Source organism: Solea senegalensis, linkage group LG7, assembly GCF_019176455.1.
Source record: "Solea senegalensis isolate Sse05_10M linkage group LG7, IFAPA_SoseM_1, whole genome shotgun sequence".
NCBI classification, from domain to species: domain Eukaryota; kingdom Metazoa; phylum Chordata; class Actinopteri; order Pleuronectiformes; family Soleidae; genus Solea; species Solea senegalensis.
Genome location: NC_058027.1, coordinates 13,429,757 through 13,556,336, shown reverse-complemented (window position 1 = coordinate 13,556,336; position 126,580 = coordinate 13,429,757). Strand labels below are relative to the sequence as shown.

Below are 126,580 nucleotides of genomic sequence, written 5' to 3'. Positions count from 1 at the left end.
ACAACGCAAACTTGATGTTTAAAAGCACAGCTTTTTGCAAAAAAAAAGTTTTGCATTTTTATGAAGCCGTTAAATATTCGTAACCTTTACCTGTTTAGGAAGAAACAAATTATAGTTCAACCCTCCAAAGTCATTTTATACTTTAAAAAGCAAACAAGTGATAACAGCCGTCAACATGGTCACAAATGAAAGACTGTGAATGACTGAATTACCCCAAAGCTTTGTCTGACTCAGACGTTGACTCTCCAGCATATCTGTAGGTAATGTCACGCACATGCCCTTATCAGTTCTCCGTCCAACGGATTCACAATCTATAGCTGGGCTGGAAAAGTGATAAGGAGATGTGAGCGACCACAGTAACGTTTTAATCTCTGTCAGACTGTGATGAAGGACCCATTGTACAGGGTGTTTCAAAAGCCCCCAACCAAGGGCTGCATGAATCTGCCATCCTCTTCTTCAAAGTCCTGGCCGTGAGAGTGGACTTCCCGAGGTCAGAGCAGATGAGCTCTGTTGTTTCATTTCCATCATTCAGCCACACCAAGGATGAATCTGTCACGGAATAACACAAACAAACAAACAAACAAAAAAAAAAACCCCGCTCCTGTCTGTCTCTGTTTCTAGCAGTCAGAAAAACACCCACATCCTTACTCAGCGAGGAACCAGTTATGGTTAAACTAGTCAAAGTTGGCTCCTGCAGCAGTAGACCTTCACCGTTTGACTGCTGACAGACGTTTGAGACACACCCCATTGATGAGTTTTATTTCACTGCAGCCCCGCCTGCCTCGCAGGGATTTCACCGCTGCCATTGGTCCGTGTTCAGAACTCACCATACCTGCCCCCTGGCTCCTGTGGACAGAGGCCAAATAGTTCCTTCAGCTGTCAGTCACAGAGAGATCAGCCACTGGGATGAGAAAGGCCAGGCCCGGTGGGTGTGTTCACCGCAGGTGTGGCTGAGAAGCACATTCCAATATGTACATACCTGTCAGCTCCTCTGGCATTCAGCTGCTCCTAGAAAGTGAGACCTCTGTTGACCACTCTCTCTCCCCCTCTCCTCCTCATGGGGCCCAAGCAGAGGGAGAAGCACACAAATCCTGTTTCACTGCACAGGCAAGTCATTTTCTACCTGTGCCTCGTGTATCTTCAGTTCTTTTTTTCGTGGACTGACTCCTCCTTTAATTCGCGATATCGGGTTTCAGAGGGAGACCTTTGGTTGTCATTGTGCATCGACAATGACGCAGGAAAATGCGCGTTGCCGTAAAGTCACCGTATGGGACGGATGCGGCTTTTCTCTGTGCCTCAAAGGCTGTTTGGAGTGTAAATACATGGAACTTACTATAAGCACTGTGAAACCATGTGGACACAACGTGTAGGCCTGACATTTGTCACATGGTGTCATGTCTGAACCTCATTATAACTCCTGTTCATTTGAATCAGTCGGTGTACAGGTGCAGGCAGTGGGATGTGCTTCCCTCATTCAGATGAACGTTTGTCTGTTTTCTCGCAGATGAGAAGCCATTTTCTTTTGGACTTTCTGTCTCTTTATCTCCCCGTCTTTCCCTCCCACCCCCTCTGAGTCTCATTCTCTTGCAGCGGATTCCTCTGTCTCCGTCTTTCCGTTTCTATCTCTCGCGCTCTGTCGTAGAACAGATGTGAACAGTGTGTGCCTCGGGCAGGTGTGGGAATGCAGCTTTGCAGCATTCATGGGCCTTGAGCAGAGTAAAGCAGAGCAGAGCCCATGCAGCGATTACCCGAGGACGAGTCTGTGCATGTGCGGAGCTGAATCAGAGCAGCCAGCAGTGACTAAGGTTCTCTGTTGTCACCAGTCATTCACCCACAGTGCATCTGAAGCTCTTATCAAACCTTGATGATGCTGTCTCTGATGTAAATCGTCCACTTCTAGCATTCAAAGATGGAAAGTTGGAGTTTATATTCAGATACCATGACAGATGTTTCATTTAAAGTGCTTTAATGTGAAAATGGCAGATGCGGTAGATGGTCAAAGTATCCAAGTGACACAGGCGTTCGATGTGGAGCAACACGAACACAGTCTGTTTTAAGTTGATCGAGTTGATTGTTAACATGATTTAAATTGATAACCTGTATCAGCAGCATATGTGAGAAATGAAATCACACTTTTACTGCTTCATTTCATGAAAAAAAACATGATTTTCTTTTAAATTAGAATAGATTTCTTTACATTTTACAGCAGTGAAGTCTGTGAAATACCAAACAATGTGGAAGTAAAATCATGTAAAGAAACAGAGCAATAGATTGATAATTATTGCAATTAGTCTTATTTGTCCAGTAGAGACTTAAATACACAAGCCTCATGTGGCATGTCCTTGTGATTGTTGTTGTTATTGTTGCGGGAAGTAAAAGAGTGGAGGCAGATCAGGTTCGGGATCGGGATCAGGACCCGAATTTTCTAAGCCCTGGACTGGAAGTGTGATTTTCAGATAGTTGTAAAGGCAGTTCAGGGCCCAAGGCTGTTTTCTGTCACCAGGGATAAAGACACTGTCAAGTGAACACACAGAAAACAGGGTGGTGCTGAGTCAGCTGTCCACCTCGTTTAGCACACGCTGCGCTGCCTCGGACTCTTCACCACACGGTTCCCACCAGCTCCTCAAGTCAGAGGTCACGGTTGCTTAATAATTTGTGCTGATGAATCTTGGTTTTATTAATTCACGTTGCTGTTGTTGTTGTTGTTGTTGTTGTTGTTGTTTTTTAATAGAATGCATATTACAAATGAACAAAATGACATGGAGGTAGAGGGGTGTGTTTCTCGTGCGGTATATTTAACAACAAGTATAACCATTAACATTTAGTTCCGCTGTGTGTCTAAACACGATGATTTATAATGTATAATGATATAATGGTGTCATTTTCTATGTATAGTATTTTTCCATTTGATGACATGCAGGCCTCTTCTGCATGGCTTGACATGCTGCTCTTGATACTTTTTGATGTCTTAGCACATTATCAGGGGAGGAAGGGCTGCAGTCGTCTCGACTGGCATTGTTGTCAATTATTTAGTTGAATTGCTCTCTTTAGTGTGAAAGTCTGGTGCAAAACTAACAGCCATCAAAAGCTCTTTATCCAGTTCCGGGGGTTTTGTGGTAACATTGGCCCCCGGGGCCAGTCATGTGGACCAGAGGAGATCTGCTAAAGCATCTTCTGTCCCTCACTGGTATTAGAGAGGACACATTCCTCACCCCTCTGCTCTGCGGCTCCCACACTCATGCTGCTCTCTCTAATACACACACATACACACAAACCTTTTTTATTTTTTAATGAGGACACATCATAGACAAAATGCATTCCTTAACCTCTTACATTAACCTTAACTTAAACCCAATTGTAACACTAACCCTAAAAACAGGTTTTAACGCTGATAAAGCTGTATAAAGTTGTGGAGCCCAGACAACATGTCCTCACAAAGATAGGTTTGTAGACAGACAGACAAACAACATAACTGCAAATGATTAAGTTAAGGATGGTGCAGTGTTCCAAATTGACGTTGATGATAAGATTGTGTAAATATGAGCACAGACCTGCCTTATTCTGTGCACATTATCTTCTTTGGTCTCAAGCTCTGGCTGCATGAGGACACACAGGGTAATTCACACATCACACGCAATGTTCGCTCATAGCCAGGCACTGAGGGGAAAGTACCCCCTGGCCTGGCCTGGTGTGTCCAATCCTCCCCTGGACGTTCTCCAGTGGAATGTCCCTGCGTGCCTCCTCCAGTGCTGCAGGTTTTCCCACTCTCAAGGATTCCTGTCCCACACATTTACTGTGCAACTGCTGCTGTTCACAGTTTGCACCTGTCAGATATGTACATTCAATCCAGGATCCAGGACCAGGTTATCAAGCGTTCTGATGATTTATTGTCATTCTTATTGTGATTAAAATAGTTTTGGTCATACACTCAGCTAGTGACCTGAAGTGTAAAGAACTGAGACATCGACCAAGAGAGCATTCGTGTAAGTGGAAGTGAGCAATCAAGCTGAGTGAAATCCATCCATGATTAACTTTTTTATTAGGAGTGTGGGTTTTAGTGACATCTAGTGGTGAGATTGCAGCCTGCAGTTACTTATATATACACCTCACTTGCCGAGATTGACGTGTTCAGGTGATGTAAAAACATGGAAGAGCTGTGTTTGTCTGTCCTGGGCTTCTGTAGAAACATGGTGTTGTCAGTTGAAGAGGAGATTAAATATAGACTATAATCCAAAAAATATTTCTTGTACTGTAGTTTTTGGTTTTGTTGGACATTTAGAAAACAGTGTTTATGATGCTCCTTTTCAAGCAGACTTGTATAGCTTTTTTGACACTCTAATCGTAGATAAAATAGTTAATAAAAAACATTTTTGCGGCGAATTTCTTGTCTCTCAACAGATGAACTTTCTGCTCTCACCTTGAAGAACTTGATAGTCTGATCATTAACAGGTGTGGTAAAGGTAGGAGCGTATATAGTCAATATATAGAGTATATAGTCAAGCCTGTCATTGTGAGATCCTAAATGAAGGCCTGAGGGCTGACACATCATCCGTTTTCTACCTCTTTATCCTTGGCTGACACAAAACTGCACATGGACTTTTTTTGTTTGTCATTTTCCAGTGACAAAACCCTGGTTTTATCTATTTTATTGTTTTATTGTATTGCTTGATCCTGCACAGTCTCACGCTAAAATGAAAGCGTTAAATAAAGTGTCAAAATTCAAACCATATTGTATGTAAACATACTTACTTGGACTGCAGGTGGTGCTGCTCTCAGGACAGATTTCAAATCTGCATTAAGTCTCTACATTTTGTCACTACCTATGACAGGATGTTGTGTGTACACCACGTGGCTTCAGGTGTAACAGTATCACACATGAGATAATTAAAACACAATTATGTTACTATAATCAATGAAGATGCATTTAGGTTCTTAGCTTCTTTGTTTATTTATTTACTTGTTTATGTATATGTGTTTTTGTTTTATTTTTTATTTATTTTCAGACCACCCCTCAGTCCATTTTGATGGGCCAAACTGCACTCCGTTGCCATGGACACAAATAATGTGGAGGTTTGAAGTAACGTGTCCTTGACAACAAACTACAACTTTCTGTTTGCATTGAATTATGAAGGAAGCTACAGTGGTTTGCTGCTGCTTCTGCCTGTGTGCACACATGTCATTTCTTGGAGATAGTGACATGACTGTAATGCCTTAAAATAATAATAATGATGATAATGTAGTATGTGTAACTAACTGAACCTTTCGACCACATGTGGACCTGAGCACAGGAGAAGCAACAGTGCTGTAGAGCATCTAGAGCTGCTGCTGCTGCTGCTGCTGCTGCTGCTGTTGTTGTTGTTATGCTGTGCTACACCCCTGCTGTTCACTGAGGGGTGAAATGTGATCATGGAGGGATGACAGCTCACATCAGGACCTGGCATTTGAAATGGCAAGTCCAGCGAACTGAGCTCTGACAAGCCTGTACTGTCACCATTAGCTCATGAACACTAGAGGGCGAGCGATACCTTCACTTTGATGCTGCCAGTCTTAGTGAGTGGACAGTATGTAGATGAAGAAGTTTACACAGAGGTCAATTATAATCATAATAAAAGTTTATAAAGTTTTTTTTTTGCTTTTGTTGACTTTTATTGATTATTGTGTGACGTTTACATCATTGAAGGTGAAGAGGCTCTGTTTGCGCTGAGGTTCACAGCTTCAACATTGAGTTAATGACATCTGATTACTTTGATCGACCACTGCACATGTTTACAGTATAATTCCGTGCACTGTGCTGCAGCCGTGCACAGCTGGAGGATTCAGACCAGGGGTGGGAAATACAGGGTACCTCATGATACGCGATACAGGGTCCACGATACGAATAATATCACAATACAACGATTCTGTGATAATCATATAGCAATATCTGTCTAACTGAAGAAAACAAAACATTCACGAGTGTGAGGATTTCTCTATGTATTCACGACATAGAGAACAAAGTGCATAGTCTATGTATTGAATGGGGATAATGTAGCTTTCTCCACCATTATTCCACTGTAATCTCCCTCTTCCTTGGTCAGGTAAGTAAGTTTCCCTCATTTATTTAAGATATATCGAAGAAGGACAGCGATATATCACCAAATCGATATTTTGACCCACCTCTAATTCAGACCACCACCAATCCTCTGTCGGGGGGGTTTAGTGTCTTTAAGGGCAGCTGTAGTGAGACTACAATTCAGTTGTTGGGCTCCTAAAAGTTGCATGATTCAAAAGTAAAATCTTTTAATCCCCTGTGTCTTTAAAAGAAGTGAAACTGATAGGTTGAAAGAACAATGTGAGGATCAAGCCAGTACATACATCGTCCTGATAATGTTGTTGGTTCCTGAATGTATCATTTGGTTGATTAAAAGACAAAACACCTGTGGAAAATCACACATTTTCTCAGAACAAGTTACACATCTTGACACACTAATATACTATTCATATTTAAGAAGAGTTTGGGCCTTTACACTTAAAATTAAACTCTAAATCGCTGTTGACTGATTTTCTCAATTTCATCTTGTGTGCTAACTAATTATTTGAACTCTCATTGGAAACAAAATTCTATTAATATAAATTTTATATTTAGGCAATAAAGTGCACAGGATCTTATTCCATGACCTGAGAGCGATTTGGTAAAAACATTAGAAACCTAGTTAGAGTGCCCCCTGGTGGAGCACACTAAGATATGGCCTTGTGCACAAACCTAACATGAATATTATACAGTGCCAGGGTGATGTGTATTGCTGTGTGTTTAGTGGGCTCGTCCTCTCTCCTTTTTCCACAGGTGCCTTCACTCCTACAATCAGCCTGTGGGGAATTTAAATGTAGAAAAAAAGGCTGGAACTGGTGCCTTTGGAGCCATGTGTTGTGCATGTGAGCCTGCAAACCACCGAGCAGTGTACCCCGTGCAGCCTAGGAAGCTGTGTTACCCAACAACGGTAGGTGTCATATTTTCTCATGTGGAGAAAGGGGGTATTGTCTTTTGTCGATTGTTCAGTTTGTTGTTCAGTTAGTTTGTTTTGTCCTGACTATTTTGAGTTAACCTTGTTTCTCTTTTCTAGTAGATTCACTTCAAGTTAAAAGTTGTTTAATTTATTGTAAACAACCGTTTTTACAAACAGTTAATATTGTCTCTGCCTTTTTGTATTTTAAAGATTCCAAGTTATTTTTTACATCGTGACTCCCCTCATCCCCTGGAGTGGGATGTAACAAGTGTAAGCTTTAGGTGAAATTATTTTCTTTTGGCAGAAATTGAACATGGGCCACATGGCTGGTGTAGTGGTTAGCACTCTTTCCTTTGCAAAGAGAAGAGTTGGGGTTCGCGACCTGGTCGGAACAAGATCCTTTCTGCCTGTGTGTGCATGGGTTTTTCTTCGGGTTCTCCACTTTCCTTCCACAGTCCAAAATGTGCAGATTTGAGGATTAGGCTCTACATTCACAGTGGGAATGAGTGTGAGAGTGGATGGTTGTTTGTCTCTGTGGTTCTGTGATGTACTGGCGACCTGTCCGTGTCAGCTGGGATCCTGACCCCCAGTTACCCTCATGTGGAGGATAAAGTGGCAGAAGATGAGTGAGTGAGTCTGGTGTTTTTAATGGGCAAGCTAAACACCTTTTGAGTTATAAAGCTAACTGAAAGCTACCAAAGGTTCCTGTACCTTCAGTAGATGTTGCTAAATACTAAAAGGACTGTGGGGCTTTCTTTGTGGAATTTGCATGTTCTCACCAGGGTGTGCTGGAGTTTTCTCCCACAGCCAAACACACGCAGAGGTTAATTGGACACATTCTAAACTGACCATAGGTGTGAATGTGAGTGTGAATGGTTGAGGAGAATTCTTCTACTCCATCATACAAAGCACCCGGCAGTATGGAGGCTCAGTCTGGTTTAGTGGCCTCTCTCAGTCCAGCTGAGAACCATGGTCTGTATTGTTTTTAATTATTTTTGTTGGTTTTTGTTTTTGGCTTTTCCCGCTCTCGGGGACACCACAGCTGATAGTCCTGATGTATCCCTCCCATTCATTCATCAGAGCTTGGGACCGGCACTGGGAGCACATTGGATGGGGTTAAGTGTCTGTAGGGACCAGTGGAACTAAGAATCAAACCCTTAACCTTCCAGCTTTTTAAACAAGATTCTAATAACTCTTTTCTATTTTTCTGACTACAACTAATTCCTAGTATTGTGTAAACTTTACCTGGCAATAAACCAGAGTGTTGAGGCATGTGTTGCAAGACAAATGTCTGTGTGAACAGACAAGTATCTTATCTTATCTTATCTTATCTTATCTTATCTTATCTTTTCTTATCTTATCTTCAGCCCTGGCGACCCTCACAACTGTGCCTGTTCCAGTTTATCAGTGTGTTCATACCCTGTTGTGCACTGCAGGCGGTGAGTACTAATTCAACTGCAGTTTTCACACTAAGCACGGCATACTCTGGGAGGTTTTATTAGTTCCTCCCTCCTTCCCACTCTCTCTCTCTCTCACTCTCTCTCTCTCTCCTCGGGGCAAGGCAACTGTGGAGAAACACTGCCACAAATAGACTCTCTAAATATGGAGGGCTTCAGTCAAGAGAGAACGCATGATCGAATTTTGGGCCTCTTCACCAAACAGCTTCTATAAAAGGAACAAGACAGAGGAGAGTCAGTGTTTTGAGCTGTCTGTTAGTGTGGGTACACAACATGCACCTGTTGTATATCTACTAGAAATCTGCAATCATCTGTGTTTCTAAGTTTGTCCCTGTGATCATTTTGTTTGCCCATATGTTTGACATTGAGTTAGCATAGATAGCATACAACACACTATATATATAATACAATACACGTGTTGGAAACATATTGTATGACAAACATTTAGACCACATTTCTTTCTTTCTTTAAATAAAAAGAAGGAAACTTGGTCCAAAAGTATGTGTTAGATTTTGCACAGAATGTACAGACGCTGAGACGTCCCCATCACGGTCGTCATTGTGATTCAGTGGACTCTTGAATATTTAAAGATGTGAGCATTATTTGAAACTGGAGTTGCAGCCCACTAACAGATGTCTCATTCCATGTACTTTGCATACGTCAGTGTCACTTTATGTATTTATTCTAATGTCATTATTTTTGCTTTAATGTGCAATGGATGGGGTTCAAAATGTGTCACCCAAAATTCACCGGGTTTGATGAGAGTTAGGGAAAAAATAGTTCACTCATTACAAACCAGGTGTAACTGGGCCAAATTTCCTCCAACCACAGTGTCTTATGCTTAATGCATTGTCTGTCTCTCATTTGAGGGCTGGCAGACACTGTATGTACAGTGCAGGTTGTGAGTTTTCTTTTAAAGTTCCTTTTAATGCAGCCGAAATCAATGCTCGGAAAACAGTGTCAGAAGCAAACAGTAAAGTTAGATCTGAAATAATAAAAGTCAAAGTAAAGTAAGTGCAGAGTAAGACAATGCACAGTGACATCATCAATATCACAAGTGATCATGTGATGTAACGTAAACATAAGAATACTGATTTAAGGCCCAGTGTGTGATGATTAATGACATCTAAAAGAGAGTGCAGATTATAACTCCTCCACTCACCCATCCTTTCTAAGCATGTCAGGAAATGACAGTGGTCTTTACACAACAGAAAGGATGTCACTCCTCAGTGTTTACTTTGTAAGCTTCTTGCTGCAAAATGCACACTAAGAAAACTAAGAAAACCAAAGGTTACGCAAACACACTAATGGGTACTACATTCAATTTGTACCCTCCCAAATCTTAAAATGTCGCTTTATAACTTTGCATTTATTCCCATTAAACCACCCTCTCACACATACCCACACAAGTTATTTTGCCATGTCTTACTAGTCCAAGCAAATGTGAATGAGAGTGAGTTTCATTACCCCGGAGCAGGTCGAGTTTTTAACCAGAGTAAAATCATATACAGTATACATGTATCATGAGACCCAAAATATGCAAAATATGAAGACACTTTCACATGGACTTTATTATAATTTGAACACATGTCCTCATGAGTCAGCCTCCTCCATATTTGATATGCATGTGCTTGGTGTCTTTTGGCGCAAATGCACCAATGTGCACACGTCCATCAGTCACATGTCACAGCAGATGTTGTCCAAGTCCTCAGTAGTGTCTCCAGTGATGAATTGTCCACTGACCTTCACTAGCATCATGTGACGTTTGTCAAGGACAGTTCACTTCTGTGGCTGATTATCATGCGTTGCTTTTCATTAATGCGTGTCACCTCCAGATCTGTTATACACCGCATTTGCATGACATTACCATACCATGTCTGAGCTTGCAGAAATGACACCTGTTAGACTGGTAGGCAGATGCCACTCTAGGCCACAGGGTCACAGAGAGGAGGTTTGCTGTGTGAGGAGAATGAGCGCAACAAGAAAGAATAGGTATTTTGTTGCATAACTGTTGCAAAAAAAACAAAAAAAAAAATTCTTAAAGGTGCAGTCTCTAACATTTAGGAGTGTTTATAGGCAGAAATTGAATATACTTGTGGATCAGTCTCCATGATGTGACCACGGGTAAAACACTTGAAAGCACACTGCATACAGATGTGCAGAATGTGTGATTGAATGACAAAGCTGTAGTATAAAGTGCTTTGAGTGGTCATCGTTGTTACAGAGATTTTTGATTATCAGGTGAGAAAACTTATGATGGAAAATGGAGTCAGTGATGAGTTAAGTTGAAAGATTTTAATGAAGACGGCTCAGATCCGAGGAGAACAGAGACAATGCCTGACATCTGAACAGTCAGGAATCATCGCAGATTCTGGCGAGCAGCGTGCCAGGTCTGATACATATAGTTAGTAAGCCTTGAGATAGAGTATCAGGTCCAGATGCCTGGCGCCTTGGTATCTAGGGAGGGAACCTTGAAAGGCGCCTAGTTTGTCTTATCCTAAGTTATGGCTGTTTATGTCAAACACCAGGCCTGGTTATAAGAATATGTGAGTAATAAACCTAAAATTGGCTGATGATTAACATTTTCTCTCACAATCGTGACTAGAAAAGTGCTATACAAGTGTAGACATTTGGCTATATGTATTTTGTGGTCACTTGTAATGTGTCTAGTTGTATTGTGGGATCGACTGCATCTATATCTTTGTAATCTCATGTGATTTGTGTGACATTTGCGTCAAATTTGTCTTTATCTTTCTGTGTGTTTTGAGTGTGGAGTTTTGAAGATAGAGAGAAAAAATAAATATAAATATAATATACATCATTTCTATTAGTTGCAGTGTTCCTTGTTACTGCAACCTATTCCAAAAACCTTCTCTTATTCTCTTAAAATCTCTTATTGATGGCTATCTGAACACCAACAGAAACAATTACAGTCACAAGTTTTACCCTGAAAACAAATACCACACACATACAGTACACATGCAGTACACGTGTATATGTATACACATAAATTGACAGATTTCCTGTGCCATGTCGTTGCCTGTTTAGAGTGTGAACTCCTCTTGGATTTAGATTTGTCTGTAATTTGTAGGTGACATCTGCGGTTTGTTCCCTTCTGCGACTCCAGCTTTGGTCCTTTCTGAGGATGCTGCAGTCAGGTGGTGACCCTGCATGCAACACCAAGCACACAGCAGAGTGCACGCAGAGCTGTGGCCAAATCCTGAGGTCTGAGACCTGCCTGCACTGGCCAATCTGCCACCATCATAAACAAGCTGTGGACAGACGCTCTCACTGATAAAAACAAATCCTCTGGCAGCAATTATTTCATATTTCACAACAAGAGAAAACTACTACATGTTATAATAAAAACCACAACACAGTATGTATTGTATGACGATGTGTGTGTCCTCGCGCGTCTGCTGACAGATGTTAGTCAAGTGTCAACAGGGTCGCTTCTCTAATCGAGCAAGTCTTTGCGTTACTTCAACATCCCATAATGACTGACAGTGTCGCTGATGGATTATGACTTCAAACAATCACTGACTCGGATGCACGCTGTGAGGATTCATGGTCTTCAGCCTCCAAACTGGCTGGCGGGTCCAAATCCATGTAGATCCACGTAGAAGCATGTAGCTTCAGGTCAGTGGTCAGCACTCATAAATCCATGTATATAAAGCCCTATCTAAGAAATGTGATCATAGTCACAATGCTTTAAAACTCAGTTTTCATTATCTGAGCCTTCCATTAACCCTCTCGGTCATTACCTCTTCTGGGTTATGGACAGATTAGCTTTCGAGACACAGCAGCCCAGAAACCCAGACAGGACGCCTCGAAATCCCATTGCACAATATTCCTAAAAACACTCCAGCTCAGGCTCCGCCCCCTGAAAGCTCCTCTCTCTCACTGGCCATAATTTCATGAATTTGAATCCCCTTTTTTGACCTTTGTCAAATGTCATCACCACTCTGTCACTTCAATCTTTTGCGTCCCTTTCCATTTTATACCCTCTTATAATAGGGAGCCATAAAACTGATCTTTACTATCAGTGCCATTCAGGGACGAGAATCACCAACTCATTACAGCCACTGTACGAGGGGCTAAATATGGGATGTGCGGAGCCTCGGGCGTCCTTCCACTCTGTCTCTTAAAGACTGCCTGGGATTAAATTGTAACTTATTCCACACTGTTGCGTCGCTCCCCCTCAACTCTCCTGACTCTCTTCGCTGCACATTTAAGATGAAGACCGACCAGAGCAAGTGAGACTCCCTCAGTTATGTGTCCTGTTACAGATCCTTTTAATGATCCCACACAGACAAAACCCTGTGATGCCACAGTAGAAAACACCCCGTGATGAAATAAACCATTGTGTGTGCTTGCTGGAATATGCTAATCCAGGATTAATTATGAACCAACCCAAGTGAATATCCCTCTTGCCCTCTTAGATATGCAAATGTTCCAGGCATGGAAACGTGTTGACAGGCTTTTAACTGTGTGCTCTAAAAAAAAAAGAAAAAAAAAAAGAGGCTGAACAGGATGCAAAGAGACAAGGACAAAGGTTTAGGACCATGAGGTCGCAATGGTTCAGAGGTGTAAGTGATGGATTAATGTGAGTAAAATGTCTATCTGTGGATTTATAGAGAGCGTGGCCCCTTGGATCAATAGAGAAAATTAGAGCCAGACAATGTGAAATGTCTTGCATACAGAAGGTCCAAGAACAACCGCACAGTCAGTTCATCACAAAGGACAATTGTTTCAATTCTTCTGCGATTTTGTGTCGTAGAATGGACTCAAATCTTAATCTGTGGCCACACATGAACTGGAGCTGATATTCTGAGTTGTTGGTTGGATGTGAGATGGTCTTATGGGCCTCATATGGTTTTCTGAAAAAAGGTGTTTCAGTTGATGGACTCCCATAATCTTTGTTGTCTTCTGTACACAGTGTGTCTGTTTATTTGGACTGAAATGTCCAGTTCTCAACATGAAACACTGCCCAGACATCAGGATCCCTCTGCTCAAATGAACACCACTCTAATACAGCAGGTTTTGAACTGTTTTTATTTATTTATTTGCTGAGATATATAGATATAGAATGTCTATTCCAATTTCTCTCTCTCTCTCTCTCTCTCTCTCTCTCTCTCTCTCTCTCTCTCACACTCACTAGTAGCCCTATAGCCCCAAAACCTATAGTCCCAGTGAGGCAGAACCACATTTGTTAGTCCCTGGTTAAAGTAGTATTAAGACCAGAATTATGGTCCGGTTAAGGTTATAGTTAGGATTAAGGTGTGAATTGTGATATGGTTATGGTTATGGTTAGGTTTATGTCAGAGTTAGTTTAAGGGTTTAGTTGCCATGTGCAGTTAGTTGCAATGTTTAATTTTAGGGTAGGGTGGGGAATTGGTTATGTCTAGAAGTGTCCTCAATTAGACAGCTTTATGTGTGTGTGTATTTGTATTTATATTGTGTAGTCCAATTAAAAATGTACATTTTGACCTTGCAGGGATATTTTGTCTGGGCCCCACAACTTTAAAGGGCTTTTTCAGGGTTAAGACCTGGTTTTAGGATTAGATTTAGAATTGGCTTTAGGTTAGGGTAAGGGTTAAGGTTATGGACTAAGTTGTGGTTATTAAGATTAGTGTAAGGGGCTAGAGAATGCATTATGTCTATGATGTGTCCTCACTAAGATATAATAAATAAAATAATAACAATTTTATTTTTTACAAGGTAAAAAGTTAAGATGAAATAAAACGGACAAGATCAACACAGTAGATGAGGTTACAAATTAACACAAGGATTACAAACGCAGAATACTGAAAAAACAAGTTTGTGTGTGTGTGGTTGTTTGGAGTCTCTGACCAAGGTGCTGAAATCTACTGCTCTGGGGACACGTCACGTGACTGCGCTTTCTTCTGAGTGAGTGAGAGAGAAAGAGAGAGAGCGAGCGAGCGAGCGAGCGCACGTGTGTAGGCAGTGCACGCGGACACTTCGGTCCTCATCATGAGTGCTTCAGGCTCATGACGACGGAAGGCTTTTCCCGAACACCACGGCGTGAGGTTTGTTTTTACAACATCAGACCTGAAGCGTGGATTTAACGCGAGTCTCGCACCTTTCTTCTTCTTCTTCTTCTTCTTCTTCTTCTTCTTCTTCTTCTTCTTCTTCTTGTTTTGACCGCGACAAAACGTTAGTCTGGCCGCCGTGAATGGGCACACAGGAGTGGGCTGCTGCCCACCAAGTCTGACTGTGTTTCGGAGCGGCTGAGAAGAAGAAGAAGAAGAAGATAAGAAGAACAGAAGAAGAGGAGGAGGAGGAGGAGGAGGAGGAGAAGAAGATGTGATAAATCCGCAGGCACCGCCGCAGATCTCAGCCAACAACATGCAGAAAGGGATGAGACTCAATGACGGACACATCACCTATCTGGCTCTTTTGGCGAAGAAGGACGGCACGAGGCGAGGCTGCCTGAGTAAGAAAAGCTCCGACAACACAAAATGGCATTCAAAGTGGTTCGCTTTGTTGCAGAACATGCTGTTTTATTTCGAGAACGACTCCAGCTCACGCCCCTCCGGACTGTACCTGTTGGAGGGATGTGTTTGTGACAGAGCACCGTCACCCAAACCCTCTCTGTCAGCCAAGGAATGTTTGGAGAAGCAGGTAAGAAGTTGATTACACTAACTTATTGACCTGGTCGCGGAAATAAAAAGCACCAGCACCAGTGGGGATCAGGTAGTTCCACGTAGCCGCTGCAAAAAGGTGTAATTATGCAATAGTTATCATGATGTGACGTCAAACTGTTTCCCAGGGATGCTTTGGCATTGTAATGCACCTGACGTTGATTGTTGCGTAATGGCGTCAGTCCGTGCGAAACGAGTCTGCTGCGTCCGAAAGAAACTGGAGAAAGCACTCAGAGAGCGCCAACCTCCGCCAATGTAAATCCGAACTTTCTTAATCCGGATTGACGCAGTAACACAGACCAATGTGAGCTAACTTTTACATGTTTCTTCCCAAAGTAGAATGCTGTCTCACTGTAGCTATATCTGTATCCACACAATCTGTCCTGGATCCTCCAGAGCAGTTTCATTATAATCCAAATGATGGATTATAATGAAACTGCTCTGCTTTTGAGTTACGCTCACAGACACAGAAAAACAAACATGAAGGTAGAAAGCAAATAAACACAAATAACGACTAAAATATCCCTTTAAACCGAGGGTTAACAGAGGGAACAGGATTAATGGGATTCCAACTTTGCATACACTACACTTCTCTGTAATCCCGCTCATGTTGCATCACATGAACAGATTATAAAACCCTTGTTTTTTTGTTTTGGCGAGGGGGGTGTTTGCTGACATCTCATAATGTAGGGGAGTGAGGAAACTTCAGCCGCATCATAAACTTTTGCAGGTTGCCATCTTGTGGAGGAGAGCTGCCCTTTCTCTGTCATTTTGACGTATTGATTTAATTCCTTGTCTTGATATTAATAGCAACCTACCTTGGCAACTGCGTCTCCCCAGTTTATAGCGGCTTGGTTCATTTGATAGCTCTCTCATTATACCACCAGGTTGTTAACAACATGCCATGAATGAAAACCAAAGGATGTCTCTCAGGAATGATTCCCCCCCTTCCCCCCCCTTCCCCCCTCGTTCCTCAGCACATCGCTGTTTGTTTGATTTTCCTCGGGAGTTCAGTATCATAGACTACAATGAGTGAGACGCATGTAGTAGAGGGTAACAGTAGAGGGTAGAGGTAGAGAGAGGCTGCTGACAGAAACATAAACCTAAGCGTTTTAAAAAAGGTGGTCGAGCTGCTTTGACCCATGATGACTGCAGTCACCTTCTGAAATTTGCTCTGCCCACTGCAGTCTGTTCTGCTTCCCCCTGCAGCACAGACACTCAAGTGAGACGACCAGTCGAAGGGTCTCTTTTTTTTTTTTTAACCTGTGAACTGAATCTGTGTTTAGGCATTGTCTCTTAACATTATTTACCCTTTTAGTTTAGTGTATGTATGAATGGTTGTAAACCTGGCCTTGATTGGCCTTGTGTTACACTTTCGTCCAAGTGTTTTATGCAAAACCTTCACATTAATGATGATTACGCTTTTCACTGTGCGAAAATGTACGATAAAAACAAACAAATGCAGCTGCAGTGCACTCAGTTACTGAGAAGAACACTTAAATGAGGAAGTAATAATCACCAACAGGTGTGGTTAAGTTTTCTGAACTCTGAAAGTCACAGTCTTTTTTTACGCTTTACAAGAATCCACTTTTGTTCAATTGTATTTGATTAACGTCTCGGGATAGACTGTCAGCTGATGATAAATAAAATCGTACACTTACATCTTCTCTCTCCATCAGCTTTATCTGCAACTCAGCTGTCACATGACATTTTCTTCACACAGCTGCCCTCTGCTTGTTGGCTGAGTTGATAGGATTAGCATTCATTTTGGCCAAGAGGGCGCCACGTACTGTACAAGTACCAGCAGAAACTGGATTATTTTGAATCAAATGAATACTTTAGGGTTAGATTACATTTTCTGCTGTTGTTTTCTTTTCCAAATTCATATCCTTGCAGTTACAGTCCTCTCACACATTTGTACAAAATGTGTTTTCCTGACAGTGTGGTCAGACGATGAAAGGTACAGTCACATGGGCTGTCTTTGGTTGTGAGAACTTGTCGGTCACTGTGGTGGAGTGAGCTGAGGCTTGTCCAGCACCCCATGTCTTTATTTAAAACCATGTGAGGACAAAGAGACAGCCGCTCGTCTCCGGGGCTGACGCATGGACCGATGGTGACACATGTTCATGCAGGCTGCTCCAGTGAATTTAGTTCAACGGTGAATTAAATGAATTTGAAAGCCTGCAATTAGCATAACACAGTCTTCTGTTCGGGCTCATGTTCTTTCATTTAATATGTGTCAGGAATAAATTCTCTCAGTTTCACTTGTATTTGTGTGTGTGTGTGTGTGTGTGTGTGGGGGGTTTTTTGGTGCATTAAATTTGCATATGTCCATATACCATTTGGATGTCTGGCGGTCGCTCCGTGTGCCACTCGTTGTCATGCCAGCATGTCCTCCTGCATACACGGCAGTGTGGGTCCATAGAGGTAAGCTGAGGACAGAGAGAGCAATCAATGCTCCAGGTGTCTGCGGACGTACAGATTTCCTTTTCACTTTTCACCCACTCAGGGGAAAAACCAAAGGATGACACCTGAGTGGATGAGCAGACTGCAGCAGAGGTCGATGTGACTGGACATTGCTGACATTAGCATCTGTTGCGTGTACAGACAACAGTAGATTTTTTATTTTTTTTAGTGTTGCATCTCAGTGGTGTGTGCACCACTAATACTGTATTTATATGTTTGTGATACAGGGCTAAAGGGGGAACGGTCAGATGAGCACTGGATCTTATCAGTGTGTGACAGCGAGAGGGACAATGCTGCCAATAGATACTAAGCTTACTGCCACCTTTCAGGGCTACGGTGCTTTTTATAGCTCTCACTCCTCCAAAAGAAGAAGAAGCCAAAAGATTGTTCTCCCCATGTGTCTGTCTCTCCGTTCTCATTGTATTCTTTGGAGTGTTCTACTTTTTTAAAGGTTCTTATTCCTCATTTAGAAGGCGAGCTACGTTTAAGCCCCCAGTTACTATGGCAACCCCTATTTGCATCTGAAAAAGTGATTTTGAAGGGGCCAACAAAATGTGCTACAACATGCCTCGGCACTATGCTGTACGAGTACAGCATTTACAACGGTGTCAATATATGGTCACTTCACTTTTGATTTGACAGACATTATGGGGTGTTTAACCGTGGGTATAGGTTTGAAGCAGTGGTCTCCACCTCGCGGCCCTTTGATCGATTTTATTGTTTGTTTTTGATATATTTACAGATTCATTTTGAGTCATACAGTATGTCGTTGCGTAACAAAACGGCTTTATTTTGAAATGTTGTCCAACATCGTCACAAGACTCCCCCTCCCCAAGACTGAACAGGTGTTTTTCCCCACGTAGTTGGACTTTTCTTCACCTGACCACACGACCAAGCTCATGTGGCCTCCAGGTCAAAAAATGATGTGTGTTCAGAAACGAGGCTTAAATCACTCACGTCCATTGTGAATCCTATATATTCATATATATATGTACAGATAGTTATAAAACTCCATCAGATGTGAAAGATGCACTGTCAGCATCAAGCACAGATACTGAGGATAGAAAACTCCAGTATTGCGGCTGGAGTCTGTCCATCAGATTTTCTGAACCTCAGCAGTAGTTTAAAGTCGTGTTTTCTCTCATAAATGAAGTTGAAATTGTCGTCAAGTTCGTTCCGTTGATAAAACTGCGTTAGCAAAAACGGATCCAGGGTCTCCAGAACCCCACAGATAAAACAAACCATGACAAACCGGAGAGTCTGCAAACCTCATGTCCCCTCAGTGTCGATACACTCCCGTATCTCACTAGGTAAACAAATTGTTTTCACAAAAATAATGAATCCAAATTTGGCCAGAGGTTTTTGAGACCCGTAGAAAGTTGCTTTCTTATCAGCCGTCATTAGAAATGTGTTCAGGCTTTTCACCTTTTCTCTGTTCCAATACAAATTCAGCAGTTTTTTTTACTCCTGTGCTTAAAACAGGGGATTTAGTGTATGGCGTACGTTGCCTCACTTACCGACAGAGAACGTTTCTGTGGCAAAAAAAAATGTAGTGGCATAGAGCTAAATATAGCTGCCTAAAAGGCTTGACACACCAGCTTGCAGGAAGCGGGAGATGAGAAGCACATTATTGACAAAGGCCCGTTCTGCTGCTCATCAGGAAATATAGAACATTACTCCCCTTCACAAATGATTTGCTCTTGGCATTTGGGAGGGATAAAAAATCCAATATATTGGATTTGTGGGGGTCTATTTACCATGCATCAGTGTTATGTAATTTCATCTGTTTCTACCACAAATAGTCTGTCTGTACTATTATTGCAATGACCACCACCACCTGATAAGCCTATTAGAAAACAACTCCACACGCATTTGCCGTAATTGCCACAACTGTGGGGTCGCTGGAGACAACTGGAGAGTGAGGGAAAAAAAGGGGGTGGAGTCCCAGGTGTGTTTGTGTCATGAAATCACTGGGTTAAAGGAAAACAAAAGAAAACATGGCGTCAGTGAGCGGTTTCTGCAGACGTCAGATTAGCTTAATGATAAATCTGTCCTGACTGTTTTTTTCCCTTCAGGAACTTTGTTGTCTCCCACTCATTCACACTTCTGCACTAAGCATGCATGACTTCAGTGTCAACAAAATCTCACTTTCAGAGAAATGCTGCACAGTGCAACTTTGAGATATTCACTGTCAGTCATTTTAGTATATTAAAAAAACAACAACAATTATTTGACTCTTTTTCTATGCTATTTTTTTTTTTGTTTCAGTATTATTTCACTGTCACGTTTAATCATGACAACCAGAAGGCTTTGGAGCTGCGCACCGAGGACGTCAAGGACTGTGATGAGTGGGTTGCTGCTATCACACAGGCCAGGTACCTCTCACACGTGACCTCTACCCTGCATATGCACTTTTATTTCTGTGTCTGTTCATGCAATTAGTAATTAAAATATCACTATTTTTACCTGACTTTATTTAAGAAATGTATTATATTAAGTCATGAAATGACCATCACATGTCTTCAGAGATTATGGACAATAACAATAGGCATTGAGTAGCAAACACATTTGATTTCAAATCCGTGCAAGACAAGGAACTGTTAGATGACTGTTTCAATAATGGATAAATCAATTATGGACAATGCAAATTAAGACAAGACGAAAAATAAACAAATCTCAACTAAAACATAGGAAAAGCAAATCTTATTTGGCCCTACCACCTTACTTACACTATGTCTTTATAATAAATGTTCAGAAAATGATGTAAAGAAATAAAATGTTGAACAGGGTAATGTCGAGAATGATTCCCCATGCAGAAGCAGCAGTTTCACTCGGTTTGCCAAACTCCCAAGTATTTGAGGGATGGGTCGTGTACGTAAGTGTCTGTGCTCTGTGTGGACGTCGGTTCAAACATATGCTGATCAGAGGTCCGCATCTGCTTTGATAAGACTATGGAGAGCCCACGAAACATGCGTTAATGAGGCCCTTGCGTCGCCTGTGTGTCTGTATAGTTACAGGAACCTGGCTACGGAGCATGAGACCCTCATGCAGAAGTACCTCCATCTACTCCAAATCGTGGAAACAGAGAAAACGGTTGCCAAGCAACTTCGACAACAGATAGAGGATGGGGAAATCGAGATAGAGCGTCTAAAAGCCGAGGTAACTTGCTTGTAATTTCATGCTAGTAGGATCCGTGTATATGTGTGTGTTTAGTCAGAGAAAAGAGAGAGTGAATGTAATCTAAACATAGACATGGGGGCACAGGACAAAGGTCCTAACATTGGTTTCTAACCACAGTGCTGCGAGTTCATGTAAGCGCTCCTGTGATGTCCACAAATGCTGCAATAGTGCTCTGTGTTTTATGTCCTTATTATTCACTCCAAACTGGATCAAATGCATCTCTCTTTGATGTGCTAATGGAAAACTCTAGTTTTCAATATGCATGAATCAGCTGCTGTTGTTAATGAAGACTTTTTTTTGTGTTAAAACGTGAAGTCGTAATGGGTTTTCTCTGTGTGTTTTTTTTTCAAATTCTAGCCTTTATTGAAAGGTGTTTTTACTTGAGTGTGTTCCTATTCACCGTCCGAGCACACTGTGTCATTGTGATCAGCGTAAATTAGAGAGGGTTCACATTTTGTTGCCACTGTTCCACTTTCGTACATTTTATTTTTGATAAGAACAAAAACCCTGAATAAAACAGGAATAATAATAAAAAAAAACACACAGAGACACAGAGGGCAGTGAGAAACGTACAATGTGACCGTGATCAGGCTTTTAGTTGCATGATGATATAAGGGACTGGTCTTAACACACAGAGTGAATTCATCACAGGTTTGTGTTGAATTTCAGATTGCTGGACTGCTCAAGGACAACGAGAAAATCCAGTCAAATCCAGAAGTGCCACCCAGTGACGATGACACAGAGATCAAGAAGATCAAGAAGGTGAGATCTGTCTGTGCAGTTTTAAAGGAGAAAGCTCAGCTAAAATATTTGTTGTCTCGTTAAGAAAAACAAAATAAATACAAGTGGGGAACAGAGGTTTTTAAAGACTGCATCTTCTTCTTTGGTCTGTCACATCCTGGCTTCTAAGTCATGCCAATTTTAATTCATTAATAACAGATTTTAACCTTGACTTTCCATTTGGAAGAGGACCCGCTACAAGGGCATATACTGGCTAAACCAAAACAAGAGTGAATATGCGACTTGTTTTTGGAAGAAACTTGACTAATGTCTAAAATGTTGCCCCCAGGTGGCAGAATTTGTATTAATCGGTACAAACGCGGTTCATTCTTTATCAGCTGGTAACCCTGTGATGCTGGAATCCATATCAGAAACAGAATTTGACGTATAGATCTGATCTGAATGAACTGAATATTGGTGTTTTTCTCGATGCCTTGTTAAGTTTGAAAGCTCAGCGGTACAGAGACAATTTTTACGACCAGTATTTGTCAGGAATGTTGAATCAAAAACACAAAGGCAGGCGTTAAAACCTTTCCACCACAGGTCCAGAGCTTCCTGCGCGGTTGGATTTGCCGCAGGAAGTGGAAGACCATCATCCAGGACTACATTCGGTCCCCACATGCCGAGAGCATGAGGAAGAGGAACCAAGTGGTGTTCAGCATGCTGGAGGCTGAGGCGGAATACGTCCAGCAACTCCACATCCTGGTCAACAACTTCCTGCGGCCGCTCCGCATGGCCGCCAGCTCCAAGAAGCCGCCCATTACCCACGATGATGTCAGCAGCATTTTCCTTAACAGGTGGGTGGCAATGAGAGTTTGTTTGTGGTTGTGAGCTGTAAAGAGTTGTAAACAATAGTTTAGAACCTCCTCTGTTCTTCTTTTGTCAGTGAGACCATCATGTTCCTGCACCAAATCTTCTACCAGGGTCTGAAGGCCAGGATATCCAGCTGGCCGACATTAGTTCTGGGTAAGAGGCACAGGTGTGACAGCCATCATCAGCTATGTTATGCTTTCTTTCTGTGTCAGTCCAATGACACATGCAAAACATTTCATTCCTATTTATGTTTTCAGTTGTGCCACAATCCATGCACGATGAAGTTGACAATGTCCTTTACATGCACACATTTCATACTAGAAACATTAACAGCTGTTTTCACTCCCAAGTCCACTGAATTAGACTAAATGCACTGAAGGTATTCACGGGGGCTCCTGTCACTCCACAGCGGACCTGTTCGACATCCTGCTGCCTATGCTGAACATCTACCAGGAGTTTGTGAGGAACCACCAGTACAGCCTGCAGATCCTGGCCCACTGCAAGCAGAATCGTGACTTTGACAAGCTGCTGAAGCAGTACGAGGCCAAACCTGACTGTGAGGAGAGGACGCTGGAGACTTTCCTCACCTATCCCATGTTTCAAGTAAGATGACAGTGTCGAGTCTTACATTAACGCTTCCCAAGTAGTGACCTGAATGTGCTTGGCCCGGAGGTAAATAGCAGATTTACATCACAGTATTATGCAGCAATCCGGAGCCTTTTCTTGAACCTGATGCAGCATGAACTTACTTTGATGACTTCATTAGTGATGCAGAGATGCTACCTTAGATTGTATGTGTTGAAATAAATAGGTTTCACACCTACACTTAGATTAAAAAAAAACAGACATAAAAGATAACAGGTAACATTTGTAATAGTGAAAAATGCATACCCTAGACAGGTCTCATATACAATTACCTACCAAACCATGACCATCAGCAGTGTTTCTTAAAAAAAGCCTTTGAACATAAACATGACCGTGTCCTAATGACCACTCCTTCCGTGTCCCTCTCAGATCCCTCGTTACATCCTGACGCTGCACGAGTTGTTGGCTCACACGCCCCACGAGCACGTGGAGAGGAATAGTTTGGACTATGCTAAGTCAAAACTCGAGGAACTTTCCAGGTACAATTATTGTCTGTCAGTCAGAAATTTTTTTTGCTGTATATTTCAACTGAATGTTGTATTGGGAGTCCATTCATTTTGCATTGTTTTCAATTTTATTGGGTCTTTCTAAGCATAACCTTTCTAAAAAAAGGAAATGGTACTATAGATAACAAGCAAATATTATTTCCCGATCCTTAAAGTACATTAAAGTAAATGACTACTATTTCAATGTGTATTAAAAGCAGGCACATGACACCTTGTTGTTCTGGTGTTTTGGTCCTTTCAGATCAGGTAACGTGGTCATGCAGCAAATTAAAAAGCTGTTGTTGATGCTGTATTAGAAAACACACTTTAATAACAGTGAAGCGCTTAAGTCAGTGAGTATTTGTCATTCTTTCAGAATCATGCACGATGAGGTGAGTGAGACGGAGAACATCAGGAAGAACTTGGCCATTGAGCGGATGATTGTGGAGGGCTGTGAAGTTTTGCTGGACACCAGCCAGACTTTCGTCAGGCAAGGTAAGTTGGAGTTCATTGTCAGGTTGTTGACAATGCTGACACGTGTGAATCAAGGTGAACACAAGGAAACATAAGAAGATCCTTACACAACCAATAAACTGCAAAGCTGCTTCCAAAAACAGGGTTTTAGGAGGTTTTTCTCATTTTCTCACATTATAAAAGCCATTCGAAGGTTAGTCACTTAAACCTCAAAGTCTTTTTTTCCCCCTCACGTGTTTGTATGAATCCATGACTCCACAGGTTCTCTGATCCAGGTACCAATGAGTGAGAAAGGGAAGATTACGAGAGGCCGACTGGGCTCTCTGTCTCTGAAGAAGGAAGGAGAGCGACAGTGTTTCCTCTTCTCCAAACATCTCATCATCTGTACCCGAGGCTCCGGAGGAAAACTTCACATCACTAAGGTACAGCACTGTAATCTGTAATCCAGTGAAAAAGAAAACGTTCTGGAAGTTCTACAAACACCACCGATGTCTATTGATTGGCAACGACCTTTTAACTGTGTCACAGAATGGAGTGGTCTCTCTCATAGACTGCACACTGATGGAGGAGCCAGAGGGCACAGATGATGAGTGTAAGTTACAATGTGCAGTGCAGGATGTCCATGTTTTTCTCAGTATATACTACATGTACTGCAGAAAACGCAGTGAAATATTAAGTAGTATAAGCTTCTTTTAATAAACGTCAGATGCTTTTGCATCACCTCGGATAATACAAACCCACACCAACCTTACAGTCCTAAACCTTATAGTATTTTCCATAATGCAGAAACATGTTGTATTAATTCATCCCTAACTGGCTGTCCTGTCAATCAGTGATAAGTAAAATGGGTGAATGTTTCTTTATTGATGAATGTATACTGTATATACAAATGTTTTTCTCACAGCACAACAAAATATTTAAAATAGACAAATTGTTTTGTGGCTACATTTTATCACATAGTCATAAAGAAATAGTCAAATATTATAATTAGCTACATCATTTATGCCTTTTTCTTAATTCCCATAGTAACTTTCATGGTAGCAAAGAGTAAGCAATAAGTAAAACAGTATTTCACAACAGTATATTTATTTTGTTTGATACAGACTCACACCACAATACAATTTTGAATGTTTATTAAGAATATTTATACTTTGAAATACATACAGACAGGGACGTGAGTATTTTCCATTAGCCAAAATCCATCCATTATCTTATTTTATTTGATTTGTGCTCTCCAGCCAAAGGGGAGCGGAGTGGCCAGGATGCAGAGCATCTGGACTTTAAAGTGATCGTAGAGCCCAAAGACGTGCAGCCTTACACCGTCATCCTGGTGGCTTCATCCCGACAGGAGAAGTCAGCATGGACCAGTGACATTAGCCAGGTTTGCCTCTTCAAACTTCTTCTTTTTAATCCCGGTAGACTGAATATAGCATGTATAGCAAGTCCTGATGTGTCTGTGCCATTACGTGAGGGAGAGTTAATACATAAAAGTAGAAGATAAGCTCCCTCCATATCATGAGACAATAGTCAGGTTCAGTTGAAACTTACACAAAAGTGACTACTCTGTGTTGACCTGTTGTCATTTAGTTTAAAAGTGAGTCATGTACAGTGTTAGCAACTTCACCTTGATGTGTGCGGTAAAATCATTTAAAGGCTGACAACAGGGCGGCCGTTACAGCAGCTGTTAGGGATGGGGTTTGAACTGGCTCACCCTGCTGTGCTGTTATACTCAGAGAGCCCTCTCTCTGTCTGTCTGCTTGCATTATTACAGTGCATCGACAACATCCGCTGCAATGGTTTGATGATGAACGCCTTCGAGGAAAACAGTAAAGTCACCGTGCCACAGATGATTAAGTGTGTGCCCGACACTGTGCAGCAAAGTACATTACATTATACATGCACAGAAACATCAACAGCTGAATTACACACTGTATATACATATTAACATATACATGCATATACATAATACATGCAGCCAAACTTACACTTACACTATACACTAAAAAGTCTTATGTGTGTTCTTCACTTTCTGACACAAACAACATAACAAATCCTTACAATAAATACTGTACATAGTAACACACCATAACACGTCCTGCCTTTTAACCCAGGTCGGACACAAGCCTGTACTGTGACGATGTTGACATTCGCTTCAGCAAGATGATGAACTCCTGTAAGGTGCTGCAGATCCGCTACGCCAGTGTGGAGCGCTTGTTGGAGCGGCTGACCGACCTGCGCTTCCTTTCCATCGACTTCCTGAACACCTTCCTCCATTCTTACCGTGTCTTCACCAGCGCCGACGTAGTGCTCGACAAGCTTATCACCATCTACAAGAAGCCAATCAGTGCCATCCCTGCACGGTGAGTGTCTGCGTTCACGTCACGTGTGTGAGTTTCTGTACTAATATTTCTGTTGTGACACAAATGCTCGTTGCATTGATGTCTATCGTCATCCTTGCTTTTTTTAAAACTTGGTACAGTTCTCAAAATAATTGAACTCTTTTCTAAAGGATCAAATTAAAGAGAGCCTGAAGGGAAAGATGCAAAATAATAACCAACCTGGACGTACTTCACCTCAGAAACAGTGTTAACAATGAAGTTACTATGGTGTCTTTACAATAGTGTCCATCCCTGGACATTCTCTGTGAAGGGATGCCGTCGCTCAACGAAAACATTTCATTCCATTAAAGCAAGCGTCTCTCTGTGATTCGATTTCCCCACACCTTCTGAAGTTGCTGCAGCTAGTGCTGTAATGGTGCAGTGAAAAGGTGGGACTTCCTCTGTGTTTGAATTTGTCTTTGCACTCACGTGGACTGTCTATAAGCAGCCTATCATGCTATAATTTCTGGTCCAGGTGAGAAGGGACCAGAGGAGGAGGCAGTGAGAGGTCACGCCGACACATCTTCAGTCCACCATCACAGTTAATTGGGTCCTGCATCCACCCACCTCTCCCTAACCCCTCCTCCTCTTTCTCGTTACTCTCTTTACCCTTTTCCATTCTCTCGCTTGTATTTTTCTTTCCACAAGTCTGACCATCCCTCTTTCCGCTGCGCTGTCACCATGGCAACCCCTCACTCTGCTGCAGGACCCCACCCTCTACTTCTCTCCTTGTCTCCTTTCTCCCTCCCTCTCTCCCCCCTCTCTCCCTTTCTCCCATCATCTGCAGTGGCTTTACTGTATTAAATATTGATGGTGGTGTTTTGCACCCAGACCCTCCTCTCCTTGCCTCTCCTCTCCTCTCCTCGCCTCTCCTCTACCTGCCTACCATCTCTCCCTTCTCTCCCACACACCTCTTCCTCCCCGACCCTGTCTTTGCACCTTTCATCTCATTTCTTTTACTGTTTAACAAATTCAAGTGAGGAGACACAACATGGCTGCAGCAGCTAACACCATGGAGGCTTCCCATTCGCCCACTCCCAGCCAGCAGCCTTCACTGTGGTGGAATCCATATCCAATATGTTGCTCCTCTCTCGCCCGCCCCCTCCCTCTCTGTCCGTTTCTCCCGTGTATTTTTTTCCTTCTTCTTTTTACATTGCACCTCTGCCTCTTTCTACCACTTCCCCTCTCTGTCTCTCTCTGGCTCCCCTGTTCGCTTTGTGTCTCTCTCCCCATGTCTCTGTGGGCCTCCCCTGGGCTGGTTGCTGTTGGCAGCACCCGTGCCTCCCACACTGTCACTTGACATGCTATTTATAGGCCTTCAGAGGGGGTGGCTCTCAGTGCAAGGAGGATGCTGTCTTAAACAATGTAGCTTAAATAAAAGAGGCAAGATCTCCCGAAGAGCCCTGTGGTTAATGTGTTCCCTCTCTGCTTCACCAAGCAACACACACACACACACACACACACACTTCCCACTGTCTCCCATCCAGACTACAACATTTTTTAAAGTGTTGTTTTTTAGTAGTGAAACTTCTAAACTTCTGTCTTTCTCAACACCTCCTTCTCATTTCTCCCCTCTTTCAATCCCTTATATATATATCTGCAGTTCTTTGGAGCTTTTCTTTGCCAGCAGCCAGAACAACAAATTCCTCTACGGTGAGCCACCCACGTCACCGCGTGCCAGCCGCAAGTTCTCTTCTCCTCCTCCACTCACCATAACCAAGACATCCTCGCCCAACCGCCATCGCAAGCTTTCACTCAACATCCCCATCATCACAGGGGGCAAAGCCCTGGACCTGGCTGCACTCAGCTGTTCTCCAAATGGCTACACAAGCATGCACACTACCATGTCCCCCTTCAGTAAGACCACCCTTGACATCAACAAACTGTACGTGTCGAGCACCATGGCCAGCAAAATCCCCGATGAGGGCGAGCCCAAAGCTGAAGGCAAAACTGAGGAGTGTGTCCTCAACAAGCAAGGTCAGAATGCGAGTCCAAGGAATTTTGGCAAGTTTTAATTGGGTTCTCATGCTCTGCGCTCACTTATATAAGTCATATCCATTCATGCCCATTACAGTTAAGTGCGGCTGATGTGTATTGTGGTTGAATGTAGGGTTATAGTTGGCTTTTTACACAGCGATATTTGCGATTAAACGGCAAATGAGCAGCCAACAGACGATACTTTTGCGGAATCATAATCTTTTATCATATAAGAAGAATTTTAGTATCTGTTTTTATTTAACGACGACAGTGTTCAAAGATTCAACTGACCAAGATAACCAGCCGTAAAGATTTTAAAACACTTTCTTCTCTCAGACTTTGTAATGTTTTTTTCCACAGATCTTTTAAATGTTTACATTTACTTTTTGACACCAATCACTTCTTTTATGTGCAGATTTGTCAGTGAGAGAGGAATGTGATGAAGACCCGGGTCACACCGACGAGACCGAAGCAGAAATGTCTCCTCCTAAGTCTCCGTCAACACCTAAGAATGTCAAGTCTAAGAACTCGGGTACAGTATGACTCCGTCTCGCCGCCATTGTGTTGTGAATTGTTGAGAACACCTTGTCGCCTTGTGGTGTAGAAGTTTTAAAACCAATTAACACAGTTTTGAAAAGAAATTAAGAGTTACAGGAGAAGATTGACGTCGTCCTTTTGTCTGTGCAGTACAAGTGACGTGAAACAAGCTGTTTGAATCGAAGCCTAAATAAGACAACATCAAACTTTTTAAAAAAAACATGTGTTTAAGAGTTCAAACATTATATATAACATAATTTTTTTATGCACGGTTGGGTATTATACAAGTTGTTTCGTCACAAGGTTGCCAGGCAACCAGGGAAATCCCAGGATGTCACTGTTAATTTGTGGACTTAAGAGATGTTGACGTGTGATTTTGTTAGCAGGTTGGTTATCCACCGTCTCCCTTGTTTCCAATCTTTGTGCAAAGATTAACACTAATCCTGACATGAAACCAAATAAGTGTATTTCATCTCTATTTATTTACAATTATTATTCAGAACAATTCTGTATTAGCAGGAGTCTCAAATAAAACGCTGTTATGTGTTTGACAGTCAAGCCACAGATCGAAAAAAGACCAACAATGCAAAGTGTTCAACTCATGTAATATAATACACAGAAGCCACAGCATACTTTTAGCAAACTTTTCAGATAACGAGTGTAATTATAGCCAAATAAGGTCTTGATAAAAACCACCCACAGCCTCATGGCCCTTCCCATACTGCAGAGAAAGGGAGCATCCACCCTGTAGGTAGTCAGGCACAATTTATCCCAAGTGTGATCTCTTCCCACGGCGCTGGATACAAGGGAAGCCAATGCCTTGTGTGAGTAGGTGGAAGGAAACCTTGTACCTTAGCAACGATGTGCGTGTTCTTCTATGCCGCCCCCGGTTGAACGGAGGAAGGCGAGGAGGAAGGGAGGGAGGGAGGGAGAGAAGGAGGGAGGCAGTGAGGCAGACACACAGTGGAGTGTACACTGTACTCCGTCACTGCCACAAGCGACATGACACACTGTGCTGCGTCTGTTTCAGCTCTTTGTTCCCCTCTAGTGGTCAACAACTTAGTTTGATGATGCTCACATAGTTCATGCACAGCTATTAAGAATCAAATCACTGATAATGTAATGTTTCGGATAGAAATGAACAGTAAATGACAACATGTACATCTCTACTATTTGCTTTACTCAATGTAGAGTTTTCCCTGTTTTCCTTCAACAATGGCATGGTGGTGTCATCCTGCCGGGAGCTGGACAATAACCGCAGTGCCCTCTCTGCTGCCTCGGCCTTCGCTATTGCTACAGCTGGGGCTAATGAAGGCACACCAACAAAGGAGAAGTACCGCCGCATGTCCCTTGCCAGCGCAGGTACGTCACATTAGTTATTACAAAGGCTTGCTGAGGACTGTCAATCATTTTCCTGCGTGCTATTGTCCTGTTATGTAGATTTTCTGTAATTAAAACGTGTGACAAATGAAAAACACACTGGTCAGATAAGCAGGAAACACCCTGCTATCTCAAATAGAGCTGATTATTAATCCATTACTAAATAAATCGACAACTATTTTGATAATGGATTAATCGGTTCAAAGCTTTTTTTCATCATTAAAACAAGATTTCTGACTGTTTACGCTTCTTAAATGTGAGCATTTTCTTCCTTTTTTTGCCCTGGATAACAAATAATTCATCAAAAGTTCATCATTTTGGTTTGTGGACAAAACCAGACGTTTGAGAACATCATCATTTCCAAGTTTGACGAACACCGATCATCATTTTTTAAGGTCGTCTGATATTTTATGGACCAAACGATTGATCTATTAATCGAGAAAATAATCGACAGATTAATCGATCCTGAAAATAATCGTTTGTCGTAGCTCTAATCTCAAATATTTAGCATCACTTTTTGAAAAAAGACATAAATAGATCCACTAATGTAACTTTTGGTCAAAGCTGTAAAAGTAAAAGAGTAAAAGACAGCATAATAATCTACATGTTCATATGCTGTATATTTTAAAGTTCTTTTTCTGTACATTACTGTCAAACATCATCTAATAACGAGGCACTACGTTTGTGTTTTTTGTTAAACTTGCTCCTAGGTTTCCCCACTGACCAGAGGAATGGCGACAAAGAGTTCGTTATCAGAAGAGCTGCGACAAACAGAGTCCTGAACGTGCTGCGTCACTGGGTCTCCAAACACTCACAGGTACAGTTCACCTTTACATCTTTTACAACACACGACACTTCTGTCATGACACTGTTGTTGTTGTTGTTGTTGTTGTTGTGTTGGTCCTCAGGATTTTGAGCTGAACACAGAGCTGAAGATGCGGGTAATCGGCTTCCTGGAGGAAGTGATGCATGACCCAGAGCTCCTGACGCAGGAAAGAAAGGCAGCTGCCAACATCATCAGGTTGGCTTTGTCATACAGTTACTGTACATACAGTTAGTCAGCATGACACATGTGTTTGTCAGCAGCTAGTAGACATTTCTTCCAGGTCCTGGCTTAAATATAGAGCTTTTAGGAAAACTATTCTCCAGTTCCTCTGAGCAGCACTCTCACAATATCAGTGAAGTGTATGTTCTTTCTCTGGGGAAAGAAAACTGCACATTTGTGTAACACAGAAAAATAATCTCACCAACCTGCCAGCATGTGGTTTTGTGACCTCAATATTATAAATACACGTAGCCGCATCCATCAGTGTGTCACTCAAGCAGATTAAAAAATGGCAAATTACTGTAATACAGAGTGAACTCTGTCATGTTTGTCCTTTTTCCTCAGGTTTAATTCAAGTGTTGTTTGAGGTCATGACAATTTTGGGTATAGCTGTAAAAATAATGGCACTTTTTTTTTTTAATGCAGAACTCTTACTCAGGAGGACCCCGGAGACAACCAGGTCACCCTGGAAGAGATCATTCAGATGGTGAGGGAAAGAAAATGACAAAAGTGTTTTCACTATTTGAAAAAATAAATAAAAAAAACCTTCTGTGTGTTCTGTAGAAAAGATTGATGCTTTAGATGTGGTAGCACTTCATTTTGTGTGTGTGTGTCAGGCCAGGGAAGACTGTAAGACTGAACCATTTGAGAGCCACTCTGCCCTGGAGATTGCTGAGCAACTCACTCTTCTGGACCATCTGGTCTTCAAGGTCATTCCTTACGAGTGAGTACACACAAACAAAGGGCTTAGTCCATGAAAAACATATATTGAGAGTATACTGAGTGGGAGGTTGAGGAGGGAAGTGCACATGATGAGTGTTTGTTATTGTTGATTATTTGAAACACCTTTTTTTTCTTCCCCTTCTACAGGGAGTTCTTTGGTCAAGGCTGGATGAAGAACGACAAGAACGAGAGAACTCCGTACATCATGAAAACAACCAAGCACTTCAACGATGTATGTAGACAGAGAGATAGATAGATAGATAGATAGATAGATAGATAGATAGATAGATAGATGTAGTATCACAATACCGAATTTCTCTGTTATTTTTTGTTTTTGTCAGATCAGTAACAGGATCGCCACAGAGATCCTGCACTGGGATGATGTCAACCTGCGTGCGGCAGTCATCGAGAAATGGGTGGCAGTGGCTGACATCTGCCGCTGCCTCCACAACTACAACGCCGTGCTGGAGATCACGTCCTCTCTGAACCGCAGCTCCATCTTTCGCCTCAAGAAGACCTGGCTCAAAGTCTCCAAACAGGTATCAGTCATTTCGTTAGATTCCAGTCGTAATGCTCAGCTACGCTCCAGCTAAACGAAGTTACCTGCCTCTGGCTCCATATTTACCTTGGTTCCTCCCCTTACATCCAAAAACTAGGCTAAACACCAAAATACTGCTGTGTCTTTTGTCTTTTTCAAAACATGAATCTCATCATTTTGCACGTGAACATCTGATATAGTTTGTTTCAGTTCACAGAAGTCTGGTTCGCAAAGGATTCCAGTTGCATTTGTTGCAGTTCTGCTTTGATCCATTTTTCTAGACAAAGACTGTGATCGACAAGTTGCAGAAGCTGGTGTCCTCAGAGGGACGCTTCAAAAACCTGAGAGAAGCTCTGAAGAAGTACGTATCTCAAAGCTCGTCTCTTCCTCCATCTACTCATCGTCCATCTCTTACATATTGTGTATTGAGCATTGCTGTTTTGTGTGTGTGTGTGTGTGTGCGCCTGTACATTTACCGCGTACCTGTCTGATGTCATCAGCTGTGACCCTCCGTGTGTCCCTTACCTGGGAATGTACCTGACTGACCTGGCCTTCATTGAGGAGGGAACGCCCAACTACACTGAAGACAATCTGGTCAACTTCTCCAAGATGAGAATGGTAAAACACATGTGTACATGCATCTCATGTTCAGAACCTTTGTGGTTTTGCTTCCTTTTGTCTCACTGTGTGCTGAATAACTCAAAAGTGTCAGACAAATTTTGATTGGCATTTTCTCAGGGTCGCATGTTATTGAGTGTTTTGACCCTGTGGGGCTTTGGTGGAGCTTTGTGCTCCCTAAGACCCCGTTCAGACCGGGTATTAACATCCTTCCTGAGTGATTTGATTATGTCCACATCACATACCTACAGTACAGGTCGGAATGCTTCCAGTGTGTCCTGAATGTCCTCAAATCCAATCACAGAAGTCATATTTGGAGGTGGTTTCAGGATGCATGTGACCACCACCTCAGCCGACGTCCTCCGATCCTCTGGTAGTTTCACAGTATTTTACTCTAACCTGAGCCCATATTTGAATTTACTTGCAGCCACTGCAAGAACATGAACAATGATTGTCACATGATTCCCTTTTAGTAAACGGTTAATGGACTTTGATTCTCCTCACCTCCTCCTGTCTCCTGTGACAGGGAAGCCAGATCCCATGTTCTGTGGTCACAGGAGACGCATTTTAATGCCAGGTGTTGTCCACGTGTGATGAGATCACTGAGGACAGATGTTGATGCCAGCTCTGAACGGGACCTAAGTGCTTTCGCTGTTTTAATTAGTTTACTGACACTGGATCTCGTTTAGAAAAAGAACTCACGACTGCAAAATTGAATCATTGACATCATTTTCTGTTGATTGATCCGCAGATATCTCACATTATCAGAGAGATAAGACAGTTTCAGCAAACAGCTTACAAGATTGATTATCAACCAAAGGTGAGATGAAGTTTTTTTGTCACACTGTGTGCACTTACACTTTAAGACGTCGTAATCAATAACAGTGATATTGGTATTGCATATGTATGGTTATTAGCCATGGAATAACTGTTCTATTTTTACACAAAATGTCCATTCTATATGATAACAAATGCTGTTACGATTGTGTTTGTTTGTTGCTGTAGGCTGCAAAGTACTTGTTGGACAGTAGTGCAGCGCTGGATGAGGAGAGCCTGTATGACGCGTCTCTGAGAATCGAGCCCAAATCGTCATCATGAAGAGGATTTGGCTCAGTGCTTATATGGACTGTACAGGAACACTATATCATAATGTACATATACTATTCTTTCTATTAGACACAGTAGGTCGTTCTCCTCTAGTATGTGCTCCCTAATGAACCCATTGTGTATAACTGTTAGTAGAGACTGAGTAGAAGCCCACAGAGGTTTTATTTATCTAGTCAAAGAGTATTTATATGTTATTTATCGTGAGTTCTTTTCAACCACAGGGAAAAAAAAACAACAAAAACAAAGAGATGAGAGAGTATTAAGATATGATATAGTATATCACACTGGGAATACGCTGTATGTTGAGACATGGTCGTCACATTTGACACATGATGATCAACTCCCACATTTCTGCTCCCATGTCAAAATCAATTGAGAACTTCACATCACTGCAAACGTATTTAAACTTTATTTAAAGGCCCTTGCTCTATAGGTGCAGAAGCCACTGCTTCTTCCACAAGTGTAGACTTTACTATGAATAGCATGTCTGCTAATCCTATAGCTGCATGAGTGTTCATGTCAACTTGTACTGTAATTCAGCTAGGGATCGACGGCAGACTCCTCCGACGTGAATTTAAAGATGAATGGCACAAAAGTAGATGAAATTATGAGTTACTTCTTTGGTGTTTCTTGAAAATCATAAAGATCTGTATACATCTTGTTTTCTGTAGCTACTGAACACAGAGTCAGACCTGCTGATTCTGACTGAGATGGGACATGTTTTTTCAGTTTGGAGAGACGGGTTTTTAATGCTTTGCTTATTATTACTTTATTCCCCTGGTGGGCAACGTGATGTATATACAGTATAAGCACCGGGCAGTGTATGTAGCAGATGTAACCAATATTGAGCCACTTCAGGAAGTTAAATTCCCAGCTTTTACACTTCGACAGTGAGAGCATAGTTTTTATGGTTTAATCCTCTTTGGCCAGTGCATTATGTTTTTTTTTGCCTTAATCATTAAATTGATTATATACCACAAAAAATATGTAAACTATTTTGTTCTACAATTTGCCAATGAAGCAGAAATATCTGCTGTGTACATTACGATGTACAGGCAGTCTGATGCATTTCCTAATGTGCAATGTGTTAAAACAAAACATATCCCTCAAAATGTGTTATTCTTATGATCGTTCAACTCTGTAATAACTTTTCTGTGTGCGACACTTTGAGACAAATGTTGAAAACAACTTATAAGTGTAACACATTCTGTATCCTGTCTATCCCCATTTGTTAGCAGGAACTATACAGTAGTAATATTGTGCTTATTATTGGAATATTTGTATACGTATTTTTTACAGGCTTTGTATAGAACACATAAGCTTAAGTGGCAGGCATGCACCACTTTCACGTGTTCAAATCAAATCTATATCTAGAACAGTATGTGTACTGTATTTAAACCCCACCCTTGCACATGAATCTTTTACCCTCTAACAGGCACATCAGATGTTTGCAGTGAGCAATACCTAGGTGGTATGAGAATTATATTTCAGTCTGTTTCAACAGCTTGAGTAATATTTCCAGTTTTGTATAAAAGTGTATTCTTTCCTGATTACCTCTTGTTAATAAATCTATTCTTTCTCAGGGGGAGAAGGGTCTGAAAGCTGCCAAATGTTTGTCTTACACTCTATTAGACCATGACCTTTGTTCTTCTGTATTTGCAGGTGAAATGGCTTTTAAAGGAAATGGTTTATAAGTATGCACAATACATCTAATTGGAGCTTCGGGGGTAGTTTTTTCTTTTACTCAAAGGCAAGTTTGTACTTACCTTTGTAAAATGTACCTTCCCAGTACATTTAAGTGCCAGAATTTACCGTTGTGTGCATTTTATGTGCTTTCCATTCTTGTCTTTTTGATCATTTTGGCTGTGTTCATGCATATGGCATGTGTTTTGGCACAATTGTGTATTTTTTATTGGATCTTATTATTTCCAGCTCAGCTCCTACAGTAAGGCTAAAATACACAAGTGTGTTACACTCTTGCCAAGTACAAAAAAATGTGCCATTGAAACCCTTTCAAACTGCAATTTTTGATCTCACTTTCATTAAAGCTTAATACATGCAATTTATTATATCTCGCTGTCAATCAGGGCATTTTTTTTCATTTATCATTTTTACTACTCTCCACCAGATAGCGCTGTTTTCGGTTATATTTGCCAAAAACATGCTTTTTCTACTAGATGGCACTGTCACAAACAAGTCTTGTTTAGTAATACAATTTGGAAATTGAAATGAACGCTATATGAAAAATAGGCAGTAGTAAATAAATCATTGGAACAATTGGGAAATGTAGTCTTTGATACTTAATACTGATATAATACATAGAAACCAGCATGATTAACTACAAACAGGTGTGTCCTGTTTGTCTAGAATGTGGTACATCTGTACAAATGTTTGGAGACAGGCGTGGACACGAGATAAAGTCAATTGAAAGAGTCGGTAAATGTGAACATGAATATTCATTCATAATATAAGAAGCCTTAAATGCAACAATAATAACCGTGTCTTTTTTGTCAAGGGCAGTAATAAAACTGGTTTAGGGGTTTATAAGATGGAAGCAGTTAGTAGAAAAGGTTTCTTAGTAGAAAAAGTTTGTGAGCACTTTGTTGTGCAAACATTTCTTGTCTTTGTACACTTGCTACATACAAAACATCTAATCTTGTGTCACAGTAACTGCCAAACTTTTGTTTATCAGTCAACACAATCACTTTTATCTAAAAAACCCTACTTTCGAGTCGTTAAATGTTTTTCAGTGCATCTAATAACTATCTGAAAACTTTTGCCACAATCCTGCTTATCCCCAAACCTGCCGAAAGATGGCGACAGGGTGACTCCACTGCAAACGGGGGTGGCGACGTGGCGACGTCAATCATTTCCGAAGACGTTCATTGGCTATTGACATCATACTCCCCGCCCCTTACGTCAATGACGTACCTTTTTGACCAATGAGGTGATAGGATTCCGTTTCACAACATGGAGACATGAGACTTGTTACAAAACAGCGTTTTCAGCATGTGGCGCGAACGTTATCCAAGACTTTCAGCTACCGCTGTGTGTGTGTGAGTGGAGAGTTTGTTTTTGTGCGTCGGCTGAACGGAAGAAAGTTCTTTGTTACGAAACTAAAATGTTGACAAGACGAGTGAAACGCAAAGCTGCTGTGACGACGGTACAGAAAATGGTGAGTTAATGTTTTCTCTGTATTAACCCGCCTTGTATTTGTCATTTTGGTAGCAGCTGAATTACATTAACGTTCTCTGTGTTAGCAACTCATTACATTTTGAATAAACGCATTGGTTTGTTATACGGCGAGTTGTTTCAACATCTAAACGCTGTTCTGTAACTAATTGAACGTTTCTGATATTCACAGCTTCAGTAAATTAATGAATGAACATCTTTATTTCGGTTACATCCGGTTACACTACAAAGATAAAGCAGAACAAATGTATTTAGAATTTGTTCTCACTTTGCTAGTTCCCTTCTCTTTCGATATTCACCACAGGATAAATGATCTCTCGTGTTTTTGAATATACCATGTCTAGGAATTTTAACAAGAAAGATCCTATGGAAAACTCATTGGATTCCAGATATTTAACAACGTATAACTCTGATTTCTCTTTTCTGAAGTTAAATTACACAATCCAATTTTGTTTTATAAGTTCTCCAACCTTTGGCATGTAAGGCATTATAAGTGAACAGTACAATATACTAAAGCAGATTTTATTCAATAAATCCTTTGGTTTATGAAGAAAAGAATAGAAGATGTGAGTAACCTTGTCATCAGCGAAACCCGTGCTTAAGTTTAACACCATCATGGTCATTTTTTGTCTAAATACAGTATTAAATGGTTTACCATGGTGTTGCATCTTGCAGGAGAGGACCCCAGTGAATCTGGAGGATGTTGTGCGACGAACATCTCGACAAGCGCTGACACCCAAGCGTCTGCAATACTCTCCTGAAAACATCAGCACAGCTGAAAAACCTAAGAGGAAAAAGGCGAGATGCTCCTCAGAAATGCACAAAACATTTTTTGTTCTGCTTTTCCATTTCTATTTTGACTTTTATGACCAAATCAAGTGATCACTATTCCCCATCTGTTGTGTGACAAATGTTTAAAATGTCAATGCTTTCTGTTTGTGTAACAGAGTGAGCTCAAAGAGCTTTCAGAGTATGAACTGGAGCGACAAGAGAACATCAGAAGAAACCAAGCATTCCTGTCCTCCATCAATTTGTTCCAGGTAAGGTAAAAGGTAAAAGGTTATGAATTACCAGAGATGCAATAACATTATTGAAGGTAAATGTGTCTTGGTATCACGTTAGTGTATTTTGCCCAGCCATTAATTTGTTTTATACGCCTATCCTATGACTCTCTTCTCTGACTGTTATTGAACAGATGTGATAACTGTGAACGGTCTATATCTTTCTCTAAAGGCCTCTGAAGATGTCAAAGAGCTGACACGCCCAAAGGCATCACAGAGGGGTCTCATGAGGTACAGATATTATGGAGCTCTCTGTTCAGTATGACAGTAACTCCTAAATGTCTGCTGTAATGCTTGGTTTCTGTTGAAACAGGTCACAGCCTGCTGCAAAAGAAGTGCTGCCAGTTCGTAAATCCCTTCGTCTCCAAAATATAGAAGCCGATCTTTTGACTCTTCCTCCTGAACCCAGGGACACGCCTGTCAATGAACAGGTACAGCCCCATATAATATACAGTTTGTAAAACACTGCTCCATTGCTGTCTCTGTTACATTGCCTGTTTTTTGTTTGTTCACTTCTGTTCTGATTTGCTTTAAAGTCTGTGTCTCTCAAGAAGTCTTCTGGCCCTCTGCCCATGCATCCAGTCAACATGGAGGAGGGCAGCACACTGCCTTCACAACTTTTTGAGCTTTTCTCTGAGGTAGGTACCTTTTTGGGCGAGTACAGTGACTTACTGTATGTTCTAAATATGCTTTAACTTGCTGTCATGATGTTTTCCATAGCTGTAGAAAGTTATCGATGAACATTATTTTTGTTTTTTCCATTGATTCGAAATGTTCCTCATGACAATGCCAGATAGCTAAATATGAAATTACTTGAAAATATGAATCCTTTAAACAAGGCCTTACATAGGTATTTTGTTGAATAGGTCATTGTTGCTACTTGTGAATAAATTCACCAATTTTAGCCTAACTTTTTTCACAGGGCCCAAGTGAGGAAAGCAAGGTACAGCTTGATCTGAAGAAGTAAGTTTAAAAGTTCTGACTTTTAAGTGTATCACTAATGAACAAATGACTAATTACTGCTATTTTTTCTCAAATGATGCTAATATAGATGTTGACAGATGTGAATTGACTGGTTGTCTGCAGGTATACCTCAGTCCTGAGGAACATGACGCTGACTGAGGACAGAGTGGCCAAAGTGGTGAAGGATCGTATCTTCTCTGCTGCTTTCCACCCCTGCACCAGCAGCCTGTTGATGGCAGCAGGAGACAAGTGGGGCAAAGTTGGCCTCTGGAAGTTGGTAGGTTTTTAGATCTGCTTTGATCCAGAGATGCTGAAAATGGGTGTTAGACCACTAGAGGGCAGGAAGTGAACACTAAATATGCTCATAGTAACAGGCCTCGACATACACACACCTAATCCCTCAGTAAACAACAAACGAGTCACATACAGTGTACAATTCCTGTTTTGAAATTTAAATTTACAACCATTTTGGGTCATCATATGAACTCTACATCTTTTGAATGGTGTGCTTCTTCAGGGCAGTGACTGGGGTGATGATGGAGTGCTGCTCTTTGAGCCTCACACTCGTCCAGTGGGCTCTTTGCTGTTCTCCAAGGCTCATGCCAGCCATCTACTGAGTCTCAGCTATGACGGCTCTCTGCGCTGCATGGATCTACAGAAGGCTGTCTTTGATGACGTGAGACTTTTTGTTCGTTGAATTCATGTTACCAAGTTTGTACTGCAAACGTTTAAAGGTCCAGTGTGTAAAGATTTGTTACGTGTAATGGTGCAGCTACAGATTGCATTACTAAAAAAAAGTCTGTCCGGTAACTGGAGGCTGTAACATTCCAGAAAATATGCTTTTTATCTTAGTTTGCACCACAAGCTTCTGTTTCAAAATGTGGACCATCTGCTCTCACTGGTTTGTGTGTTTGAGCTGCTGCAGAAACGACAGTGCAAGAAGGCAGCCTCCATAAAGCAAGGTCCCTGACTACAGGTTATATAAAAGGGTTACAAAAACTAAATTGTATTTTGTAACAATTTTACACACTTACTTTTAGGTAATAATATTTATTTACGCCAAATAAACCCTCCTTAATGTTCCACACCGGATATTGTAAACTGATAAAAATCAATTCATCACAAAAGTTCATAAAAAGTTTGTTTTCTGTCTGTTTTTTTGTTCAGGTGTATGACACTGAAGACGGCCTGAAAACATTTGACTTCATGTCACATGACTGTTCGACACTAGTTGTTGGTAACTGGTACGGAGAAGTTGCCATCGTTGACCGGCGCACCCCAGGGTAACGTATTATTGGTGATGTTGCTGAATATAAATGTTTTTTGATCTTGTTTCATTGTGTTAAAGAGAATTTGTCTACATTTTGGATAATTTATAGCAACTGTCCTAATAAAATAAACATTTTGTTTTGTCATAAACAGACATGCATGCAAAATTATACAATTAAATAACTTGACACCGATTCATTTGTATGTATATTAACTATCCATGTCTAGCTAACTATATGGATTGATCGTTAGATAGTTAGCTGTGCCTCTTTCTTGCTGGATCAGTCACTCATGCATAAAAAAATACCGTCGTATACCGTGGTATACATTTTTCTAGGTTTCTAAAATCTGTGCATGTGACTGAATTATAAGACCTGGATTGATCACCTCCCCTCTGGCACCATTCATTACGATGAAGCTGCTCACCCAGCACATATGCTGAAAACCTTTTCTGACTTCTGGGATCATTTCTGGGTTATACAGCCCATAGACTTTGCGCAGTAGCACTATTCCCATCATGCCTCTCGGCTTTGTGAACAAGTCATTCAGAAAATACAATTTCTCTGTGCTTTTTATGGCCGCAAGGAAGGTTTTATAAAATGAAACTCTGTATTTAAAATCAAGAATATAAACCTACATAAATGACTATGTCCATGTCTCGAGGTGTCCTGTGAAAGGTTTTACAGGTGTCTCTTACTTTTGTGGTCTATGGGACAATTGCTTTTTTGGATCCAGTTAGTACTCTATCCAGTTCTTATAATACAGGTGTGTCCAAGCATTTTTTGAAGGAGAGCCAGATTTGATAATGTGAAGATTCCCAATGCATTGTTATAATAATTTCATTGTCATTGTCATAATTATCAATGTATGCAATGCATATATCTGTCTGTCAAGACTGGGTTGCTCCTCACCAGCTGAGCTAAAGGGGATGACATGTGACTGGGGTCGATTATTTATTTTTTTTTGTCCTACTCTGTCCCTGGTCATAAATAAGACGCAAAACCGAATCTGCAGGCCAGGGCTGGATTTTGGACATGCCTGTTAAAATACATCTATGGCACGTGATGGTGGAACATTATGGTACACTATATTATTCACCAACGATATTTAAGTTCCCAACCTTCACTTTTGAAAATGTCCAGTTTATTTTGAGTTCATTTCCATGGAAAAGTGTCACTTTTGCAAATTTCTGGAACTTTGCAGCTCTAGTTACAGTATGACCGTATTCACTAACTCAAAGTAAAACTATAATAATGATTCAATATTGGTGATTTATTTCTCTGCAGAAACTCCCATGAGTCTGTCCACTCACTGGACCCGAAGGTTGTGCGCTGTGTCAGCGTCCACCCTGTGCAGAAACAGTACTTTGCTGTGGCAGAAAGCAGGTATGGTTAATTATTGTCTAATTCAAATATTTTCCACTTAAATCTGTCAGGTGATGATCTTATTGTTTTGTAATCTTGTTTTAAGGGTAGTAAGTATCTATGACAGCAGATGCCTGAAGAAAACGAACAGCAAGGCGGTCTCCCAGCTGCACGGCCACTCTTTAAGCATATCCAGCGCGTATTTCTCCCCACACACGGGGAACAGAATTCTCACTTCCTGCATGGACAATTGCATCAGGTGCGGCTTGATATACACTTTAAAAAATGTGTTGTATTTGCTTCAGTTAGTTAAATCCCAACTCACTGTCTAAATGCCCCTTTCTACAGAATATATGACACATCTGCACTGACAACAGAATCTCCCTTGTTGAAGAGCATCAGGTACATCCTTTTAGTTGATTCACTAACTTTGTCTTGGATTGTGTTCTTTTTCCTCCTCTGTGCTATGAGAACTATGTAGCCTGACTTTGTTGACGATCTTTTGTCCTTATTTCAGACATGACATGAAAACAGGCCGCTGGCCGAGTAAACTGTCAGCAGTGTGGGACCCCAAACAGGAAGACTGCTTTGTAGTGGGAAGCATGTCGAGGCCCCGGAGAGTGGAGGTGTTCCACGAAAGTGGCCAGCCTTTGCACTCTTTCATGGATTGTGAGAACCTTACCACAGTTCTGTCCATCACTGCTTTTCACCCCACAAGGAATGCCTTATTGGGGGGGAATGCATCCGGGCGGCTGCATGTCCTCTCTGACTAGGTCCAAAACAGGACAGACTATCACCTCAGGTTGCCTTTAGAGAGGTAGAGGAAGAGAGGAAATACAAAGTCTCACTGCTGGTTTGTGACAGTATTGTTTGTTTCTTCCCCTGTTGAGCTTTTATACAGCATTGTCTCCATCCGTCTCCATATTCAAATCTACTAGGTGGTGTAAAATGGTCAGACAATCTCATACTAGTAACATACTACTCTGACAATAACACATGACATATAACAATATATAACAATAACAATATAGTTCTCATCTATTTACAATGAAACACTCATCTGTGCGATCATTGGGCTGCTTATTAGCCTGTTCTTGTTTAAGATGCAGTTAAACGCATCATTGGACTTTGATAGAAGACAGCACTGTAGTTAAGTCTTTGCTAACCGTCCAGACACGGTCACGTTTCCTGGTGACTGTTAATGATCAGAGTTCTGTCTGATATTCTGGACTCCAGCATGATGTTGTGTTGTGAAGCCAGTCCTCTGCAGATTTGTTTTTCACACTTTTTTGTTTCCCTCTGCCCTCATTTTACCCTCTGCCTCAACAAGCTGTCATGAGGATGCAGATACGTCCCTTATGATGGAGAGGAAAGATCAGTAGCCGTTATGCTCAGTTATGGTCCAGTTAGATAACTTAATACCCCAAATGTCTGTATCTAGTCAATTCTTAAAATGTGTTCACTCTACATTGTCGTTTATGTACATTTGTCATTATTTGTAAATTTCATTATTGTTTTTTATGTTACCTTTTGAAACAAATACAATAAATATCAATTGTTTATTCTAGAAACATTTGGGTGTCATTTTTACTATCCATAATATTAGTTGTTCCATAAGAGGGCAGCATTGTAACACTGTGTGTGTGTGTGTGTGTGTGTGTGAATTCAGGAGCAAGGACACTGGAAAAAACTGGCATTGACAGTATCTTCAGTGACATCAACATTGAACTTGTAGCCGCAGTTACTGCTGGTTGTCAAGAATAGATTATATTTATTCATAAATAGTGTACAGCAGTATTCAGTTAGTGGTTGGAAATAAGCAGCCTTGTTGGAGGTAATAAATGCAGAGCACATGCTTACAGAGACAATTCCATGTGTGGGGCTATGGTACAGGAAACAATCTTACAGTAAGACAAAATCTGAGACTTAACTCCAGTCAACATTAATCATATAAATGTAAGATGGAGCTGTCTTCCTGCTCTATCGTGGTGTGGCTTAGGTGATCTGAAACAGATTTGAGCTGCACAAAAAAAAAAACCAACACAACTGCATTGCACAAAGAGAGCGAGTCGAGTAGTTCAGTATGCTACCTATGCTGTTTTTGAATTGGCTAGAAATAGAAACTGCTCCAACGTCACGGAGGCCACACCTTTTTTCTGAGTCAAATGTAAAAGCTTCCGCTGTCACTTTATACGAAATCTTTTCGTCTGATGCATTTCCGTGGGGTGAGTGAAAAGAAAGCAGTTTCGAAGGAGGCAACAACTAAACAGGACTTGCATATAAACCTCCCCTTTCATGAACAATAGATACTCTGAAGTAATATCTGTACCACAGAGTGTTGTGTGCTGCTGGCTGACGGAGAGCACTGGGCACCATTCTGTTCTCACATGCATCTACTGTCTGTTTTACCCTCTGAGTGATTTCAAAAGACATTTTCCATGTTGAGTAGACAGATGAACATTGATTGGTTAGCTGTTCATTGTTAATAGTGTCCATTACATTGTTTATAATATTTATTGCTCAAATTATGCTGCATTTTCTTGACACACATGAACATAAAATGAGAAAATCAATCCGGTACAAAGCAAAAATATCTACTGGTTCAATTTACCTCCACATCCAAAACCACCAAGTACAGAAACTACAGAATATAAATATATCTGATATTTCTGTTTCTCTGTCTAACACTGCACCAAAGAGAAAAAAAGAACAAAAAAAAAACCTGTGGTAATTTGAAGAACTGCCCATATTGCTTTACCTTTTCCTCAATCATTTTGTGATTAAAGTCGTCAACGGTCAGAATTATCACTTGCACACAGCATATACCTGCAGTACATATTGTTTAGGTTTGTCTGTGGTGTTAAGTATGCTGTTGTTCACTCTGGGCTGCAGATTTACATGTGAAGTAACACAACAACACAGGAGAAGGACAGCAGGACTACCAGAGTTTTCCATCTGATGCTAACTGACGGACAACAGCGGTTTCTTTGGTCGGCTGAAGTTGGACGTAAACATGAATTATCTTAGGGTCTCTCAGAAGCAGGTGTGGGTCTGATAACCATGTATCCACTATAAAAATGACTTTTCAAGTCCACTGAAAGTTGCCGTGAGGAAATCTCCATGTGTACAAAATGATCTACATACGTCTGTACTTAGACGTATGTAGAAATATAAACAGCAGCGCTAAACACAAAGTGGAACATGGGTCTTAATTTTAGAAAAGAAAATAATACGCCGGACCACATTAGCTGTCTTATAACTAAAATATAACTAATATTTGCTCTACGTTCTACAAAGACCAACATTTCCATCATGTAAAGGACTTCATATTAACAGTTTTGCACACAAATAAGCTCCTTTCTACAGAGTCATAGAGCAAACCAACACATCACTATCACTACAGCTCTAACATAGTCCCATCAGCTGATAGTAGTTACTGTATTAGCATTATTTGGCTGTTATTTAATGAAACCAGTGACCCTACCACCTCCACTACTGTCATACTAACAAAAGATTGAGTTATAATCAGCGGTCAATGAAAGGTTTTGGTGTTCTGGCCAAGATGGTGATGGCGCACGACTAACAATAAACTAAGTCACTTTTATTACAAAGAATGATTCAAGGCTTGTAACAAGGCAGCATTAACATCACTCCCAGATTAAATAGCTACTACAACTTACTTTAACACCTTCATATGTGGTTGTTTAACACACCTGAAGAATTCAGAAAGGTCTAGTTGCTTTAAAGGTACATTATGCAATAGTCTGCGTCCATATAGTATAGTTCCGATGTCTTCAGCAGAGAGGCGTGTCACACTCCTTCTCGGTGTGTTGTCACTGGAGCCCCTGTTGTGAAAATACTAGCTCAAATATTGCATATTGGACCTTTAAAGTGTGCTAATGGCTCTACACACATTGGCAGTGCAACAAAATATAAGATTTGTAAATATTGTTCTTACATTGATTTACATTCAGAAACTGCTGCTCAGATTTTCTTTAAACCCACCCGTTCACACACACACACACACACACACACACACATTCTTGTCTTTCCCCAGCTGTGAGGACACTCAATGGCAAAATGCATTCTCCAACCCTTGCCCTAACTTACACCATCACAGCCACCACCCTAACGTTAAACTCACTTTTAGCCCTACGAACCACGACTCAACACTCAAACAGCCCTTTGAAGTTACGAGGAGCCGCCAAAAATGATGCTGAACCAAAACTGGCTATCACAACAACAGTACACACAGACACACACCAGCCCAGGTACTGTTCTGACTCCAAACAGCAGTTATTCGTCTCACAACAGACCCCAACAATGATAAATGTTGTTGTTAGTGAGACTGCTAATTTCATCTTACAATCGCTGGTCAACAAAAAAAAAACACACCCCAAGACAGCAAGACAATCTGTGTAACAATGATGTAACAGCATAAATTAGTCAAAAAGTAAAGGCAACTGTTTTTGGTGGTTGGATGAGTGTAGTCTGTCAGACATGTTTGACCCCGTAGCAGTGATTTTTGTGCACAAATAATAATCAAAATACTTTGCAAAGAAAATATGATTTCTTCCCTTGCTGAAATGGTCAAAACTTGTCAGGAGTCAGTCCGTGGCTCTGTGGCAGGAGCTCCTTCCTTTGAGACGCTTAGTCCACATTAGGAACCATATTTTTTTTCTTTTCCCTCCTCTTGCCCTCTCTCCTGACCTGTCTGTCCGTTGAACATGTCTCATCTCCATCTGTGGAGGGTTATGCTGTGTTGTTCAGTCTGTGCACCATTCAGCTCACCTCACTTACTGATAAGAAAACCTCCCATCCATCGTAACTTACAGGCGAACCAGCGCCGCAGGGGGCAGAAGTATTCAAAGTGGAACTGCTGGAATTCCGGTGTCTTGCGGATGTCCCTCAGAAAGGCTATGTCCAAGTCTGATTCTGTCAGCATGATGAGGAGCAGCAGCAGGGCGAACAACAGTCCGATGGTAACCAGGAACAGACGTAACACACTCAGGATGAATTTGTTCAGCTCCTCTGCATCGCTCTGTGGTGACTGTCTGCTCCTAACCATGCGCAGCGCTCTCCTGCCAAGCCTGAACTCTGCTGCCTTCCCTTCCTTTGATGTCCCCGCCCCGGAATCCTGCTCCTCATCAACGCTGCAAGTCGACCCATTGTGGTGGCGGTCCAAAGGCATTTCCATGCCGCGTTCAGCCACAGGTGTAGGCAGCACACTGTCTGAGGGGCTGTAGGCTTCATCGGAGATGACGGCTGATGTACTTGCCTCGCTGCCGTCCATCATCTGGCCCCGGGAAGGCATGAAGTCGCCATGGGAGACGGAGCGTACAGGCGTAGAGTGGGCACTGTCTCGAAGAGACTCCAGACCTGAAAACAAACCACAGAAAGGTCAGAAATTAGACAATTGTAATTGACAGGTATTATCTCCTGATTGACTCTCTCTTTCATTTCCTCCTTCGTTGGTTTTTGCATTGGCTTCATGTCAGTAAGTCAGTTCACCATCATTTGCATAGTCAGTGGAGCAGCCCACACAGTCCACTGTCCCATGTTAAACTTTGCAAATGCAGTTAACACAATGTCAAACATATGGCGTAATAATGTCGTCCATGCTGTTGGGTCTAATCTAACTGAGTTAACACAGATAACAGATAAATTGTAAAGTGGAACTGAAAGGAAACTATTGTTACTATTAAGGTTGTAAATATGCAGGCTGACAGTGTAAGACTTCTGACAAGTTGGTTATGTTTTCAGCAGCATTTGTCTGTCTGTGAGCAGCATACCGCAAAAAGTAAAGGACCAGCTTTGCTGAAATTATCTAGGGATGTATGTTAATTGGACACTCTAAACTGACCCCAGCCACGGGGCGCCTCATCCAATGTACCTAGTTTCCTAGTAAAAATCAAATCAAATATGCAGATCATCCGCTGAGGCGACCCCTAGAGAGACAGGGAAGCCGAAAATGAAAAAAAGGGCTAGGGATGTATTTAATGATCTGGATTTGAATTGTCAAAACTGCATTGACACTGGAAAACTGAGCCTTGGGGAGTGTTTTTATTTTTTATTATACCACTTTATTCTCCATATGAGGGAGGCGTTGGGTTGGTGCCGATCACAGCTGACATAAGGCAGAAGGCAGGTTACACCCTGGACTGGTCACCATTCCACTGCAGGGCAAACACACAAGGATGAACAACCACTCACGTTCCCATTCACAGTTCTCTTCAATTCAGAGGGACCATTTTATCTCTGCATGTTTGTGAACTGTGGGAGGAAACTGGAGAAAATCCTTGTCGAAAATTCTATCTTGTTCTCAACTTGCCCTTTAGTTCCTAAATTTCACTCTACATACATGATTTTTGACCACAAATGTGTCTAGTTTCATACAGTGTCACTACCAAAAAAGTACCACCCAGCTTCTCCCACTCTTGGGCAAAAACACACAAGTCCCCAATTTTAAAACCTCTTCTTCAATTTTAAAATGTCTTCTGGTCAAGGCGTGTTAACAATTTCATCAAAACAAAACTATGTGCATCAGTGGTTCTTTCTGTGTATTTTTAATGGGCCTGCTCTGTATCTTAAGAGGTGCCATTGTTATTGCAACCACTAACTGCAGGTGCGTCACACACACAGCTGAGTCAGATGGGCAGATTAGACTGCACACAGGTAAACACACACACAAGGAAAAGGCACCAATCCCACTGCAATTTGTTTAGAAATGCCTATTTTACTATTATAATTGTCAGATGTTTGTATTATTGCTAGAACACATTAACTATGGCACTTGTTCTAATTGATTGAATTAGACATTAAGCTCAGAATTAACAGCCACAGTATATTCTGTTTCCTTTTGTGTTTTTGGAAGCAAATATGAAAAGGTTTTGTCGCCTGATTTAGAGAAATGGATCCAGTTGTCCAATTGTGTAAGATAAAAGACTTAAAGGTGTCACCTCTGACACTACAGTAAACATGAGACCCAAGGACAATAACAGGATAATCCCCTATCCCCACTAGTCCTGCTAAATGTCCCCATTGTGGGACTAGTAAAGGATCATCTTATCTTACCATCACTACTGCCTGGTGGGCTGCATCCTTGGAGTTTGGGTGGGACAGCGAGCCTGGAAAGGCTTCTGGAGCTCTTTCCAGCTCCAGAACCAGAGCTAGAAGTGGAAGAACCACCAGGTAGAGCGGGCAAGATAGGTAGGACCCCTAGGGCCTTTCCCAAGAGCCTGGGTCCCAGAGACAACACGCGCACCGTCACATCACGATAGCAGTGGTTGATCATGCGCAAGTGAACATTCACCTTGGTCTTGATCCGGATCAGACACTTCACCATGGTTCAAGGCGAGCAAAGAACACCTGTCTATCTGTAACTGTGTTCCAACACACTGCTCTCTCTTTTTCTGTTATCCTTTTGAAATGTTCCACTTTTTCCTCCCTGTACCTCTTTGTCTCTAACTACAGTGGCTCGGCTCAACAGCAAGCTTCCACATGGCTGGCAGGCAGGTCAGCAGAGAGACAGAAAGAAAGATGGACTGGGGGTAAAAGACAAGGCACAGGAATGTGGTCTACTTGTGCACAGTCCACCTCGCACCCCCCCCCTGCTGTCAGCTGTGACACTCATGGCATGGCCACTGATGGCAGGAGCTATTTACAGCCAGAGATATTATTACCAGTGGAAACAACACAGACAGAGCAACAGGACAAAACACAAGGGATTTGTTTCCCTGTTGCAACAATGTAACAGACTGCTCTTTATGTCAGTGGGGGTTAGTGTGGCAAAAGACCTTTTTACAGTGAACTTACTAGCAGTTTATTTCATTGTACTCTTGCTGGTTGAATAACCGCAACTTACTCACAGTGGCAGCAATAGTAGAAGGTTAATAGCCTGTTGTAAGACAGAAGGCACAGTAAGTGCCCTTTATAAACTGACAGGACGGCTTTCTCACATGAAAATAATGCCGGAGTTCACTGGCTGACGGAGTATTTTCGTGTTTCAGAAAGTGGACAAAAGAGCGCATCAGCCTATGAACATATCACACAATTAGTTTGTTTACAGGGACCAAAAAATTGAGAGATAAACATTTTGGGTGTGTTTTGTCATGTGTTTGACCACTGTTGAGTCAAATAATGAAAGGTAAGTGTACTCCAGGATGGTATTTATTCAGAACATGCTCCAAGCTACATTCCGGGGTACTACTCATGCATAAGCAGCAGGTAACTAGCATCACGCATGTGGATGAGAAGATCCCGCAAAAGTAACCTAACTATGGCCATACAGTGCAGCAGCACATCTGTCTACAACCACCACATTCTGATCAGGTCTTCCTTGAGTCCAGTATTCACTTTCTCCATACACGATTGCAACATAGACCTTTTATAAAAAGAGGGCTATGGTTCATTCACCAACTACTTCTGGAGCTTCACGTGGGTGATGGATGTTCAGAGTTTATTTCAGATTTAAAAAAGACCAGTTTCACCCCTCTCCTTTGTCCCAGGTATCAAAAATAGCACAGATTTTTTTCAGACACAAACGTTTTAGTACTTCTCCCACTTTGTGTGTGTGTGCGAGCGTGTGAGATTTACCTTCCATGATGGAGATGTGTACAGCTCTACGTCGGGTCCTGGGCACACTGGTCAAACGAGGGCCATGGGTGATGGATGGACAACTCCTACTTGGTACCATACCAGCCCTGAACAAGCATATTTCAGAATCTCATGCATATGGACCACAATGTGAACATGACTAAGTAAGAATACACAAAATCCCATCATTCATAACAAATATGTAGTTTAAAATGTTACCTGTGGATTTCCGGGGGGTCTCTCTTAATTTTGGCACTTTGTTCCATTACTTCCTTTGCAACTTTTCCACTGAGAAAATGGAAAAAGTTCAGTCAGTTCATCTGCGGTTTATCCATTTACCGGGCAAATAACTATATTTGGTAACTTCCACAGACATCCGGAACTGCATCACCATGCGTTACCATTCGTTACTGTGCAATACTGTGAAATCTTAGAAACGCATAGATTTCCGGCAGCAACCTGGTCCGTCAGGAGCCATCCCTGGAGGCGGGGGGAGGCGTACTGTCATGCACCATCAGTTGTGTTAGTTAGTTTTAGTTCAGTGTCACTACCTGTTTTATTTTGGTAAGGGGTTTTCTCTACTTCCTGTGAGCACCTTGTCTGCCTTGTTCTGTGTCTCGCCTGATTCCCTGATTGTTTTCACCTGGTGATCCTTACCCTCACTCCCTATATATACCATTCCCTGTTGCCAGAGTGTCTTACGTGTATTGTCAGCCTCCGTGCCACTTCAGGTTTTTAATCAAGAAAAATATCTTTTTGTTGTGTTAGTCTAGCTTATGTTTTTGTTTGTTTCTCAGTTTTTTAAGTTTTAGCTTAGCGTTTAGCTTTTTCTGAGCTGTTCCAGCTCCACTTTTGTTTTTGGTTAAAGGATGCAATAAAGCTCTTTTAAACCCTACTCCTGTTTCTGGCCTTGCGCATTTGGGTCCAAGCCTTGTGAGAGTTCCTAACAGAACACTCTGGCCAAACTATGGACCCAGCCGAGACTGGAGCAGTGAAGGCTGCCCTTGGAGCTCAAGGAATGAGGCTACGGGAATTCGAGGAGCAGTTTTCAGCCTTGAACAAGACAGTGCAGCGGCTCTAGGACGGCATCGCCTCCAGGAGGAGAGAGGTTTCTATTGTGGACAGTCAGGACATCACAGGGCTTCGTGTCTGGTAGGCAAACCACTCACCAAGTCTCGACAAACACTTGTTAACGTTCATAGCCTGCCGAGTTACCCTCCACCTGTCTTTTCATGCATTCATATCACCTTTTCACTCATTTGAAGTTGGTTACCCTTGGTTAATAAAACACAACCCCAAGTTGAATTGGCAAACCCAGGGAGGTAGAATCATGGGGAGGGGAATGCTCAAAATTCTGTGAAAAATATCCCTTGCAGTGTCCATGTTTTCCACACTGAATAAGACTTCATCTCACAGCTGGTGCAGGATTTTTCTTCGTGGCCAAGAAAAATGTGTCCCTTCGGCCATGCATAGACTATAGTCCACTCAATTCGATTACTATCAAAAACCGTTATCCTCTCCCCCTCATGTCATCTGCCTTTGAACAACTCCAGGAAGCCCGTGTATTCACTAAGCTAGACCTCAGAAATGCTTACCATTTAGCTAGGATCAGGGAAGGGGATGAGTGGAAAACTGGCTTCAATACCCCCATTGGACACTATGAGTACTTGGTGATGCCTTTTGGTTTGTCTAATGCTCCAGGCGTTTTCCAATCCATGGTCAATGACATGCGGCATGATTTTCTGAACCGGTTTGTTTTTGTCTACCTGGATGACATTTAGATTTTTTCCCGGGACATTAAGACCCACATCACCCACGTTCGCCAGGTCCTCCAGCAATTATTAGCCCACCAGCTGTACGTCAAGGCAGAGAAATGTGACTTCCACACCACCACAGTCACATTCCTCAGATTCATCATCACCACGGGGAAGATGGAAATGGACCCGACGAAGGTCAGTGCAGTGAGGGACTGGCCTACACCTACCAACCGGAAAAAGGTCCACCAGTTTCTGCGATTTGCCAACTTCTATAGCAAATTCATCAGGAACTTTAGCTCAGTCGCCGCTCCTTTACATGCACTGACCTCACCTAGTTCTCAGTTTGTGTGGAACCCACAGGCAGAGAAGGCATTCCAACGCCTCAAGACGTCATTCTCCTCATACTGGTCCTCATCATCCCGGACCTGCAATGCCAATTCGTGGTAGAGGTGGACGCATCTAATGAGGGGGAAGGGGTGGTCCTATCTCAGAGGGCGGCTCAGGACAACAGACTGTGCCTTCCTGTTCAGGAACCTCACCTCAGCAGAGCGGAATTACGACGTGGGAAACAAGGAGCTCCTGGCAGTGAAGGTGGCTCTGGAAGAGTGGAGACATTGGCTAGAGGATGCTCAGCTTCCTTTTTTGGTCTGGACCGACCACAAGAATCTGGAATATATACGTAAAGCTAAAAGACTCAATTCACGGCAAGCCCGGTGGGCCTTGTTTTTCAACCGCTTTAACTTTGTTCTCTCTTACAGACCTGGGTCCAAGAATGGGAAGCCTGATGCCCTCTCTCGCCTCCATGACTCAGAGCTTATGGCCAAGGATCCTGAACCAATCCTCCCACTGAACCGTGTGGTTGGAGCGGTGACTTGGCCCATAGAAAACCAGGTAAAAAGTGAACTTGGTGTGAACCCGGCAACTAGTGGCTGTAATAGGCTGTATGTCTCTGAAACCATGCGGTCTCAGGTCATTCATTGGGCTCACATCTCACTACTTACCTGTCATCCGGGGGCCAGACGGACCAACTTCCGGCAAAGGTTCTGTTGGCCAGGCCTGGACCAGGACGTGAAAGAATATCAACCTCCTCCCAGAAAAGGAGGTGGTGGTGCCGTCTGCACATGCTTTGGTGAGGAGATGCCGTCAGGTGTGGGCATCTGCTTGCTGAATTCTCCTGAGGAGTACAGGCCAGGGCAGAGGGTGTGGCTATCAACTAGGGACCTCCCCCTCCATGTTGAATCCAAGAAGCTCGCTCCATGGTTTGTTGGTCCCTTTCCTGTGTCAAAAGTCATTAATCCTGTGTCTGTTCGTCTCTGTCTGCCCAAATCTCTCCGATTGCACCCAACATTCCACCTCAGTAGACTCAAGCTGGTCACCGAGAGTCCTCTGGTTCCCCCATCCAGACCCCCTCCACCCGCCAGGATGATTTATGGCGGCCCAGTTTACGCAGTGAAAAAGCTTCTGGCAGTCAGGAAAAGAGGACGACGGGGTCATCAATTCCTGGTGGACTGGGAAGGGTACAGTCCAGAAGAGCACTCATGGGTTCGAACATCGAAACTGGCAGCAACCTGGTGCGTCAGGAGCTGTTCCTGGGGGGGGGGTGCAGTACTGTCATGCACCGTCAGTTGTGTTAGTTAGTTTTGGTTCAGTGTCACTTCCTGTTTTATTTTGGTAAGGGGTTTTCTCTACGCCTGATTCCCTGATTGTTTTCACCTGGTGCTCCTTACCCCCACTCCCTATATATACTCCCTTCTCCCATTTCCTGTTGCCAGAGTGTCTTACGTGTATTGTCAGTGCCCGTGCCACTTCAGGTTTTGAATCAAGAAAGAGATCTTTTTGTTGTAATAGTCTAGTTTATGTTTTTGTTTGTTTCTCAGTTTTTTAAGGTCAAGCTTAGCGTTTAGCTTTTTCTGAGCTGTTCCAGCTCCACTTTTGTTTTTGATTAAAGGAAACAATGAAGCTCTTTTAAACCCTTCTCCTGTTTCTGGCCTCAAACATTTGGGTCCAAGCCTTACGAGAGTTCCTAACACCTTGATTTCCTACATGAAAATAAAACATTTCGGAGGAAAACAGTCTTGTTATATCCTCCAATAACACTCTCGGGTTGAATTTTTTCTTTTCCAAGTATGAGTGTCCTGTAAAGGGTAATGCAAAACAAGAAGTGCAACACCAAGTACACATGTGCAATAATTTTTTTTTTACCAAGATTGTGGAAAACCCCCCACATGATTCAAGTGGATGAATATGAACAGTAATATTCCTGATTTGGCCAATGTATTATGACTACAAAACACATTTAATACCTGTATCTGAAACGACTACCCTTGAAGAAAAGATTACTACTGGACACTGTGCGGACTTGACTTGACTTCTCCAACCTGTGGGAGAATGTGGAGAAATTTCACAAACCTATTAATCAACGGAAACAAACTTAAAAATCATTTTTAAAGTAAATGTGCTCAGGTGGTCTGACTCACTTGAAGAAGGCTTGATTCTCGACTCCACACTTCCACAAATGCTTACAGGCCTCGGGTGTAGGTGCAAAGTAAGTCAGGATGATCTTCCTATCCTACAGTCAACATGTTACATAACATTAAGAACACTTTACTGCTACTAATGGACGACAATTTTTATATTTTCTTCAAGCTTATAATTCATTCATAGCGACTGCTGCTGATTATTTTCAATGTATTTATATACAGTATATATTGACCATCACTTAAACTGTGTCTTTACTTTGTCCTTTTTCTTACTATTAATGACAATTTCCTGTTGTTCCTCCTGTTTTTTTGGTAATTTACATTCTCTCTTGTTTCACATTACTTCACTTCCTGTGTTTTCCCACCACCTTGATTACATGCTCACCCTCCATTAGTTTCAGCTGTGTTTAATTTACTCGCCTCGTTATATAGCCACAGCTCACCTGTGAGTTTCTCCCAGTTAATCTTGTCTCCAGTCAGTCTGCGTACCAGCATTCACGCTCTGATTCTTTCGTAGTGTTTAATCTGTTTATTTCTTTGGACCTCGTCTTCATCCTTTGAGATTTTGATACCTTTGCTAAGTTATTGACTGCCTGTGTACAGACTGTTTTTGGACGTCTTAAGCTGATCTTGCTGTGTTTGGTGTCCTGCATTTCAGTCCTGTTACAATTTCCCAGTTACATCTGTGTTAAGGATAGATTATTTTAGCTCCCCAGTGACAGTGTCTCCATGCATAAAACAAGGCCACACTCATTTAACTTGCTGAAATCCACAGGCCAAAAAGGGCAGTGTTTCAATAATTAATTTGCATACCTCCTTCTGATTTGCATATATATGGAATGTCTTTGCTTCAAACTTGAGTTTGGTAACCTCATCCCTGAGACAAAGAGACAGAACAGAGGCCAAATAGAGAAAGAGTGATAAGAGATGTAAACACATTGAAACAAAAATGACATGAAGTAAAGTTCAACAGAATTAAAGAAAAAAAGGTGAAGGCAGAGCAGAGGAGGGAAAGGCAGGGAAAAGAAGGCAGAGACAGAAAATGAACAAAGGTGCTAAAATATTAATTTAGCTGGAGGCCCATTAATAAGCCCAGAGACCATTCATTTCTGTGAAGAAAAGTCTAGAAGCATTGATTTAAGAACATACAAGACCTATAAATTACAAGAAAACAAAACGTCTGTGAATCTGAGCTTCACAGTCGGTCAAGTCAGCCTTACATTTCACAAACTTTAGATAAATGAAACATTTGACTGCACACAGTCATCCATCATGACATGATGCATAAAGCCAAATCACATTTAACACACAGCACCGCTCCTGGCTGAACAAAGTTCCACATATTTGGTTGGAGCTTTTTCTCATAAACAGGCATCTTACAATAAATTCAATTATTTCTTATTTATCTCATCACAATACGTGTGAGTGTGTGTGTGTGTGATCAATGTAGGAGAACAAAAATCTAAATCCTAAATACAATGAAGAAAAAGTGATATACACAGCCAGCAGTAATAATTTGGATTAAGCCACACAAGCTGTTTGAACGAATGATAAGATTTGCTTCTTCCTTTATCTGGCACTAAAATGATCTGAGTCTGTTATTCTGAGGAAGAGTGTGGATGATCTATACTAAATCACTTGCAGCGTAACATAAACAATTGGTCTTAAATATTAAGCAGCTGTCAGATGTGCTGCCATACATCTTGGTACATTTGTTTATGTAGGATATTTGTTTGCTCAGTTGGAGTAATGCATATTTTTTATTTTATGGGCACACAGCGACAGCATAACGTGTGTTACGTTATCACATATGCTTTGACCTTTCACTTGTGACTGCCATCCATGTCCAGAGCATGTCCACTTGTAACCATTCATCTGTACTCACCATTTGAGGAAATGGACCCTCCTGTTTCCTTGCAGCACAGTGAAGCCAAAAGGAGTGAACGCCAGAAAAGCTGGGTTGCCAGATACGTCCTGACAGGAGCGTAAAACCATGGATTTAGTTGAAGTAAAATTACAGAGAGATTTGTTGTACATTTCTGACAATGATATAGGGATACTCAAGATTGAAGATTGAAGACAGAAATAAAACACATCATTTACAATTTGTTAAATGCTCCTCATATTTAATCCAAAAACATACAGTACAGAATTACTCATCATATCCAATAGTAAACCAAACAATGCAAACTTAAAAAGTTAACTTTTTACCTTGCATGGATGAGGGTCCACCCCATACGTCTCCAGCATCTGAGCCTTCTGGAGGAAGTTGAGCTCGGATGTTTCGGGACTCTGACCTCTGGGAGGAAAAAGGGGCATATTTTGACTGAAAATCTGTGCTCATGTTTTGGTTATCAAAGGTCAACGGTGTAAAATTAGATGTAGTAGATCAGTGTAAATTCACCTGACTGTATGAATTGTTTTTCATAACCCTAAATGAGCCTTTTATATTTATACCAGGAGCTGGGTCAGCTCTACGGAGCCACCTTTTTGGACCACCGTGTACTTACAATAGCCCACAATGGACAAACTAAATTGAGTTTTTGAGTTTGTGAAGGCGACATACGTCATCCAACATGCTTGAAAGGCGACATGCAAGTTCACCAATAAATGGAATTCCTGCATTGTGCACACTGTAGGTATAAGTCAAGCAAAACGCTTATTAATAAGTGTATACAGATATAACCCATAGTATTAGCATTTCTGGTAAAGCATAGTGCACTTTTGTGATGCTACTCTCGGTCACTTCTCAGCTACATGTGTATTAAATGTTATGAGAACACCTACAATGATCAGAGGGGATTCCCTTTTTTGCACACAGGAAATTGTTAGTAAGTTGTGTGAAGGTTGCACACACTGGGGCATGCACACAGGTGTCACCTTACATGAGCTCAGTCTTGTGGATGTCAGCAATCCGCCGCTCCAGCTTCTCTGAATGCTTGGGGAAGAACTGGAACTTGGAGCAGTAGCCCTCCGGGTGTTTCCCGGGGTCGTAGTCACCGATTTCAGCTACAATGTGGGATTAAGATGAGACACAACGTTTTTGTTTTGAGCCACTTATTTCTGTTTCAGTCAGGCCTGAAAGAGAAATGACCACTCTTGATTATAACTAAGTAAGTAAGTAATAATAACAATCTTCAGTTGTGGAGCACTTTGCTTAACAATATTATACAGTGCTCAACATTCAAATCAAATCAATTCAGAGAAGAAGAAGGAGGGGCATTTAGAGACAGAAGAGAGAGAGAGAGAGATCAGAAGCAGATGTATAAAATCACATCAGCTAGATGGAAATTGTTAAACCCCAAAGATGGAAATGTTTATTATCCTCAAATGATTTTATAAAAAAACAAAAAGGTTTTAATACAAGATTTCTCAGTGGAAGTTTGGTGATATAGATAGGAGAATGGCAACTTAAAGTTTTTAAAGTGAGTATTTTTTCAATCAATATGGGAACTAATCAGGAGCCAATGAAGGGAAGCGAGGACTGGAGTGATGTGTTCATTGAGTCGAATGGGACAGGACTGTGCAACTCTTTTAACTTCTTCGAAGGAGATAAAGATTAAATTAGAATCAAAGATTAACCCTTAAATTCCATGTCGTGGCAAAAACAGAAATTGTCCTGCATTAACCAATAGATGAGTGAGTTTTCTTGTTTGTCTTGATGGTGATTGAATGCTAAGCCCAGGACTCAAGGCGATGCAGGAGGATGCAGTGGTCAACCGCGTCAAAGGCAGAACTTAAATCTAAGAGGATTTAAGAGCTTGTAATTACTCAGGAACAAGGGGTCCAGTTGCAGTTTTGTTAGAAACGGGTAAATAGTAGCATCTTTAGAGCTTTATGGGAAAATGCCTAAAACCAGAACTGTTAAATACATCCAAAATGACTAATTAAAGTGAGCCATTAATTAACTACAGTGATTTCTAATGAACTGAAGACAAACTGTTGTTTGTTTAACTGTCACACACAATAAAAGCCTTCATTTAATTTATTGTGGGAAAATGCACAATGCAGTGTATGATTTTGGTCTTATATGCACTGACCAGGGTTGCACGACATTATCTCACTGTATTCAATACAAATAAAGCTACTTCTATTCTATTCAATAAAACAAAGGGAGGGGGGGAATTTTGAGCTCAGATATGTTTGATATTTAAACCAAAAAAAACCCAACAGCCATTTGTTTTTACTTTGTATTTATCAACTCGACACAGGGCACATTTATATTTGTCTGCAGTTATCCTGGTCCTAACAGTTAATACTGTTCATGGTGTGGCCTTGGCAATGGAACATTTGCACAATACACAAGGCAAAGTGAAGGTTGTGATGAACAGTTGCAACACTGAAAATAATTGCTCATGTACACTGTGTATGTTATGCACTGTGCAGTTTGGAGGCTGAATCTTTTAAGAACTTCCATAAATATGTTATAGAAAACATGTCTGAACCACTACACTCCCTGGAGGGAACTTTCAGTCAACGTTTGTCTTTGAGTATTCAGTTGGCATGTCTGTCTCTGCCTGTCAGCTGAGATTGGCACAGCGCCCCCCTGTGACTCTCATGTGGATATTGAAATAAGAAGCTGCACTCATACTTGGCGTTACACAGTCCCACTGTTTATTTTATTTTTATTTATTTATTTAATGCACCCGCAACAGGCGGAGAGTGTGTCTGCCTGAGAGAAGTAGCAGAAAATCCCCACAATCTTACATATGGCACCTTTTAAATGCCAAGAAATTTGGCAGTAGCTGCTCCAGCAATGAAGGCACAGTATAGTATTTTATGTCCATATTCTTACATGACCATGTTGTCATACCTTGTAATATGTAGGCAGCCAACAGAGCAGCATCTGATGTCTTGCAGAGGAGGCGACCATGGTAGAGATCCCTCTTAACCTGCAGGAAGACGAGATATCTGTGGAGTGGAACACAAAAACAATCTAATTTGGCTCATTATTTATGTAGGATTGGTGTATTGGCTGTCCTTCAGTTAGCACACGAGGTTTAGGCAAGCACATACGCTGTGCGCTTTGACACAAATTGCCGCAGTAAACATACTTTTACTTTTACAAAAATGCCGACATGAAAAGGTATGTGATTGCTGCTTCACACTGAAGTGCTCTGGGAGCAACTCTTCTGGTCTCCAACATCCAGAGATTACTAACGTGTCATTTTCCTGTTTATTCATGCCTGTGATTCGTCTCCAGGTAAAGCAAAGAAAAAAAGAAAAGAAGCAGTGCTATGCAGTACTATGCAGTATACATATACACAGATATCACCTGATGCTATCAGCTGATGTATGTAGTTATATATAAGCTATATATATTATGATACACAGTGTGATCTGATCCCAAGAAAATGAATGCTTGTAATCAATAAAGCTGTATTTCAGCTTCCATTTCCATTTTATTATGGATTATTTTGGTTAATTGGTAAGTTGTGTCTATTAATCCATTATTATTAATGATATTATAATCTATTATAACATATGTGTGTGTATATATATATATATATATGTATGTATATAATATTACTAATCTATTACTGCTCTATAAAAGGGGCTTTATTGTGAATAGGAGGTTTCATTGCATGGCAACTAGTCGAGGGATGTGATTTTGAGGGATGTGTGTGTGTGTGTGTGTGTGCGCTCAATATCTCTCTGGCTCAGTTTGTTCGGCTGTCAAAGACGCCACACACTATGTAATCGTCGTGAGGAGCATCATGACACTGTAGTTTATGCAGCTTAGGATTCAAATACCCGTGCAGACGGACTCACTGCATGGAGCTCTACTGCTGCTGTGAAATGAAACATTCTTTTGGAGCCAAAAGTTGAGACACTATTATATTATGCAATGTAGAAGCTCTTCATGAGATAATGCAATTGTTGTAACCTCAAAATAAATAACAGCTACACAATATTTCTGATAGGGCCATAATGGAGGAACAATCTGTCATTCCCACTCTGCGCCTGACCCTCTGTCCTTGCAATCTGCATGTCTGTCAATTCTTACCTTGTGATTTCCTCTTTCAGGGCAGCTGGGTCAGGTGGGTAAAACTTGACACGCAAACACATGGTGAATGGAGGCTGGGCTGCGGAGGAAAGGGAAGAAATGTACTACTTTGCAAATGTGCAGTCATCCGTTTTGTGTCTTTCTCTGCTATCTTTGCATTTTGTTTCACACACAGGTTAAACCAAACACTTACTTTTCATCTGTTTGGAAATTGACTTTGAAAACTCCAACCAGTGCTGAAAAGGACAGAAAAGAAAGTAAAGATGTGGACGTTGGATTTTTTTTTGCTGTCAAACTGCCAAGTGTGAAGTTGCTGAATCCTCAGCAGTTGAGAACGAGGACGTGTAATCTCAAAGGCACTTCCATCTTCTTTGCCTTCTGTTTATTCAAACTCACATGCAGAGAGGAGACGTGTGGAAGACAATCACTGAAGCGTTGTCTCTTCTCAGAATAATAAGCAGCTCAAGCTGTAATCAGTGCGAGGATGGCACACCGACAATGACGAGGCACTGCACAATCATCTCTCAGAAAGTTTGTTGACTTGTTTTGTTTGTTTTTATCAACACCTGTTTTATTGTGGTTTTTTTTAAAAATACCTCTAAACTGGCTGCTGTCCTAACAGAAGCTGCAAACGTGTGCACTTTCTTTGTTTGTTTTTTTTTTAGCTCAGCAAGCATTTGTATAAATTAACATCAAAAGTGCACAACAAACAACTGTGTAGTTCAAGCTCTGCGGATTCACCAGGCACTGTGTTCATTGCTATGATTGATATTCCTATCAGTTATAGAGGCTGGTAAAAGATTCATTATTTTTTTTAAAGTCTGTAATAAAGTATCTGTCACTACCTCTGAGATTTAATTGGTAATTTACTCTATCAAGTGATCTGCAAGCCCCACACAGTGACTCACATCAGCCTTTCTGGGCTTTTTACAGTTGTCATTTAAATAGTGCAATCATCCTTGTCAAGACGGTTAATGCTACATTATCTTACATTAAAATGTGTTTCAGCATCTGCTTTATTAACTTATACATGATCAAAGTTCAAATCATGCAGATGGAAGCAGTTCTCCAAACGAGGTGGGAGAAAAATGGTCAACTGAGGCTCCAGGAAGTAGGAAATCCTCAGAGGAACTTCATGGTCACACTGACGAAATGTAAATGGGTTTATTATTAAAAATTAAAACGTACCCTCTGCTTGTCCGGGTCAACATATCTAATGCCAAAGTAGTCTTTCTCCAGCAGGTTGAGATGATGGCAAATGAGGTCAAACAGGTACTGTCCCTTGGCATCGCGCTGAAAAAGAAAATACATCAGGAAATGTATAAAATGTAAGACACAGCAGGAAATAATCTCTGGTCCGAGCAGGTTAAAATTTCAACCTGTATCACACACATTAAAAAAAAACCCCATTTGATTATGATGTCCATTCTTTCTGGAGCCTCTGAAATGTCCGACAGAAACTGTTAATATTTCACTACCCTCAAGGGAGACGCACTATCAAATATTCATCACGGCAGTCGGCATGGCATCTGAGAAAGCTTTGAGACATGTCTGCCGTCGAAAAACTGAGACAAGGTGCAGAGAAAGCTGATGAAGGAGAGAAAGCATTCATTCAGCATCGTCTAGAGTAAAGAACCAGGACATACACTAGAATGTCATTTAACCTAAAATAGCTGGAAACACAGCAAGGAAACGTGTGTGTCATATGGAAGCAGATCTGCTATTCTGGATCCTGCAGTTTGTCTCAGCATGAATACTGCCTGACATAAAACCAAAACTTTCCCCAAAGACTCATTACAATCGGAGTCTTCATTTAGATTTTACAGCGACATAAGGTACGAGACAACAAGCCTGCCATGGACGCAACACACAACGCGAGCCAGTAATTGTAGTTTTACTGCAAAGTCAGCAAAATCCCACCTTTAACCAAGACACTGGGATTTAGCAGAACAGTTATAGTCACTCTCAGGTTTGTCGTTTAAAGACGGTGAGGAGTCGTGAGCTGAAACTGCACTGACGACCTCGGTTCTCCGGCTGTTCTGATAGAAAAGTGTCATGTCCTTTAAGTTATGTTATTTGTTTTTCTATTCATTCATTGGTTCCTGTTTTATTTTGGTACTCAAGTCTTGTGTCATTTCAGATCCACTTCCTGTCAAGTTTCCCTCCTGTGTGATTGCTGGCCCCGCCCTAATGTGTTGCACCTGTTTCTTATTGACACAGAGGATTTAGTCTCAGTCTTCCCCTCCTTCAGTGCCAGATTGTCTTTGCCCTCGTCAGATTTTCCAGCGTTATTTTCCAGATTCCCTAGTGACTGTGCTTAGACCGTGATTGTGTTTTGACTTTGAGCGTTTTCGGGATCAAATCTGCGTGCATCAAGTGGCGCAAAAGTGTGTGGAATTCGATTGGGTATGATTGCCAGGCGGCTAGGTGGCGCTGTGATACACTTTCACACAACACCGCCATGTATGAGCACATGCGCAGAATCCTCCTTCCTGTCCGCGAAAAGCAAAACATGGCAACCATGGGGAAAACGAATTTCGTCTGGTCAGATGAAGAAGTTGAACTACTACTCCAGATTACACTGTATATTTATTAGAGCTGCCAGAGCAGCTTGAAGGTCCGTCCCATGGGAATAATCCAACATGTTTGTTTATTTCCCTGTACTGGCGCATGCGACGTGAGCAGATCTGAGCAGAGTTTGGCATCTTGACAGTGTAGACGGAGACGCTACGGTGGAGCGTATTCACGTTTTCCACTCTGGAGGGTGGTTTCAGATTTTTGCGTTTTTAAGCCCCAAAAACGCCGTCATCGTCTAAACGAAAGGCACTCGTCCTCGTGTGAACGGGGCCTAAGTGACCCAAGGACAACTCATTTGTTCAGTTTTTAGCAGCTTCACAGTGGAAACGAGGCACAACAAATTCTCCACCTGAGTGTGGTTTCAACTTCTTAAAAGGCATGAACTTTATTTCAAAGCATTAGTTCATTGAAGTCTGAAGACTCTATTCATCAACCATGTTCGTCCAACACATCTTGTCATATGTGATCTGTCGATTAATTGTGGAAAGATAAATCCTGACGTTTCCCAGCAGTGACACAAATGTCTTTCCCTCACCCTGACTACGAACTAGCATGTAGCTTAAGTACATAACAGTCTACTACTGAAACTTTATAACTGTCATTGAGAATTGTGTGTTTCCCAGTATTTATGATTTGTCTGTATGTAGCCTGGAGAGGATCTTTAGCTGTGCATCTGCAAAGACACTGGTGAATGCCTGCGTGCATTCTGAGGGTAATCTTTCTGTACCGTGTGAGCTATACCTACAGGACACGTCCTTTTGTTCTCCAGTAAAGGACACAATGAAATACCTATACTCTGCCTTTTGTGTTTATGCACAAGTGACACAGAACTGCACAGTCAGAGAGAATCAAATGGAGATACATGAGAACGGAAGAGGTAACAAAGGGAAAGACAAAACCAAATGAGAAGAGGAAAGGAAAACAGAGAGAGGACAAGCAAGGCCATATGACACTGATCTGTCTTTTTAAAAGAGCGAGAACGTGGAGAAGCAGAGCTGTGGTAAAGAATGAGTCTGTGTATGAACCATTTGCAAATACAGTGGATATCTTCTGCTCAGATACTAGTGCAAGAATCTCACTGATTTAGGCTGTTTTAGTTTCACCTAATAGCAGATGTAATACCTGTCATGTCATTAGTTATGACCCCTAGTATAAACTCACAGTCAAACTGCACAAAACATAACATTTTCCCTCTTTGCACAGTTTGTTCTAAACCAGAAATGCAAGTTCTCTCAATTCAAGATCATCTTGACAAGTTGAAGCAATGTCAAGTCAACTTGTTGTACCTGAACCCAGATTGTCGTCCTTTAATCCTGTTGACAGCAACATATTTTCTCTTCCTCTCAGTCTCTTCTTGTGGCAGCACTTCACTGACGCTACAGTACGCTGTGCACGCTGAATAAAACCTTCAAAACCAAAAGGTGACTTGAAGTAAAATTGAATCTTAAAAATGACTCACTTACGATCAATCTGACAAAAGTTATACAGTCACCGACCATTGTATTAGGTATAACCAATACCTAATAACTTCTTATTATATCTAATCAGTTACATGGCAACTCAGTGCATTCAGACATTGTAGACATATAGGTCTAATGTTCAAACTGAGCAACAGAATGGGGAATAAAGTTGATTTAAGCGAGTGTGAACATGGCCTGATTGTTGGTATTTCAGTAAACTGCTCATCTGCTGCGTTTTTCACACACAAACACAAACACAAAAGAGAAAATATCCAGTGAGCAGCAGTTACCACAAGGTCACAGGAGAATGACCAGACTGGAAAATTATAAAAAGTTTTAACCAAAGCAGACAAAATGTCTTGTCCTCTTGTGTCAAGCGGTGCACTGGCCAGACCTACTCAGCATGCTGACCCTCTATCTCCTCTGTCAGTGTGTCTGCATGTCACCATCACGACCCTGACCCGCCAGGACAGACATGCTGAGAGGCCAAGCAGCAAAAATAGAAAGCACACACACACACACACACACACACACACTTTCTTGCCTGTCAGTGGTACACCTGTGAATCCTCGAGATTCACAACATCTTCAAAGCCTGTACCTCCCACTCATTCCATCTGCTGTGCACTGACGTGGAAACTATAGCATTGCACAAAAAAAAGACCCAAATCTTCCCCAATCAATCATCTTCTTATGTGTGCACCACTATGTTTCGATATCAAATGCCTCATGCATTATAAGAAAACATGTCTGAACTGGTGACAGTAAACAAATCTCTCTCTCACGTAAGCTGTGGAGCTTTTTATAGCTACAGCACAACTTTCCACAATGGATTTAAGAGCTACCAGATTTTAAATAGTGCAACCTAATGAAGAGCTTTTGATCTACACTCTTTTCGTGCAGGTAAGCCTATTGTTCCTGGCAATTCACCCTGACTCTGCACTCAGAACCACTCTGTGATGGTGATAATGAAGTGCACGCTAACCTTCTCTGGCTTGACTAAGCAGTGACAGAATAAAGCGGTGCGATGCGATCTCCCGTCCACGCGAAGGCAGCGCAACACACGGCTGTAATGTATATGTGGTGTTGTGATGCATAATGATGAGACGCACTGATTTTGAGAGCGCTGACCAGGACTCCACTGGGACACAAAGGCAGAAACCTTATTGATCTCAAGTTAAGTGTTCTTCAACATCCTTGGCAGATTTAAACCCAGAGACACGCTGCAATACTCTGGTGGCAGCGCAGAGGTAACTCTATACAGTGTGTTGCCACTTAAAGCTCAGTTTTATTGTTTTTGAGACAATAAAGTGAAGATCTATGATGTGGTTTGTGGTCATGTGATTCCAGTGTGGGGAACTGTTTCTCACACTGTTCTCTTTCCCTCAGGTTTTATTGCTGGAGGGGAAATAATTAGATCTGAGCTACCTTTGGATTAAAAATCCTTTTGCTGCCAAAACTTCAGGAAATAAAATAACCTCCTAGTGAGACAATTGACAATGCAGTTCAAAATTTATACAACCGGCTTTGTAGTGAGATTAATTTCTGTTTTACACTCAATGCAAGGACTTAACACGGATCACTGTGCATCATAAACAAATTCTCTATCTGTACAACCAATCACCACATAGTCATTAAGCCGACTTAATTCAGTTGTCATGCGTCTGTATAAATCAAAGAGATTAGATTAATCTGCCTAAATCCATAAACAACTATAGGTTTTTGTACAACAATGTTAAAGCGGTCTCACATGAGAAGTCACGTAGTTTGGGTCGATTTGCATCCCAAAATATCCATCCATCTTCTACCACTTTATTCTCTATCCAATCTCAGCCAATCTCAGCTGACATACGGGGATAGGCGGGGTACACGCTGGACAGATCGCCAGTCCATCACAGAGACAAACTACCCTTCACTCTCACGCTCACACCTATGGTCTAATTTACCTAATCCCCATATATTGCATGATTTTAAAGCCATACAACCTGAATTACCACAATGTATAAACACACATGCAATGTCATGGCACTGTATGATGATAAATGTGTATACATGTGCTTGTACTTAATAAATAAAATCTTAATAAAGGTGGGTAAAGCTATACCATCAACTTAAATGAGTGATTAGAATAGAAATATTCAGTATTTTAACGCCTTGGAGAATAAACTTGCAGTTGACCTTCAAAGAGATAAATTGAAAACTAGAGTACAAGTTATAATTAAGATATATAAGTGTATGCATTGATTGCCCTGGCAGATGGAGCTTGTGGTCTGCATGATAGACATCCACTGGCAGATGCTCCTGTTATCAACAAAATCAGCCTATTGGGACAATTGCGGTGGGTGTTAGAGAGGAGGATACGCCACAGTCTGTCAAGCCTCAAACTGAAAAGGAACAATCAATCTATTCGAGGATCATCTCCACTCTACGCAGTGATCCACTGCGTGGCCACTGAACTAAAACAATAGGTTTTTGTATAACCACAGCAACCCACAGCAATGTACACCACTGATAGTCGAGCGAGGGCCTTTTCAGTGGGTGTTGTCTGCCTGTGTCGCACTCGCTCCCTGTGAATTACTTTGTGTGGGTTTCAGAGTCACAGGTGGGAAGAATGTGAAGCAAGACAGGATGAAGCACTCCAGACGGCCATTGACAGGGTGATGATGACGACTATCATCAGCGATGTTGTCATGACAGTCCTGTCAGTTGTATTAGCAGTGACATGTGCATTCAACGTATAGTAGTCCATGTGTGAACGGGGACCAGCCGTGATATCAGCCACAATCTCTAATGAGATTAGTGCAGGCCTGTCAGTGGGAGAGGGATGTATTAAACAAGCAGAGGCCACTAAGTGCTTTCTGCAGCATGCACAGCATCTCATCACAGCTACAATAAAAGTGATAAATGCAGAGCAGGAAATAAACCAGACTGGGGCCAAATGACCACTGTGGTCCTTAGTGAGCGTCAGCAGCAGCACCGGCACGCTTCTCTCCGCGCGGCCGGGCCGTGCGTCAGATTAATTATTGAGAGGGGTTCCATATCAGCTTGGGAAACACCGCATCAATAAATGATGGTGTAATTTCAAGCTAGAGGATGGAAATGGCTGCGACTGAGCACATGGTCCTAAAATGTTACTGTTTCTATAGCCGCAGCCGTTAACGGTGGTGTTTAGGAATGATTTGTGTTTGTGCTACATTACTGAACAGGTCTGAGCTCAGGGGAGTAAGTCACAGAATAGTTTTACAACACCCTCTTCCTTTGGAGCTGAACCTGTTGATAATTAACATATGCTGGTTAGATTTTAGATCTTTAAGATCTCTAAGAGCCTGTGATCAGCTTACTATAACCTTATCACATGGCTGTGTTTACTGTCCATACCATGAAAGACAGGCACAGAAGTGAGAGTGTAGTGGATCCTCCTAATTTTAAAAGATTTACACCCAAGATGTCTGCCATTGCAACCAACAAGGAAGCAATAAATACATTTTGGATTTTTTACAATGAAGCCAGCTAGTTATACACGGTGCATTTCAGTGTGATAAACAGCAGGAACCAATGCCGCGGTAAAGTAATTGTGAAACATTCAGTTGAATGAATTGTGGATGTGCGCTACAGTCGACCGAGGTTTTCTTTCAGTCTCAATTTTCACAGCATCCACGGATGAATAAACAAGTGAATATGATAAATGCACACATAGAAAAGGCTGGCTCTCTCCTTCTATTTGCTCCTGTTTGGGTTTTTTTATTCTAAGTTAAGTTGCCCAGCTGCTGACTTCAGCTTCATGATTAACATGCAAACATGACGTTTCTCTGTCAGAAACTGAATCTCTCTGAAAACACAAGAAACTGAAAGGGACAAAGATACACTCATATCAAATCAAAATGACTCCTAATTGTGGATACAACAATTAAAAGTATACTAGTTATGTGCACCTGGGGTTCACTAGCATTTTATCTTACTCTTACTATCAAACCCTAGAATAATACATCATTAAACTGCAATAAATTGCTGAGAGATTTATTTTGCTAGACATGGGTACACAGAATGTGTAAACAGAGAACCTCCTTCAACATGAAGTGTTATACAAACCTTATAAAGCTCTATAATGTATAATATAATAGGGTTTCACCTGGTATGGCATCACTTGACGACATATGGAGTGTAATGGACCTCTGCTGCTGCCATCTTATTGCCCATGAAGTGGCCCAGTGGGACTCAGCTACGCTGGAGCTGCACTCTCGACAGATACCTTCTCAGTTGAGTAAATCCTTTCTCATTCAGACAGAGCCTCATGCTCCATTACAGGATGCCATAGTTGAGAAGAGCAAACTCCACACAGTCATAGTGGCAGAGCAATCACTGAGAAGTTGGCTTTTATGAACTGTAGAGGTTTGAAGGGAGATGAGATGGGAGGAGAGGTAAATGATTATCTCAGGATAGTATCCTGGAAAAGGGCAGTGATAAGCAAAACATAAAAATGTGTAAGACCTTTCCACTCTGTCCTTCCTTTAACCCTAAGTGGCAGCTCCAGTGACGGAGAATCAATCAGTCCAAATGCTATGGATGTCACGCTGAAAACACTTTTTTTTCTGCTTGATGTTGAGAATGTTTAAAAAGGGCATGCACACCTTGGAAAATCACATGCCTCGCGTTTCCTGTAACTCTCAGCTGAAATAGAGAGCACTGTTTGGTCTGAACTTCCTCTTATGTTGGAGCATGGCTGCATGACATTAACAGATACACCAAGGGCAGAACATACAGAATCAATACAACTGGCACCTCTGCGTACAGTATATTATGTCATTTCCTCCAGCAGAGATTATACATGTTCACTGACTCCTCTGAGATCCATGTTAATTATATATATATGTATATATATATATATATTATCTTTTTATTATATATATATACAACATCATATTGTTTAGTTTTTGAATTTGTGTTAATTTCAGACATAAACGTGTAGTTGCACCCAATTTACTGAGCAGTATTGTATCACATCCTTCAGTCAGCACCAATAAATAATAAACATGTCATTTCCTGGTATCAATATTTCATATACACTTGATTAACAGTGGTATTATTCTCACTGCCAGACAGCACCAAAGACACATCAGGCCTCCGGGTATTATGAGCACATTATCTGCCTCACATTAAAATACTGCTGTCATTCTGAAATAAGCCTTTTAAGAAGAGAAGGGACACTCTAAACTGGATTCACTTAACTGTGACAAAAATCTGGAACATTGCTCCTGATCACAAGAGACTCTTCGAATAGAAATGCAATATCCCCCACACATTTCTTTATTCTGTGCATGAACTGTTTTCTGTTGTTCACTGTTATAACTAAAGAAGCCAAACTTAATTTACATAGCTGTGTGGGGGAACAATATTTTCTCATATTGTCATGTCAGTTTTATTTATTTATTCAGGCTAAATTACACATAATTGCAAAAGCACTCGATACCTGCACCATCTGGTATCTGCCGGGCTAAGATAGTAAACTCCAGCATCCTTCAATATGCAGCTCATGACAGCAGAATATGCTGAAGGTTCACCCTCAATTAAAAATCGAGTTAACAAAAATAATCCATCATTCCTTTTTAGTAAAAAATAATTTGACAGTATGATTTTTATCGTGCATGATAATGTAAAGCTGGCTCTTTCAGGGGCCATAGCAGCCATGACAGGATACATTGCAATTAAGTTCTAGTTTTAATTCAATTCTGTTAGAGTTTTTATGCTTCATCCTGTCTTTATTTCCTCTCACACATGCATCCACACTCAATTGTTCCAGTCAGCCCCTCGAGCAGTCAGTTAAGAGATTAGTTTTTCATCAACTGTTCTTATCTATCCAATACACCACCACACCACATCTGTTGATCTAAGGCAGCATTCTATTAAACTAATACAAAAAAAGAGAACAGCAAATGATTCTCTTCCTGCTAAAGGACATTCATGCTGCTGTGATCCTTCTCCTCCACCTCCCCATCATCGCCCAGTCTTGGCAGTAATATCATATCAATCATTCGTCAACTTTTAAATCATCAACCACCAACAGTGTCGGGGGCTCCAAAAGGGAATGTACCTCGTTTTCGCTCTGGACCGATGCCTTCAATCTCAAAACCTACACGCTGAGTCCACAACATCACAGACTCCACAGTCCACACCAAAGACTTTATCATCACATTTCATTTTAATTTGATTCTACTCACTTGTCTTTCCTGATTGAAATGAAGCTCTAGCACGAGTTCAGTCGGGAAGATTACTATCTTACTGACCTTATTCTCATATGTTCTGTTTTCATTCACTTTCATGGATACACATGGTCACTTCCTACATGTAGTGTCAATGTTGCCATCTACTATTCATCTGGCCCCAATACCACTGTAATTCACCAAACTCATTAGCCAATCATCTTGTATCTGTCTTTTTGAGTATGTTGTCTCATTTGTCTCTACCTCCCAAACCCCACCAAGCCTTCACAGTTACATAATTCTTCATCCTTCATCACTCTCATCATTTCACCAACCTCACCTGTTTGGACTTAATGGGTTTTCCTAGTACTCTAGATGCTCAGAAGCAGATGTCTTCGGCACAGACATCTCCACCCTTGTTGTTTTTTGTTCAATCCATTATAAATTAATTTTCATTCACTGGCTTCTCCTGATTGAAGAACCCTTTTACCAGAAGTGGAGTTGAATCTCTGGTTGTAGCCTCATGTGCACTAGTGCAGTGCGCAAAATCTGTTTTTGTGTTTTTTTTTTTAGTAATTGTTGGTTTGGTGTGTCTGAGTACTCATTGTTGCTGTTACACAGCAAAAGTTCAGTGACATTTTTATTTGTGTATGATAGAATGACATAATGGCATACAACAAATATGGAAAATTGAACTACATGGTTGCATAACAGTTGGTTGGTAGTAACCGGGATGCAGAGCTAAAGTTAGAGCTAGAAACTTCCTCTGAACCTGCTGGTTCGGGTGCGGAGAGACCTGTAACGCCTGCCGAAAGGGGAGTGGGGTGAGCGGTTCGTCAGCTGCCTCAGCTGCACGGCGCTTTGTCTCACCCACAGTGCTGTGTGAGTGAGGGGGAGTGGCTACAGTAGAGCCAATGTATGCTTCTTTTACCGATCTATTTTCCATTACTTATCCAAACAATGTCAAACTTGGCACTGCACTTACTCGTGCCCGTAGCAAGACGCCTGTCAAGTTTGAAAAAATCTGTCATGATGTTCTCTGTCATCTCATTCACCTCAGCTCACTAGCCCCTCCTTCTCCTCACATGCCTGCCAGCCACTCCCTGCTCATTAGTCAACTCTCCCCACCTGTTGCACTCAGCTGCCTCTGATCACCAATCAACCTGGTATATAAACTCACCTCTCAGTTCACTCAGTGCCAGATTGTTCTGTCGCCAGTACCAGTCTCTCCCGGTACTGACCCTGCCTGTCCCTGACCTGCCTGCTCTGTCTCTACCTAGATGACTTGTTCAATGTGACATATTTGTGGAAGTTTGAACCACAGGCTACACCTACAATATAGGCAAAAAAGTTCTAATCCCTGTAGTCCCCACTCCTTCTCTTTATGTTTCATGTAGATTCAGTAGAAGTGCCAGAAATGTGTGTGACGTTAACTGCAGTAAATGCCCAGAGGTAAATGTACCCAATAATTACTCAGCTTCTTGAGCCCTTTAATGAGACTCAATTTAATATATTAACTCAAGGAGCTCTGCTAATAACTAGATGTTTTTACTTGGCTGCGCAACCATTTGGCTCAGTGCGAAAAAAATTAGCAATATGTCTCACTTCATGAGATTGTGGCTGAATTAGTAGGTGAAAAACCCAATAATACATACATACATTTGAAAGATGTGCAAAGAAAAACAACAAACACTGCTACAAATGTGTGTAGCATGACAATTAAAAACAGAAAAGGACACAGGACACATTTTATCAAATGACAAATATTACACCTTGGCTGCATGCTATAAGCAGCACAGAAGGTCAGGACTGTAACAGAAGCTCAGAACTGTGACACCACAGACAGTGGCTCATTACATAGAAAGTGCCTACAGGCAATACTGTTGCCCTGACCGAGCAGTGAGCAGGTCAAATGTGTTACTGATCATGGCTCACGATGGGAGGCGGCACCCTGCATCTGCTGCCCTTGCATTCAAACACGCATTGAGACAGACGCTGTGGTGTTTCAGAGTTCACACACCAGACACTTAGGCTCAGCTATCTTACTGTAAAGCTCTGTTCACACGTGCACATGCCACACTGTTAGGTTATTTCATCAAAGGACCAGATGGTTCACACAGACTGATAGATATACAGTACCCTCACACGATATAGTGGTGCTGCGTCCTCCCCAAAAAGTGTTTCTTTTTTTCAATTATTTTTTCTTATACCTCTAAGAAAGTAGTGCCAATGCATCACACTTGGATGAAATGGTTTATATCCTTTGGGAACAATGTGACAATCGGCGAACTGTCCTAACACTCAGGATGTTCTCAGAATGATTTTGTATATAGAAAATCGAGCCTGAAGAACAGTAAAAAAGCTGGAATCTACAGCAAAGATGAAACCTGAGAAAACCTGCATAATGTATGTGTGTGTGTGCTGTTGACTTTAAAAATACTATAAGCAAGAATGTTTAACCTCCATTTGCTGAGGGATCGTGGGATAACAGTGTCCTAACAGATTATTTGGGACAGACTTTGGATATGCCTCATACATCTGATAAAAATGCTCACTGTGGAGCACTTAAGTTTCATGTTCACAAGAGCATGAATCAGTCTTCAAGGTCTAATGTGAGACTGCAGACTGTAACTAATGAAGGACTCCTCCGCTCACCTCTACCTCGCCCAAATTCGTCAGGGGAACCACTGTACGGTGGCCTTTACATACCAGAAAGCATATCTACAATCAGGGAGAGATATGTCAGGAGATGATGAATATTACAAATCCCGAAGAAGAAAATAATAATAATCATAATAATACATTTAAATAAATAATAATACATATATCCATCAGTTCTCCACCTTATTCATGACAAACAATGTGCCTCCACTTGTTTTTTACACTGGTACACTACATATATAGTGTTAAGGCACATGCCCCACTTCAGGAGAAACTTTTCTCTGCATCTTACATGACATTCTTTCATATGCAGCTACTTTGCCTATTTCAGTCACCCAGTCCCGGAAAGGAGGTTTGCCATGTCTTTTTTTTTCTGAGGAAAACTTGGTGTCTAATCGTGATGGCAGTCTGCTTCCAGTATTTCAGTGGTTGGGGGAAAATCAGACTTTACAGTCTCCTAATATACAGTATATATCTCGAGGCAGAGCACAAACTGCCTTTTTATGACATTAACAATATACAGTAACCGTGAATCTTCATCCAGTTTTGATTCATCTTAGGGCCAGACTACAGCGCAGGTATCATTTTACCCTTATCCATACAACACCTCCAACAAGTATGAATCCTTTAAACTTAATAAGCCTACTCCTCAAGTCCCTTGACACTGTTCAGGAGTCACCAAAAATCTCAGCCATTCCTGTTCATTATATGATACCCCCACGTCTCTTTCCAAGGAAAGTCTTAGGGCTGAGGCCCCCCTTCTCCCCCCTCATATTCCATCAGCATCCTATAATATTTAGCTGCTTCAAGGCCTTTCTCCAGTACCTGGAGACCTTTATCTAACTCATCTATTGGCCTCGGGGAGTGCAAACTCGACCCATAAATCATTACATGATGTAATTGGAGGTATCTACAAAATTAGATTTTGGATAAATCATAATCTTGTTTTCAGGTCATCAAGTAATTTAAATGTGATGACATTGTGTAAATGTTCTAATATAAGGATGCCTCTTTCTACCCACTCATTCCAGATAAATACTTTGATAATATTTAACTTAGGACTTAGCCAAATACAAGCATCCTTATTTAAATGAGGATCAAAATCTATCAGTCTTGAAATCTCTAACCTTTTACCTTGAAGACGAGATATGATTGGATACATCATTTGATAGACAAGCTGTGGATAAGAGAACGGATGGCTAACACTGATTGCTCTAAGATCGCCCAGTGGAAAAGCCCACTGTGCCAAGTTTCTGAGATTAATTGCATAATAGTAGTAAACTAAAGAGTCCAAAACCACCGCTATTGGTCTTTCACATTCATCTTATGCATTGGTTCAAAATGCTGTCCTCTAACCTATCAGGCAAACAACAGTGTTGTGCTCTGCAGTGTATTTCCTCTCATCCATATAACCTCAGCACAGGAGAAATGATTAACCACCCACGCAGGACTTAACGCTGCAAAAATGCTGCTTGGAAGTGTATCACCTGTGGAGGTGTGTGCTCAGAAGAAAGTCAATAGATCACAATAGTAAATAACACGCTCTACTCTACTCTGGTAAATCATACAGGGAAGCTCTGTATTAAATGAAACAAAATGATCACATGACCATATCATTTGCACTAGCAGTCACAAAATAATAAAAAAAAAGGTTCTAATGACTTATCAATACCACTACGCAGCTGAACACACACTGGCAGTTTATTTTAAACACTCTTTGTTTCTTCAATTGCAAGCATTTCAAATGTGGAAAACATAGAAACTTTCTTTCAAATAAGAAACAAATGAACATCAAATGAAGCAAAACGAATGTGCCTGTGTCATCAAACTCCACCTTCTATCTCCCAGTGATCTGTTATCCACATAAACCTCATGTTTCTCCATTCATTCCTTCCTTTGGTGAAGGCCTGTCCTCTGAAAGCATAACCTTTTCAACCAGACTGTTAGAGTTCTGGTAACGGTCTGTTTTCAAATGAAATGTGTACTTTATTCTAGTAAAGTAGTGCTTTTCTTACTTCATTGACTGCGTCATACCCGGGGCTCTCTTGTCTGAAATGTTTCTCATGATCAAATTTATGGCAGGCCAGGTCACAGAGGGGGCGGAAAAGTGTATTGCCCCTGCTTAATGTGCTTAACATACAGTAAGTGGAGACAAAAAAAAAGTACTGTATAAACCTTTCATTTATGTTTTTCTTCCCAGAGACAAAGCCTGGTTTGATTGCATTCTCCAGCTCCAACATTAAATTATGCAGAATCTCAGGGCCAGGTCATATACTTTCTTTTTGTGTGCATGTCGAGGTCCACTGGGGTCCGTGTTGTGTAAATGTCATCATCTGCACATTTTTGCATTGGTATGCAGAAAGCACTGACCCTGCGATGAATCTGCAATCCAGTATCATTCTGTGCTGACCATGCGCATTGACTCCACATGCTCCCTCCTTGTTTTTTAGGCAAAATAGACAGCAAAGAAGAGGGTAACCATGGAAACCTGCTCGAAGTTCAAAACCCCACTCAAAGAATACAAACCTACTAAAAAGGAATGTGTGATCGACTACACACCAATGTGGAAATGCAAAATTGCTATATGTGGTGATTATGACCCAGCCTTAAGTGTTAGCAGGTGCAGAAACATGTACCTGATTTGTATATATGTCTTTTAACTGGAGCACATAAGAAGGAACACAACACTGCCTCACTCCACTGGCTGCCCGAGCACTTTAGAGTTCATTTTAAAATCCTTTTATTGGTCTTGCCCCGTCTTATCTCACTGAGCTGCTTCATCCTTACACTCCTGCCCAGTCTCTAAGGTCAGCTGATCAAACCTCTCTTCACTGTCCACTTTTCAAATGCGTCTTAAACCTCATTTTTACTCTTTGGCTTTCAACCCAGTATGAGACGTTGGTTTTTATGTTTTTTTTATAGTTTTATTGTATTTATTTGTGTTTTAATACTTTCTACAGTATTTTATTGTTTTATTGTATGTTTTACTGTTTGTTCTTAGGTCTATTAGATGTGTTTATATTTTATTTATCTCTGATGTACAGCATTTTGTTTCCACTGTTGTTGTTTTTAAAGTGCTTTATAAATAAAGTTCTATTGGATTGGTTATGCAGTGCAACGTCAGTATTCACTGACTTTATCCGACTTTTGATCAACACTAACAATGTTTACACATTTTCAAACACACAGCATGTGTTTGCACGTTGTCGGTTCACAATGGGCCGACAAAAGAGATGTGATAACATTCAACTGTTATAAAGCTGGAAACAGAATATGAAAGGAGCATGAAATAAGTTTTAAATTAAAAAATTAAATTAAATTAAATTAAATTAAATTAAATTAAATTAAATTAAATTAAATTAAATTAAATTAAATATAAAGGTTAAAATTAAAATAAACTTGTGTAATGTAATAATTTCTTTAGCATTTAGATGAAATAAATATTGTTATTTTATTGTTGATGCACTTGCCATAAAACCCGTAGTTAACCTAAAAGGCAAAACCCAGAGGGAGAGATCTTATTGCATCACTCTGCTGCTTGATAAGCTTATGACTGCACAGTGTCAACATTTTCTTCTACTCACATCCTCTAACACTGGAGATAACGCCTTATCACGCATTGGACATTGGTATTTGAATATTTTAGCTCTACAGTTAAACTCACTCCATACCTGAGGAAAATCTGATTCAGCAACAACATAGTAATAAGATATTGATTGCTGACATTTCTCTCTCCATTTAAAAAGATAAAAAATAAACAGGTTGATTAATTACATTCAGCATTCTCACGGACAATGCACCACTGGAGTCAATTCAACAGCAGCTTCAAAGGTACAGTGTTCTCTGGCTGTAAACACTGCAGATATCAAGAGGAGTCCAGATGATGCCAAAGAATGGATTTTGCTGAGTCATTAAAATGCAACACAAAGTTTGTGCCAGCTGGAAATACGCACATACACTTTCAGTAGTGTGCAAATGACTACAGGAAGAAACTGAACAAAGCCAAGAGTACGACTATGTTACAAAGTGACAATGATCATCTGCTAATAGATTGGGTTTTTGTTTTTATTTTTATTTTTAATTAGTATGTAAGAGTTGCGGTGGAGAGATGATGTTTGTCTGACACTGTGTCCCTCTCACAGATTTTTATTCCTGCCTTAAGTTTATTTCTCTGCTGAAGCAAATTGATCAAATTATCTACACCACTTGGTTTACTCTTGTTACGGATGGTTAGCTTGTGCAAGAATGGTGAGGATGTCACTATAGCGGAGCAGCATGGTAACACACACACAAATAATGGATGCACAGCACATGCGGCAGCTAAAAAGATGCAAAGTCCTGGGATTTAAAAAGGATGACAGGTCATTGGTTTCCTAATAGCTGGTGAGTCTGGAAATAAGTGTAAGATCACTGGTTTCACTTCACAAAAACAAAGACAAATGCTTTTATAAAAAACCTACTGTTGAAAGTTATGAGAGTAATTATCGTTATTATATTTCCCGCTGTGCACGCCCTCACAGGTGAAGCAAACAAAGGCAAACAGCAGTGTGTGACAGGGAAAGCACTGCTGCAGCATTCAGAATGCCGACACAAGGCGGTGGAGACAATTAGCTGCAGAGATTCACTGAGCCCCTGAGAGAACAGCGAGGAGTCGTTCTTATTCATGTCACACAGCGCACTCCTCACAGAAAAAATGAAGTGGCAGCGAGGGGGAAAAATGTTGAAGCCATGATCAAAATTGGGCGCGAAGTAATGTTCTCCAAGGCAGACAGGTCAAGCAGGGGACGTTTATACAGAAAGCAGCAGCTACAGCTACTCTCTGGCTCATTTGACAGGATGGTGCCCACTGTCCCACTGTAAACTATGCGTCAGATAGCACAGCCTCCCCCTCAGAGGCCATTACAAACTGTGGTGATACATGGGTAAAAGCACCCTGGCAATTTCTGTCATGTGTATTTATGAGCCGGGAACACAAGTGAGAGGGATAAAATATCTTTTACTGTACATCTGCTTTGACCAAGACCAAACAGAATCTGCACTTTATTGCAGTGGCTATTAACTTGTTTGATTCCACAACCAAAGAGGGGATAAGAAAGCAGCATCTCACAAAAACAAACAACAACAAACAAGTGTTTGCTTTGCTGAATTAATAAATTGCTTTAATCTCCTCACTCGACGTCGTTTGTTTACCTTGCTATGTTGGCAGGAAAGGCTTCTGCAAAAAATATCGACTCACTTTAAATCCACGGGAAATATATCGCAGAACTTGACAGGCGACATATATCTGACCCTTACATTGCCGCTGCAGCGCTTTTTTCTGGTCTGAAAGCAGCCAAATTTATTCCAGATCTGCTGTATCTCGTTCTTCTTTGAACTTCTGCTAACCTTGCTCTCATCCGACTCCAAAGAACGCTTAGGCATGGAGAAAAAAAAGCATTTCAAATAAACTAAAATAAGATATTCAATCTAGTAAACATTGAATTCTCTACCTGATTTGAAGTGGTCACTATACAAGCGGAATATATTGACTGTGGGTTCCCATCCCTCTGTCTTCAGTACATGCGTTTTATTTTTTCTTCACGTTTTATGAAAACAGCCACATATACCATATTGCCTGGTATATGTGTTGCTAGGTCTTCCTGCCAGTATGGTGTTGTTTATTCAAATGAACCAAATACTTACTTTTTTGTTATGTAAATGTATTGTATGTAAAAGGGAAACCCAACAATATGGGACATGTCCCAACCCTGATACCCCAGCATTCTCCCTCCACCTCAAAATTACACACTAGGGCACCATTACGGGCATAATGAGGGGCCTGAATAATGGCAATATAACTGGATCTCTGTCTAATTGTAAAAACAGTGTCCCAGTGTTGTACACAGAGAACGGAGGGAGCTCTCACTGTGCTCAGGAGAGGAGCCATAACTGGCAGCTAAGTGCTGAGTTCATTTGTTGCCAAGCCGCTAACATAACAAGCCTCATTTCTATTCATGTGCCGCGTTATAATGAGGATGACTGACACATGAATATGACCTATTTAAGCCACATGCCCATAGTATCCATGTCGGCATATTAGCCGAAGGCGAACAGTTAATGTGTGCAGGATTGTTGCTGCACAGTAAACTGAGTGCACTTAAATAACCTGCGAGTGAGCTCTTACAGAGCAGAGGTTTTTCTTAACAACAGTCAGGGATGCTTAACATTGAACTGTCAAATCAACAAATGATGTCAAGTTTTCAGCGAAATAGCCCACCAGACTTGGAGCAACTCATCTCAACAGAGATAGATTAATTGAGATCAAATAAGGTTTCGAGGCCTCAGTATCATTATGAGCTTCTGTGGCGCAATAATTCATCCTTTGCATTGGAAATTGACTTTGAGATTCAGATTAGCCCTGGGAGGGAGGAGGAGCATGGCAGACATACAGATTATCCTCACACAGAGGAAACACAATTGTTTTGACAATTCATAAATCTCAAGCTTGGGAACATATTGATTCATTATTTCCATGAAAGACACATGAAGACCATCACTATGGTTACATTTGCTCAACGGCAAACAACATTTTGTTAACCTGAGAGCATTCATTTGTCCTCATGTGTAATTACAGCCTGGGACACGCCTACCTGACCAAGACTGACGACCAGCTGTGACACTGCCTCGGATCAGCATGGTTATACTCGCACACGGTGCATCAGCTACAGCCAATGAGCAACCAGTATGTACATTCTGCATCTGCGTGAGCGCTAAACCGCTGCGTCAGAAAACACATAAGATGTATAAGAAGAGATTTTACCCCACAGCCATCAATGTATTACATGGTGACAAAGCAACATTCACACATACAGTTGTGATATCTGCCTGAAGAGGATTGTGCAATATTTTTTGTGTTTACCTCTTCCCTTTTCACTTAATATAATGCTTTCACATTTCATATTTTAGGATATATTTTTATCTTTTGCACTAATAAGGAATACAATCAAATATGAATTACGGACTAATGCAGGCGTGGGGTTTGTGAACAGTTTGCTCATTTTCAGGGTGAAATAAAACAAGTAGATGCATTGTGCTGTGACTGAACAAATTCACATCTTCGTCACTTTAATAAAGGTCAACCATTACTCATTTTGACATTTCCCAATTTAAGACTTCAGGTGAGGGACATTTTGCTGAGTAAACAACAAGGTTGTTTTTTGGGAATGTGTATGATGTCACATTTATTTTTTGTTAAAAAGAGAAACAATATTTGTTCTTCAGAATGAGAATGACATAATCACAAGCCATGACATTTACTTGCAGACGAAAAGCTTAATTCCAGGAGTTCTGGCTCTTCTCTAAGAATGACAGTCTTAGTCCTGAGATGGAAGTTTTCACACTAAAATGCATGTGAATACCCAGCTCATAAAAAGTGAATAACACCATTCTCAGGTCTGCCCTGTGGTGTTTTTTCACCTCTGCATCACATTTGTGTGAAATTTGCCAGAAACAAAACTCACTGGTGCTTTGAAATTTCTACACACATTTTTTTTTTGCTTTGGTCCCTCCTTTAAAATCAATGGTGAGCAAGAGGTTTTTCGGTCGTCGATGAAATTAAGTGAGATGAAATGAGAAATGTTGAGCAATGTCCCAAGTTGTAAAAAGTAAGGTTCACCAACATATTTCATTAGTAACTGCTATAATGATAACGGTTTGCTATGATGATGCAAACCTAAGATCGATGTGTGTCTTAGGTTTGCATCATCGCCAAAAAAAACGAAGCAGAGGAAGAAGAAATTTCCCTGTTCACCTGAGTCTTTCTTATGTTCCCACTAATGCCGATTCAGACCTATAAAAACCCTTGTACATGCAGCATTTCTGACCAGTGGGAATGGGGAACGAGAGACCCATGGACGCATGAGCACTCAGTGTAGCTGTCAGAATATGGAGCTATTTAACGTGCATTTTAACAAGGCTATTCCAATGATAGCTGCTTTATGAATTAACTAGTGTGTATACATGGAGAGCTGACAAGATGAATTCCAACAACATGTTTCATTGTTAAACCCTGTCAATGTACATCACTTACATACACTGTATGATTTTTTTCTATGCTTCTGGTTAAAGCCAAGTAGTAGTGGTGGAAGTGAATGCACAAAGTTGAAAGATAAGAAGTTCATATTGTATGGGATCAAAACCACGCAGAAGCTATAGTTTGCATAGTTTATTCTTATTTTCTCCTCATCTCTTGTCATCTCTGTCCCTATATTCGCCGGGACCTCACCTCTCACTCTGCTGCATTGTTCTCCACATCCTACATCCAATTTATACATTTCTAATAATGACACATGTTGGTGATATAACTCTTATTTAATTACCTAAGGTGTGGACCTGCCAGGGACACAGGATAGGTAACACTCATGGTCAGAATATATTATAATTTAATCCCACTTCGTTGTGTACTGTAAAATTCCATTTATCTTATGCAACCCGCACACAGCCAACTAGGTGGAAACCTCTCTCTCATCCCTCCATCCTCCCTCTCTCCCTCCTTCGTCCTTCCAGTCAAAGCTCACAACTCTCTCCTCTTATTGTGACCCAAGGGCCCACAACACGCTGCACACGCCTCGATGTTCCGGTCAGCTGCAGGAACACCACTGACATGCAGTTCACTCAAGCAGCAAGGTCACTTTGACCTCTGCTGAAGCAGGAGAACACGATGCCCTCTGGTAAACACACGGTGCATTTCCATGCACAGTTAATCTGAGCAAAGGTTATTGCTATGCCGTTCAATTGGACTACTTCTTGTTCCAGTATAAAAGCATTACAGGGGAATCGATTTATTGACTGAAGTATGTCTGCCTCCACTACACTAGATGGTGATATGCCCCCTTTCAGCTTATTACTATTAATTGGTTTCCAGTTTAGCTTGTCGATCATTGTCGAGTGTTAGTCTGACTTTAAAAAACAGATTAAATACAATTTCAGTCAGACTGACATGTTTAGTTGGACTAACAACAATGAATTGAGTTTTTCAGTCACGTAAACATACCGACTCTCCAGCTGCCGCCATAACACTAACTGGATGACTCAGTATGTGAGGGACAAAGTGGATTTATTTATCAACCCCGCTCTCGCTCTTGAAACAACGTGACCAGGAGGAACATGGTAAAGACGAGGGAGCCAGCTGGTTTGAAGCGACACAAATGACATGCCTGATGCTGACAGACCTTTTTGTACCAATCACAACCCCAACCTTTGCATTTGCGCATACCACCCAGCAATGGGTACTACTTCTTTCTTGCAGCCATCTGTCACAGGCATCCACAGGGACACAGCCCACTGGAAACTGGGCTAACATAGACTGTTAACCCTATTTAAAGAGTGTCAAACACTTTAAGGACTAACCTTCCCAAAGGCAAAAATCAAACTGGGGTAAAGGATGCTACAGGTAGAGGAGAAAGCGAGTGATCCTCAGGACAGTGCTGTGCTCCTGTTAATGCTCACTGAGATTTCAAGTTCCCTTAAATTTGATAAAAAAAAACATCTATATATATTAATTTACATAAATGACTTGTCATTGTGGGCCACATGGTGGTGTAGTGGTTAGCACTCTCGCCTTGCAGCGAGGAGCCCCGGTTGGAACAAGGGCCTTTCTGCATGGAGTTTGCTTGTTCTTCCCGTGTGTGCGTGGGTTCTCTCCGGGTTCTCCGGCTTCCTCCCACAGTCCAAAAACATGCAATGTGGGGATTAGGTGAATTGGACACTCTAAATTGACCGTAGGAGTGAGTGTGAGAGTGAATGGTTGTTTGTCTCTAGCTGTGTGTGGCCCTGCGTTGGACTGGCGAACTGTCCAGGGTGTACCCCGCCTATCGCCCGATGTAGCTGAGATTGACAAAGCACCCCCCGTGACCCTCTGGTGGAGGATAAAGCGGTAGATGATGACTGACTGACTTGTCATTGTCACATTCCTCTCATTCTTATCCTACATTCTCCACGTCTTGTCCTTTCTAAACGTACTATTGGGGAGGTATGCAATGAATGCTTCTTTGTATTTCTGACTAATCTCCTGATTGTTATTACTTTTTCATTGATCATCTGATTGGTTGATCTGTAACACATCAGAGTACTGTTCAGAATGGCTACGAGGGGTTTGTAGAGTTAAAAGTTAGTCAGGCAGAGTAAACATTAACAATCAAATTTGATCAATTTAAGACAAAAAGCAGATTTAAACATCTGTAGTGACCAAATATTGAGAGTGAAACATGCATGAATGCCAGGTTTACACAGCTATTCTTAGGACACTCATTGACTCCCATCAATCTGGACAGTTTAAATAAAGTATTATTCCTATTATTCCTATAACTTTAAGCATAACCAGTTAATGCCTCTAAACTTTTAACCCTAACCCCATTTCATATTCAAAGACAATGTGTGTGCCATCAGCATTATTTGCCCTGTGTGTGTGTGTGTGTGTGTGCGTCACTGTTGGGCTGCCGCACAGCTTGGCTAAACCCCAGCTTGACGACAGCAGCTGTAGAGTAGTGATGTAATAATCTTGTTGCCATGGAGACCCATAGTTCCCCAGCATTCCAAAAAAAAAAAATCCAAGGATGATGGAAAGTCACTGGGCCGGTTAGCTGGGCCAGTACTGCTGTGACGACACAATACACAGCCATGAGTGTGAAGACATTAGGGTGTTAGGGTTATTACATACACATTTATGTATGTTTGCATATGTGTATATCCGTGATACATTCAAAGTTGTTTGGTTTTCATAGCCTGAAAATAAACCTTTTATATGTGCTATAGGCAAAGGCTTTGCTTTACAGAAGGCACCATCTTGTGCAGCCATGTTTCTACAGCAGCACGAATGGACAATCTTTCTTTAAGACGAAGCTTACACTTCGTTTCGGGTATGCGACAGCCACTGGGGTGACCTGACCTGCTTGGGAATGGGAGAAGTGGCTGTGTACATTTGACTCCGCCTCCGTAGGTGGCGCTGTATCTCAGTTTCCTGTTGACCTTTATGTCACAGAAAAAAAAAAAGGCAAACAGCGAGATGGACGGTGCTGTGGCTCTGTATGTTTCGTATACCCGCCGTACATGTCAATCGTGATACAAATTAGATGGCGCATGGATCTGTTGCTGTGTTGTCTGCAGAAAGACGCCATCAACGTGTGATTTCCGGCAACAGTACTGCAGTTTCCACGTCGTCTCCTTCTACTTCTGCCTCAGAGACGCACATTTTGGTGCATTCACAGAACGCCAAGTCCGACTCCAGTCTGACTAAGCCGATACATGCAGGAGTAATCGGACTATGAATTGCATTATCCAGGGATATTAGTCCGACTAAGACTAGCTTGATTTTAGTAGGACTAACTTGACATTAAGAAAGCTGAATTATTGTCTTTAATATGCATGTAAACGCAGTGACTGGAGCTTTAATGAAAGCCCCTTGTGTTGCACAAAACCTGATTCAAAGCCAAACAAGACATAATCCACAGTGTCTAGTGTAAATCTATACTGGGTCATTAGAAGTAAGACTATTTTCCAAAAGAAAAGCACAATAACCTCATGTAATCAAGCTAAACCATCATGAATTGTTTCCATGTTGTCAAAATAGCTGTGCTGGGACAGAGTAATCAGTAAGTCAGTCTTACAATCAAACAGACACAGGGAACACTAGGGGCATGCATCGCTGAGAAAGTGGAAAACCTGCCACTGAAATGAGTCTCCACTGTCTTTCATAAAAATGGAACATGCTGAGCAAATGTAAATGCAGCGACGGTTTCCCTGCATAAACTCACATCAGCCGCCTTAATTGCATTCGAGAACTCTCCCGGTCTTTTGATATACAGGATGTGAGATCCGGATAAGGCTCCGCAGAGACATAAATAATAGTAATAATATATAAAAATAAAGGGCTGAGAAACTGGCTGACAATAAGAGAAAGAAACCACTTGGAAACAAAGGAAGTAGGAGAATAAAAAAGCCTGCATTTTATCCTCAGTTAAAACCCAAGTGGTGCCCTTGTCTTGATGTCTGAAGCCAAGAAACCAAGCTCAGGAATCTAATTAGCTGTCTGGTTGTGCTGGAAATCATTTCATATGATAAAAAGCTTTTATTTCTGGAGTTAATATTTTCTTGCCTTGACAGCTGGACACAGAGATTTCTCACTACAGTAAAGTTCTTGTTAATAACTTTGGCAGATCATATGCTATCCCTTTAAATGAGGAGATGATGAAGCAGAATTTAATTAAACATAAAATGTATTTTTGCTCTTAATGACTTTCCATCTGTTGCACATAAACAGCGGTGATGTCAGCAAACTGAACGACCCGTCTTCTGTTGGAACGTGAGAGAAAATTAAACATTTGTAATAGCCTTAATCGTCTGTTTAAATTCACTATGTAGTCTACGTGTGTGGAAGTAGCCTTATACGACAAGGTCTTTCTGCAAAATAAGCTATGTCTATTACATGTCAGTAAATAAACAAATAAATGAATAATAAATAAAGGACTAGTAAAGCTGATTAGATCAGATCCATATCACAATTCTTTAGGAAATGAGAAAAAAGTAAGGAAAATCTAGTAGCCTCTCCCATTTGCATCTACTCAGGATTTACCTACCTCAGAGAGTTTTAATTGTGTCATATGAGGTGATTCTATTTTTCTGGGTTACCAAAACAGAGTTTTATAATATTTCATAGAGTGATGGGTTTCCAAAAAAATAGTTTTCTCAATTTTGAGAGAAACTCCATTTTCAAAAGGGTTGACAATAAATAAAAATGCATATATAGATTATAGATTTGTTTCAAATGTGTAAAACGTGTGAAACATTTCATGCAGTAAGAAACTTCTCCCAAAAGAAGAATCTCCCAAATAAACAAAAACAACAACAAAGCACAATAGAACACATACAGTATCTTTCCTTTTGTCTTGCTAAGTATCTTAAAAGTTAGATTCTTACAAAGGACACCACGATCTCATTAAGGCCGAGTGCCAATCTACCCAATCACTTTTTTCTGTGGAAGTACAAATCTATATTTCATACTGTGACCATCGGAGTTGCGGTGATTGATGAAAAATGTGTCCGGAATAGATGAATTGCTTGCTGCTGGCAGAGGGCAGGGTTTGAATTAGTGCGTCGTGGCTGTGCGTATCTGTCCGTGTGTGTTTCTGTGAATATGTGGGCACTCAAATGGGTCTTATTGTAAACCTAAGTGAGACAGAGGACGATGTCGAAAAGCAGTTTGTTTATTGCCCCGATGGGTGAAGGAAATGTCAAACGGTGTTTTCATCAGTGAGAAACATTTCTTTTTCAACATTTGAATTTCTTTTTGTGTGTAGGCTTCCTCTTGAACACTCTTGCTTTGATTTACATTTACTCGACGATCATTTCGTCCCATCAAAGAGACTCACTCACTCTCTGCTCACACAACAGGCAATCACAACTTGGCTCGCATTTAACAGCTGCACAATCAAATTGATGATCCAGTGGAAACATCTGTCACCCACTAAGGAATTCTGCCAAACACTGGCAGCACCTATACATGACTTACGTCTAGGTGATCCCACACCAGCCCCAACCCATACACTAACCACTTATAATGTAAATGCATCCGTCAAACTGCTGAACGTTCTTTTTTGAAGTTTTTGTGGGTGCTTCCTGGAATTTTCAGCAGCCATACCCCAACCATAAGCAGCTACAGTATCTTGCTTTATTAGCACAGTGTTGCTGCTGTGTTTCAGCGTTAATTCAGACAACATAAGACATAATGATACTGATAATATAAAGGACATTAATTCACTTAAAAATGATAAACTTCAGCTAAACAACTTAATTGTGCACAAAACTACAATTACCATCCAGTGCTTGTATGATGACCAACTCAATTTATGCAGATTTTATTAAGATTATACTCAATAGCCACCAGGAGGAAACTCCGCAGTCTCTGCAATATCGTGGAAAAATACAGTCAGACATTCTTCCTGGCCAGAAGAGTCAAGACTTCTGCAACAAAGTTGATGTACTGCGTTGTACTGATGTACTAAATGTATAGGAAAATACAGCCGATTGAATTTCTGTTTGTGTCCACAGAGGAATGCAAGAGGACGAGCAAGAGGGGCGTGAGGAGAAGTGAGGGCTCTTCGGCTGCCGCTTGACTTAAGTGTGCACCACTCTGCATGTGGAAGTGAGCTGACTGTGCAAGGGACTGAGCACGTGTGAGTAAGAGGAGGCGTACTTAGTATTCCACACACATAGGGTTTCTCTGCCGTTGCAAGGGTTTAAAAATAGACCTCAGCAGACTCGCGGACTGTAGAGCGGAGCAAAAAAAAAAAGAAAAAGAAAAGAGGTGCAGCTTCCTTACAATGACGGAGATCCGGAGTGGTACGTACGGATGATGTGACAGGACGGGTTTGTCTTTGGTAATGATGATTATTGACAGTGTAAACCATATAAGACAAAAAAGACATAAGCAGCTAAGATTTACTATCACTGTATTCTATGTTATATTCTACTAGGAAAAAAAAGACTGTAAGATAAGTTATCTTACGTTAATCTGAATCTAAACAACGTAAACACTAATTTAAAAAGGTCTGTACTTAAGTTAAAAACATTATCAAACTAGTCAATAATTATCATGATAGATATCAGATATTTTGGAATAATTCTACTGTTATACTACTTAAAACATTAGATTATACACTGACCTCTTACAACCGCTGATAAAAACTGGAGTTGAATTGTACGGTTTACCTCTCGTGTGCTCATAATTACCTGCTGTGGCATGATTGCATTTACAATTTACAAGAAGTGCTTCAACCTAAGTGATAAAGAAGTAGGTTGTTTGTCCTTACCTGCTAACATAACACACTCAGGAAACATTCCCGATTTAGTGCCCTGATACCCATTTATAGAATACATGCAGCTAAATCTAATGCAGCATAGTAACAGGTGTTTAATTAAAACAAAAGTGATACTATTAAATTATACTGCATTATACAGACAATTGTTTAAGAATGTTTTACCCACCCTTAATTACAAACATCATTCTCCTATGATTAGCTATGTACTGTATGTTTAAAGTACATTTTTGGATGCACACATTCCCAAGAGAGGACAAGTAACACAAGCGCGCACACACAGACCACAACTCAATGGCCTGAAACAACACAGACATCGCCACTTTCTATTAGTATAATGTAAACCTATGTATGATACACAGAGTAATTCATTGGTGCAGCTGAGTCAAACGTTGCTGACTCCACAGACTTCCATGGCTAAGAATCATAAAGAAACATTAAACTGACATTTAACTGTGAGGTAACTGCTGATTTTTCTCTCTAAACTTTTGTGGATTTGCGTCACAATCATGAGTCGCACGTGTGCACTGCGGCGGCCTTTGTAATGTGCTAAGTCAGCAGGCGGCCTTACAAGATGTCATCATCTAAAAGCTAAGCTTTTTTCTTTAAGGTAGTAGCTATAAGACGTTACATGCTACATCCTCCACATTTATTAATTGACTGAAATAGTAACTGTCCAGGTTTAGGTAAATTGGACACTCTATATTGATTGTAGGTGTGAGATTGGAGGGCTGTTTGTCTCTATGTGTGATGGACCGGCGAACTGTCCATGTGGCAATTGTGCCTAATATAATATATTATTATATGAATGATATAATATATTAATATATAATATAATAACAATACACATAAACATATGACTTTAAACATCTCAGATGCAGGAAATGCTATTATGAGGGGTTTTGTTATCACCAAGAATGTGAGAAAGCACAGATTATGTTGCCAAAGACAGAGGATTGGAGAACATAAAAAGTCCAGCATATATGCTGATCCAAATTATAAAGTATCCTAATAATATAACAGATAAAAACTAGTAATGGAAATTGATCATTAAAACTACTCTAGAATTGACTGAAAAACTCACTACTCACAATAATATCATTATTAGTTTTACACAAATATTGTACAGAATAAAATCAGATATGCAGCAAATTAGGAGAAGATATGCTGTATTAAAAACAAGTTTCCAGGTGTAAACCTCATTAATATGGTGATTAAAAAACAACCAGTGGAACCAGGAGGAAGCGTATTATGAATAATACATTACACTCATGCATCTCTGACCAAAAATCCCAACAGGATGAACGATACACTTCATCCGCAGCAAGTTCAGTGTTGGCCAACATCGGCCTGGACGAGATCACTACTGTGTCTCAACTTTCCCCCATGATATGTTGAACTCAACAGCAAGCCTCTGCCTTCCTGTTGAAGCTTTTCAAGTCTGACATAAAAAAGAGAGAAGAGAGCAAAGAGCAAAGCGCGTGTCAGGGAAGACACCCCTCTTTTTTTTCTGTTATTCATTTGAAGACGTTCCTGCTGTACAGCCACTGACAGTGTGAGGAAGATTTCTCTGTCAGTCTGATATCCACCAGCACTGAGAGGCTTCATTCTGCGAATATTCACAGCATGATCGCTGCTCACTGGCGACATGGCATACCTTACTGAAGCTGAGTGTTAAAAAGGAGACATGCATATGTAGAGTACGACAAAAACATCATCTGTTTTTAAAGCACTTTACTTAAGAGCATCTCTCGGTCTTTGCTAGTGTGAATACACATAATCCCTGAGCTGTAACTGCTCCAAAACGAGTCGAGGTGAGGTTGATTTCCTTTCGCTGGTTAGAGTCTGGCTCCTGCTCAGTTCCCACATTAAACCATAATCTCTTTCATGCCTCCCAAATATGACAGGAACATTTCTTAATTATGTTTCAGACACAGAATTAACACCACACATACCGGGGACACCACGCTGTGCAAAACAAATCTTCAATGTATCTGTTACTGATAAAGGTCAGTCTGACTCTATGTACTCGTGACCAAATCTTCTACAATTTTTCCATCAGCAACTACACACGGCACTGCCTGAGAGATGAGATTCATCACTGAGAGAAAACGGCAGAGGCTGCATAAATTGCACATTTCACACTTTTCCCTGCTGTGAAATTTTGGTTGCGAGAGAGAAATTGGATTTCATTCAAGAAAAAGGAAGTGAATGAGCGTGTGACACCTAGGGGAGCAACGCAGATGGTGACACTAGCAGCCTTCTAATGCTAGTAAAAGTGCTACACCAAAGATTCATCTCCATGGCAGGTTGTTGATGACATATTCCAACTGACTGACATTGTCATACCTAACAGATAAAACGCTGATCAAATCTGGTACCGCCTCTTCTGCATACTATCTGCCTTTTAAATGCCCAGCAATGGCTGTAATGCCTATAAGCCTGCAGTGATGCGCCTCTAGCAACCTCTTGCTGTGTCACGTACATTATGTCTTTGCTGTGTTGTCTACCAGTGTCAGGTTCAGTCAGGGCAAGTCCATTCATATGCTCAGCTGCAGTGCTACCGTGTGATGGGACAGAGAGACAAGGAGAAGAAATTAAGGTGAAAAATAAGGGAAAATGATGTGCGATATTGTGAAATTCAACAAGCTGACCAGCACTTAAAGACAAAAAGGGAATAGAAGACCTGGGAAACAGGGAGCGATGCAAAGAGAAAGAGAGTTTGCAGAGAAAACTTTGACTCTTCCATACAAAACCATGTGCCTCTGAGGTTTAATACGTCTACTCTACACGAATCCTTGGAAAATGACTGCATCGAAACTTTGACTAAACATGTGGATACATTCTGGTGACATGAGATTCATATTTTCCTCCCAAATTGAATGAATTTAGGAAAATGTGCAGCATCTTGATGCAGAGTATTTTAAAGTCAAACTGAAAGATCCTGAAATAATGATCAAATCTGTCTCAAGGTTGCATGATGTTCCTTCCATGAACACTTTATGTATTAAAGTACTATAATCTGTTCGGTAAAGGCATATTATCTTATTGTTTTTGCTTCTATGTTGGACGTGTATGTTATGGAGACTTACAACATAAAAACTCGATAGAGATTAAAACCCAATGTAAAACTTTGAGTAGAGAAGTCAAAGAATCGGTGGTTAAAATACACTAATTATATTAAACATGACAAAATCATCTGCACTGGTTGAAACTAGCTGGAATTAATTGGTAGCTTGGATTCACCGATGACCAAACTTTTACAGTTCATCAGAATCAGAAGCAGCTTTGTGCACATACAGGGAATTAGACTCTGTTATTTTCACGCTCTGTTTAATTAAACCTAAAATAAAAAGAGGAAGACACAACAAGAACAATGTACCACATCACATATAGTCAACACCTGAATGTCCAAATCTGACAACACACACTAAAGCCCTGAAGGCTTATTTCACACTTTTCTCCACATTAGGAAGACGCATTTCTAACAGATTTCAAATGCACACGACTCATGTGCAGTGAGGCTGATAAGCAGAAGCTCTGTCTAATGCACATCCTACTGTTATTCTACATTAAGCTTTCACTGGTTAGAATTAGGGGACCAGCATTCCCTGCCTATAGGTCGTTATGGGAAAGCAGCTCTCTCTGAATCCCATGCTTGTTAGCTAAATGTTTGGCCATCAGATAAAATGTGTGCTCTTCTGTCCGGTAAGAATTAAGTGAATAATTACTGCCTCATCAAGGAAGGCGGACAGAACAGTGGCCTTTTTTTTAGCACCGCTATTCTTACAGTTCAAGGTGCTACGAGTAAAACATTTAGCTCCTGCGTGAGAGACAAACTATTAACAGTCGCTCACTAGATGTCTCAAAATATAATAAGAACATCTTAATATTTCCCATTTACTTACACGTGGGAGCTTCAAATCTGAGCAGAATTAAGTTCTCATCTGCTGATCAGATCCACTAAGCTCAGACAGAGACATTTTTTTACAGCAGTTGCATTTACAGTGGATTCATGCATGTGCATAACCTCAACAAGTCTCAACAGGATCATTTTACTGATTTACCCTTTCATTAAAACCACATGCTTCTATTAAAAAGGTGAATATAATCAATAATAATTTCTTATTTGGATGACGTGGATAAGTTGGAAGCGTGAAACATGCACAAATCTACATACACTCAAAACTTTGGCTTCTTAAGTGAATGGTGATATGTCAAGAATTAGATGTACTTTAGTGTAATGTTATACTGTATATTGGTCAGCTGAAGTAAAGAGCAGCCATTTCACACTTAAACTGGGATTAACACTCTGTATCTGATGTTTTCTTCTTTCGACAACAAACCATAGCACGCCTTCATGAGCCTTCTTAGTTGATAAAGGTTTCGTTTGGATCCATTTCAATAACTAATCACACTTAAATGATTGGTCAGTTTAGGGGGAAAAATGAGCCTTCATGATTATTTCAGTTCACACATGTTGAGGTGAAGGCAACATAAGCAGCAGAACAGGTCCATGTAGAAAAACAAAATATGTTACACGTTTTATTCCCATTTTAGTTGTGCACACCAGGAAGAAAATAGTATGAGTGCAGGGAGACCACTCAGGAGACAAGAGCAACCTATTTTAATAATGCATTCACAGCGCAAAACCACAGGAGCTCCTTCCAAGTTCTGCATTTGGGAGCGTTCCTAATTTCATTTGTGAGCTATATACAGGAACAGGCCGGTGCCAGGTGACTCAACCACTGATGAGGTACATCTCTCTGGATCAATACTATCCTGCCATTCATCTTACTTTCTATCTCTGATGGTTATATTTTACAACATGGGAGGAATATTAATTTCAGTGATGCTTTTCTGAGATTTAGCCACACCCCAGTGTGCAACTGCCAAACAAGACCTGTATCAGATCTACATTGGATGTGGCTGAGAAGCATGTGTATGGTTCATTGATCATTCAATAATCATAACTGGAAAACAATTGAGGTTTATTGTGTAACTGATCAAATGGATGACATATTATACACCGTATATTATTGCATTTATGTTTTTATTTACATTTTATATTTATTGTATTGTAAAATAGTGAATTGAAGAGATCGGTCTGTGACGCATGTTAACAAACAAACAGCTTTGTCTGATCCTCCACTTCCTCTTCACTTTAACACGTTTTTGTTTTTTTTCCCCATTTTTGAAGGTCATACAGTATCTTCCATCATTCCCCTATGAGGTGATTTCATTATTGCAGCAAAAGTTCAAGGTGTAGGCTAATTGAGCTAAATGGAGACTATGACAGGTGCTGAGCCTCATGAGGGCCCTTCATTCTAGGCCACATCTCCCAACATGAGCAGGGAGCAGCAGCAGCTATCTGCTCTCATCTTCAGTGAGCCAACAATGTCATTTTCAGTCTGGCCCTTGTTTTGTAACCTAAGCAGATGGAAATGATGTGTTTACTTCCAGATACACTATGTGAGAAAATGTTAGATAATTGGCTAAGCCACTAATCCTCTTTATGTTCCCATTAGGCACAGCCAGGTCCCAGTTTCTCTTCTGTCATACTATGCTTACAGTATGAGGTTGTCAAAAACAGACAGCAGGAACCACTCAGGTCATGTGCAGCGCTGAGTAACACATCCTCTCCCTCTACGATTGGTGTGAACAATCTGTGTTACTGACAATCTCATTCTATACGATAACAAGTTCCTTCATCAAGACTCTTTGAAATAATGGCATATTTTAGAATAGATAGATAGAAATATTAAAATATACCAATCAGTGGTGCAGTGAGTATACTGTTGTCCACTTTTCAAGTGTTAAAATGGAAATCCTGGCCTTTGTAGTGGGTATACACCAGTGGCAATTGCTCTAAGACAGCAAGGGAAGTTCAGCTTCCTCTAAAATGTCGTCAAATATGTACTATGTTGTATTCATGTTTCATTAATGAATGTTTAATACTAAAAACAAGCTTGTTCAGAATGAGGTGTTGAAGATGGATCGTGTTACATGATTTTCGCATTCCCGTAGCAGCCTCCACCACTTAAGCTCATCTTCAACTGTTCTCTATGGGACGGCACACTGCGGTGAGTGTGACGGCGGTTGGACAGATGCGGCACAAGTGTCACTTCCAGGGAAGCTCGGCTTCCACGACAGTGGATGGGGTGGTGGCCGGGTGTGGACACTGGGCTTCTGCTTCATGATTGGAGGAACTGTCTGAATGGCGGGGCCAGTTTTTGATTGACAGTGTAGTAGAAACACACGACAGCAGAACCTTTTCTGCCTCAGTCCTGTGTGGATTTTGCGAGGGAAGTCTGTAGACAAATATCTGGTTGTGTTATTTGCTCGGTGTTATAGCCCATTTTCATTTGTAAATCAATAAGTATTGTGTTTCCTAGTTGTCCGTAGAAATTTTGTAAGAATGTATGTATAAATATCTGGGACTGAAATTAGCTTCCCCTGTTTCAAAGACCAGCAACCGCCACTGGTGTAAACCTCTGTATCACATAGACTAAACCAATAATGGCAATAGAGAGCTGATCCCACTCAATCGAGGCCGCAGTAGAAATTAAGCATTCTGTCCCCGTTGTGTGATTTCTGCCAAAAACTTTCCATCATGACTGGGTGAAGGAGCTGCTCAGAGGTCAAGATGGAACAAGTGCAGGCTGCACTTATCTTATGTTTTTGTTGTAAGACATTGCCATTAAATCTATAAGTTGTGCTGCAAAGTTAATGGAAAATCCCATGAACACGTTCTTCTTTGCCTGTCTGACTTGATTTTAAAAACGTGGGAGACCACAGACACAACAAACATTGTAACCGATTCTCACTGTTTTAATCCTGAGAAAGCACAGACTAGACGATCCAGTCAGATTTAAGATCTCACAGAAAACTCGCGTGATTTAACGTGACTTCAGAACATAAACAGACAAGGAGGTGGACTGTCGTTGGCGTTGTCAGTTAATAGCTGTTGTGTGTGCGATGTGTGTGCGTTTTTTTATCCTCTAGTGTGGGACAGGCTACAGATGAAACATGAAGAAAAATGTTTCACAACCACACTTGTTGGTGATACTTCCTGAGCTATGAGGACATCCAGGGAAAGACCAGAGACTGTCATAAAAATGTCTGTCCCCGGAGCACTGACACTTTAACTTGCTAAGCGCCTGCATCTACTTTGCCGTCAGATCGTAGGAACAAGTTGATGGTGATGGTCTTTGTGTGCTGTCTAATCCAGCAGCTTTTGAATCCATTCATGTAACAAGCATCAAACACTGCTCACGCAGGAGCTCAAAGACCAGGTATTAGATGATGCACTCTGCAAAAACAACAGCTGCACTCCATTTACAAAGGAGGTGAAACACATTAACTGCTTGTTCTTACTCCTCCACTCTCTTGCTTAGAAACACACGGTCTGTTTACTGACTGTCACGACTTCATCCATGTCACTACAGCAATTGATTTTGTTTAACAAGTACAAGAAAACAGACGAATGCCTCAACCAAGGGGGCTGAGTGAGTAAAGGGGAACTTCTGAATAAGCCTGTCGCAGAAGAAAAACACACACAGTAACCAGACAAGGTCAGCTTTACAACACAATCAAAGAAATACTTACAATAAATTCTGTCCGACTGCATCGTGTACAGCTGCATCACAAACAACAGCCTCAGAAGTGACAAATAGAAGAAAAAAAGCTTGTCTTCCACTGAGTCAACAACAAATAAAAACCTGTAACGGTCTCATATTGTAGCTAATGCCACAACTGCAAAAGGAAACTGAGAATAATGGAGGCAACATTCATTAGAGGGTCACAGGAAGCTGTTTGTTTTAAATCGAAACACTTTCATAATAAATTGAAGAGAAAGAGCAAATATATAAATGTTGTTTATATTATAAATATTTTTTTATGCTAAATGTATTTTTCCAAAAATATGTATACATGTACTTAGTATTTGTTTCCTGAAACTTACAATATTTTAGCAACTTCTTGTATGGTTTTGTGTGGCAGCGGATGTGTGTCGCTCTCATCTGTGAGTGTGTCTGTTGTGCGTCTCCATTTAAAATAACGAATGGGTGCAGCTGTGCTATGACGACCCCGCCTGCATAGTAATGTAAAACAACTTGCCTGATACCAAACCAAGCAGAGTAGAGTCTAGAACTGTGGAAAAGTGTCATAATGTTCTGTCAGTGTCAAAAGTTTGACTGAATATAATGAGCACCAACGCAGCAACTGTTCTGTACCGCAAACACACGCTATACTCTCTCCCATACTCTCTTACGAGTCCTGCGCAGAGCTACATAAAGCACATAGCTTGCTTCCTGCATGCTCTGCCACCAAAGCTCTTCCTGGACCAGATTTCCCATGATTCCAGAGGACTTCTATTACTGTTTTGATTTATAGACCCCTAGAGGTAGAAATGACATACTGTGTATTTAAGCAAAGTTAAGATGAGCCTTTTTCCTTTGGTGTGTTTCCACTGCATTTCCATGAGGAATAGTACCAAAATAATGGGCCCCAATCGTTCAAGTTTTCGGTATCTTTCCCTTGGGTACGGGTGGTGCTGGTGACTGGGTGACAGAAAAGGCGTCACTCCCTTGTGACCGGTGTTTCTTCAACGCTCGCAGTCTTTTCGGATGCATAACAACTTGTGAGACAAACAGCAACAAACTGCTGGATGTCCTCCATTGTTGTCTGTTGCGTTTGTTGTCGTCACACTGGTACATCGTCTACCACGCCTACTAAGGTACTGTTTCCAGTCAAAACTCAAGCCTGATCCAGGGCTTTTCCGTTCCAAACCATACCATACCGTACCAAAACGAACTGTACCCTGATGGAAACATGGATCTTGTGTCCTCTTGGTTGTTGTCTGTGTCCCAGGTTAACCTTAGGTCTGATGGCACGCTGGTGACGTGCACAACAAACTCAACGCTGACTGTGCATCAGTGTCTCATACAACCACAAAAATCCCCACTATCCCTTTAAGAATCCCAACACATTTGGATCAGTATTTTATCAATTCACATCTAGGAAAGACATGTACTCACACTTGCCTCAGATATAAACGTTTTTGTAACTCTCATCACTGAGAAGCGCCCAAATGCTCTGACAAGGTCAGGGTCAGTGTGAAGGACAAGCAGCAGTGACTTCACCTTTGTTTTCACATAATGTGGATTCCCATCCTCCCCTCAGACTAATTCAAGTGACATGTCCTGCATACAGAGCAGAACTTCCTCTGCCTCCGTCTGTCTGCCTGCCTCATGCAGATAGACAATCCAAAAAGCTAATCTGAGCCTTAAACATTCAAGATCATTTTATCCACCTATGATCTAATGATAATTGACAGTCCAGGAAATCAATCTTACAGTGGTGATTGACGCACCACAGGCATCATGATCATGACGGGATGTCTACACACACACACTGACGACAGCAACATCCGATCAGCCCCAACAGTCACACACCTCATCATGAACGTCATCCATCATCATCATCATCTTCATCATCGTCCATCCAAACAAATGTTCAACAACTGGTGGAGTGGAGTCAGGGTGGATCATCATGACTCCTGCTGGTGAAGCAGCAGATTAAATGACCGTGTCACCTCACGTCCTCCGTGATCCCAGTGACTCCACAGCACAACAAGGTGACACGAGTGGTGCCACTCACTACACTGACCTGGATGGTGCAGGTGTACTCCGAGTCGTCCAGCAGCCTCACCGTGCAGTTGCATTCCCTGTCCAGACTCCTGATGCTGCTGCTCATCAGTCTGCTCAGCATCTTCTCGATCGTCTGCGTGCGGGACCGCGGAGAAGGACGCACTGCACATGCACACACACATACATGCAAGTTGATTAACGACGTCCCTGTTCTGAGGTGGTGCAACACCTGCTCAGCGGCGGCGGTGACGGTGAGCAGCAGCGGGGCATCGTTTCATCAGCGCGCGCGCGCGTGTGTGTGTGTGAGAGAGAGAGAGGGAGAGAGAGAGAGAGAGAGATGGGTGTCGAAGGTACCGCACGGTCGTTAGTCAGTGAATAGTTACAATAGTGCTCTCGCTCTCTCTTTCTGTCTCTCTCTCTGGTCCGGTCATGTCACACCTCACTGCTGTCTCTCCCTCAGTCTCATCGCCATTGCCAGGCCACTCTCTCTGCGTCTCTGCAGCCTCGTCCTCCACAGAGCAGCAGAAATTCCGATACGCAAGTATCGATCTACGTCGTGACCACATGTAGCCACATGGTCAGGAATAATAAAACACTGGTGGGCCTCTGCACCTTCACACACACACACACACACACCTTTGAAATAAGGTAGCTACAGAGTAGTTTTGGTCAGCCATTCCTTAACAATGCAAAGTATTATGCTGTCACATGTGTTAAAGTTAGTAGTGCATAACTTATGTAACAACTGAGGAGGCATACATTGACAGCACAATAGCTATGTAGTGCTAGTGGAGCAAGACAGCCTCAAATAGTTAGAACAGAAAGAAGTGCCAACAGTCTCAGGTGAGGATTCCATCTTCTACTGCCTTATCCTCCACATGAGGGTTGTGGTCTGCCCTGGTCACCAGTCCATCACAGGGCCACACGGAGCATTTAGAGTGTCCAATTTGCCTAATCCCCAAATCTGTTTTGGACCAAAAATCCCCCACACACACACACACACTGGGAGAACAGGCCCTTGTTGCTAACTGGGTCTTTTTGTTGCAAAGGCAAGAGTGCTAACCACAACACCAACCTTGTGGCCCCTGCTGTTATAATAAATAAATAATCCTGGAAGTTTTAGTAGTACCTCATAATCCTGTTGTAATCCCAATATATGATTTTGCCTTCTCGTGACCCTTCAACAGAATGCAAACAACATCAAGCAAACAACTACCTGAAAACATGTCTACATCACAGCTGCTGCTGTTCCTGCACCATGAAGCTCCAAAATATCCTGGATGAAATCTGGAGTAGCACTACATTAAAAGATGGACACACGGCATATAATTTACCAAAATACCATTGAAAGAACAATTTGATGTGTAGAGAAGTGGTAGTGTTTTGGTAATAACTCATACTTTTTATGTATAAATAGAATGTGTGCATTGTTTTACCTAACAGGCATGTGGAACTGTTTAGTTTCTCCACATTTGTAGGCACACTTGTGTCTCACATTACCTCTTCCCTTTGTGTTGTGATTCACCAGCGAAGAGGTATGTGACTTTTTGATGTGTTTGACTGAAGGTTTTGTCTTTGTTTTATTCATGTTCTGTCAGAAATAAATGAAGATGGCCTTCAAAGGCACTTTGGACCAGCCCTTGTTTCTTCTTCACAACAGCTGCACTCACAAACGCTTTGTGCCAACTGACATTTCACTGCTGAACAAAGTGTGAAACAAATGATAGAATGAATTGATGGGATTTACAATATGTGTAGTATTTTTATTGTTGTTTGTAAGAAGCATTGTTGATATCTAGCATGCTCAGAAGACAACACGAGAGAGTTTTTTGGCAAAGTTACAGCCAAGAAAAAGGCTGATCCAAGACCAGAGTGAACATCAGTGCTGTGTTGGAAAGGTGGCGACAAATGAAAGCCCAGAAAGGGCTGCAAAGTGATGCCCTGGTGGCTCTGTTTCTGCTGGACAGGTAGGTTAACTGCATGTCTTTACGATCTTTTGAGAGTGTTTGTCGCTTTTTGTTCTCATTTGATCAAGTATCCAAAAAAGTTAGCTTCACCGTAAAGTACCGAAGGTTACCGATGCTGCACAGTGCTCATGAATCCGTGTGAAACCAACGCTCTTCGTGACCAAGCATTACGTGTTCCTGTGCTATGGAGATGTAGCTTCGTAGGGAAATGTAGCTTGCTTAAACAGTTTTTTCCAGGAGCTCCAACCCTACCTTTAAATAATATGCTTAAAGTTAGGATTGAAGTATCAATCATCTATCTATTGAACGTATTGAAAAATGGATACATGAAAACTGAAATGTTATAGTATACACTCATTTGCTTGAGCCATCATTTATATTGTGAACTAGCTTGTCTTTTTTTAAAAAGTGTCTCCCATGGTCTTTCCAGTTGTTAAAGCTGCTGAATCTCTTTAACCCCTGTGGACCTCTGAATAATTACCAAAACGCAGCGGTCTCTATTGGCTTGTTTCCATCATGGTACAGTTCAGTTTGGAACGGTAATGCCCTGGGTCAGGCTTGTGTTTCAACCGAGAACAGTACCTTTACTTGGTAGGTGTGGTATGCCCCTCTCCAGTCACACACACACACACACACACACAGAAGAGGGAGAGAGAGAAACAGAGCTTCTATTAACTATTACTATTAACATTATTATCCTCAGCCATTTGCATGAGGAGCTGGAATCAATCCCAGACAGTGTTGGGGCGAAAGGCATGTTACACCCAAGATAAAATGATGAAGATGATATTGAAGACGATAATTATAGTTATTAATGGTATCATTTTAAAATACACAGATCTCTATCTCTGTCAGTCCCCCCACACACACACACATACTTCCTGATCTTCATGTCTAGTGCTGCTGTATGAACACAGTCACACAGATTGATATGTGTGGAGCTGAAATCAGAAGTGTGTGAAGTCGTTTGACAATGATTTGAATGTAACAGACGTTTGTAATATTTACAAGTTACAAACTACAGCTCCATGAGGCCCAAAGTAGGCTTTGTCTCTTTCTTTAAAAAAACAAAATTGGGTATCGGGCTCTTATTCTCCATCTCCCGCTCAACTTTTCCTTCCACACTTTTTTTTGATACCTTGACTTCTTTGAAGAGGAATTGGCAAAAGTATATTTGCATACAAGGAATGAAACACAAACTACCTACATTACTATTTTAATTATATAAATGTTACACGATGTCCTCCTTATGATAATCATGATTAGAACAATAAACATATACCTGCTCTCTGGGGACCCACTTTCCGTGCAAGAATCATTTCTTAACGCTCACATCGCTGCAGTCAGTCAGATTTACACTCTTGCTGACTCGTGCTCTCTGCGTAATATTTATATTTGACAGAAGTTGACGGCAGCAACATTCCTTCATCACATCCTCCACAGATCAACTTGTCATCAGCATGACTACTCGAAAATGTATTTTTTAAGTAATGGTGGGATTGCTGGCGTCAGCTCAGACACAGTGAGCTACTGGCTTGAATGTACATCAAGAAAGAAGCATTTGGAGGGAGAGCAAACACAAATACACTTCTATAGAGAGACAGTCACCCAGAGAAAGTCGTGGGGAGCTGATGAGGCTAAATCCGCCCTGTGTGAAATCATCTGACAAATGTTTGAATGTCACAGATATTTGTTTATAATTGAAAATTACACATTGTAGTTTTAATACAGTTGCTCACAGAAATATGCCAAAATCATTTTGTTTTGTTGTGGATATTTGACCTGGAGGGCAATAAACCTTTGATTTAGGAGGTTTCTCTTAGCATATCCACGGCCAACCCACTTGGCACCTGGGCCCAACCAATCAGAAGGTTTCATTTTACACCACCAGCAAATATATTAGGTACTTTAAGTTCCAACAACATAGTCATTTTATAAGATCATTAACTAGAATAGTAGATAAGTTGTTGGACCATCCATTTTTGGGCTACTGCAGAGGAAACACGTCGTGGAGCCTCAACCTCGAGTATTATTGTCGCTATAGTGACATCTGGTGGATAAAGCTGCACACTACAATACAACCAGAGCTTCTCTGATTGGCTGATTTGGCTGCAACGTCACAACCCTTCCTGTTTTGTAACAGTCAATTGAACACGTTATCAAACAAGACTTTTTCAGTACGTACCGTCGGAGTTGTGCCAGTTAAGGTACATTTTTCTTTCACTTGTGTTTTGTAAAATGTTTGTTAAACTTGCATATGTACCTACCTGACGCGGGGAGAAGTTATTGTCTTGTAAGTCGTTTGTTTGTCGGCAAATATATGCAGCGTGTTGGTGTAATTGTTTTACATTTTGGGTCCAACAAAGAGAGACATGCATTTGAATCAGAGTGCGGCTCTTCATGTTTCATGAAGTTATTGCAAACGATAACAATAGAGTCTAGTTCAGGGACCTGAAAGATAATTTGAAAATGAATTGGAATGTCATTTATCCCAGGGGAAAGTGAGAAGAACTGAGTTACATTGATCAATAACACATATCCAGACTATTACAGCAAACGTTCAGATGTCGTCCTGTAAAATGCAGTGGAATTTCTCTCATGTTTTCACAGGATCATCATGTCCCACATCTGCATTCACTGGTTCCGTAAGGGACTCAGGCTGCATGACAACCCAGCACTGGTGGCTGCTCTCAGGGACTGTAAGGAGCTCTACCCTGTGTTCCTCCTGGACCCGTACCTCCATAACAATGACTGTATGGGCACCAATCGTTGGAGATTCCTCATCGGATCCCTCAAAGACCTGGACTGCAGCTTGAGGAAGCTCAACACCAGGTAGTAACTCGGTGGAAAACTCCCAGAAAGAAAATCCCAATTACACTTGTTCCATCATTTATCCAACAGTCTGAGTAATAATTGAGAATCATGGTCATATGCGATAATGTCATGTTGTGCTGTGTTTGACTCTTTCAGGCTGTTTGTCATCAGAGGCAAACCAGAGGACGTGTTCCCAAAGCTGTTCAACAAGTGGAAAGTAACAAAGTTAACCTACGAGTACGACACAGAGCCTTACAGCCTGAGTCGAGACAAGAAAGTAACAGAACTGGCCAAAGAACATGAAGTCGAAGTCATATATAAAATCTCACATACTCTTTATGATATAGACAGGTATGTACACAATCTGCCATCAGGGATTTAAAAACTGTGCCATGCAATGTTCAGATGATGAACGCTTTGTTTATCTTCTGTAGGATAATAGAGGAGAATGATGGCAAGGCTCCTCTTACTTATAACCGAATGCAGGCAATAGTGAAATCTCTCGGCCCTCCAAAGAAACCAGTCCCGGCACCAACCATGGAAGACATGACAGGTGATCAACTATCAGACATGTCCACAAATGCAAAGGAATTCTCACTTTTCAAGTGTGTTGTAAGTGAGTATTCAAGTATGAAAGCACAAGTTCTAAATGTAACATACATGTTTCTCTGGAACAGAGGTGAAGACCCCTTGCTTAGAAAACCATGAGAAGATACATGGCATCCTGCACTGGAGGAGCTTTGTCAGGACACTGCAGCTCTTGATGAGGAGCTGTTTCCAGGAGGAGAACAGGAGGCTCTAAGGAGACTTGATGAACATATGAAAAGAACGGTATTTCACTGTCTCTTCCTACACTGCATGACTTAACATGATGTATCCTTTTTTTATTTGTCATTTTATCATTATCTCTTACTCTCACTAGACACTTTATCAGTATGCCTGTCCTAGTTTGGTAATGCAAATATTGAAGCAATCTAATGGGGAAGAAAAGTGATTTAAGTGACTTGGAACATGGTATGATTGTCATATTTAAGGTTTATAGAGAATGCTCTGGAAAAGAGAAGAGTGACAGTTCTCCGGTCTCTTTGGTGCCAAAGGTCAGAGGAGATTGATTCTAAAATGATAGAAAGGCAACAGTAACTCAAATAACCACACGTTACAACGTAGTTTGTGACGGTAGTTCAAGTCGTCTTTCAACTGGAAGGTTGTGGGTTCGATTACCGGCTCTCTACATGCCAATGTGTACTTGGGCAAGGCTTGTGCAACCCCACATTGCTCCTGATGGCTGTGACGGCAGCGTGTGGATAGAAAATGATATGCTACATGGATATGGGGATGAATTGCAAAACTGTAATGTAAATCCTTCTGTTCCTATGGAATTAATAACAAACATGCAAATGTTCGATTGATATTTCTTCTGTGTCCATTGTTTCAGGGATGGGTGTGTAAATTTGAAAAGCCCCAAACATCTCCAAACTCGTTGAGCCCCAGCACCACAGTTCTTAGTCCGTATGTCACCATTGGCTGCTTGTCTGCACGAACCTTCTGGTGGAGGCTGACGGAGGTTTATCGGGGGGTGAGTGTCACCATATGAATGATGCTGAACGGTCTATGGCCTGACGTGGCATTGCAATTTAAAACCAATACATTTAGACAGGGAAATATGTGATATAAGAGCGAGATGTCAACTATTTGTTTCATGTGTTGTTTTTGCAGAACAAACACTCAGATCCGCCAGTTTCCCTGCATGGTCAGTTACTGTGGAGAGAGTTCTTCTACACAGCTAGTGTGGGAATCCCAAACTTCAACAAGATGGAGGGCAACACTGTATGTACTCAAGTGGACTGGGACACTAACTCTGAATACCTGGCTGCTTGGAGAGAGGTACTGACATATATAGTCCAATAGTGCTGTTAGTAAGAGAGTTTCCCCTGTTATTGAATTGATCTTGCCGCAATTCTGTGAATTGTACTTTCCTTAAGGCTCGCACTGGTTTCCCCTTCATTGATGCCATCATGACTCAGCTCAGACAGGAGGGCTGGATCCACCACCTGGCCAGACATGCGGTGGCCTGTTTTCTCACTAGGGGAGACCTGTGGATCAGCTGGGAAGAAGGACAGAAGGTGCTTTTGTTGTTGTTTCTATCAAACTCCCTGCAAGCATGCAGTTGTGTTTAAAATAATAGCGTGTTTAAAAATGTGAATAAAGCACAAAATCCTTATAATAATTTTTATTTCGATGCATTGGGAACACTACACTGTATCCATTAACTACTTAACAAAAATTGAAGAAAATTGAATAATCGGCTGTTCAAAAAAATAGCAGTGTATGCATTTTTCTTTACAAACTTCATGTTTTGATTTATAATATAATGTGCAGTGTTCCTATGCATTTTAAACACACTGCTATTATTTTGAAGACAACTGTATGTACATGTATACTTATTTCATACCATTGCTCATTTCGTTGTACTTGTCTGATGTTGTTAAAATAACATGCTATTACAAATGATCTATTTTTGGTTATTTAGTCATTTCTGATCTAATTCTCTCTAATTTTAGAGAGAGCCATATCATGCATCAATGAGGACATTGTTAAAACCATAATGAGTCAGAATAGTCTGGATATGAACCTTCTTGACATAAATTGGTTATATTTTCTCTCTGCTCTTAAAGGTGTTTGAGAAGCTTTTATTGGATGGTGACTGGGCTCTGAATGCTGGGAACTGGCAGTGGCTCTCAGCGAGTACCTTTTTCCATCAGTTCTTCAGGGTTTACTCCCCCGTCGCCTTTGGAAAGAAGACGGACAAACATGGAGACTACATCAAGTAAGATCGTAACTTCAGTCGAGCTTAAGTGACCACAATTTATCCGCAGATTACTTTCAACCGCCTGTGCTGCCTCTGCAGGAAGTACCTTCCTCTCCTGAAGAAGTTCCCAGCTGAATACATCTATGAGCCTTGGAAAGCTCCTCGCAGTGTCCAGCAGGCAGCAGGATGCATTGTGGGTAAAGACTATCCACAGCCTATCGTACAGCATGAGGTGATCAGCAAGAAGAATATCCAGAGGATGAAGTTGGCTTATGCCAAGAGGTCCGCGGACAAAACTGCATCACCCAGCAAAAAGCAAGGTATTGCAGGAAACAAATGCTTTTACAGAAGAATCTGATTTCTTCAACATTTCTTATTTATTTTTGTTTTCTTCACAGGTGTAAAGCGCAAGACATCTGTTGTTGACATGCTGAAGAAAAACAAAAGATGAAAGGCAAACGGTTCATTCATTCAAGTTACATAAATGATGACAGTTAGATACTGATAACACAGGTTTTGGTTTTGGTCAGTTAGACGTTTCTTATGTGGACCCTACATTGTTTTCCATATACTCTTTTGATACAAGCTTTATTTTTTTCCCTTTTTTATTGTTATTGATTTTAGATCTGATAAATTACGTTAGGCCAACTACAAATACTTGTACTAACCTTTTAATTACACCATATCTCATATCTCCACAGGTGTTTTTTGGCCACTGCCTGGCCAAAAAAGTCACACACTTTAATATTTGCCAGACTGTCTTTAGCTTGGACATGCCTCTGCCATGGCATCGCTTCAATAGGCTTATGCAATGTCACGATATCTATTTTCATCCACAGTCGCATACATTTTTCTTCAATAGCTTGTATTTATGATGGGGTTGAACTGCTGAAGCAAAGATTCTAATCCATGTGTGAAAATGATGTCTCATGTTCCCCGAGTTACTCTATACTAATTGAGCCCGATGAACCCTGGCATTGTCGTCTTGGAACATGCCTGAGAATCCTGGTCGTTCAGTATGTTGTTGTCGTCCGTTGAACTCGTTTTTTGGGCACATAATGTTGCTGAACCTCGACCTGAACAACTGAAGCAAACCCAGATTATAACACTGCTCCCATAGTACGCACCAAGCAAAGCATGTGACTTTTTTGGCCAGGCAGTTTACATTTTTAAAGTGATAATGTGAGATAATCTTTTAATTCATAGCTAAATTGGCAATGTCTATGGTATGATAATTCAATTAAAAATAATGTTCCACCTTTCAACACAAGCTTCTTTTTTTTTTTATCTTAATACAAAGATCTCATTGTTGCCACTAGAGTTCACTGTAACTCTTCCTGTATGAGGAGCTGTTTATTTATACAGTGCATTTGACATAGTAGAAGTTATGAGTCCATGATCACGATAGGCAAGTAAGTGCTATTAATGTGGAAGAAGAGCGTGTCAAACATGATTCCATACATTTACAAAAATATGTAGAACAATCTTGGCTCTAATCAGCAGACATTCCAGTGTACGGCCCAAAAAAACATGAAAGTATAAAACAATAATATTTATGTGATATGTCCCTCCCTCTTATGCTCATCAGTCCAAATAGAAGAATATAGAGCATTCTAATTTCATGTGGAGCACTGCACAGCTAACACTGCTCCAGCCCTCCACATGTACACGTCCATGAGGCAGTGTTCGCTGTGCAGCGCTTCTTCAAGGCAAGATGTGTGTGTGTGTGTGAGTGTGTGTGGGGCACACAGCTGTCCTCTGAGATCAAGTCTTCTTCTCCTGTTGCTGCTTCCTTGGAGCTGACACTAGTATGAATATACAGAAGATGATGTCACAGCCTCAGCATCGGCCGTACAAAGCCAGGCTCAGTTTCCACAGAGACGTGTCAAACATCAAAACAGTCTGCTGTCCAACTGTGCATGTGTATGGGTGAGTTTTTTGGGGTGGTGGGTGGGGGGGGGCTGACACTTGGCACTCCGCTTCTCTGTTGTGGAACTCTTGAGACGCAACCAGAGAACATATCGGACAAAAACAACTCTGTGTGGACTAAAATCATGTTTGCTGTTTTTCTTTTCCCTCGCATGCAGTGAGGGATTTAAAAGACATGCCACAATGAATTCGGCAATTCCAGACCTATAAAATGCTGTAGTGACATAAGCCCCAGAATCACAGCCGTAACTGCCTTGACCTCTGTTTGTCCACTGCTCCCTCCCTGTCGGTTTTGTCAGCACCTCACCACTCATACCATCTTGGATCTGGGTGCTGTCATAGTTGGATTAGAACAGTGTGTTCCTGTGCAGCTGGTGTTTCATGCAGCTTAAATAGTAGTGATTTATACAAAGCTTATTTACCTCACGGGCAGCAACGTCAAACCGTTAATGTGCATTTTGCTCATTTCTAATTTACCAGTTTGAAGAATTGAAAAAAGGGAGCATTATTTGTACATTACAGACTCTCTTGGCTTAAAGTAGGTCAGTTCAAGTTTTCATCACCATTGACTGAAGATTAAAACAACATCTGTGAACATGTCCACTTAACCACTTGAATTCTATGCTTTGCTTGTTGACCAGCACAGAATAGAGCCCACACAACACCTGCATATCACAAATAAGCTGTGCCTGTTAAATTGCACAGAAAATTCAAACCACAGTGATATTCATTTTTGGCTGACTGAAGACAGGTGTGCCCCTTCGGTCAGTTATGCTAAAAGTAACATCAGATAGAAAGTAGACTGGAAAGACGACACAATGTTGGTGCTTTCAGATGATGACATAACAGGAAATGCAGGACAGACAAGAGAAAGGGTTAAGGAAAGTCTTCTCAACCACACACTGGAAGGACACTTAACTGGATGTCCATGGAGCTGGAAAATAAATGCTGTAGTGAAAATAAGTAGTTGACAAAAACAAGGACACACACGTTTGCACAGCTATACTTCTTAGGACACTGCACTGACATCCATTCATTTGGATAGTCTAAACAAAGCGTAACCATGAACTGCTTAATCTTAACCCAACGTCAATTCAAATCTAAGTCCAAAATGTGACCAGTTCCTCAGATATGAGGTTCTGTCTTACTAGGGCCAGGTTTTGGTCAGGATGAGGACAACTGGTCCTAACGAAGTCAGTGTTAATGCCCAGAGGGGTACACACACACACACACACACACACCTGAACAACAAAACTGGCTATGTCCATTGCCACACTTACTGCATAACTGGAGAATTATATATGCAAAAGACAAAGCCCAATGTATAGTAATCTCAGTGAGCATTAACTGTAGCTGTAACTGTCACTCTGGGACTAAGCCACAAAAGGGATTTTACAAGGGCTATACTTAGCAAAGCATGAGGCAATGAGCATGCAATGACAAAATCATGCCCCCCACACACACAGAGAAACTCCATCTTCAGGTTTGGAGAGATATTGTTCGGATAGTGACAGTGATTTATTTTAGACAAAGGGATAATAATAATATGATGTGGATGACAGGAATACTTGAAAACAAAACTTGATGAAAGAGCTACAGTTCTGTTTTTTACGAGTGGAAATGCAGGTGTTCTTCAGATTTTCACTTATCGTTCCTTCTGTGTTTTCATACCTATGGTTCAGCATGTGATCATTGCTCTCAAACCACGCGGAGTTTATTCATATAAGGGGGGATTCACTCGTATCCAAAGTCACGACGCTGTCTGTCTGTCTGTCTGTCTCTGTGGTGTTTCCACACTCCAGTGTGCTTTGATCTCTCTCTGCACACCCCGTCCAGAATATCTACACCGCAGTGAGGCAACTGTGTTTCCAGCCGCCTCACATGGAGCTGGCATCCTATCACACACACACCGCTCCAACTCATACATGTCTATCACGAGAGTGTACACTGTATATGTGCGTCTGTTAAAGGAATCACTTGTGGAATCTAAGGTGAAAAGTCAAATTTTTTTATTTGGAGAATTAAAGTTCTGTCAATGTACTTAAAAATATCTACTGTGAATTCCATTGCATTAATCACGTTTGTCATGTCCAGTCAGTGAATCACCTCCCTGACTGGAAATGTGGTAAGTGTGGGGTTTACGGACGTTGATGAATGGATGGAACTGAACAATTTAAATAGCTGAACAGAGGGCACACAGGCATGTGAAATATGACAAGCGCATGTGGTAACATGAGATATAATTCCAATTGATATATTTGAACTTGATTTAACGAGTACTCAGTCATTAAGTGAGACTGTGATTCACATGTGTCTGTCATTCACGCTGCAGGTTCGGGGAGTATCAGTGCGTAGATGAGGTGGAAGGTTTGCTTGTTGTTCTCAACGAAGAAACAATGTAAACAAGACAAGATGGTGTTAATGATGTTTTTTCCCCACCTTATAACAACACCTGTATATTACAAAGACAAGCAGCTGATCACTGTGTGTGTGTGTGTGTGTGTACATGCCTGCATGCCTGCATAAAGATAAGAGCCCATAGCTCTTTGGCATTCAGTGGGATCTGCCTATATAAGGCTGTTCTATTCCTATTGCTTTGCCTCTGGGGATCTACTGCAATTGTCATTCAGGACAATGCATGTCAGAGAAGCTCTGATAAGACTCACCATCTTGTGTTTATTATAAACACTGCACTTTCCCTTTTTTTGGTTTGAAATTAGTTTTTTCATATTCCGCTTATACACAGTAACACAGCGGATAATGAGTATATAAAAAAAGAAAAAAGAAGGAGAAAAAAACACAACTTTAAAGACACTTAAAACAATGAAAACCAACAACAGCAAAAAACTGACAAATAAACTGAAATATTTTTAATTATGTCATAGGTTTTTGGTTTTAGTCACCTGGGAGAGAATAGATGGACACAGTTTTAATAATAACACAGTTTCTCGATCAGAAGCTTGTGTGTTCGTGAATGAGTGATAAAAATGTGCGACAGAATCACATGATCCTTTATTATTGTCTGTGTACACACGTGAGCTAGACAGTGTGAGAAGCTATCAACTGGTCACAAGTGTCTCCTGTCATTTTCTCTGGGCCTATGTCACACATTAGTGCCAGAAGAGGAAAACACTTTGTTTTCTCCACCTATTTTGAGGGAAGCACCAAATCCGGGATGACCTTGTATTTGACGTTAGAGTACTGTGGAACTTTTCTCTTCAACAGGATTGTTTTTTACAACACAATTGATATATAAAATGTATATGTGTGTGTATATAATAATATGTATGATAATGATAATAATAATAGTCCAAAAGCAAAGTAAAAGTTTTGGAAAGTATGATGTGCTCTTGTGCCTATTTGCAGGCCAACTAAAAATAGTCCAGCAGCGTATGCATGCTCATGTTTGATTGGAAATTGCAGCGCCTTAGCTCAGTGCAGTGGGGTATCTGTCAAAGGAGGGAAAGGACCTTGCGAGCGGTGAGTTAACTTCACACAAGAACAGCATATACCTTCTTTTCTTTTTATTTTAAATGTAATATATCATCTTTTGCTCCATGTGTTCATATTATTTTCCCAGGAACCCTCCCAAAAGGTGACAACGCAAACTTTTTTTTTTCCCCTTTTGGCATCCCTTGATTGGATGGAAAATGGGTTCACGAAGGACAACAACACGCTCCACGTCTTTGAATGGACGGTCCAGCAATGGGGATAACAGCAGTGGGATTAGCCGGCCGAGTGGCTGCAGCTACATCTCTAACTTGAGGCCAGAAAACAGGTACAGATTTGGGATGAAAGTATGTGGCCTGTTATTACTCTGTTTGTTGCCATGGTCACCAGAGTTGAGATAAACTGCTGATTAAGAACAGCATCTCTGTTACGCATCATGGGCCCAGTTTAAATCAAGTGATACACTGACAACAGCTTCTGCATGGAAACAAAGGGTCTTCCTCTTTCACAACACACAAATCAGTGGGAACGGAAGGATTCTTTCAATTCCAAAGTATTTTTTGAAGCAGTGGTACAGAGCAGCTATCTGAATATTCCCGATTAGTTTGCATTTTTGCTCTATACTCTGTAATTTCACTGCACAATAATCTTGAGGAAGCGCCAATTTGTTATTAGAAAATCAACTTTTCAAATAACAACAAAAATCATCATACACATTTTACCCCCCCAAAAAACTTTCTTTCAGAGATCTAGTTAAGCTGATCATTGATGGCATTTTTGTTTGTTTATGCTGCAAGTCAGCTTTAAATTCTGTCAACATAAGCTGCAGAAGGAAGTGCTTAAACTTAACCTTGCACTTAATTCTAAGTGTGACTGTCTTCAGCATTAGTGTCTTATTTCCTTTGCTTAATCATGAGGAACATGCAGTGAAGTGTAACATGTCCTTACACTGTGCGGTGACCCAACATTGACGTGGGTGTCAACACAGGACATGGATCAACCGCTCTTAATATAAGCACGGCAGTACTGCTCTTGTAGTACATGCATGCAAGCCTTCATCTGTTCATTGTGATGCTTTGTGAAATGCATGTGTGGACTTCTTCTGCTTCTGCACGTCCTAATGCTATAATTGCTCTATATTGTAAACCATTCTATTTAAAGCTATGTTTTTCATTTCAGTGATTAATTTCATTTGGACTGATGAGACTTCTCGATTGAAGTGACTTTTCAAATGATAATCTGTTCTGCACCAATCATTTTTTATTTTTGTTTATGAAAAAAATATCTATATACAGAGATGATGCGTATATAAATATATTAATTAAAGGCATTGATTCATGCACACTGTTCCCCCCAGAGTTGACTTTTAGTTTAGTTAATGTTTTTTTTTCCCAGCATGCTCAATCATAACTAACCAACTCACACATCTGCTGATTTTAATCCATATGTTTGGAATCAAAATTTTACTCATTTACCGAATTGATCATCTCTCCCTTTTCCTGCACAGGAGCACTTTCTGCAGTGTGATGGCTCAGTTAACTGAGGAAACACAGCCGTCCTTTGAAACAACCCTCAAGTCCAAAGCTGTGTCGGAGAATTGCACTGTCAAATTCTCATGTGTGGTCACAGGTAAACACACCTTCATATCCAAATTATGTGCAACATAATGAAACAGTACGCATTAATACACATTTTTTAAAGAAGGTAACAACTTATAAGTCAATCCACAAATAATGTTTTATCTCCAAAAATACACTGAAAATCATTTTGATTTTCACATTTAACGAGCATCTGCATAATTAAGACTTAATAAAAAAGCTTCTTGAAATAAATAAAAACTAAACAACTACCTTTGTATTGTATTTTGTAACTGTATGTTTTGTAATCGTTTAATCATCCAAGTCTTGATATCCTGAAACATTTTGCCTGTTGATCCCCTTTTTTCAGGACACCCTGTCCCCCAACTGACTTGGTATAAGGATGATATGCAGTTGGACAGATACTGTGGACTTCCTAAATATGAAATATTCCGCAATGGGCAAAACCATTCCCTGCACATTTACAAGTAAATATGTTTCAAAACACTAAAGTTGCACTGCTCTAGACCAAAATCGTCAACATGTTATTCTATGTAATATATTCTGCTTGGTATATTTAAATGAATTGTCATTTAAAGTTTGATTTGGTTTTGTTTCTGCAGTTGCACTGTGGAGGACGCAGCTATTTACCAGGCTTCAGCCATCAACACTAAAGGCATTGTGTCCTGCTCTGGGGTTCTGGAGGTGGGTGAAATGAACGAGTTCAAGATCCATCAGCGCTACTTTGCAAAGCTCAAACAAAAGGCTGACCACCAGCGCAAGGAAGCAACAGGTAAAGAAAACCAGGAGCCATTACGAACCATCAGTCCAGACCGGACACAGAGGAAACGCCGCTCCACAATGGAAGCCTTCCTCAGCACGCCAAGCTCCATGGAGGATGAGAGTCATGAGGAGAGTCATCAGGCCGTGGCTGTAGAGACTGAGGTCAGGCTACAGAAGGCCACTGAGGAGAGGGTCGAGGAGAAGCCTGTGACTAACGGACAAGTTGTGAATGAAAATGGAAACAAGGCGGGGACACACATAAATGACACTGCCCAGAAAATGTTCACGTCACACCAACCCAAAACACCCTTTGTTAAGAAGAAGATTAAAATTTCGAATGCAAAATTTTCAAAAGCAGATACACTAAGGGAGAAGCCATCTGAGGTAAGAGGAGCAAGAGATGAAACCTGCACAGATTCAATAAAGTCTAAGGGGACTTCAGAGGAAATAATTAAAGTAGAGAAGAAGGATTCAGGCTCTAGAAATGTAAGAGAACAACATGGGACATCAGCAACACATGTTGTGTCCCCACAGACTGAGCAGCTCACAGTATCTCCTACTGTTTTTACACCTGAAGATCTGCGTGTTTCAGGAACTGAAGACAATCACATTAAAAAAGTCCCGAATGGGGGTGGACACAAAGACACTGAGGCAAACTTAGAAAAGCAGAAACGATTTCCTAATCTTTACCCGAACCACACCTCATCACAGCTAAGGTCGAGTGTTGATTCAACGCGCCTAAGCAAATTAAAGGAGGGCATTAAAAAAACTGACAATGCTGCCGCCATGGACATTGGTGAGAGGCCAGATAAGTCCCCTGCTGGATCGTTAGCTAGAGCTGACCTCAAGTCAGGGAACACACAGTATGGTAGCAGGGCCTCTTCGTCTGGAGATCGACTGTCAAAGAAGGAAACGAGTCCCTGTCTGAAGAGTGTGTCTGAGAATAAGCCACTTCTGCCCAGTGAGGTGAGTGAGCGCTTTCGCATGAGCTCATCAGTGTTTTGTGCTGCCAACATGGGCCTCATCAGTGGCACAAGCATCACAGAGCTATTTATAGCAATTACAGCAATATAACAAGTATTCTCTGCTGTGTGTCAGGCATTAAGTGACGCACACGCTGACAGTTAAAAAAGCTACAGACAGGTGATAAATTTAAGGAAAACGCAAAGAATGTGTGGAGAAACCGGATATGGCCTCTATCCAGGGTGTGACAGGTTTGATGTCAGTAGATCTCAGCCCTGAGACTTTGGACTGACATGGCATCATCACCAAAACTCTAAATGAGTTAATATCCTTTAGAGGATGATACTCCACAAACTTGAAGCATCAATGCCAAAGTGCACTGAATCTGTTCTGGCAGCACACAGCGGCCTAATAACTTACTGAGACACTATACTATTGTTGCGTGACTGCACATTGATGGATTTGAAATACCGCTAAGCAGCAATTGATTAGTTTAACACTTTAATAAAACAATTTTAATTGTTTTTGTTTCACTTTTTAATAACTTTTTTTTACAAGCATTATGTGGTTATTTTGAAGTTAGGATATGTTACTCTTGGATAAAGCCAGACTACGTGTAACCACCTTTGTGCTATTTTAAACCAATTGGCTGCTGGCTGTTGACTCACAGTATATTTAATCTGCAAATATTCAAAATATTTTGACCTCATAATCTAACTCTGGAACTTCCCCCCAGAAAGTATCATCCTAGACTTTCAAACTATTCCTTTAGAAATGTTAACTGTTGTTAACTGTATAACATAACGTAAAATAAGTGAACTCTTTATTTTATTGTATGTTTTTGTAATGATACTATAGAATTGTGAACATTTATTTTACAGAGCTTATGCAGTCATCCAGACCTCAGCTGCATGGCTCAGTGCTGACAACACTGAGACCTGAGATAAAACACTGCATAGCTTGTGTGTCTCTTAAAATTATTTGCATTCCTTCCTGGGGTAGAGTCAAATACCAGCACGAAGGGAAACAAGCAGACACACAGTTTGAGGTATTTTAACTTAAGTTTTAAAACTGTAAAAGCTCAACATTTTAAAGTCAGTTATGTTGTTGCCATTTGAGGCACAATTCAAAGATAGTTGGAGGCTGAATTTGTTTGCCCTGAGCTTGTCTCATTAGATGAGACGTGCTCGTTTCATATGCAACAGATGACCACAGGCAATCGCTCCATCTCTGAAACTGTGTGTCAGTACTGACACGTGTTATATTCCATTTACTGTCCGACTCTTTTTTCTTTATGCCAAAAATATCCTACTTAGTGCACCTTCAATCTGTCAATAACAAATATAGCAACTGTTCATGCTTTTGAACCTTTCAAAATATAGATTTTCTGATTTTCTGGGCCCATATTACCAATTAACCTATGAACTATATCTTTCTTTTCTCTGGCTCATACGTTTCTTTTTCCCTCTCATGTCTTACCATTCCTTCCTCTGTTTGTTGCTGGTTACACTGTTGCTGTTTGTTAAATTGTATGTGCTTTTCCATGTGTTGCATAGCGAGGGATAAGGGACTAAGTATTTACAACTTGTAAACATCTGTTTGTGTTCCGTCCCAAGGTTACACAAGCACATACAAAGATGGAATGGCCCGACGCACCTGCCGACCTTAAGATTCCACTCAACAAGTGTAAGATGGATGTATCGCCACGACAAAAAACAGGAAAAGTCGCTCTTGACAATATTACACGGGACAAGCGGGATCATTCCAGGGAATCACATGAAAGTCATACAGTGTTTTTTAGAGACCGACAGAAGTCACCCATGGAAAACCTTGAGACCAACCCTGAATGTAACATTTCACCACCCACACTGCAGAGCCAAGTTGATCCGACTATGAAAGATGTTGAAGAGACGAGAATGCAGGTTGATGACAAGGTTAAGAGTAACAAGGAAGGTGAGTTATTAATGAAGGCCGACAACACGGCTCCAAATCATGTAGTTGAGATGGAGATTGAAACTGCGGCTCCACGTGTGGTTGAAAAGACCAGAGATGCAGTGGATAACGACACTGTCAATGTGGAAGTGTCTTGTGAAGAGAAGAAGGAGCCATCGTCAAAATTGGCTGAAGAAAGTTGTTCCAAACTGCAGAACATGAAGTCACATATATCAGACACTGCTATGCCACGTCTAAAAAATAATCCAGAACATGTAAACACACAGGAGCAAACTGTAGACTTCAAAGAAATTACAAAACCTGTGTCAAAAGTCATATCTGTAGCTGAACTTCTGAGATCACAAATAAAAGCACTTGAGCTTTCGCTAGATAATTCAGTGCCCACTGTACCATTTCATGGTGACTTTGTACAAGAACTAACAACAACTGCTGCAGAGACACGTCAGGGATTAAGGACTGAAGTGAAGAAGTCGATACCTGAGACCGTCACTGCTGAAGCTCCTCCTACGACCATAAAGGCAACACTTATGGAGGTATATCGTCAACTAAATCTATTTGATCAAGAACCAATTCTGACTCAAAGTCAAACTTCATTGCACGTTAAGTCTGTTCATTCTTCAGAAAAAGATCTTGTTAAAGAAACTACAGAAATTCAAAAGAACAATGACGATGATGTTGATATTAACCAGAAAACTGGAGCATCACATCTGGTTCCTTTGATAGATCAACCTGCTGTAACGCTCACTGAGAGTCAAAATGGCAAAAATACATATCTTCCCTCAACTTGTAAGGATAGAAACACACAACCATCTGGAGTTGCCAGCCAAGGATCTGGGAATTCTCTAAAGGCCAGTGGTCAGGAGTCAAAAGAAGCTGTTCTGAAGCACACCCAAGATAAACCTGTTCAAGGAAAAGATATGGATATGGAATTTGATCCGGAAATTAAACTGAATGGTAAAACTGGAAGGGAAACAGAAAATGATTTTGCAACACCTTTCGATCAGTGCAAAATGAAAGACACAGTTTCTCCAAGGAATTTGCAAAAGTTTCCCGCTCAAAGTGTATTTACTCTGGAAACACCAGAGAAAACTCCTCAGGTTCTTCAGTCAGACAGCTCTGTGGTTGAGGAATATTCAAGGAATGACTCCTTAATCAATCCAAATCTTGAGGCTAGTCCATTGTTAAAGAGAAGAAACTGTGTTTCCCCTATTCCCTCTGCTACCCCACAAGAGCTGGCCTCTGGTGCCCGCCGCAAAATCCTAGTGCCCAAGGCCAAACCTGATGAGGCCACAGAAGCCACCGAGGCCACAGAGGCCACATCACCTGCTGATAACCAGGATCAGAAAAAAGAGGTTTCTACCCCGAGCAGCAAGCTTTCCGTAAGTCCTGTGACCCCCTCTACGTCTCCTAGCCTGTCTCGGCGATCACCTCTACTCCAGCCTCCTGGTGAGAGAACCTCTCCTGTGGAAAGGCGTTCTCCGCTCCTGAACAGGAGGAAGACAACAGTGGAGGCTCAACCTCCAAGCCAGCTGTCCACAGAGAAGATCCACGACCGGCCCACTGAGGAGAAACCTACAGAGAAGATCAAGCATGACCCATTCAAAGGTAAAACTCCTAATATATCAGTATTAGATTAGACACTATAGTAGATATCAGTGCATGCTAATAGAGTCACCTGGTAGAATATAACCAAAGTCACACAGATACACAGATATGGTCCAGAAAGAAAGTCATTTCTGAGGACATATGAACATTTGGGACTTTTAAAAAAAAATAAGACAATATCGTTTATTGTAAAAAAAAACAAACAACTAACTATCTCAGTTGCATATTCTGTAATTGGATAGCACAGTTCCCAAAGGTTTTCTCATAACCTTGTACACTTTATTTACTGATGCACACAAAAATATGTGGACTTACTACGTGAATTTATTGATCTAGTTCTACACCAGTTGGTTAAACACGTGCTCTTAACTACGATTATGCAGATGTTGTGCTTTTCTGGTCATAACCACACTTCAGTGGCAGTGTTCAGTTATTTACAGACAAATCAATGAGTCAGTGAAATGTTAAAGAAATGTTTCTTGTTAAAGAAATGTAAGTATTTCTTTAACAAGTTAAGAAATCTCTTAAGGTTTTTTCACCTCAGTTTCTCACTCATCACAAGTTTATCAGGCTGACAAATGAAAATCTCTATACATATTTTTTCTCTATATATATATTTTAGTTGTATTTACCCTATTTCCTGTACATATAACCAAATTTGTATTTTTATGAAATCTGGTCCAACATGGTATATATATTTATTTATTTATGGTGTATATTTCTGCCTTAAATATATAAGTTACGTCTTGTTACAAACCATATTTAGTCCATTAACAGTCACACAGGTACTTACACTAAAAATGCTCACTCTGGTTCCCAGCACAATTTGCATAGTGTTGAAATTTGAATTGGCAGTTGAGTAATGAATATGTAATTGGATTTTCTGAATTGTTTTTTGAATAACAACTGATGTGCTGTCAACATTGTAGTATGTGCTATTTAATTTCAGTGAAATTGAGGTTCACTTATTGTGCCATGTTATATATAATACATACAGTACAGGATTTGTGATAAAGCCAAACAGTGTTTAGTATATGTGTTGTAGATGATAATCAGTCACCTGGTAAATAGCAGCATGAATATGCCACGGTTTCTTAAAATGTGTTTGTGTCTGCCTGCAGCTCCTCAAGTTATTCGCAAGATCAGGGGCGAAACTTTCGCAGATGCCTCAGGACACTTAAAACTGTGGTGCCAGTTCTTCAATGTTCTCAGCGACTCTACAATCAAATGGTACAAAGATGAAGAGGAGATTGTGCATATAAAAAGAAAGTGAGTCGTCAAATGAAATAAAAATGATATCAAGGGCCTGCATATCACATAAACTGTAGTAAGAGTGTAAAGAGGGAAAAATGGTTTTCACATGACTTGATGTAACATAAAATCACATTTTACTTGTTGATTCAGATTTGTGGTAAACTCAGTCAGGCCCATATTAATTATAACAGCAATTGTATATGTTATTGTTTATTTGTTTTATTAATGTTTTTCTCTCTCTCTCAGTGCAGGAGACGAGACTCAGGTCAAACTTGCCATCATACAAGCATCATGCAGAGACACTGGTGTTTACAGATGCTCCATTACAAATGAATATGGCACAGACTCAACAGACACACTACTTAGTGCAGAAAGTATGTAGTTCTCTAGTTTACATTTTGCATAACCTAAACTTTTTTCTTTGCATTACTTGGCTATAGCACATCACATTGTGCTTTTCTTTTCAGTCTTAACAGGAATGTCCCTCCGAGAGGATCTTGGAGGTAAGATAAGATCTTTTCATGTTTTAGTCACTGATTTTTAAGCCCGATGTGCTTATCTTGTAACACTTGTGATGTGTTTTTATCCGTCACTGTTGTTACAGTTGGAGAAGAAATCGAAATGACGCCCATGTTATTCAACAAGGGTGTTGCTGACTCCGGGATGTGGGGCAATAAATTATTTGGTCGCATTATGATGCAGGAGTCTCATATCGGCGATGGCTGCTCTCGCAAGGTCTGGAGAGCAAAAGTCATATATGGTCTGGAGCCTGTGTTTGAGTCTGGTTATACGTGTATCATTAAAGTACGCAACCCTATCGCCTATGGAGGCAAAGGAGAAAGCTGCCTGACAGAGAGAAACCTGGACATCATCAAGCAGGTACATAAGACAGGTTTGATGTTATAATTTACTTGTGACTTCTTATACTCTCCTGTATACAACCTGTAAAGGTGTTAATCCTACCACCCACATAGAATGTCTATTGATTTGTAGAAACTTAAAAAATATGTAAAAATATTAACAAATGTCCATTACATTCAAACCAGTGCCTAATGACTTCACTTACTGCTGATTAAGTCTCTCAGATCCACACAACTATCTCGCTGTCTCTCTGGTCGTCCAGCATTTTGATGGGATTAATGCTTTCTGTCCTCACCTGACCTCTATGGAGGACTGAAAGTGCCAAAATTAAATAAATAAATACATCATTAAATAATTACTTAGATGTGTCATGAATTATTCAAAATTGGAATTAAATAGATAAATGTGCATTTTATGTACAAAACATATATCATTATTTCACTATTTCATTAATTACTTTTCAACAAGGTTGTGTGTTGCAGCGCATCATAAAGTTATTGTATGTGTCAAAATCGCCCATCAAAGTCAGTGGGCGGGGGCTAACGCCGATCTAGTCTGATCCATTGCTTTGGTCTGAAGTAGCACGCCTGGTGATGGTTCAGCAGGTATAGTGGAAAGTGCCAATTGCTTCTGTTCACAATGACCAGAGGCTGAACAGAAATCACAAAAAAAAACATTACGCACTGCAGCTTTAACACATACATTTTTATAGGTTGAGCTTTCTTTACTTTACTTGAGCTTTACTTTTCTCCAATGTTCTGCTTACAGGAGTGTAAAATTCAGAACCTGGCTCGTGAATATTGTAAAATCTTCACTGCAGAGGCAAGAGGGATAGAAAACTTTGGCCCCTCGCTTGAGTGAGTGCAATCACTTTAAGGATAATATCCTAAATATTATTCACAGTACAAGGACCATGGAGCCTTCTTTAAAGTAATGCACATCTTTGCTTTGTTACACAGGGTGGTTCCAGTCTACTTGATGTACCGACCAGCAAACCCCGTCCCTTATGCCACGGTGGAGGCTGATCTGACAGGAGTCTATGAAAAATTCTGTGACGTGGATCACACCGGCAGGAAAGACATGAGGACTGGTTCTGTTGTGGAGCAGAAATGCTGTGCCCTGCAGCACTGGATCTTTCAGTGGACCAACGGCAATCTGCTACTCACTCGGCTAGAAGGTAGTCTGATTCCACAGAGCTATGTGACGCTTAGCTTTACCCTGAAATGTGTGTTTGAAGATTACCATGATACTGTAGAGGCAGCCTCTATAAAGCAAGGGCCTTGCTTAAAATACATATAAAAGGCTTATTCTAAAGCAAAATTATTATTATTAAGTGATTATACTTATGCCAACCTATTTATGGGCAGCATAAATTCATTTGAATGTCATTAATGTTGTGTCAGACTTAATGAGATGTGAATTCATGATGCATGCTGCTCAGTTGTGAAGGAATTACTGTTGACAACAGAAAAATGAACTGATTGCATGGTTTTACTTTGCAGGTGTTGACACCAAGATCACCAATGTTGGGATTTCAGTCAAGTCCACTGGGTCAGTATACAGTATTTGTATTGCGTAATATATATTATTGTGAAAACCTCCTTTTACAGCCTATTTACATCATTGCTATTTGATTCTGTTGTGTGTCGCTGCAGGCATCAAGGTCTACCTGTTGAAGGGAATCCCAAAGTGTTCGAGCGCTTTGTCTCGCAGCACCAGTGCAACTACTTCTGTGGTCTGCTTGGCCTGAGGTCACTAAAGGTCGTAGACTCGTTATTGACACCAACAAAGCCCAAAGGCTCGAAGAGCCCGTTACTTCAACGCAAGCTGGCTGCTGCTTCCCCTCAGATGGGTCGGAAAGCTGCTGGCAGCCCCAGACTGCCAAGGAAGGCTGAGCAAGATGGTATAAATACTCCCACTAAAGAAAAAGCTGTGGATGCTCCAAAGGTTGTAGTGTTTATCTAAATATTCATAAAATGCCCAGGAAGAGGAAAAACAGACACCTGATGAAGACCAGGGAATTCATTTTTAATGGCTACCATTCCTTGCAGTGAACACTTATTATGGACTGATGCTCTCACGTGTTGTGGTGAATCTCTGTGTCTTGCATTCATGCTCAAATCTTAGGACTGATGCTGTTAAGCAGTATGAAGGAATTGCTTTCCTCATTTTTGTATTCTATAAATTCACATGCTGTTTTGTTACAGAGTGTGGCTGCCTGTCTGAGGTCAATGTATTTTTACTATGTTCTTCTGCACTGAAGTTGCCTAATGTGGCGCCCACTATGCAAATGTTAACCTTTAAATGTAATGAGCACAAATGTTATTATGTTACCGTTTTGCAACCAGTTATTTTGCAGTCAAACGTAACTTGAAACCTGACGCCGTTGTGTCAGTGGCTGATGGTGCAACGCTTTTATTCTTTAACCTGTCATGTTTACATGTCATTGTGCAATGCACTGCATTTTAGAAACTGCACATTTGAATGCAACTGGCTGTAAAAGAAAATATATAAATATGCCTTGTATGTTTGGAGAGGCTGTGCATATTATGTGCTTTTTAAACTCTAAACGTCATTCTTAATAGAAAATGATCACATTATATATATCGCCATATAAACAATTGCTCCAGTTATCTGACAGGACTCTTACATATTATTTACATATTTGGTTTATTGGGTAGTTTCATTTAAGCAATTCTTTATTTTTTAGCTTCCACCTACATCAGAATTTTTTTAAAGGCAGACATGTGATCTACTTTGTACTTTCATTATACTCTTTCTATATGGTAGATGCACAAAACATCTATAAAAGGGAAAAGTGAAAATTAAATAAATCAAAGAATTATGAAGAGACAGATAACATCAACTCACAATAATAATTTTACATCAAATTATTGTTTGCAGGTTTCATAAACAGCACTAAAAAACAATGTTACAGATGAGGCTGATGGAGAGTATATTACTTTTGCGTGTATTTCGTCGTGAACTAAAGTACTGGACAAATACTTTTGACTTGATGTTGCTGGAATGAAGAAGAGAAATGGTCACCTAACGTATTACAAGTCATCCTGATGGGCACATGAATGTGTGCATCAGATTTAGCAGCAGTATTAAACATGCCGTTACATGTTCAATACATTATCACAAATCAGAAGTGTTGCTCATGCTGTGTTTGGAGGGTGGAAGGCTGTGAGTCATTATGATAATCATTTGTGATTCACAGTCATTAGTGAGTAATCATTTACGTAAGCAGTGGCCTCACACATGTGCGTGAACAGTAGCAGGAAGCTTTAAACACTTAAGCAGAAAAGACTTTAATGTGAGGTAGCAGTATGATCTTGTTATACAATCCATTTGTATCATGCAAAATGAGTCAATTATGAACTATGGAGGACCTTTGAATTGTGATTAAGAAGTTTGAACTGTGGAGGGCAGCATTTCACCTCTCTGTGTACAGCTTGCCGTCAATGGTTAGAAGAAGCCCTGTTTTATGGAATGGACATGACAGACAGACATCCCTTAAATTAATTGGAGATAAAGAGATCTTTCCCTTTTCTCTTTCCTCTTTACCTCCTTCAAGCTGCTCACACTTTTAATTGCAGTGGGAATCAGTAATGCTTCACTTTTTCTATAGTGACTCGCACATGTAACAACATGGAGAAGCCTTAAACAAGACATTCATGCCACCTCCCCTGTATCACAGATGAATGCAAAATGAAATGATTCAGGTTTTGATTTGATCATAATCTCTTGGATTGAGAACAATATTGAATTACTAGTATTAGATCATAAAGAGTTTGGAGCAATATTGACTAGATACAAAATTATGGATAATTCAGCCTTTACCTTGTCTGTGTTGTAAAAATTGATTGTGGCCTGTTTTTATTCACATTGTAATTAGTCTATTTAGATAGTCTTATTCAATTTGTCTGAGAGGAATAACAACAGACACAGACATGCCATAATCCCACTGTTGTATGAGGGAAGTGAGGAAATTACAGAGAACAGATGCACTTGCACAACTCTTCATGCTGCTCTGAGTATCTCTGCTATAAAGAGCACAGGATCATTCAGAGTAATCTCAGCATTAATACCCATGATAATACACAGCAAATGAGAGAATTGTTAATCCCCATGGTGGCTTGCTGCCGTAGTAACAATATATATAAAGATCCTCCATACAAAAGATCACAGTCTTTTTGATAGTGTTGACAGAAAACAGTAGAAATTGCAATAAATGAGAGAAGATGGGTTTATAAAGTCTGTAAAGGCATGTAGACATGGTGACCTGCTGAAGTTCATCAGAATAGGAATGTGATTTAAATAACCTTGAATGTGGCATGGTTGTTGGCGCCAGAAACTTTTCACACATAAGCATCTCATGGGTCTGGAAAAGAAAATATCCAGTTTGTGGCAATTGGGCAAGAAATGCCTATTTATTAGGTCAAAGGATTGAGATGGTTTGAGATGTTAGAAAGGCAACATAATTGAATTGAATTGAATTTTAATTGACTTTATTCCTCCCCCAGGGGGGAAACACACATTCACCACAGCTCAGTTGTGAAAAAAAGAGAATAGAATAAAAATAAGAATAAAAAAAATATATATAATAAAATAAGATTAAAAAAGAACAATACAGTGCAATAGTGAGACACATTTCAAAAAATAAATAAGAAAGAAAGAAAGAAAAGAAACTTGTTTGGTATGCATCTCTGAACTCACAGCACATCGAACCGTGAGACAGACGGACTGATGAATGGTAGAGTGAGTTGTCTTTCAGGTGGAAGTTAGAAAAAGCACAATATAAATAGAGACCATTTACCACTCAAAATGGCACATGAGGAGTAAGTGGGCAAGTATTCATCTGGTGTGCATGAAGCTCACCACAGCAACCACCGGTGACACGTGGGTATCACAAGGTATCAGTAATATGTGCAACAAAATACCCTCACTGTCACCTGTCATAGGGACATTTATATTCAAGAGGACAATACAACATCCAACAGCTTCAGTGGATGAGAAGATATTATTTAAATTATAATGGTGGCTCTTATATCTTTTCAGTCACTTTACATTTTGGTATTACTACAAAACCACAGCATTTGAAGGGGAGGGTTGAAGTAATTTGATTCAGTGCTTGAGTGCTTCAATATTGAGTATATATGGAAGTATAGATTCAGGTATTCGGAATATTTTTTGCAGAAAAACAAAATAAAATATCAACGTGAGGTTTAAAAACTATCTGAGAAAAGAAAATAGTGTAATGAATACCTGAACTCTGCAGGGTTGTGGGAATGTAACAGCTGACACTGTTCAATGAATAAACATGCAAACATACAGCTGGAGCCTCATATATATAAAAATACAGCATATTCTGTATGAGCCATGCATGTATAAACAAACTAATTATGTCATGACTGAGTCAACAACCAAAAATGTCTTCTTATGGTCACCAATTGTATTATCACTTAATGCACTTTGTAGTGCTGAACGTACACTTAATTCCAAAGCCAGTGAAAGTTGTTAGCTGTAGCCAGGTTCTTATGGGCTTGACACGTAGGTACCGTTTTAATTAATCAATCACCAAGGCAAGAAGGAGTCATGTGAAGGGTTTGCACTTTTATTTCCACTTGCCGCACATCCAAGTTACATTTCTATCCACATATATCCAAGCTTCTTTCACACATAGAAATATTCCCTTAATGTTCCAGGTCGTGAATGACGATCTATTGATTTAACAGTAATATAACGGTCAAGAAACCTTTTTACACCAAGCCTAGTACATATTTACGTGTAATAAACATGCAAAATATAAACACGGTTGTCTATTAAAATGAACTGATCTAACAGACTAATCAGTGTGCAGAGATGAGCTGAACAATTCACTATGAATTTGCTGCTACTATCGATAAAAATATTAATGACTGTAAACTCTGTTTCTGAATGTCAGTCAAATGAAGTAGAGATTAAACTGATCATTCACATTAAAACTCTTGACTGATTTTTTTGATGTTGTGGCTTTCCCTCAAGTACTGATGGAAATAATTTCTCTTTTAATAATTGATGACATATTTGCTGCATTCAAATGATAAACATTGCTTTCCATTACTAATCACTACAATTAACATCTGGCCTGTCTCACAATGATCATATAAAAATATGACTCACAAGAGAGACAAACTCTCTGCTGGCAAGTCACAACTTTCATTACAACTCATAAACTGTTTTATTGTGGCCCTCACTACATCTAATTTCCTCAAGGAAGTGTGTAGGAGCCAGTATT

General features: G+C 40.8%; 4 protein-coding genes and 1 pseudogene across 5 annotated transcripts; 4 read left to right on the top strand and 1 right to left on the bottom strand.

Annotated features, from left to right (window-relative positions):
- The first annotated feature begins 14,393 nt into the window (after positions 1–14,393).
- On the top strand, positions 14,394–35,856 carry LOC122772486 (ras-specific guanine nucleotide-releasing factor 1-like). Of its 2 annotated transcripts, none has more exons than XM_044030582.1 (27): positions 14,394–15,085; positions 19,840–19,946; positions 20,583–20,730; positions 21,421–21,513; positions 22,075–22,328; positions 22,418–22,497; positions 22,754–22,947; positions 23,359–23,468; positions 23,851–23,969; positions 24,210–24,370; positions 24,477–24,540; positions 25,187–25,329; positions 25,720–25,802; positions 26,060–26,308; positions 27,930–27,979; positions 28,719–28,835; positions 30,032–30,202; positions 30,931–31,037; positions 31,129–31,241; positions 31,692–31,752; positions 31,883–31,989; positions 32,136–32,220; positions 32,330–32,527; positions 32,808–32,887; positions 33,027–33,144; positions 33,896–33,964; positions 34,150–35,856. In XM_044030582.1, exons 1-27 carry the CDS (start codon positions 14,810–14,812, stop codon positions 34,240–34,242), a joined length of 3,450 nt encoding a protein of 1,149 aa, XP_043886517.1. In that variant the 5' UTR covers positions 14,394–14,809; the 3' UTR covers positions 34,243–35,856. The 2 variants fall into 2 exon arrangements, with proteins under 2 accessions (XP_043886517.1, XP_043886516.1); XM_044030581.1 differs by having other exon boundaries at positions 27,930–28,303.
- Positions 35,857–37,221: 1,365 nt separating this feature from the next.
- Positions 37,222–43,635, top strand: wdr76 (WD repeat domain 76). The gene is made up of 14 exons (XM_044030667.1): positions 37,222–37,426; positions 38,119–38,241; positions 38,391–38,483; positions 38,677–38,735; positions 38,818–38,935; positions 39,041–39,142; positions 39,427–39,467; positions 39,591–39,744; positions 39,985–40,143; positions 40,635–40,750; positions 42,023–42,121; positions 42,207–42,359; positions 42,449–42,502; positions 42,618–43,635. Exons 1-14 carry the CDS (start codon positions 37,373–37,375, stop codon positions 42,871–42,873), a joined length of 1,581 nt encoding a protein of 526 aa, XP_043886602.1. The 5' UTR covers positions 37,222–37,372; the 3' UTR covers positions 42,874–43,635.
- A 977-nt stretch (positions 43,636–44,612) lies between these two features.
- On the bottom strand, positions 44,613–98,606 carry LOC122772523 (FERM domain-containing protein 5-like). Its single transcript, XM_044030666.1, has 14 exons — positions 98,352–98,606; positions 62,128–62,232; positions 61,133–61,175; positions 60,940–61,018; positions 59,746–59,843; positions 57,818–57,941; positions 57,144–57,231; positions 56,818–56,906; positions 55,746–55,809; positions 54,930–55,021; positions 54,756–54,830; positions 50,915–50,983; positions 50,696–50,802; positions 44,613–47,479 (listed from the first exon to the last, which is right to left on the bottom strand). Exons 1-14 carry the CDS (start codon positions 98,451–98,453, stop codon positions 46,893–46,895), a joined length of 1,722 nt encoding a protein of 573 aa, XP_043886601.1. The 5' UTR covers positions 98,454–98,606; the 3' UTR covers positions 44,613–46,892.
- A 3,830-nt stretch (positions 98,607–102,436) lies between these two features.
- LOC122772898 lies at positions 102,437–107,187 on the top strand (annotated as a pseudogene).
- A 4,255-nt stretch (positions 107,188–111,442) lies between these two features.
- On the top strand, positions 111,443–122,833 carry LOC122772051 (alpha-protein kinase 3-like). Its single transcript, XM_044029700.1, has 13 exons — positions 111,443–111,629; positions 112,809–112,930; positions 113,249–113,366; positions 113,502–114,627; positions 116,241–118,182; positions 119,304–119,451; positions 119,683–119,810; positions 119,904–119,939; positions 120,041–120,315; positions 121,066–121,154; positions 121,257–121,474; positions 121,800–121,848; positions 121,953–122,833. The coding sequence occupies exons 1-13, from the start codon at positions 111,502–111,504 to the stop codon at positions 122,260–122,262; spliced, it is 4,689 nt and encodes a 1,562-aa protein (XP_043885635.1). The 5' UTR covers positions 111,443–111,501; the 3' UTR covers positions 122,263–122,833.
- Positions 122,834–126,580: the final 3,747 nt, after the last annotated feature.

What these genes read in the sequence shown, in the direction of transcription:
- wdr76 (XM_044030667.1), top strand. Translation starts at nt 37,373, where the DNA reads ATGTTGACAAGACGAGTGAAACGCAAAGCTGCTGTGACGACGGTACAG. An exon ending in CCTCCATCAATTTGTTCCAG is followed by an intron (nt 38,484 to 38,676) that starts GTAAGGTAAAAG and finishes CTTTCTCTAAAG; the next exon opens with GCCTCTGAAGATGTCAAAGA. An exon ending in GTACAGCTTGATCTGAAGAA is followed by an intron (nt 39,468 to 39,590) that starts GTAAGTTTAAAA and finishes GGTTGTCTGCAG; the next exon opens with GTATACCTCAGTCCTGAGGA.
- LOC122772523 (XM_044030666.1), bottom strand. Translation starts at nt 98,453, where the DNA reads ATGCTGAGCAGACTGATGAGCAGCAGCATCAGGAGTCTGGACAGGGAA. An exon ending in AGTACACCTGCACCATCCAG is followed by an intron (nt 62,233 to 98,351) that starts GTCAGTGTAGTG and finishes TTTCTTTTTCAG; the next exon opens with CGCGATGCCAAGGGACAGTA. An exon ending in TGGACCCTCATCCATGCAAG is followed by an intron (nt 56,907 to 57,143) that starts GTAAAAAGTTAA and finishes CGCTCCTGTCAG; the next exon opens with GACGTATCTGGCAACCCAGC.
- LOC122772486 (XM_044030581.1), top strand. Translation starts at nt 14,810, where the DNA reads ATGCAGAAAGGGATGAGACTCAATGACGGACACATCACCTATCTGGCT. An exon ending in CATGTCCCTTGCCAGCGCAG is followed by an intron (nt 30,203 to 30,930) that starts GTACGTCACATT and finishes ACTTGCTCCTAG; the next exon opens with GTTTCCCCACTGACCAGAGG. An exon ending in GCAGCTGCCAACATCATCAG is followed by an intron (nt 31,242 to 31,691) that starts GTTGGCTTTGTC and finishes TTTTTAATGCAG; the next exon opens with AACTCTTACTCAGGAGGACC.
- LOC122772051 (XM_044029700.1), top strand. Translation starts at nt 111,502, where the DNA reads ATGGGTTCACGAAGGACAACAACACGCTCCACGTCTTTGAATGGACGG. An exon ending in CATTCCCTGCACATTTACAA is followed by an intron (nt 113,367 to 113,501) that starts GTAAATATGTTT and finishes TTGTTTCTGCAG; the next exon opens with TTGCACTGTGGAGGACGCAG. An exon ending in ATTGTGCATATAAAAAGAAA is followed by an intron (nt 119,452 to 119,682) that starts GTGAGTCGTCAA and finishes TCTCTCTCTCAG; the next exon opens with TGCAGGAGACGAGACTCAGG.